The 144,179-nt window shown below is 42.3% G+C and overlaps 3 protein-coding genes, 1 long non-coding RNA gene, 1 other non-coding gene and 3 pseudogenes across 26 annotated transcripts; 4 read left to right on the top strand and 4 right to left on the bottom strand.

The window, feature by feature from the left end:
• Positions 1 to 10,034: 10,034 nt before the first annotated feature.
• Positions 10,035 to 12,869, bottom strand: LOC101012488. Its single transcript, XR_641912.3, has 2 exons — positions 12,618 to 12,869; positions 10,035 to 11,770 (listed from the first exon to the last, which is right to left on the bottom strand). It is a non-coding gene; the product is annotated as an uncharacterized LOC101012488 (long non-coding RNA).
• ZNF674 (zinc finger protein 674) lies at positions 12,793 to 54,146 on the top strand. 7 transcript variants are annotated; one of them, XM_031660951.1, is made up of 7 exons: positions 12,793 to 12,873; positions 13,307 to 13,419; positions 13,631 to 13,742; positions 16,240 to 16,283; positions 26,875 to 27,001; positions 27,335 to 27,445; positions 52,480 to 54,146. In XM_031660951.1, exons 4-7 carry the CDS (start codon positions 16,269 to 16,271, stop codon positions 53,970 to 53,972), a joined length of 1,746 nt encoding a protein of 581 aa, XP_031516811.1. In that variant the 5' UTR covers positions 12,793 to 12,873; positions 13,307 to 13,419; positions 13,631 to 13,742; positions 16,240 to 16,268; the 3' UTR covers positions 53,973 to 54,146. The 7 variants fall into 7 exon arrangements, with proteins under 7 accessions (XP_031516811.1, XP_031516813.1, XP_031516814.1 ...); XM_031660953.1 differs by having other exon boundaries at positions 27,335 to 27,430; XM_031660954.1 differs by having other exon boundaries at positions 27,335 to 27,430; positions 52,483 to 54,146.
• LOC116272179 lies at positions 37,782 to 37,884 on the bottom strand. Its single transcript, XR_004180908.1, has one exon. It is a non-coding gene; the product is annotated as a U6 spliceosomal RNA (small nuclear RNA).
• Positions 54,147 to 80,169: 26,023 nt separating the features above from the next.
• Positions 80,170 to 81,408, bottom strand: LOC116271845 (zinc finger protein 674-like; the record flags this gene model as incomplete). The annotated part of the gene is made up of 1 exon (XM_031660599.1): positions 80,170 to 81,408. A coding segment is annotated over one exon (594 nt), but the record flags the coding sequence as incomplete, so codon positions are not given.
• On the bottom strand, positions 80,170 to 109,049 carry KRBOX4 (KRAB box domain containing 4). Of its 15 annotated transcripts, XR_004180835.1 has the most exons (8): positions 108,570 to 109,049; positions 107,613 to 107,724; positions 105,423 to 105,467; positions 92,165 to 92,291; positions 91,721 to 91,831; positions 83,196 to 83,239; positions 82,144 to 82,358; positions 81,529 to 81,633 (listed from the first exon to the last, which is right to left on the bottom strand). XR_004180835.1 is itself a non-coding variant. In XM_009197463.4 (7 exons), exons 3-6 carry the CDS (start codon positions 105,435 to 105,437, stop codon positions 83,196 to 83,198), a joined length of 282 nt encoding a protein of 93 aa, XP_009195727.1. In that variant the 5' UTR covers positions 105,438 to 105,467; positions 107,613 to 107,724; positions 108,570 to 109,049; the 3' UTR covers positions 80,170 to 81,633. The 15 variants fall into 15 exon arrangements, 8 of the variants coding, with proteins under 8 accessions (XP_009195727.1, XP_009195724.1, XP_009195728.1 ...); XM_009197463.4 differs by lacking the exon at positions 82,144 to 82,358 and having other exon boundaries at positions 80,170 to 81,633; positions 91,736 to 91,831; XM_009197460.4 differs by lacking the exon at positions 82,144 to 82,358 and having other exon boundaries at positions 80,170 to 81,633.
• On the top strand, positions 98,214 to 100,180 carry LOC103880720 (annotated as a pseudogene).
• Positions 109,050 to 112,435: 3,386 nt separating the features above from the next.
• LOC101009430 lies at positions 112,436 to 116,211 on the top strand (annotated as a pseudogene). Its single transcript, XR_002519595.2, has one exon. The product of XR_002519595.2 is annotated as a glyceraldehyde-3-phosphate dehydrogenase pseudogene (transcript).
• Positions 116,212 to 132,178: 15,967 nt separating this feature from the next.
• LOC110742188 lies at positions 132,179 to 137,916 on the top strand (annotated as a pseudogene).
• Positions 137,917 to 144,179: the final 6,263 nt, after the last annotated feature.

The raw sequence follows: 144,179 nt of genomic DNA on the forward strand, positions 1-144,179 counted from the left end.
TCATCTCCAGGCTGGGCATGGTGGCTTATGCCTGTAATCTCAGCATTTTGGGAGGCCGAGGCAGATGGATCACCTGAGGTCACGAGTTCGAGACCAGCCTGGCCAACATGGTGAAACCCTGTTTCTACTAAAAATACAAAAATTAGCCAGGCACGGTGGTGCCCGCCTGTAATCCCAGCTACTTGGGAGGCTGAGGCAAGAGAATCGCTTGAACCCGGGAGGCGGAGGTTGCAATGAGCCAAGATCACGCCATTGTACTCTAGCCTGGGTGATAAGAGCAAAACTCCGTCCCTCCCCCACCCAAACAAAAATCATCTCCTGAATTTATCTCCTAAACTCCAGTTAGTCTCATGTTTCCAATTCTGTCTCAGCACCTCTACCTGATGTCCCCCCAACCCAGGTACCTCACATTCATCTTGACCCCAAGCAAATCCTCTACAACCCTCTACAAATCTGCTATTCCTCATGAATTTCTGTTTTGAATGTTACTATTACACAGCAAGATGCCAGAATTAGAAACCCCGCAGTCATCTTTGTGCATGCCTCTCCCTTTCTCAGGCACCACATCCAATCAGTCATCCTAGCCCCGTAAGTCTACCATGCAAATATCTCTTAAATATGCCTCCATCATTAACTCTCCCCCAAACAAGATGCCACCATTCATCAATCCACATTGTGCTTTTCCTCTCTAGCTTTGTGTGATCCATCATCTCTTAATTAGTCTTTCTGCTGCCATCCTCTACTATCTCCACACCTTCTTAAGAAGGCTATCTGGGGCCTGCAGAATCAAGTCCACACTCCTTAGGACACCTCATAAGGGTTTTTACAGTGCTGTTCTTATTCCTTGGCCTGCCTTCTAAGGATTTTCCCAGTCTGGCTCTCATCTACCTCTGCAGTCTCTTTCCACTGCTTCCTCTCTCTTCCTCCTCCATCCTGTATCCCAATTCTGTTGGCACACTGACTGTTTAATACTGTGTGTTCTAGTCAGACTTTTCTGGGTTTCACAAAAATGCTGAACAGTTTGATGCTTCTATATCTGAGCTCAAGTTGTTCCCTCTGCCTAAAATACCTTTTGTTCACATTTCAGTCTGTCATATCTCACTTAAATTTGAAGCTCACATATAAAGTTCATTCAACAGAATTAATGATTCATTTTGTAGGTTTCCATCTTGTACATACCTGCATTAAAACATCTCTTATGGCCAGGCATGGTGGCTCATGCCTGTAATCCCAGCACTTTGGGAGGCTGAGGTGGGTGGATCACTTGAGGTAAGGAGTTCAAGACCAGCCTGGCCAACATGGTGAAACCCCATCTCTACTAGAAATACAAAAAAATTAGCCAGGCTTGGTAGTGGGTGCCTATAATCCCAGCTACTCAGGTGGCTGAGGCAGGAGAATCACTTGAACCCAGGAGGCGGAGGTTGCGGTGAGCTGAGATCACACCACTGAACTCCAGCCTGGGCGACAGAGTGAGACTCCATCTCAAAAAGAAAGAAAACCTCTTACATTAGTGTTATGAATTTGTTTTTCTTTCTGGATGGACTGTGAGCTCAGCAAGACTACCTGAAAGACAAGAGATATCCAATTGATGTTCCGTTTGAACTAGTGAATGAAATATCCCTGGTATAATTGGCACATTAAGCTGGGAATACTAATTACATATACCTAAGAATGAATTTTAATTATATGCTGTACTCTCAGAAAGTAGGGAAGCAAACATTACTGTGTGAAGCTTAAAGGAAGGAATAAATAATACTAAAGAAGGAATCTGAGAAACAAAGAGGAGTGAAGGCCCTGCATGGAAAAAAGGAGTGAAAAGAAATCAAAGGTGGACATTTTCTTAGAGACAGGGTCTCACTATGCTGTCCAGGCTGGTCTTGAACTCCTGGGCTCAAGCTACCCTCCCACCTCAGCCTCCCAAAGTGCTGGGATTACAGGTGTAAGCCACCACGCCTGGCCTGAGATGGACATTAAAGTCAGATTTGCCCTCTTTAGCATTTTGTCCTTACTGTTTTATTTTTGTAAATAGGTAGGCTGAAGTGACCTGATGAGAAAATATCTAGTATAAACACTGTGCAAACTAAGAATTGAAGACGTTGAAAAATTCTACTTTTTTTTATTTTTTATTTTTTAGACATAGTCTTGCTCTGTCACCCAGGCTGGAGTGCAGTGGTACAATCTTGGCTCACTGCAACCTCTGCCTCCCAGGGTCAAGTGATTCTCCTGCCTCAGTCTCCCAAGTAGCTGGGATTACAGGCACCTGGCACCGTGCCTGGCTAATTTTTGTATTTTTTTTTAGTAGAGATAGGGTTTCACCATGTTGGCCAGGCTGGCCTCAAACTCCTGATCTCAAGTGATCTGCCCACCTCAGCCTCCAAAGTGCTGGGATTACAGGCGTACAGTGCTGGGATTACATGCCCGGCCTGAAAAATTCTACTTTCTGTATTAGTTATTTTTAAAATTGTTCTTAGTCTTCTTTTCATAAATGTTACTTTTTTGAAAACATGCTCTACATGTTCAGAGAAACTTCCCTAGGAAGGAACTATACAAATTGGCGGCCCACGCCTGTAATCGCAGCACTTTGGGAGGCTGAGGAAGGAGGATTGCTTGAGCCCAGGAGCTTGAGACCAGCCTGGGCAAGACAGTGAGACTCTGTCTCTACAGAAAAATTTTAAAATAGCCCAGTGTGATGCTGCGTGCCTGTAGTTCCAGCTACTCAGGAGGCTGAGGTGGGAAGATTGCTTGAACCTGGGATGTCAAGGCTGCAGTGAGCCATGATGGCACTCTTGCACTCCAGCCTGGGTGACAGAGTGAGCCCCTGTCAAAAAAAAAAGAAAAAGAAAAGAAAAAGAAATGACCCCCGAAAGCATAGTCATTAAATGTTACTTCCTGATGAATGCCTTTTTGTAAATGAATTCAAGATGTAGATAAATGAGAAATGAAATAGAGATAATTATATTTCAGTTATATAGCTCACTCATCCATTTGGATAATTTTTCCATATTCTATAAAATGTCACCATCTGCTGGGGGAAGAAAAGATGTACAATTCAATTTTGTTTCGTAAGTGGTATTTCAAATCAACATGATTACTTAGAACTATAGAAATTTTCCTGAGCAAGATGATTACACTAGCTCAGCTGGTGAAAAATTACCAGAACACATAGGCAAATACTATTCACCACTGTGCTTTGTTTGAGGGTATTTTTTCTCCAATGTGCAATTAAGATCAATTATCCTTTAAAATGTTTTAACAGTAGCTCTTTTTTGTTGTTGTTGGTTTTTTGAGACAGAGTCTTACTCTGTCACCCAGGCTGGAGTGCAATGGTGAGATCTCGGCTCACTGCAACCTCTGCCTCAACCTCCTGAGTAGCTGGGATTACAGGCACACACCATCATGCCCGGTTAATTTTTGTATTTTTGTAGAGACGGGGTTTCACCATGTTGGCCAGGCTGATCTTGAACTCCTGACCTCAAGTGATCCTCCTGCCTTGGCCTCCCAAAGTGCTGGGATTACAGGCGTGAGCCACTTGCCCAGACTCCTTTTCCATTTTCTATTCATATGTTCACTTTTACATATGTACACTTTTACATATTTTACAAATAGCAGTTTGTGGGGATTTTTTTTTTTTAGAGACATTGTAATCATCCAGTGGGTCCTTCTGTTAGAATAGGTAGACAAGCAGACATGAACAGGGCAGGAGAAGGCCCCCAAGTTCCCAGGCAACCATCAGGTGATGGTCAGGTGGTTGTTAAACTGTCTCGCTAAAAAAATAATTGGTCACAGCTGGCACCAGAGAAGGGCAATCTCCCAAAGGATAGAAACACCTGACGCTGGTAATGAGCAACTTCCAAATAAGATATCAGGAGTTAGGCGAACGGGCTCAAGTATGTACACTAAGAGACAAAATGGCGGAGTTTAACTGGTATATGACATTCCTCTAGGAATGCTTGACTGGTAAGGGAAAAATACCTCAAATGAGCATGTGCCTAACTTCAGTAAACACACTGCAAGTGCAGCCTCATCCAAGTGCTGGCAGGCCATGGTGCATGCAGACAGCCCACTCCAAGGAAAAATCGAGGAGAAATGGAAATTTCAGAACCATGCCAGCATATAAAACCCCAAGTCAAGGGCTGAACAGTACACTTGGATCTCTCAAGTTGCCCACTTGACCCTCTTCCAAGTGTACTTTACTTCCTTTAGTTCCTGCTCTAAAACTCTTTAATAAACTCTCACTCATGCTCTAAAACTTACCTTGGTCTCTCACTCTGCCTTCTGCCCCTTGGCCAAATTCTTTCCTCCAAGGGGGCAAGGATCGAGTTTGTTGTAGACCTGTTGGATTTGCTGCTGGTAACACTTCCTGCCCACTGCACAGACAAAATCAATTTACTGAGACCATGGCATTGCAATAAGGAGTTTGGCTGGGTGTGGTGGCTTACACCTGCAATCCCAACACTTTGGGAGGCTGAGACAGGTGGATCACTTGAGGCCAGGAGTTCAAGACCAGCCTGGCCAACATGGTGAAACCCAGTCTCTACCAAAAACACAAAAAATTAAGGCTGGGTATGGTGGCTCATGCCTGTAATCCCAACAATTTGGGAAGCCGAGGCAAGTGGATCACCTGAGGTCGGGAGTTCAAGACCAGCCTGGCCAATATGGTGAAATCCCGTCTCTACAAAAATACAAAAATTAGCCGGGCATGATGGCATATGCCTGTAATCCCAGCTACTTGGGAGGCTGAGGCGGGAGAATCGCTTGAACCCAGGAGGCAGAGGTTGCAGTAAGCCAAGATCATGCCATTATACTCTAGCCTGGGTGACAGAGCGAGACTCCGTCTAAAAAAAAAAAAAAAAAAAAAAAAGCCAGGCATGGTGGCACGTGCCCGTAGTCCTAGCTACTCAGGAGGCTGAGGCAGGAAAACCATTTGAACCTGGGAGGTGGAGGTTGCAGTGAGCCGAGATCATGCCACCATGCTCCAGCCAGGGTGACAGAGTGAAACTCCATCTCAAAAAAAAAAAAAAAAAGTTTAATTGACATGAGGCTGGCCACACCACGTGGGAGATGGAATTATTACTCAAATCAATCTCCCTGAAAACTCAGAAGTTAGGGTTTTTCAAGGATAGTTTGTCAGACAGGGGGCTGATTGGCTAGAAGTGCAATCATAGGGGTGTGGAAAACGGCCCTTGTGTGCCAAGTCTGCTTCTGGGTGGGGGCCACAAGACCAATTGAGTCATGAGTCCATCTTGCCAGTCCGAGTGGAGCCATTCGGTCACCATAAATGCAAAAGCCAGAAAAGACATCTCAAAAGGCCAATCTTAGGTTCTACAATAGTGATTTATTTACAGGAGTAACAGGAGAAGTTGCAAATCTTGTGGTCTCCGGAACAATGGCCATTAATCATTTAACTCCACCTACATCTTAGCAAAATTCAGGCCCCTTTCATCTTTCTTTTTTTTCTCTTTTTTTTTTTTTTTTTGAGATGGAGTCTTGCTCTGTTGCCCAGGCTGGAGTACAGTGGTGCTATCTCAGCTCACTGCAAACTCTGCCTCCCTGGTTCAAGTGATTCTCCTGCCTCAGCCTCCTGAGTAGCTGGGACTATATGCGCCCATCACCACGCCTGGCTAATTTTTGTACTTTTAGTAGAGACAGGGGTTTCACCATATTGGTCAGGCTGGTCTCGAATGCCTGACTTCATGTGATCCACCCACCTCGGCCTCCCAAAGTGCTGGGATTACAGGCGTGAGCCACTGTGCCCGGCCTCATTAGTTTTACAAAGGTGCTTTAGTTTTGGGGAAGGGCTATTATAATTTAAACTGCGAACTGCATTTTCCCCAAAGTTAGCTTGGCCCATGCCCAGGGATGACCAAGGCCAGTTTAGAGTTTAAAGGCAAGATGGGGGTTGTTTAGATCAGATCTCTTTCACTGTCATAATTTTCTCACTGTTAAAATTTTTGCAAAGGCAGTTTCAATATCGCCTCTCTTCTTAAGAGTTGCAAATATTCTTGTCTATAACTTGTCTTTTGATTTCCTATGGCATATGAGGACTAAACTCCGATCTTGAAATTCCTATCTAAGGGGCCTGGGGAGTCATGCCCTACAAACCACAAAAATCTAATTAGATTTTTAAAATTAAGCTGACACAATGGGGCTTACTTTCCAACCTGACTCTGGTATAGCATCACATGATAGATAGCAGACACTGAAGGAAACCAAATTATTTTATCCCAAAATATATTTCTTTAACATATTTTAAGATGGCTGCCACAGGGCTAACACATTGAAATGGCTCTGCAAAGCTGCCTTTTGCAGTGGAAATTTGAATCGGTAGAGAATCTCCATTAATGCACCCAGGCCTTCCCTTTCTAGGCCTTTCCCAGATCTAGGAGAGATTACCTGTGAGTCTGACCTCTTTAAGGTCTGAAAGAGACATTTACCACCTATTCTGAGAGCTGCTACCTACGAACCTTCATCTACATAACAAGGTCCTCAGCCCCTATAACCCCCTTATCTTAACTCAAGCATTCCTTTCTACTGACTTCACGTCTTCAGATAACAGCTTAACTCTCTCAGCCAACTGTCATCTAAAGAATACTTAAAACTGGCCGGGTGCGGTGGCTCACGCCTGTAATCCCAGCACTTTGGGAGGCCAAAGCAGGCAGATCACCTGAGGTCTGGAGTTCCAGAACAGCCTGACCAACATGAAGAATCCCCACCTCCACTAAAAATACAAAATTAGCTGGGCATGGTGGTGCATGCCTGTAATCCCAGCTACTCAGGAGGCTGAGGCAGGAGAATCCCTTGAACCTGGGAGGCAGAGGTTGCAGTGAGCTGAGATCACACCACTGCAATCCAGTCTGGGTGACAGAGTGATACTGTCTCCAATATATATATATTTTAAATGAAGTCTAGGATTTATTTTATGGCTTCAGGGTTGTCCTTCTGGTTTATGCTCCACCATGATGTCATGTAATATTCATATATACATGTGTGTGTGTGTGTACATATATATTTATTTATTTATTTGAGACAGAGTCTCACTCTGTCACCAGGCTGGATTGTAGTGGCATCATCTCAGCTCACTGCAACCTCCACCTCCCGGGTTCAAGCGATTCTCCTGCCTCAGCCTCCCGAGTAGCTGAGACTACAGGCACGTGCCACCATGCCCAGCTAATTTTTGTATTTTTAGTAGAGACAGGGGTTCACCATGTTGGCCAGGTTGGTCTCAATCTTGGCCTCTCAAAGTGCTGGGATTATAGGCGTGAGCCACCGCACCCGGCCCATATATTTTATATTTTATTATTTTTCATATTTAATTTTAATCCACTTGGAGTTTGTCATTATATATAATATGTAGGGGTTCAGGATTTTTTCCTTACAGATTTACATCACATCAATCCTATTAATTTTCACAAACTTAAAATACCTTTATATTTCATTTTCCATACATACATGGATATATGTTGGAACTCTGCTTTCTACTGACATTTTTGTCAACCATTATAACTTAGCATTAAGTAGGTTTATAATTTTTTTTTTGCAGCAGGGTCTCACCCTGTTGCCCAGGCTGGAGTGTAGTGGCATGATCATGCCTCACTGCAGCCTCAACCTCTGGGGCTCAAGTGACTCTTCCATCTTAGCTTCCTAAGTAGCTGGGACTACAGGGACATGCCACCATGCCCAGATTTTTTTTTTTTTTTTTTTTTTTTTTGGTAGTGATGAGTCTATGTTGCCCAGGCCGGTCTCAAACTCCTAGGTTCAAGTCATCCTCCCACCTCAGCCTCCCAAAGTGTTGGGATTATAGGCATGAGCCACCATGCTTGGCCCCTCTCAACTTATTTTTTCATACTTCTTAAGCTAAACGTCAGACATTTAGTCTTCCATGTCTTGGGTGCAACTGGGTGGGGATGGTATTGTGGACAGTAAAGGAATTTTGCCAAAACAGTCATAGGTAAAGAAAGGCAGATTTATCAGAGAAAGTATGAAGATACGTTGCAAGGGTTCAATGGGCGGCACAGCAGAGAAAAGGCTGTCTGAGAGGCAGGGGCTGGAGGTTTAAGTTGTATAAGGTTGTGCTGGAAAGGCTATGTGCAAAACAAGGGATTTGGGAACAGGATGTGTGCCAGCAGGTTGTTTGCAATTAGCCATCTATAGAACAACTGTTCTCTCTCACCTGCGGCCCCTTCCTTCTTGTTGCTTACTTATTAGGACTCCACATTCCATATATTCTGATTCTGGATTTTTTTTGTTTCAGTGATCTCTTTAATTCTGCTCTATGCCACATTATTTACTTTAGTTTATAATGCCCTCTAATATCTTGTAAGATGAGTCTTCCCATGTTACCTCTATCCACCAAATACTCTTAGTTGTTCATATATTTTTTTTCTGCCAATTAAAATGAAGTATAATTGTACTATAGGCCCCTGATCCCATTTAGCATATTGGTTAAATTGCCTTAAATCTATCAATTAGGCTTAGGGACAATTTGGGTTTTACAGTATTAAGTCTTCACTAAGGAGTACAGTTTATTTTCCTTTATATAGATGATGTCCAACCTTCTTAGGGGGCTTATTTATACTTGTATTCTTGCTTTCAAAGTGCATCATTTTTCCTATTATATATTTTTTACTAGTCACCATTCACATGTACATTACAGCTAATCCAGATACTACAAAGCCCATAGTTGGTATCTAGCTAGGATACTCATGCGTAGTAGCCACAACACCATTTTCATTTCAGAAAAGAAAGTAACAATGCAAAGGTGGACTTGAGACACAGAGGGAAAAAGGAACCTGGAAGATAGTATGCTAAATGAAATAAACTACACACAGATTGACAAATACTGCATGATCTCACTTAAAGGTGAAATCTTAAAAAGTTGAACTCATAGAAACAGAGAGTACAACAGTGGTTACCAAGGACTGGGGATGCAGGATTGGGAGGCAGGAAATGGGGAGATGTTGGTCAAAAAATAAAAACATTCTTTTTTGGGGCGGGGAGACAGAGTCTTGCTCTGTTGCCCAGGCTGGAGTGCAGTGGCGCGATGTAACCTCTGCCTCCCAGGCTCAATTGATTCTCATGCCTCTGCCTCCCAAGTAGCTGGGACTACAGGAGCGCACCACCACACCCGGGTAATTTTCTGTATTTTTAGTAGAGACAGGGTTTCACTATGTTCCCCAGGCTGGTCTAGAACTCCTGAGCTCTGGAAATCCACCCACCTTGGCCTCCCAAAGTGCTAGGATTATAGACGTTGAGCCACCATGCCCGACCTAAAAGGTAGAAACATTCTAAGATGAACAAGTTCTGCAGATCTAAGGTACAGTATGGGTGGTGATGGATGTATTAGTTGATTGTGGTAATCATTACACAATGCATACATATATCACATTTTAAAAACCCACTGTTTTAGGTATAAAAAAATAAAGACATGTTTTTTTTGTTTTGTTTTTTTTTTTGAGACGGAGTCACGCTCTGTTGCCCAGGCTGGAGTGCAGCGGCCGGATCTCAGCTCACTGCAAGCTCCGCCTCCCGGGTTTACGCCATTCTCCTGCCTCAGCCTCCCGAGTAGCTGGGACTACAGGCGCCCGCCACCTCGCCCGGCTAGGTTTTTTTTATTTTTTTAGTAGAGACAGGGTTTCACCGGGTTAGCCAGGATGGTCTCGATCTCTGGACCTTGTGATCCACCTGTCTCGGCCTCCCAAAGTGCTGGGATTACAGGCTTGAGCCACCGCGCCAGGCCAAAGACATGTATTTTTAAAAAATGAAAGAAAAACAGAGAAAAGACGAGGCAAGCATAAGAAACCTAGTGGTTTTCATTTGAAGGCAGTGGTTTTTAAACCAGACCATTTTCACAAAAGGAATGAGAACATCTCAGTATTATATATTTGATAAAATTCCCAAATAAATTTAGTCACAATAAAACAAAGTTGCTTATGCAGAACCCTTGAAATACAATGTATGTAAAAATATTTTTACTATTGTGCTCAAGAATAGAGATTTTGAGGACAATTCTTACATATTTAAGAAGAAGGAAAAACTTTAGTTAATACTCAGACTTTATTCAACATCAGAAAATACACAATGAGAAGAAAATCTACAATTTAAATCAGCTTGCAGATACATTTACTTCTGGATCACAACTTACTCAGCATTAGAAAATTCACACTGGCTGGGTGTGGGTATTCACCCTGTAATCCTAACACTTTGGAAGGCTGAGGGCAGGAAGAGGCCTTGAGTCCAGGAATTCCAGACCAGCCTGGGCAACATAGCCAGACCCTATCTCTACAAAAAATTTAAAAATTAGTCAGCTGTGGTGGTGCACACTTGTCCCAGCTACTCAGGAGGCTAAGGTTGCAGGGTCCTTTGAGCCGAGGTCATAGTATGCTATGATCATGCCTCTAATTAGCCACTGCATTCCAGACTGGGTAACATAATGGCATCCTGTCTCTAAAATAAATATATAACAAATAAGAAAACAGTTGGCTGGGCACAGTGGCTCACACCTGTAATCCCAGCACTTTGGGAGGCTGAGGCAGGAGGATCACCTGAAGTCAGGAGTTCGAGACCAGCCTGGCCAACATATGGTGAAACCCTGTCTCTACTAAAAATACAAAAAAATTGGCTGGGCATGGTGGCGTGTGCCTATAATCCCAGCCACTTGGGAGGCTGAGGCAGGAGAATTACTTGAACCTGGGAGGCAGAGGTTGCAGTGAGCCAAGATCACGCCGCTGCACTCTAGCCTGGGCAACAAGAGCAGTAACTCCATCTCAAAAAAAAAAAAAAAAAAAAAAAAAATTGGCTACATGCAGTGTTTTTATCACATTAACAGTCACTTTTTGAAAAGTCATCTGGCAAAAACAACTGTTAACATTAGATGACAGTGACTTTGACAAAGCCCTATACTACTAGGGTACAAATGACTGAAGAGATTGGCACAAAATGAGGAAAGGGGCTTCGTTTCTGAGAATACCAGCTCCACTCAACACTAGATGCTCTCCTGCCTATGGAAATCCACAGGGGCAGTTGCAGAGAGTGCTGCATGTTTCATAGTGTTGGGAGAGGACAATGAAAACTAACATTTACCAGGTGCCTGCCATGGACTATTCCTGGGCTTGAGGCTCTAAAGATGTTCCTTTGAACAATAACAGCAGCCATCTAGATTAGGTGGTCCTTAGTTATGGCAGAAAAGAGGGGACTGAGGCCCAAGGAGCTAGTAAGTGGTGGATTCCAGTCTTTTCTTCCAACGGATTAGTAGACACCAATGGCCCATGCAGAGTGTTTCTTGATTTTTGAATACTAACATCATGAATAGCAAATGCTGGCATAGCAATAAGGGTGTGCCATACATCTGGTCACATTCAAATCATCAGTCCCTTCTCTTTCTGCATAAACACTTGATCTTACAGATATGGAGAGATGCTGGCCAGGGCCATAGATGAGGTGCTTCTGCAGTCTGCAGTTTCTCTACTGTCCTCAGGACACTGTCATAGTATTAACCCTTTTCTGCCTAGTGATAGTGATATCTGAAAAGGTTATCAAATTACCTCTCCTCTAGAAATAAATAGGTTAGTATCTAAACCTGGCCATCAGTAACACATGACATGTAATTCTGAATGAGCAGTAATTCACTGCTCACGTGTCCAAGGGAAAACAGGCTCTTTTCCTGGGACTTGTACAGGAGGCTTGGAGAGGGTCACTTCCCAGGGTCTGGCTGTATTGAGTTTGCAGATTTGGGTTGTAACTCATCCAAACTATCTGGGGAATGCAAGTTAACCTGACAGGAGAAAGAGAAAGAGGAAAAAGACTCATGTTCAAATGGAAATTAAATACGTGTCTGATAGATTCCACAAATGTCTTGGACACATCTATGAACAGTGTCTGGCACCAGCTGGCACCAGCTGGCTCCAGCACATAAGGGTTTGCTGTGTACCTTAGGGAGACTCTGTCATACTTGACCCAAGGAGGCCTGCTTGGTGACCAGGCAGGCATAGTAAGCATGGAGAACACACTTCGTCTCTTTCTCCTAGACCCAGACAGGAAACAGAAAACTTTCCTCAAGGCCACTACAGGCCTTTTTAGCGGGCTATGTTACCACTGGCTGGCATTCTCAGAGAAAACACCTCTCCGCTAAAAAGTAAAACCCAGATTCTCCCAGCGTGTGTAAGATCCTAGGAACCGGAGCCCCTCCATTGGGTAGAGAACAATCAGAATGAGGCTTTCTTCCCTCACTTCGGGAGGTTGCTGGCTTTGTAGCCCGGCTCCAAGGCCCCTCTTCCAGGCCACTTCCCCGACTGGGCCAGACCTCTTGCTCTTAGGACGCTCCGAGGGAGGCCTGGGGCCCCGCTCCGTGTGGCCTGCCTGGACCCCAGAGGGCCGCGCTCTGGAGCTGCCACTGATGTCAGAGGCACGACTCTTTTTCGTATTCCCAGGAGCGGAAGACAGAAACAGTGGCCTTGGGGACAGAGGGGTGGGAACACCTCACATCCACTGCAAGATAATGAAGTGGAAGAAGGCATTTCGGCTTCGGAGCTGGCGGGGACCTGGCCACTGGAAAGCCCGCGCGGAGTTCTCTCGCCTGTCTCCGCCCAGGTACGCCTCCCCGAGCCTTTTGTACGACTCACCGTTGTTAATGGTCACACATTCTTTCTCCCCTTAGAGTTAACACTGTCATAACCATTGAAGCGCGGGCCGAGGAGCACCATATCGGCCATAGCCTTTGTTGCCCCGCCTTCAAGTCACTGCGCGTGCGCATTGCTTTGACCTCGCGTTCCCAGGGGGCGGTAGGAAGCGGAAATGCTCGGCTGACCCGGAGGGTGGCGCTTCGTTCACACTGGCTGTGGTCTTCCGCCCCTGAGGTTTCAGGCTCTTGGCAGTGAAGTAAGCGGGAGGGGGGTGGTGATGGTTTCGATAGGGGAATGTGGGGGACGGGAGGAATGACAGGAGTTTACGGGGCCGTGGGGTCATGGGGCCACGGGTGAGCGCCCTTGTAGGGGTTGAGTGACACGGGCGATGGGCGTGAGTGTTGGGAGCGAGGTTCGGGGCCAACGACTAACTAATTGATTGAGTCACTCAGCGCTTGTATCCTCACCCCCTGGTAATTGCCAGGTACTCTTGCAAATGTTTCACATTAATAGGAGCCCTGTGAGGTGTTACGATGATTATTTTCCTGCTATAGAGAGAAAACGGCACAGTGTGGCTTGGCAGCCTGTCCAAAGTCACGTAGGTAGCAAACCCGAGGGAGCCTTTTTCTTTTTCTTTTCCTGTACTTTGTTTATCATGTTTATTATTTCCTGTGTGTCTCTTCTTCCAGACTAGAAATCTGGAACTGGGAATTTGAAATTTTGTTCACTGATGGATTTGCAGCACGGAGAACCGGCTCATGGAAGGCACTCATTTCTTCAGTGAATGAAAGTGGCACAGCAGGTGATCAGTTGGTTCCAAAGCCCCACTCAGAAAGGCAGGGTTTCGCTCACTGAGGATAATTGAGTTGTGCATGAATGTCAACTCTTAAAGCTAGAATGAGGCATTACCCCTCTTCTGTTGGGTAAAAACCTTTGGGTTTTACTCAACTTCACTGCATGGAAGGGAGCATAGGTGTTGCTAATTGAATCTCCTGTGGTCATTGTGTTTCAAGGGTCAGAGTGCAGACCTGAGATCACTGCTACACCGACTTCAGACTCCAGTTTATCTGTGACCCGGCTTCCTCACTTAGTCTCAGAAGACTTAGGCTGAGGCCCCAGGAGGAGGTGAGTTCCCTGGGTCACAGGCAGAGATCTGGTGCTATAGTGATGGCCCCAGCTGGGGTGTGTTTGTCTCTGAATCTCTTGGTCCTACCGCCTTGGACATAAGAGAGGTAGGCTGAGCTGAGGCGAGTTGGAGGAGAAGCCTCAGCCCAGAGTCCAGACCCAGATCCTCAGGGCAGAGAAAGGAGGCTCATAGGACAGCAGATCCTAGAAGAGCTGGATCCTTAGTGACCTTTGTCCCTCACTTCAGCTGAGACAGAGCAAACTGGCTCAACTTCCAGGTGCCATCGAGGACCATATGACAGTGCAGTTTGATTCCTACTGGAGGAGGGACAGGTGAAAGTCACAGGTGAATGGAGACATGGGTGCCCCCGCCATGGGGCAGGTGCCCTGCTGTAATGCCTGCAAAGGCGGGATGAGGCTAGAAAGGATCACAGCCAGCCACAGAGGATTGGCCTCTCCTAGCACACCTATTTGTGCACCCCCGTGCTTCCTTCTCTTGCCATTGGCTTTTTCTGAATTTGAGTCAGCCCCACATCATCAACCAGGCACCTGCTTCCAAGGGAAATGCGAGTGTCCCTTCATCCTGACCAAAGTGCAGAAAATATATTTTTAGTTTATAGAATTTCAGAGTAGTCTCTAGGTACGCTGTCATCCAGCTCTGCTGCCTTATTTAGAAGCTTAATGAAACCAGGTCTGAGGACATGACTTGTTAACCTACACGGAGCTGAACCCTGTTGTCCTGATGGTATCACAGTGATTGCTGAAGTAAGAAATGGTTACTCTGCACAGAAGCTCCTTGCTGGAACTTTCTTTTGAAAAACTGCCAAAGAAGGAGGAGCATGGCAATCAGAATACAAATCGTGGGAAAGGAGGAAGTGGTGGGGTGGGAACAGGGTAGGTGGCCAGTTAAAGAGGCGGGTGCAGGGGAGCAGGCACAGTGGTTTTCAACCCCTCACAGAACTGACAGTGCTGGGCTGTTACCCACCCAGCCCCACACCTCTCCTCCCCTGCAGCCCTCTGAGCCCGTGTTGGGCTCCTTCCTCCAAACCACATCAAGAGATCCTACTCATACACACTTGCAGAGGGTCTTTTCACCTCTAGGGCTCTGTTTGATAAGAATTGATTTTTAATAATTTTTAATTTTTGTTTCATTAGTAATTAATTTTCATTGTCAAAAATGCAAATAAACAAGAAAATTAAAACCACCAATCAATGTAACCAATGTCAGCATTTGAATAAATGCTGTTTGAGATCAGGCGCTGTGACTTACACCTGTAATCCCAGCACTTTGAGAGGCCAAGGCGGGTGGATCACCTGAGGTCAGGAGTTCGAGACCAGACTGACCAACATGGTGAAACCCCGTCTCTACTAAAAATACAAAAATAATTAGCTGGGCATGTTGGTGCATGCCTATAATCCCAGCTACTTGGGATGCTGAGGCAGAAGAATCGCTTGAACCCAGGAGGTGGAGGTTGCAGTGAGCCAAGATCATGCCACTGCGCTCCAGCCTGGGCAAAAAGAGCAAAACTGTGTCTCAAAAAAAAAAAAGAATAAATGCTGTTTGAGACTTCATATTTGTACATATTGCTTAACAAAAATGAGATCACACTGCAGTTGCTTTGCCGGAACCTCCTTTTAAACACCCAGGAACTGAAAACGAAGTTTAGAAACCATCTTTAAAGCCTGTATAGTATGCTTGTTTTGCACGTTTCATATTTTTTTACTGAGTCCCCTTTGCTGCACATTTAGTTGCTTCCAAGTTTTTTTTTATTTTTTATTTTTGAGCCAGGCTCTGACGTTTTCACACAGGCCGGAGTGCAGGAACGTGATCATGGCTCACTAACCTCGCACTCCTCGGCTCAAGAGACCCTCCCACCTCAGCCTTTTGAGTAGCTGGGACTACAGGCATGCACCACCACGCCAGCTAATTTTTTTAATTTTTAGTTTTGTAGAGACAAGGCCTTGCTATGTTGCCCAGGCTGGTCTTGAACTCCTGGCCTCAATCAATCCTCTCCTTCAGCCTCCCCACATGCAGGGATTATAGGCACATTTTTTTAGTGGAAATGACAACAGTAACATTTTGCATCTTTGTGCTAGGAATAGAACTCTTGAGGTAAAGGAGATGTTAAGTTGTTACTGGTTTCTGACATTTAGATGACCTTGGACACAAGTCATACATCTGTCCAGTAAGGGAGACAAAGTTTCATGTGCAAAACCCACATGATCTTAGTAGCAAGACAGTTTCATGTGTAAAACCCACATGATCTTAGTAGCAAGACAGTTTCATGCGCAAAACCCACATGATCTTAGTAGCGAGACAGTTTCATGCGCAAAACCCACATGATCTTAGTAGCATCCCATGGGAATAGGCTGAAGCTACCAGGCCTTATTTTTAGATCATTCTTCCCAGGGTGCAAAGGTAATTATTATTAGGGTGGTGATGATGATCTTATGTCTATACCCACTGAACTCAACCTTTCTAATTCTGTCTTTATAGATCTCCATCCTTTGCCAGAGCACAACAAGATGGCCATGTCCCAGGTGAGTTCTACTGTACCCCTACTTTTTTTCCAGTGAAATTGAGGCAAAGTTTGGAATCTATATAATACACTTGAAAATACCAATTATCCACTCTTCTCTGGCTGTTTTCTGTTCAACTTGTCCTCAGCCTCTGGTTTCTCTAATCCTTCCCCTCACCAGGAGAGAGGAAAAACAGAAAAAGATACTTCTCTCTACTTGTTCTTCCAGAAACTGTACCTCATCTTTTCTTCTCCTTCTCAGAGAAGAATTGTTTAAATACATAGATTCATCTTGCTTTCTCCTCTTTCTTCACTTCTAGATCGCTTGGTCTTTTTTACTGTGTTTAAGAGAATATGTTTGTATATAATGTTTTAATGTACATAGAAGAAACTAGTAGCCAGTAAAGTTTCTATTTCTTCTCCCCCTGGTACCACATTCCTCCTTAGAGATGTCCACTGTTAACAGTTGGTTGAAACTGTGAGGTAGATGCATTTATGTCAGTTTAATGAACTAAAAACATATACATATGTGTTGTTTTTTATGCTTTTACACAAATGGCATCATATTCACATACCTATCTTGCTTTTTGAACCTGATTATATCCTGGGTGGTGTTCCTTGTTAATATATAAAGATTGTTTTAATTCCTATTTCATAGTATGGATATATCATGTAACTATTTTTTCTATTCACAGATATTTAGGTTTTTAATTTCTGTGTGTGTGTGTGTGTGTGTGTGTGTGTGTGTGTGACGGAGTTTCACTCTTGTTGCCTAGGCTAGAGTGCAATGGTGCGATCTCGGCTCACTGCAACCTCTGCCTCCCAGGTTCAAGCGATTCTCCTGCCTCAGCCAACCGAGTAGCTGGGATTACAGGCATGTGCCACCACGCACAACTAATTTTGTATTTTCAGTAGAGACGAGGTTTCTCCATGTTGGTCAGGCCGGTCTCGAACTCCTGACCTCAGGTGATCCATCCACCTCGGCCTCCCAAAGTGTCGGGATTACAGGCATGAGCCACCATGCCTAGCCTAATTTCTTTTTACTATTGTAAACAGTGCCTCATGAACAACTTTCTCTGTATCTGCTTGCTCTGTAGTGCCAGTGTTTATGGAGGTTATACCTGGTAGTCAGGTTTTGACTAAAAGGTACTGAGACTTAAATTTGCCCTCCGAAATCCTTCATAATTACTCCTTTCACTAAATGTAAAGACCAGATAATTTCTGTGTTCCAATTTTCCTGGCTATTAAAGACGAAAAGGTACCCAGTTCATTTTGTGAAGCCACTTAACCTGAAATTTGAGGAAGATGCTACAAAAAAGAAAATTGTAGACCAGTTTCCCTTAAGAACATGGATTTTAAAATGTAAAAATATTCTGAATAGAGCATTAATAAATTGAACATTTAAAAGTAATGCATACACATAGTAAAAATTCAAATGAAAGCTTTGTTCAAGAAAAGGCAAAAAATAATTTTCCCATCCTCAAGATTCCTTCATTTTTTGGTAGTTTTTCAGAGAATATGTATGCTTACCCGTATGGATGTATGAATCTTTTTTTTTTTTTTTTTTTTTTTTTACAGAATCTTGCTCTGTTGCCCAGGCTGGAGCGCAGTGGCGCAATCTCGGCTCACCGCAAGCTCCGCCTCCCGTGTTCACGCCATTCTCCTGCCTCAGCCTCCCGAGTAGCTGGGACTACAGGCGCCTGCAACCACGCCCGGTTAATTTTTTGTATTTTTACTAGAAACGGGGTTTCACCATGTTAACCAGGATGGTCTCAATCTCCAGACCTCGTGATCCACCCGCCTCAGCCTCCCAAAGTGCTGGGATTACAGGCGTGAGCCACCGGGCCCAGCCAGGATGTATGAGTCTCTGTTCACTCCTGTGTGTGCTAGCTCTTGCTCTCACATGCTTTTTCTCTAACACATTAGAGCTCATTCTGGTCCTTTTGGTCTTGTCTTCATGATCATTCCACTTTACTTGTATTTAATTGTCCCTAGGGTTTCTTAGTGCAGCACTATTGTCATTGTGGTTCTGATCATTATTTGTTGTGGCTGCTTTCCTGTGCATTGTATGTATAGCAGAGTCCCTGGCCTCTATCTCTGCTAGGTGCCAGTAGAATCCCTCCTCCAGTTTTGGCAACCAAAGTGTCTCTAGTCATTGCCAAATATCCCCTAGGGGAGAGAAGTATCCAGTGTTTAAAACCAATGGTCTACCTTGTTTGCAAAAGCAGCTGCTTAGTATTTCATTGCATGGGAACACCAATATTTATTCACCTTTCTCCTAGTGATGAACATTTAGGGTATTTCTAGTCTTTTGCTGCTATAAACAGCATAGCAATGTACAGTACATTCCGTTGCCTGCATGTGAGTATGTCAGATGTGAGATTTCTAGGTCAGATTCATGTGCATCATGGATTTTGATTCAGAACTGTCAAATTGCCCTCCAAATAGAATATATTGATGTGTACTCCTAGCGGCAGTATATGCCTTTTCCCATAAGTGGGCAATCACAGTGCATTATCCAATGCTTTGATTTTTGCCATGATGCAGGATAAAAGAGTGGTGCATTTTAATTCACATTTCCTGAAATTAGTGTCTTTTCATATTTTTTGTTTCTTTGTTTTTTGGAGACAGGGTCTCAGTCTGTCACCCAGGCTACAGTATGGTGGCATGATCACAGCTCACTGCAGCTTCGACCTCCTAGGCTCAGGTGATCCTCCTGCCTCAGCCTCCTGAATAGCTAGGACCACAGGCGTGCGCCACCACACCTGGCTAATTTTTGTATTTTTTGTAGAGACAGGATTTTGCCATGTTGCCCAGGCTGGTCTCTAACTCCTGAGCTCAAGCGATCTACCTGCCTTGGCCTCCCAAAGTGCTGGGATTACAGGTGGGACTATTGCACTGGGCTATTTGTTTTTTGAGACAGAGTCTTGTTGTGTTGCCCAGGCTGGAGTGCAGTGGTGTGGTCATGGCTCACTGCAGCCTCAACCTCCCAGGCTCAAGCCATCCTCCCACCTCAGCCTCCCAAGTAGCCGGGAATACAGGTACATGCCACCACACCTGGCTAATTTTTCAATTTTTTGTAGAGTTGGAGTCTTACTGTGTTGGCCAGGCTGTTCTCCAATGCCTGAATTCAAGCAATTCTACCACCCTGGCCTTCCAGTATGGTGAGATTACAGGTGTGAGCCACTGTGCCCAGTCTTCTTTTCATTTTTTTAACCACCATTTGTACTTCTTTATTTCAATTATTTATTCTAGTAATTTGCCTCCTTTTCTCTTGGGTGTGGAATTAATTTGATTGCTGGATGCTAGCTCTTTATGTTAACTCAAGTAAATAAGATCTCTATCATATACGTTGCAAATATTTTTTCATACTTCATTTGCTTTGACTTGTCTTATTAAGTTTGGGGAGTGGACACTTACATTTTGTTAATGTGGTCTAATTTCACAATCTTTTGTGACTTCTGGATTTTCTTTTATTGCTTATATAGGATTCTGTGAGTCAAGATTATAAAAATGGCATTTCAGTTATGTGGAAAAAGTGGTTACTGAATGGTGGTGACACAGCTGAGTGTCTGTATGGAAACAAAGACTCCTATATCATATAAAAGTGAATTCTAGATTGGTTGAAGACCTAAATATATAGTTGAAAAATTGGGTAAAAATTTAGGAGGATATATGGATAACTTTGTGCAGTGCAAGAAACGTTTTTTTTTTGTTTGTTTGTTTGTTTGTTTGTTTGTTTTTGAGATGCAGCCTCCTTCTGTGGCCCAGGCTGGAGTGCAGTGGCGCGATCTTAGCTCACTGCAACCTCCACCTCCCGGGTTCAAGCAATTCTCCCACCTCAGCCTCCCAAGTAGCTCAGACTACAGGTGTGCGCCACCATGCCTGGCTAATTTTCATATTTTTAGTAGAGACGGGGTTTCACCCTGTTGGCCAGGCTGATCTTGAATTCCTGACCTCAACTGAACTGCCCGCCTCAATCTCCCAAAGTGCTGGGATTACAGGCGTAAACCGCCGTGCCTGGCCCTGCAAGAAACATTTTTAATGAAGATGGAAAACCCAGAAATCATAAAGGGAAATATTGTCAGGTTAGACTGCATTAAAATGTTAAAAACCTGTAGAGTGAGAAGACATATTTGAAGCTGAGAGAAAATACCTTTTATGCATATAATACACAGAGGATTTATGTATGTAATATGAACAATGATTTAAAAAACAAAAAAAATGTGGTAGAAAGGAGTCAAAAAGATAAGACAGGCAATTTAGAAGAAAAAAAAAGTGATGCTATTTGAAAGAATATTTACTTTTTCCAGTTTTCAAGCCAGGAAAACAGGGCTGATTTTTATTCCTCCCTTTTTGTTGTATTTCAACAAATGAACCCAGTCTCAGTCCTCTTCTACTAACTGTTTGCCTTTCAGATATTTTTTGTTTTATATAGATACAAAACCACAAAATTTTGCATGGGTTGTTTTTAATGAAAATATGCTCCTACTATGCTTTTCTGAAATTTGCTGTTTTTGTTTGTTTGTTTGTTTTTTCATTTAGACAAAAGTATCCCAGGCATCCTTATGTGTGAGTCAATTTTTTTTTTTTTTTTTTGAGATGAAGTCTTGCTCTGCAGGCTGGAGTACAGTGGTGCGATCTTGGCTCACTGCAACCTCCACCTCCCGGGTTCAAGAGATTCTCCTTTCTCAGTCTCCCGAGTAGCTGGGATTATAGGCTCGCGCCACCACACCCAGCTAATTTTTGTATTTTTAGTAGAGATGGGGTTTTGCCATGTTAGCCAGGCTGGTCTCAAACTCCTGATCTCTGCCTCAGCCTCCCAAAGTGCTAAGATTATAGGCGTGAGCCACCGCACCCATCCTGTGTGAGTCAATTTTTATCATGACAGTTCCAGAGTATAGATGGAACAATTTATTTAACTACTCTCTCGTCCTAGTCCATATGCAGATTATTTGCCAATCAGGGGTTATTTTTCTCATAAGCAATGTCACCTGGTAATACAGCTGTTGTTCTACCATTTGGGGGTTCCCAGGAACACAGTACATTTAGAGCTTTCTTTATTTTTCTTTTCTTTTTTTTTTTTTTTTTTTTTTTGAGACAGGGTCTCACTCTGTTGCCCAGGCTGAAGTACAGTGGCACGATCTCGGTTCACTGCAACCTCAGCCTCCTGGGCTCATGGCTCATGGAGTTCTTCCACTTCAGCCTCCTGAGTAGCTGGGACTACAGGCACAAACCACCATGCCCGGCTAACTTTTTTTTTTTTGAGACAGAGTCTCGCTGTTGCCAGGCTGGAGTGCAGTGGCACGATCTTGGCTCACTGCAACCTCCACCTCGTAGGTTCAAGTGATTCTTCTGCCTTAGCCTCCCGAGTAGCTGGGACTACAGGCGCGTGCCACCACGCCCAGCTGACTTTTGTATTCTTAGTAGAGACAGGGTTTCCCATGTTGGCCAGGATGGTCTCGATCTCTTGACCTCGTGATCCGCCTGCCTCAGCCTACCAAAGTGCTAGGATTATAGGCATGAGCCACTGCGCCCAGCCCTTTTTTATTTTTATAGAGATGGGGTTTCTCCATGTTGCCCAGGCTGGTCTCAAACTCCTGAGCTCAAGCGATCCATCTGCCTTGGTCTCCCGAAGTGCTGAGATTACAGGCGTGAGCCAGTGTGCCAGGCCTTTTAGGGCTTTCTTCTACTTTTTGCTAATATGAATAGGACTGCCTTGGACATCCTTATGTACACATAAATATTTCACTAGGATAGGGTCCTGTAAATGCAACTGCTGGTTAAAGTAAGAAACAAATACCTGTAATAGGTACAGTCAAATTATGTATCAATCATCCTTTATATGAGAGTATTTAATTTCTAATACTCTTCATCAGCAGTGACTCTTATGGATAAAAGACAGTATCTTATTGTTTAATGAGCACATATGTGAATTTTAGTGAGGTTTATAATCTTTTTGTGTTTCTAGGCCTCTAACATTTCTGTTGCTATGAGTATTTTATTCATACTGTTGGGCTGTCTTTTCTTATTGATGTGTTAAAGGTGTAGGGTAAAATCCTAGAAAGGTCATTGCTTTGTTAAACGGTATTTGCAATGTAAAATTTGATATATATTAACCAATTGTTCCTCCCCAAAATGCTGTAAATAGTTTATAACTTCTTTGGTGTTTTTTCCACATACTTGACTGTACTAAGTATTATCAACCTTTTCAGCATTTAAGAATATGAAAGGAATACATGATAAGTTATATATTTATTTTATATTTGTTCAGTTATATGTTAGGTTGTGGTCTTTTTCATAATGATTTGTTAGAATTTTAGTGTATAAAGGAGATTAGCCCATTGTTTTGTATATTTCAAATACTTTTCTCACTTTGATATTGATGTTTCATAATATTATAATTTTTGGCCAAGTGCTGTGGCTCATGCCTGTAATCCCACCACTTGGAAGGCTGAGGCAGGAGGATTGCTTAAGCTTGGGAGTTTGAGACCAGCCTGGGATACATGGCAAAACCTTGTCTCTACAAAAAAATACAAAAATTAGCTGGGTGTGGTGGTGCGTGCCTATAGTTCCAGCTACTAGGGAAGCTAAGGTGGGAGGATTGCTTGAGCCCAGGAGGTTGAGGCTGCAGTGATCTGTGAACTGCATTCCAGCCTGGGCAACAAGAGTGAGACCCTGTTTCCAAAAACAAACAAACAAAAAATTCATTCTGCTATTTAGAAATTTCTAATGTCTAGGCAGTCATGTTGATCAGTCTGTGATTGTATGTCTTCTGAATTTGGGGATTGCTCAGAAAGGCTGTTAGCCAGCTGGGAGCAGTGGCTCATGCCTATAATCCTAGCACTTTGGGATGCCGAGGTGGGTGGATCACTTGAGGTCAGGAGTTTGAGACCAGCCTGGCCAACATGGTGAAACTCCATCTCTACTAAAAATACAAAAATTAGTTGGGTGTGGTGGTGGGTACCTGTAGTCCTAGCTACTTGGGAGGCTGAAGCAGGAGAATCACTCGAACCCGGGAGGCAGAGGTTGCAGTGAGCTGAGATCACACCACTGCACTCCAGCCTGGGCAACAGAGTGAGACTTTTTTGTTTTTTTAAAGGCTTTTAGCCACTACAAAATTATAAAAACTTTGATCTATTTTACGGTTATCTTGTACACATTTAAATCTCTAAGGCTGGGTGCGGTGGCTTACACTAGTAATTCCAGCACTTTGGGAGGCTGACACGGGTGGATCATTTGAGCTCAGAAGTTCGAGACCAGCCTGGCAACATGATGAAACCTCGTTTCTACAGAAAATACAAAAATTAGCTGGGTGAGGTGGCCTGTACCTGGAGTCCCAAATACTTTGCGGGGCTGAGGCAGGAGGATCACTTGAGTCCAGGAGGATCGCTTGAGCCCGGGAGCTTGAGGCTGCAGTGAGCCATAATCGTGCCACTGCACTCCGGCCCGGATGACAGAGGGAGTCCTAGTTTGTTTTTTTTTTTAAATCTCTCATCCCTGTGTAATTTATTTGTGGGTTCAGAGTGAGATGGGTAATTCAGTTTTATTGAGATTTTTTCCTCCATAAATACCTAGCCAGAAGATATGGTTTGGCTGTGTCGCCACCCAAAATCTCATCTTGAATTGTAATCCCCACGTGTCAAGGGCGGGACCAGATGAAGGTAATGAGTCATTGGGGCAGTTACCCCCATGCTGTTCTTGTGATAATAAGTGAGTCTCATGAGATCTGATGGTTTTATAAGCTTCTGGCATTTCCCCTGCTTGCACATCTCCTTCCTGCCGCCTTGTAAAGAAGGTGTCTTGCTTCCCCTTCGCCTTCCGCCATGATTGTAAATTTTCTGAGGCCTCCTCAGCCATGCTGAACTGAGTCAGTTAAACCACTTTCCTTTATAAATTAGCCAGTCTCAGGTATGTCTTTATTAGCAGCATGAGAATGGACTGATCCACCAGATTTTCCTAATGTCATCTTTTCTGCATAGATTATAGATATATATATATATATATATATATATATATATTTTTTTTTTTTTTTTTTGAGACAGAGTCTCGCTCTATCACCCAGACTGGAGGGCTGGAGTACAGTGGCGTGATCTCGGCTTACTGCAACCTCTGCCTCCCAGGTACAAGTGATTCTCTTGCCTCAGCCTCCCGAGTAGCTGGGATTATAGGTGATTCTCCTGCCTCAGCCTCCCGAGTAGCTGGGATTACAGGCGTGTACCACCACACCTGGCTAATTTTTGTATTTTTAGTAAGAGACAGGGTTTCACCATGTTGACCAGGCTGGTCTCAAACTCCTGACCTCAAGCGATACGCCCGCCTCAGACTCCCAAAGTGCTGGGATTACATGTGTGAGCCACTGTGCCTGGCTGATTTAAGATATTTTTACTGTAACCAGCCAATGGGTTATTCCCACCCACTGCACAGTCAAAACCAATTCACTGAGACCACGGAATTGCAATAAAGAGTTTAATTGACAAACAAGGTCTTGCTCTGTCCCCCAGGCTGGAGAACAGTGGTGCAATCTTGGCTCACTGCAGGCCCAACCTCCTGGCCTCAAGTGATCCTCCCTCCTCAGCCACCCATAGTGCTGGGATCACAGGAGCCAGCCACCACACCCAGCCACAGTGGGGTTTTTATGGAGGCTTCATCACAGAGGCATGATCATCATTGGCCCTTGGTAGTCAACTCAGCCTTCATCTTCTCTCCCCTCCCAGGAGTTTTGAGGATGGAGATGAAATTCCCAACCCTCTAATCCTGTCTGGTTTTCTGGTGACCAGCTCCCATCTGGAAGCTACCTAGGGGCAGCCAGCCACCAGTCATCTCATTAGCATATAAAAGACACTTTGATCACTTCAGAGTCTATTCCAAGGGTTGCAGGAGCTTTTGCCAGGAGACAGGACAAAAACCAAATATATATTTCACAATATCAAACCAGGTGACATTACTCCAGATAAAAATGACTCTGGATTGGTAAACAAACTGCATCTGGACTGGAGGACTGAGTAAACTATGACTGGCTGGTAGGAAGCCATGGATTGGGGTTTTCTGAGCACATTGTCACTCAGTGATATGTAACTGGGCACATCTTTTGCTGGGACCCTGGAAGCCATGCCACTGGGACCATCACAAGAGATATTGGTCTATGGAACAGGTTAGAGCTTCCAAGCAACATTTGTTTCATCCTAGCACTCAGCAGTGTGGTTTTGTTCCCTGGCAGCGGAGCTCTCACGAGGGAGGGGCAGTTTGGGCTACCAGCTCCTGGATTACTCTGAGAAGCCCTCCTGCTGGAGAAACCTGCCTGTCACCGCCCTCTGGCAGGCTGGCTTTCCTGTCCCCTCTCCTGCACAGCTGGGTAAACTAGTGCCACTGTGGCTGATTTGGGCCTTACGGGTGCAACGAGTGGCTTGAATTGAAGGCCACCAAGTGGGTGTGACAGGATGGGATCTGGAGCAGAAACAGGTGGGTTATTAGTCTTTGCGAGGAATTGGGGCCCTTGTAGAAGTGAGTTCTTGTTTGGTGGTGACAAGGCCAAGCACAGACCTTTCCCCTTTTGCCTCAGTCAGCTGCCTGGGCCACAGACCTCTGGCTTCCTGTTCTTTGTTTCATGATTGATGAGCGAAGGTTAGAACGGTTTGTCATGGTTGATTAGCTATGTTTAGAACTGTTCGTTGTAGCTCTTTGTCCCCTGCAAAGCCTGCTCTGTCAGCCCCAGGCAGGACTGACTTCCTCCTTTGTGGACCACCCGGACCCTGTCCTACATCTGTCACTGTCCCTGTGAGGCAGGCTTCCTCGCTGCCTCGGTTTCATCTATGAGTGTGTAAGTGTTGCTTCTCTCCCTCCACTAAACTGAAGCTCCTTGAGTTCAAGAGGTGTGGTTTTGTATCAGTCTTTCCTTCACAGGACTTACCAGTCTGGCCTCTATTCAGTAAACATGTGTTGAATGAATGAATTTCCAGGGTGAGATATTTCTCATAGCCTGTCTGTTTCTCTTATAAAGTTCAAAATGATTTTAGTCATATAGATACTCTATGTAATATACTATGCCAAACTGACTAGTGACTGGCATAAGAACAATTATATAAGAAAGGCCAGGCCGGGCACGATGGCTCACGCCTGTAATCCCAGCACTTTGGGAGGCCAAGGTGGGCAGATCACAAGGTCAGGGGTTCGAGATCAGCCTGGCCAACATGGTGAAACCCCGTCTGTACTAAAAATACAAAAATTAGCCGGGCATGGTGGTGGGCTCCTGTAGTCCCAGCAACTCTGGAGGCTGAGGCAGGAGAATTGCTTGAACCCGGGAGGCAGAGGTTGCAATGAGCCCAGATTAAACCACTGTACTCCAGCCTGGGTGACAGAGCAAGACTCAGTCTCAAAAAAAAAAAAAAAAAAGCAAAGGCCAGTGTGGATGCGGGAGCCAGACCGCATGGATTCGACTCCCTCATTCCTGGCTGTGTGACCTGGGCTAGTTACTTAGGCTCTGTGCGCCTCACACTCTTCATCTGTCAAGTTTCTCCTAGAGGGCACAGAGTAAGCCCTCCATGTGCATGAGGTGCCATGTCCCGGTGCCCCAGGCTGCTCCTGGCATGCTAAAGAGGAATGTGCCATTACAGGAATCATTGACCTTCAAGGACGTGTTTGTGGACTTCACCCTGGAGGAGTGGCAGCAACTGGACTCTGCCCAGAAGAACCTCTACAGGGATGTCATGCTTGAGAACTACAGCCACCTGGTGTCTGTGGGTGAGGGACCGTACCACGGGGTGATGCAGAATGCCCCCAGTACTGTGTTTCTTTCTCAGCTGCTCCAAGCTCCGGGGCCTGGGAACAATGAGTGTGGGTTACCACCCTGAGTGTGGGTTACAGCCCACTGTGCAGTATTCGTAGTCCCTGTTGGACTCTGGAGAGCATGTTGGTGCCCTTGCTTGCTATGTGAATGTTCTGTACTGAGGGGCAGATGGCTGTGTGCTTGGGGCCATCCCCGAGGCTGTGCCACCTTCAGCCTGCAGGGGTGGGCCTAGGTTCTGGAATTCCTCAGCGTTAATAACGAAGTCCTATGTCATGTCCCCTGAACAGGGTATCTAGTTGTGAAGCCAGATGTGATCTTCAGGTTGGGACCAGGAGAAGAGTCCTGGATGGCAGATGGAGGGACCCCGGTACGGACCTGTGCAGGTGAGGACAGGCCAGGTGAGTCAGGCCGGGGAAAGGGACCAGGTTGGTTGGTGACAGCTTGGCCTCTGGGATTCGCTCAGGAGCTCTTCTGAGAGCCCCGGACTTGTGGACATGCCTAGGCTCTGATGAGCGGAACTGTTGTCATGTCCAAATGAGGCCTCTCTGCCTGGCCACTGGTTACAGTCTCTGCGTTCTTTGCTTGGCATTCCCATAGATTGTGGCCACTCTTGTTCTGAGATCCCATTTCTACCTTCCACCCTCCTGGCTTGTTAGTGAGAAGTGCCAAGCTTCTTCTCATTCCTCTCCCACCACATTTCTGGAAGCTTTTAAGACTTATTCTCCCTTCTTGTGCTTATATATTTTTACCAGAGTAGATGCAAATGTCAGCATTTCCTCTTTATTGGGCATACTGTGGGCCCTTTCAGGCTGAAAGTTGGAGTCTTTTATTTTTTAGACTCAAGGAAATTATCATACATTATTTTTTGGAGTTGGTATAGGCAACAAAGCTTTGCTAGTGACCTTTACTCTACCCAGCCTGGTACCCACCATGTTCTTGCCTGCTCGTATTTTGTGGTAAACACTGTAAACCTCACACTGTTTTCTATTTTCTCTTCGTATTCCTTCTCAGACTCTTACAAATCTGACTTGATACCACCTGTTTTCAGAGTCCTCCTCTTTTCAGTACCTTCCTCCCACTCAACTCTTGTTTTTTATATTATCTCTTTATTTATTCAAAAATAAACTTGAGAGAACATTATTCCCAGGGCGGAATACTTCATCAAACACTGCTAAACTGTTTTCCAACGTGGCTATAGCACTTTTTTTTTCCACTAGCAATGTACGCGAGCTCCATGTGTTTCTCATCCTTGCAAGCACTTGGTGTTGTTAGTGTTAGTCCTTTTTTTCTAGTAGGTGTGTAGGAGGATCTCATTGTGATTTAATTTTGCATTTCTCTAATGATGAATATTGTTGAGCCCTTATTTGCCATCTTTATATCTTCTTTATGGAAGTATTTGTTGTAATCTTTTGCCATTTTTCTTTGCTATTAAATTGTAAGGTTCTTTATATATTTTTTTGAGATGGAGTCTCGCTCTGTTTCCCAGACTGGAGTACAGTGGTGCAATCTTGGCTCACTGCAACCTCGCCTCCTGGGTTCAAGCAAGTCTCCTGCCTCAGCCTCCCGAGTAGCTGGGGTTACAGGCACACGCCACCATGCCCAGCTAATTTTTGTATTTTTAGTATTTTGGTTTCGCCATGTTGGCCAGGCTGGTCTCAAACTCCTGACCTCAGGTGATCCACCCTCCTCAGCCTCCCGGAGTGCTGGGATTACAGGCGTGAGCCACTGTGTCCGGCTGGTTCTTTATATATTATTGATGCAAGTCCTTTAACTATGTACTCCCAGGTTATGGCTTCTTTTTTTCTCAACTGTGCTGTGTAGAGTAGACGTTTTTAATTTTGATAAAGCCCAGTTTATCGATTTCTTTTATGGTTCGTGCTTTTTGTATCCTGTCTAACAAATCTCTGACTCAGAGCAATGGAGATTTTCTCCTATGTCTTCTTTCAGAAGATTTATAATTTTAGCTTTTAAATTTAGACCTATGACAAAGAATGAGTTAAGTTTGTAAATCTGATATGAGGTGAGGGTCAGGGTTTTTTTTTGCATATGTATATCCAATTTTTCCAGCAGCATTTTTGAAAATACTGTTTGTGTTGTTGTTGTTGTTATTGACTTACTTTGCCATCGTTGCTGATAACCTTTGAAGGGCCAGGCACAATGACTCACATTTGTAATCCCAGCACTTTGGGAGGCTGAGGTGGGAGGATCAGTTGAGCCTAGGAGCTTGAGACTAGCCTAGGCAACATAGTGAGCCCCCGTCTCTACAAAATATTTTAAAAATTTGCCAAGCATGATGGCATGCACTTGTAGTCTCCACTACTTGGGAGGTTGAGGTGGGAGGATTGCTTGAGCACGAGAGGACGAGGCTGCAGTGAGCCGTGATCACGCCACTGCCACTCCAGCCTGGGGTACAGCAAGACCCTGTCTCAAAAAAAACCAAACAGTTGACCAGAGATGCGTCTGTCTATACATCAGTAATACACTGTTTAATTACTGTAGCCTAATGTTAAGTGTTCAAATCAGGAAGTATGAATTTTCCAACTTTGCTCTTCCTCTCCTAATGTTTTGCCCATTCTAGGTCCTTGGTATTTTTATATAAATCTTAGAATCAGCTTGTGAATTTGTACACAAAAGCCCGCAGGGATTTTTGTATGGGATTACACTGAATCTGTGGATCATTGATATACTGACAGTATTGAGTCTTCCAATTAATGAATAGCATGTATCTCTATTTAGATCTTCTTAAATTTTATCTCAATGTTTTGTAGTTTTGAATGCATAAGTCTTTCACATTTTGTTTAATTCATATCTGCATTTTATGTTCTTATAAGATACTGTAAATGGTATTTTGTTTAATTTCAATTTCCCATTGGCCAGTACTATCTTATAGAAATGCCATTGATTTTTGTATATTGATCTTGTATCCTGGGACCTTTCTAAGTGTACATATTAATACTTGTAACTTTTTTGTAGATAGCTTGGCATTTCCTATGTAAACAATCATGTAGTTGTAAAAAAGACAGTTTTATTTCTTCCTTTCCAATCTGGATGTCTTTTACTTCTCTTTTTGCCTTTTTTTTTTTTTTTTTTTTTTGAGGAGTTTCACTCTTGTTGCCCAGGCTGGAGTGCAATGGCATGACCTTGGCTCACCGCAACCTCCATCTCCTGAGGTCAAGTGATTCTTCTGCCTCAGCCTCCCAAGTAGCTGGGATTACAGGTATGCACCATGATGCCCAGCTAATTTTTTTTTTTTTGTATTTTTAGTAGAGACAGGGTTTCTCCATGTTCATCAGGCTGGTCTCGAACTCCCGACCTCAGGTGATCCGCCTGCCTCGGTCTCCCAAAGTGCTGGGATTATAGGCATGAGCCACCATGCCCAGCCTCTTTTTGCCATTTTTTACTGGCTAGAATCTTGAGTATTGTGTTGAATAGGCATAGTGAGAATGACTTCTTTGCTTTATTCCTGATTTTAGGGCAGAAGTACTCACTTTCTCATTATTAAGTATAATTTTTTATTTGTAGAGTTTTCCATTGGTGGCCTGACAATGGTTGAGGATTATTCCTTTTAATCTTAGTTTTTTGAGTTTTTATCATGAATTGATGCTGAATGTCGTGAATGCTTTTTCTGTATCAATCAATATAATCATGCTTCTTCTCCTTTATTTTTAAATTAATTAAATAATTATTATTATATTTAGAGATGGAGTCTCATTCTGTTCCCCAGGTTGGAGTGCAATGGTGTGGTCATAGCTCATTGTGGCCTCAAACTCCTGTGCTCAAGTGATCCTCCTGCCTTAGCCTCCAGAGTAGCTGGGACTACAGGCATGTACCACCATGCCCAGCTATTTTTTAAATTTTTTGTAAAGATGAGGTCTTGTTGTGTTGCCCAGCTGGTCTTGAACTTCTGGCCTCAAGTGATCCTCCAGCTCAGCCTCCCAAAGTTCTGGGATTACAGGTGTGAGCTACCATGCCTAGTTAATTTGCAGATTTTTCTTTTTCTTTCCTTTTTTTTTTTTTTGAGACGGAATCTCGCTCTGTGCCCAGGCTGGATGGAGTGCAGTGGCACGATCTCAGCTCACTGCAAGCTCCGCCTCCCAAGTTCAAGTGTTTCTCCCACCTCAGCATCCTGAGTAGCTGGGATTATAGGCACCTGCCACCATGCCCGGCTAATTTGTGTGTGTGTGTGTGTGTGTGTGTGTGTGCGCGTGTGCACGCACGCATCTTTTTTTAGTAGAGACGGGGTTTCTCCGCGTTGGTCAGGCTGGTCTCGAACTCCCCTGACCTCAGGTGATCCACCTGCCTCAGTCTAACACAGTGCTGGGATTACAGGTGTGAGCCACCATGCCTAGCCAATTTGCAGATATTGAACCAGCCTTTCCATTACCTGTGTAAACCCCACTTGATAATGATCAGTCATTCCTTTGATATGCTCCTATTTATTTTTACTTATATTTTATTATTTTGCATCTGTGTTTTATGTGTCATAATTGTTTGTAGTTTTCTTCACTTACACTGTTTGTGTCTGGTTTTGACGTCAGGGTTATGCTGGCCTCATAAAATGAGTTGGGAAGTGTTTCCTCCTCTTCTGTTTTCTGAAATTTATATAGGACTAGCATTATTTCTTAAATGTTTTGTAGCGTTCATCAGTGAAGACATCTGGGCCTAGCATTTTCTTTGAGGGGAAGTTTTGAACTACAAATTGTTTTTTTGTTTTGTTTTTGTTTTTTTTTGAGACGGAGTTTCGCTCTTGTTGCCCAAGCTGGAGTACAATGGTGCGATCTTGGCTCACCACAACCTCCGCCTCCTGGGTTTAAGCAATTCTCCTGCTTCAGCCTCCTAAGTGGGATTACAGGCAAACACCACTTTGCCCAGCTAATTTTTGTGTTTTTAGTAGAGACAGGGTTTCACCATGTTGGCCAGGGTGGTCTCAGACTCCTGACGTCAGGTGATCTACCAGCCTCGGCCTCTCAAAGTGCTGGGATTAGAGGCGTGAGCTACCACGCCCGGCTACAAATTCGTTTTTTTTTTTTATATAATTATAGGTATATTCAGATAACTGTTTTCTTCTTGAGCAAGCTTTGGTGGTTTGTGGCCTTGAAGGAATTTGTCTCATCTAAACTATCAAGTTTTTGATATAAAGTTTTTTTTGGCCAGGCGGGGTGGCTCACGCCTGTAATCCCAGCACTTTGGGAGGCCGAGGTGGGCGGATCTCGAGGTCAGGAGTTCAAGACCAGCCTGGCCAACATAGTGAAACCCTATCTCTACTAAAAATACAAAAATTAGCCGAGCATGGTGGCATGTGCCTGTAGTCCTGGCTACTCGGGAGGCTGAGGCAGGAGAATCGCTTGAAACCAGGAGGCGGAGGTTGCAGTGAGCCAAGATCGTGCCACTGCACTCTAGCTTGGGCAACAGAGTGAGACTTCGTCTCTAAATAAATAAATAAATAAAATAAAATAAAGTTTTTTTCCATAAGATTTCCTTATTATTTTTTAATATTTGTAGGATCTGTAATGTTGTTCTCCTGATATTGATAATGTATGTTTTTTCTTGATCAGTCTGACTTAAGATTTATCCATTGTATTAATCTTTTCACAGAACCAACTTTTGCTTGTGTTTATTTTTGTGTTTTTCATTTTCTGTTTCTTTGAGATAGAAATCCTTATTGATTACTGCATCTTGCATACAGAAGAGCATTTAGAACACATGCATACTTTTCAGAAGAAACATATAGCTAACACCTGGATAATCACCATTCAGGTTGAGAACTACGACTCTACCCCTTCCAGATTGCATCCTCCTACCTCTCTCCTGGATGTAACCTGTATCCTAAATTCGGGGGTAATTATTTTAAGATTTTTGTTAGAGCTTCTGCTGTCTGTATTTATATCCACAGGCAATATATTGTTTAGTTTGAACTTTTTCTTCTTTGAGCTTTATGAAAACAGAATCATCTGTATGAATTATTTTGTGACTTGTTTCTTTTATTCACTATTATAGTTGTGCGATTCAGCCATGATGTTTATTTTCATTGCAGGATAGTGTTCTTGTTTGGGTAGCACACAATTAAAAGTACCTACTCTTCTGTCTTTTAAATTATTTATTTTTTAGAAATAGGGTCTCACTCTGCTACCTAGGCTGGAGTGCAGTGGTGTGATCATAGCTCATTGCAGGCTTGAACTCCTGGGCTTAAGCAAGCCTGCTGCCTCAGCCTCCTGAGTAGACAGTACTATAGGCATGTGCCACTGTACTCAGCTATTCTTATTTTTCATGTAGAGATGGAGTCTCATTATATCACCCAGGCTGGTTTTGAACTCTTGGCCTCAAGAAATCCTCCTATCTTGGCCTCATAAAGTGTGGGATTACAGGTGTCAGCCACTGCACTCAGCCAGTATTTACTCTCTTGATAGAGTTTGGGTTGTTTCCATTTTAAGGCTAGTATAGCTAATGATAATACTGCCATTATTTTATATGTCTGCTAGGAACATTTGCTGTGAGAGCTTTACTAATGTATATACCTAGGTTGTAGTTTCTGGGTTCTGGAGGTGTGAATAATTTATAGATAAGGCCAAATGTTGTTTGTGATGTTGTTGGTTTGTAAAGCATTTGTAGATGCTCCCTCTGTGCCACTTCTGCTTGTCAGACTATTATTTGTTCCCATTCTGGTAGGTGTGTATTAGTATCTTATTGTGATTGAAACTTTTGTTTCCTTGATTAGTAATGTAATTGATCCTCATTTCATATTTTATAGAGAACTTGAGTGACTTGTGTAAATCTTACACAGCGCCTGCGTAAGTCTTCAACTCTTTTTTTTCTTATGGTATGTGTCTTCCTCCTACTTACTCATAGCACTATTTTCTTTCTTTTTTTTATTTTTTTATTTTTTTTTTGAGACAGAGTCTTGCTCTGTCACCCAGGGTAGAGTGCAGTGGGGAGATCTCAGCTCACTGCAACCTCTGCCTCCTGGGTTGAAGCCGTTCTCCTGCCTCAACCTCCCGAGTAGCTGGGATTGCAGGTATGTGCCACCATACCTGGCTAATTTTTGTATTTTTAGTAGAGATGGGATTTTGCCATGTCAGCCAGGCTGGTCTTGAACTCCTGACCTCAGGTGATCCACCCCCCTCTTGGCCTCCCAAAGTACTGGGATGACAGGCGTGAACCACTGCGCCTGGCCCATAGTACTTCTTTCTTTCTTTTCTTTTCTTTTCTTTTCTCTTCTTTTCTTTCTTTTCTTTTCTTTTTTTTTTTTTTTGACAGTGTCTCAGTTTGTTGCCCAGGAAATCATGACTCACTGCAGCCTCAACCTCCTTGGGCCCAAGTGATCCTACTTCCTCAGCATCCTGAGTAGCTGGTACTACAGGCATGCACCACCACACCCAGCTAATATTTGTATTTTTTTGTAGAGATGGGGTTTAGCCATGTTGCCCAGATTGGTCTCAAACTCCTGGGCTCAAGCGATCCACCTGCCTCAGTCTCCCAAAGTGTTAGGATTATAGGCATGAGCCACATGCCTGGTGGCACTATTTTCAGTAGAGTACATATTACTGCTTTATTGCAAGTATACTGTCCCTTTGTTAGATTGTCTTTTTTTTTTTTTTTTTTTTTTGAGACAGAGTCTCGCTTTGTCACCCAGGCTGGAGTGCAGTGGTGCGATCTTGGCTCACTGCAACCTCCACCTCCCGGGCAACCTCCACCTACTGGGCTCAAGCAATTCTTCCACCTCAACCTCCCAAATAGCTGGGATTACAGGTGTGCACCACCATGCCCAGCTAATTTTTTGTATTTTAGTAGAGATGGGATTTCACCATGTTGCCCAGGCTGGTCTCGAACTCCTGAGCTCAGGCAATCCGCTCACCTCGGCCTCCCAAAGTGCTGGGATTAGAGTCATGAGCCACTGTGCCCAGTCTCGATTGTCTTTTCACTGTCTTTCTTGTGCCTCTTGTTGAACAGAGATTCTTTATATTTAAATTGGGTTTCTTGTAGACATGATATAGTTGAATCTTGTGTTTTTAATCTCAACTGACAATTTGCCTTTTAATTGGCGTGTTTTTGTAATTATTGACATTGTTGGATGTAGGTCTACCATTTTATTATTTCTTTCTTCTTTGTCCCCCTTTTTCTGATTGTTGTTATTCTACTCTCTCATTCCTCTCTTCTTTGGAACATTTGAATATTTTCTTTTTTTTTTTTTTTTAACTTTTTTTTATTATACTTTAAGTTCTAGGGTACATGTGCACAATGTGCAGGTTTGTTATATATGCCATGTTGGTGTGCTGCACCCGTTAACTTGTCATTTACATTAGGTATATCTCCTAATGCTATCCCTCCCCCTCCCCCCAAATACTTTCTTAAACTTTTTGTTTTCAGATTATTATACATTCTCATGCGCTTGTAAGAAATAATACCAAGAGATTGTAATGTACCCTTTATCCAGTTCCCCCCATTGGTAGGTAACATCTTGCAAAACTGTAGTACAGTATCCTAACCAGGATATTGACATCTATACAGATCAAATATGGAGCATTTCTATCACTGCAAGGATCCCTCATGTCACTCTTTTTATTATTTTATTTATTTATTTATTTATTATTTATTTATTTATTTATTTTTGAGATGGAGTCTCACTCTGTGGCCCAGGCTGGAGTGCAATGGCGTGATCTGGTCTCACTGCAACCTTTGCCTCCTGGGTTCAAGCGATTCTCCTGTCTCAGCCTCCCGAGTAGCTGGGATTACAGGCACCTGCCACCATGCCTGGCTAATTTTTGTATTTTAGTAGAGGACGGGATTTCACCATGTTGGCCAGGCTGGTCTCGAACTCCACATCTCAAGTGATCTGCCCGCCTCGGCCTCCCAAAGTGCTGGGATTACAGGCGTGAGACACCACGCCTGGCCGTCACTCTTTTATAGTCATACCAATTTTCTCCCAGTCCATCTCGTCTTATAGCCTGGTAACTAATAATCTGTTATCTGTTTCTATGATTTTGTCATTTGAAAAATGCTATATAATGGAATCATACTGTATCTAACTGTAAGGGATTAGTTCTTTCTCACTCAGCATAATACTCCAGAGATTCATTCAGGTTGTTGTATGTATCAAGCTTGATTCTTTTTATTGCTAAGTAGCATTCCATGGTATGCATGTTTGTTTAACCATTCCCCTATTGAAGGACATCTAGGTTGTATCCAGTGTTGGGCTATTACAAATAAATTTGCTACAAACATTTCTGTGTAGGTTTTTATAATAAGTTTTTATTTTTCTGGGATGAATTTCCAGAAGTGCAATTATAATATAAATATTATATTTTAAATGTTCCTCTTTACTTTTTGTCACTGTCTTGTTTTTAAATTAAATTTTTATTTATTTATTTATTGTTTTTCTTTTGAGAATGAGTCGCTCTGTCACCCAAGCTGGAGTGCAGTGGCACGATCTTGGCTCACTGCAAGCTCCACTATCCTGGTTCAAGCGATTCTCCTGCACCAGCCTCCCGAGTAGCTGGGACTACAGGTGCACACTGCCACACCCAACTAATTTTTGTATTTTTAGTCGAGATGGGGTTTCACCGTGTTAGCCAGGCTGGTCTTGAACTCCTGACCTCAAGTGATCTGCCCACCTCAGCCTCCCAAGGTGCTGGGATTCCAGGCGTGAGCCACCACACCTGGCCTATCTGTCGGTCTGTCTGTCTGTCTGTCTATCTATCTATCTATCTATCTAATCTATCTATGTATTTATTTGAGATGGTGTCCTGCTCTGTTGCCCAGGCTGAAGTGCAATGGTGCGATCTCGGCTCACTGCAACCTCTGCCTCCTGGGTTCAAGCGTTTCTCCTGTCTCAGCCTCCTGAGTAGCTGGGACTACAGGCGCACAGCACTACACCCAGCTAAGTTTTGTATTTTTAGTATAGATGAGGTTTCACCATATTGGTCAGGCTGATCTTGAACTCCTGACCTCAGGTGATCTACCTGCCTTGGCCTGCCAAAGTGCTGGGATTACAGGCGTGAACCACCGTGTCTGGCCCTATTTATTTAATTTTTTAAGATAGGGTTCTCACTATGTTGCCCATGCTGGTCTTGAGCTCCTGGGCACAAGCAATCCTCTTGCCTCACTCTCCCAAGTAGCTTGGACTACAGGTGTGTGATGTCATGCCTGGTTGTTATTTTTAAAAATCAATGGCTGCTGTAGACACTAAGATAGTCACATAGAACCTTTCACATTCTACTTATAGTTTAATAGTTCAAGTAATATGTAGAAGCTTTACAACAGTATAGATGTCTTTAATTTCTTTCTTTTATGTTACAGTTTTTGAACATATTACATCTACATAACATTTTAAATCCCCCAGACAGTGTTATATTTTTTTGCTTTCAACTATCATATATATCTTAAAGAATTCAAAAGGAGAAAAATTATCCATTACATTTACCCAGATATTTTGCCATTTCTGTTGCTCCTCATTTATACCTAAAGTTCCATGTTTCCCTCTGATATCATCTCCCTTCACCTGAAGAAGAACCTACAGCATTTCTCTTAGAAGTCTGCTGCTGACAAAAATCTCTTAATTTTCCTTCACCTGATAATTTTAAAATTTCATCTTTTTTTTAATTTTTATTTTTATGGGTAAATAGTAGGTATGTATGTTTATGGAGTACATCATATATTTTGATACAGGCATATGATGTGTAATAATCATAGAGTGAATGGGGTATCCATCCCCTCAAGCATTTATCCTTTGTGCTATAAAAAAATATGAAACCCTTCACAAATTTGCATGTCATCCTTACACAGGAGCCATGCTAATCTTCTCTGTATTGTTCCAATTTTAGTATATGTTCCAATTTTAGACAGTGAGCACTTGTCTTGAAGGGTGTTTTTGCTGGATGTAGAATTATGGATTGACATTTCTTTTCCTTTAGTATTTTTAAGATGTTCCATTGTTTTCTGACCTCCACTGTTTCTGATGAGAATTTTGCAGTCCTTTGAATCATTGTTTCCTCATAGACAGTGTACCTTTTTTTCCACTGGCTGCATTAGAAATGTTTTAAGTTGGCTTTCCAGGCTTTTGATTATAATGTTTCTGGTGTTTCTTTTGAGTTTATATTGATTCTGGTGTACTGCGCTTCTTGAGTCTGTAAATATATGTCTTTTTCCAAATATGGGAAGTGTTTGGTTATTATTTTTTGCAATCTTTTTTTCTACACTAGTTTCTTTTTCTCCTTCTTTGAGGACTCTAATGACATGTACATTGGACCTTTTGGTATTGCCCTGCAGGTCCCTAGAGGCCCTGTTTTTTTTTTTCAATCATTTTTACAATTTTTTTATTTTTACAGTTTCTTTTTCTCTGTTGAGAACGTCTGTTTATCCATTCATTTCAGGTGTTTGCCATTACCTCATAGAGCTTAAATGTCATAACTACTTAAATGTCTTTGATATTTCCAGCACCTGGGTTATTTCAGGATTGGCATCTGTTAATTGTCTTTTTCCCTGGAGAATTAGTCACAATTTTTTTTTTTTTTTTTTTTTGTGTGTGTGTGTGTGTGTGTGTATGTGATTGGTTGTTATGCTGAATAATTTTGGATTCTATCTTGGATAGTGGTGACTGTGTCGTTATTGCTTTGCTTTTTTCTTTTTTTCTTTCTTTTTTTTTTTTTGAGATGGAGTTTCACTCTGTCGCCCAGGCTGGAGTGCAGTGACACAATCTCAGCTCACTGCAATCTGCAACCTCTGCCTCCCAGGTTCAAGCAATTCTCCTGCCTCAGCCTCCCGAGTAGCTGAGATTACAGGCGCCTGCCACCATCTCCGGCTAATTTTTTGTGTTTTTAGTAGAGATGGGGGTTTTGCCATGTTGGCCAGGTTGGTCCCGAACTCCTGACCTCAAGTGATCCACCCGCCTTGGCCTCCCAAAGTGATGGGATTACAGGTGAGAGCCAACGCGACCAGCCCATTATTGCTTTTCATCTTTATCAGGTAATAAACCACTAGGTCTGTCTCACCTTCTATGGGTATCAGTTCCAACCAGTTCAGTTTTCAAAGCCTTTCAGTCTGTCGTGTGCACGTGCCATTTAGGGGTTAGAGACTCGAGTGGTGGGTTCGGTCTTTGTGCAGTGTTCAAAGCCTTCACTGCCCTGCTTACATTTGTCACTCAGGTGTTAGTCTCAGAGTTGAGCTGTGGCTTAAATCTTAGTTCAGTTCTCAAGGCTTGGTATGTAGCTTTGCTTTCTCTTGAGTGAAGAGTCCCTGGATGAACTCAGGGCTTGTGTATATTCATAAGTCACTGGGACCTGTACTTGGGTCAGAGTCTTGAGAGAGAAGATGAGGGATAAAAGGAGAACCCACTGATATATGAGTTGTTTCTCTACTTTTTGAGTCACCTCCGTAGTCTTCCTGGTTTTGTTGACTTGTCAGAGTCCTCGGGTAGTTACTTTATGTATTTTGTCCAGAGATTTTTGTTGCAATAATCAGTAGGAGAGGCTGTAGTAGACTTACTCCATTGTGGCTAGAAATGGAAACCTCAATTTCATTCATTCTTGCTTTTATCTTTTTTATTTCTGTCTTTCTGCTAGTTTGAATTCAATTTGCTCTTTTTCTAGTTTCATAAGGTCATCATTTGAGACCTTTCTTTTCTAATATAAGCATTGTGAATGCCATAACTATCTAAGTACTGATTTAGCTATTTTAAACCCTTTACTGTGGTTTAATTTGGCATATAAGAAATTATACATACTTAAAGTAAACAGGGATGGGCACAGTGGCTCACACCTGTAATTCCAGCACTTGGGGAGGTGGGGAGATTGTTTGAGACCAGAAGTTCAAGACCAGCCTGAGCAACATAGCAAGATCCCATCTCTACCAAAAATAAAAAACATTAGCTGAGCATGGTGGCACACGCCTGTAGTCCTAGCTACTCAGGAAGCTAAGGTGGGAGGATCACTTGAGCCTAGGAGTTTGAGGTTACAGTGAGCTATGATTGTTCTACTGTACTCCAGCCTGGGCGACAGAGCGAGACTCCGTCTCAAAAAAAAGAAAAATAAATAAATAAATAAATAAAAAATAAAGCAAACAGTTTTGGTAAGTGTTGACATGTATACACCCAGGATCACATCACCACAATCAAGATAATAAGATCACAGAACCAGTTGGGAAGTATTCCCTCCTCTTTCCAATTCTTTGAAAGAGTTTATGTAGAATTGTATTCTTTCTTCCTTAAAAGTTTGATAGATACTGGGTTATTCAGATTATCTATTTCTTCTTGAATGAGCTTTCATAATTTGTGTCTTTCTTCTTTCCTTTCTTTCTTTTTTTTTTTTTTTAAAGACAGAGTCTCGCTCTGTCGCCCAGGCTAGAGTGCAGTGGCTTACTGCAATCTCTGCCTCCCGGGTTCAAGTGATTCTCGTGTCTCAGCCTCCCGAGTAGCTGGGATTATAGGTGTACACCACCATGCCTGGCTAATTTTTGTATTTTTAGTAGAGATGGGGTTTTACCATGTTGGCCAGGCTGGTGTTGAACTCATGACCTCATGTGATCTGTCCGCTTAGGCCTCCCAGAGTGCTGGGATTATATGCATGAGCCATCGCGCCTAGCCAATAATTTGTGTCTTTCAAGGAGTTTGTCAGTTTTGTCCGTCAAATTTATTAGTATAAAGTTGTTCTTAATATTCCCTTATCATCCTTTCAATTTCTGAGGATCAGTGGTGGTCTTATTTTAGTTTCAAAGTAAGTCTAATCACATATAGTATTGAAAACGATGAAGTTCATTTAAAGGAAAAGTTCTCTCCCAGCAAATACCTGCTTCAGGCTGAAAGATTTTAGTGGCAAAAAGAGCATGCTCAGTGTTTTCTTTCTTTACTTTTCCAGCTAGTTCTCCCTTGCCTTTCTCCCCCACTCAACACCTAGGCCATCTCTGGCCCCTTGAATGCAGTGGGTAAGGAAGGAAGGAAGGAAGGAGATACAATGGGCAAAAAAAGGTTTGACCTAACTGACAAAGTTGTAATCTAATATTGATGCCCTCTCTATGTTGCAGATTCCAAAGACTCATTCTTCCTGTTCTTGGAACTTTATGGTTTCCTTGGAGATGTCCTAGCTGGAGCCCCCTGACTGCAATTTCCTTGATGCAAGAAGGGCCACTTATCCAACCAGTTATTTAATATATGTTACTTAATATATCCCTGGGCCCCATGGTGTACCTTCAGTCTCCTTTTGCCGAGGTCACCTTGATGCTAGCAAAAAGCCCTCTTTCCAAAGTAACCCAGCCCCGTTCATGTCCAGAGGGTCCACATCTGGCTTGTGGAGTGTGTGTGATTGTGGGGTTAAGACCCACAGTTCACCCCCATGCAACCTCTTCTCTACTACCACAGACTGCCTCAGCCTGTCATTTGTAAAGTTTTTCTACGTGAAAGTCAGGTGCCAAGTTCTCTGTGTCCCCTAAAGTCTAGTGGATATATATCAAACAGGTCATCTCTTTGAAATCCTTCTCATCAGATTGGGGCGGGGTGAACACACTCCTCACTCACCTACTGGGGAGAGAAAATGTCGCAGCTTTCAAATGGCTATCTCTAAAGAAATTTTCTTCCTTAGCGTCTTCAACCTTAACACTCTTATACTTTGTTTTTCTTCTTTTTAAAAATTTTTTGAGAGAGGGGCTCTCTGTTGCCTAGGCTGGAGAGTAATGGTGCCATCTTGGCTCATTGCAGCCTCAACCTCCTGGGCTCAATTGATCCTTCTGCCTAAGCCTCCAAAGTAGCTGAGGTTACAGGCACATGCCACGACACCTGGCTAAGTTTGTTTGTTTGTTTGTTTGGTAGACGCAGGGTTTCGCCATGTTGCCCAGGCTGCTCTTGAACTCCTGGACTCAAGTGATCTGCCTGCCTCCACGTCCCAAAGTGCTGGGATGACAGGCGTGAGCCCCCACACCCGGCCAACACTCTTACACTTTTAAGGGGTATGTTAGAGCTGAAGTACATTAAGTGGTTTTGACCTATTGCTTTTGAGTCCTGTAAAGGCCTGTGGACTGGGAAAATACTTGCTAGTATTTTATTACCAGTCTTTGAAATAAAAAGAGTGGGTTTTAACATTATGTCAAATTAATCCCCGAAAAGCATGGATTGCAGCCGGGTGGGCAGATACAGCTTCATGAAATGTATGGAATTCAGCTTTTGAATAGAAATCATCAATGTTAAAATGCAAAGCTTTATAACCTTATGTGGCAAAATTAATGTTACAGATAGTGTGTAATTTAGACTCATGCACACACACACACACACACACACACACGCAGAATTATAGATTTTAAATTTTGGTAATATGGCAAGGGTAAATTGGTATGTTATTGTAATTTTCACTTCCCTGATCACTATTGAAAGTATTTATCGGCCGGGCGCGGTGGCTCAAGCCTGTAATCCCAGCACTTTGGGAGGCCGAGACGGGCGGATCATGAGGTCAGGAGATCGAGACCATCCTGGCTAATACGGTGAAACCCCGTCTCTACTAAAAAATACAAAAAAAAAAACTAGCCGGGCGAAGTGGCGGGTGCCTGTAGTCCCAGCTACGGAGGCTGAGGCAGGAGGATAAGTGAACCCGAGGAGGAGGAAGCTTGCAGTGAGCTGAGATCCGGCCTGCACTCCAGCCTAGGTGTAGAGGCAAGACTCGTCTCAAAAAAGAAAGTATTTATCATTTCATATATTTATTGACTAGTTGAATTTCCTCTTCTGTGGCACTGTTCATATTCTTTTTTTGAACTGAGTCTCACTCTGTTGCCAGGCTGGAGTGCAGTGGTGTGATCAATAAACTCACTGCAACTCTACCTCCGGTTCAGCGATTCTCCTGCCTCCAGCCCTGAGCTAACTGAGGCTCCCAGGTGTGCGCCACCACGCCCAGCTAATTTTTGTATTTTTAGTAGAGACAGAGTTTCGCCATGTTGGCCAGAATGGTCTCAATCTCTTGACCCCGTAATCTGCCCACCTTGGCCTCCCAAAGTGCTGGGATTATAGAAATGAGCCACTGCGCCCGGCCGCCTGTTCATATTCTTTATTCATGTTTTTGTTGAGTTGTTTGTCTCTTCTTACTGCTTTATATGAATTCTTTGTATATTCTTTCAATTTTGTGTGTAGTCAGTATCTTTCCTTAGTCTAGGGTGTTTATGGTGTCTTTTTGAGTAGCAGTTTTAATTGTAAAAGAATCAAATGTATCAATTTTTTAGTTTGCTTTTTGTGTAATTTTTGTGTGTGTGTGTGAGATGGGGTCTCACTCTGTCACCCAGGCTAGAGTGCAGTGGCGCCATCTCAACTCACTGCAACCTCTGCCTCCTGGGTTCAAGTGATTCTCCTGCCTCAGCCTCCTGAGTAGCTGGGACTACAGGTGTGCGCCACCATGCTCAACTACATTTTTTTGTATTTTTGGTAGAGACGGGGTTTCACCATGTTGGCCAGGCTGATCTCAAACTCCTGACCTCAGGTGATCCTCCCACCTCAGCCTCCCAAAGTGCTGGGATTACAGGCGTGAGCTACCATGTCCAGCCCTTTTTGTGTAATTTTAAGTAATTTTTTTTTTTTTTTTGGCTGAGCACATAAAAATATTTTTATATAATTTTCTAAAAATTTAAATATTTGCTATTTATTTTCTTAAAATCTTCCTGGAATTTATTTATTTATTTATTTAGAGATGGAGCTTTGCTCTTGTTGCCCAGGCTGGAGTGCAATGGCGTGATCTCAGCTCACCGCAACCTCTGCCTCCCAGGTTCAGGCGATTCTCCTGCCTCAGCCTCCTGCATAGCTGGGATTACAGGCATGTGCCACCACGGCTGGCTAATTTTGTGTATTTTTAGTAGAGATGGGGTTTCACCATGTTGGCCAGGCTGGTCTCGAACACCTGACCTCAGGTGATTCACCTGCGTGAGCCTCCCAAAGTGTTGGGATTACAGGTGTGAGCCACTGTGGCACCTGGCCAAAACCCAGTTGCTCTGCTGTGCCCAGGTGAGCACCTTTTTTTTTTTTTAGATGGAGTTTCACTCTTGTTGCCCAGGCTGGAGTGCAGTGGTGTGATCTTGGCTCACTGCAGCCTCCATCTCTTGGGTTCAACCAATTCTGCTGTCTCAGCCTCCTGAATAGCTGGGATTACAGGCCCATGCCACCATGCCCGGCAAATTTTTGTATTTTTAGTAGAGACAGGGTTTCGCCATCTTGGCCAGGCTGATCTTGAACTCCGACCTCAGGTGATCCACCTGCCGTGGCTTCCCAAAGTGCTGGGATTATAGGCATGAGCCATTGCACCCAGCCTGTTGTACCATTCTTACCAATTGATATTGTTAAGAGCTAACAGGTTTTAGTCCCCTTATCTCCTTTGATCCTTTGGTCTCCCATAGGAATTTTAGGATTTGTTTGTTGAGTGCCAAGGAAAACTCCGGGATTCCAATTGCAATTGCACGTGTTTAGAAATGAGTTGGGAGTGGGTTGGGAATTGGCATCTTTATACTATTGAATTTTCCTTTCAGTGAACTCTTACTCAGTTTTCCTTTTATGTCATTTAATAGTGTTTCAAATTTTTTGTCAGGAAGATCTTATGCATTTTTTGTTGAATTTTTTCCTAGATACCTCTGAGTTATTGTTGCAATTTTGATTGGGATCTTGTTTCCTATCACATCTTCTAATTGGTTAATATTAGTACATGAGAATGCTAGTGATATTCATAAAATCATGTGTACATAAGTCTTTCTGAAGGCTTTTATCAATACTAATCTTTTTTTATTCCCTTGGGTCTTCTATGTGAATTATTATCTTTATAAAGGCAATTGTCTTTTCCGATTATACATTTTATTTCTTCTCTCAATGAATTAGGACCTGTAGTACAATGTTTAATAGATAAAATGATATTGCATTGTTTGTTTCTGATTTTAGTGGAAATAATCATGAAGACAATGATTATAATAAAATGATAGGCAGCATTTGAATGCTTGCCGTGTGCCACAAATGCATTGTTCTGTATGCTTTGCACATATTAAATAGTTGAATCCTCCCAATGACCCTGTAAAGTAGGCTGGTTGTTATCCCTGTTTTATATATGAAAAAAACTGAGGCACAGAAATGATGTAACTTTATAGTTTTCACTATTAAATATGCTGTGGTATTTTGAAAGGTATCTTTCATCAAGAGCCCCTTTTATTAGTTCTATTTTGTTAATAAGACTTTTGTTTTGTTTTTGTTTTGAGACAGAGTCTCGCTCTGTCACCCAGGCTGGAGTGCAATGGCGTGATCTTGGCTCACTGCAACCTCCGCCTCCCGGGTTCAAGCAATTCTCCTGCCTCAGCCTTCCAAGTATCTGGGATTATAGGCATCCACCACCACGCCCGGCTAATTTTTTGTATTTTTAGTAGAGACAGGGTTTCACCGTGCTGGCCAGGCTGGTCTCGAACTCCTGGCCTCAGGTGATCCACCCACCTCGGCCGCCCAAAATGCTGGGATTACAGGTATGAGCCACCACGCCCGGCCTAATAAGACTTTTCAAAAAATCATTAATGAGTGTTGTATTTTCTTAAATGCTTATTTTCTGCATATGTTGAGAAGACAGTTTTTCCTCCTTTAATCTATTAATGTGGTAGATTACATGAATTTCTGACATTGAAGTGTTCTTGTGTTCCTGTGCTAAACTGTACTTAATTGTGAAGCATTTTAAAAAAATAATTTAGAATTCATTTCACTAGTGTTTAACCTATGAATTTTGCATTAACGTTTAGAAGTAAAATAGATCTTAGATTTTCTTTTTTTGTACTGTTCTTCTCTTATTCTGGTATCCAGGGTTATACTAACTGCATAAAATAAACTGAGTACTTTTCCTTCTTGTAATTTTTGAAACTGTGACTGAAATTTAGTTTCCTGAGAGTTTGTTACCAATTATTTTCAAAACCATCTGGACATGGCAAGACTTGATTATGGAGTCAGTTTTTATAATTTAAAAAACAGTTATTGATTTATTCAAGCTTCTTGAATTTTCTGTCAGTTCTGGTCATTTTTCTAGACCATTATGTTTCATCTGAGATGTTTGATTTACCAACCTAAGGCAAGATTCTCTTGATTTTAAAAAAAGTCTCAGTTTTATTAAAGTAGGTCATGCCTGAGGTTTAAAGAGTAAACTAAATGTGGTGAGACTAAAAAGAAAGTGAAGGGCATGATAAACATAAAATTCAGGATACTGATTATCTGAAAAGAAAGAAAAGGAAATGGGCATATGAAGAACTTCAAAGATAACTATAATTTGTTTTAATGGTTGGTAGATACACAGGTATTATTTTTGGTATTACTATTCTTTATAACTTACATATATTTTACAAAACTTATTTGAAGTGTTTCACTGTGGAAGGTTAAGATTGAATTCACCATGCTGCTCCTGTCACCCACCCAAAGGCATGCGTATGTACATAGACTTCATGTTTCCCCATAGTCCCAATGTGATTATACCATAAATTTGTTTTCCATCAGTACTGTTGTTTACAATATGACTATACAGTTAGCCCTCTGTATCTTCAGGGGATTTGTTCCAGAACCTTCATGGATACCAGAATCCATTGATACTCAAGTCCCTGTTATAACATGGCATGGTATAATTGGCCCTCCGTATTTATGGGTTTTGATCTTTGGTTGGCTGAATCCACAGATGTAAAACCCATGGATACAGAGGGCTGACTGTATATATAAATACTATACACAGCCAAGCCACATAGTAATCTATGATTAATTTACCTTCCCTGCATAACTGTGTTCCTTTGGTTAATAATTTTTTTTTTTTTGAGACAGAGTCTTGCTGTGTCGCCCAGGCTGGAGTGCTGTGGTATGGTCTTGGCTCACTGCAGCCTGTAACTACAAACTCCTGGGCTCAAGCGATCCTCCCACCGCAGGCTCCCAAGTAGCTGGGACTACAGCTATGCACCACCACACTCAGCTAATTTTTAAAATTTTTTATAGAGATGGGGTCTCACTGGATTGAGAGTCCAGGCTGGTCTGGAACTCCTGGACTCAAGTCATCCTCTTGCCTCAGCCTCCCAAAGTGCTGGGATTACAGGAGTGAACCACTTCTCCTGGCTTAATTGTTTTGTTTCTTTCATTTGTTTCTCTCTCCATATACTTATCATCAGTTGTCTAGAGTGACTCTGAGCGCTTCTGGAGATACCAAGGATTTCCTCAGTGTCATATCCCTGAGTTTTTCTGGAGCCTTCTGACCTGCTCTCATCTGGGCGGATTACCTTCATTCCTTCTTGTGTAGCTACCATCCTGACATTGCTCTTCAGTGTCGTTCTGGGGATTCTCTTCACCTTCTGCATGGTTGGGTTCCATATTTTCTTTATGCCATGCCCTCTTCCTCATTTGGTTGGAGCACATTCTTCAAGTACTTTCCTAAGAAAGGATGTAGGTAGGCCCATGGGAGATGAAGTTTTGAGATTTTTGGATGTCTACAAATGTTTGACTCCTGACGGAGAGTTTGGCTTGGAGTAGAGTTCTAGGATGGAAATATCTTTCCCTTAGACTTTTGAAGGCATTGCTCCATTGCCATCTCGTTTTCAGTGTAAAGCTATTCTGATTATTGATACTTGATATCATTTTTTTCTCTGTTTCAGCTTATAAGATTTCACCTCCTTTATCTCAAGTGCTCTGGCATATCCCCACACGGGATCACTGCCACCAGTATTTCTGGGTGCCTGGTAGGAAATAAATCCCCACAGGGATAGTTTTTTTTCCCCCCCCCCATGCAAAGCCAAGATGCTACAGGGCCAGACAGCTGCATTGCACATCCAAGTGGCAAGCTAGGCCTTTTATGTTAAGCCCCTTTCACTTTGTCTGTGGGCAAGTCCAGTTTGACCCACTAAAAATAGGCACATCATACAAGAAAATCATCGGCCTCTCGTGTTCAGGCATCCAGACTCCCAGAAGAAAAACAGGTGTTCAGCGCCCTAGGTAGGCAAAGCCATCATATCAACATAGGGAATATTCCACAAGCCAAGTTCCCAGACTCTAGCCAGGAGCCAGCCCTGTGAGCAGGCCCTTCTAAAGATCAGTTCTGCTGTGTTAACACTTTCCTACAGGTTACCTTTACTGGTGCTCTTTATTTCTTTGTGTGGATTTGAGTTACCATAGTGTCCTTTATTTTCTTGGAGCTGAACTTTAAGTTAGATCAAATAGCAAAAGCAGTCTGGGGATAGGGCTTTTGGTAGAGCTCCAAAACAGGTCATCCCCTTGGGTAGCTGTGAGGCTAACAGTTTTCATGGAGCTGGGGAGCCAGTGGGGGAGTAGGAAGAGTAGTAGTAGTGCCAAGTGAACCATGACCTGGCTGTTCTTAGTAAGGTTTACTAGTGTTTTTTTTTCTCTCTCTCTCTCTCTGTGTGTGTGTGTGTGTGTGTGTGTGTGAGACAGAGTTTTGCTCTTCTAGCCCAGGTTAGAGTGCAATGGCACAATCTCGGATCACTGCAACCTCTGCGTCCCAGGTTCAAGCGGTTTTCCTGCCTCAGCCTCTTGAGTAGCTGGGATTACAGGTACCTGCCATCATGCCTGGCTAATTTTTGTATTTTTAGTAGAGACAGGGTTTCACCATGTTGGCCAGGCTGGTCCTGAACTCCTGACCTCAGGTGATACACCTGCCTCGGCCTCCCAAAGTGCTGGGATTACAGGCGTGAGCCACCGCGTCAGGCCTGTTTTTTCTCGAATAAATGATTTTTAATTGATTGCTTGCCTTTGGTTAATTTCTAAAGTCGTGAAATGATTGGTTTTTATAATTTTGATTTTGCCAGTATTATCATTACTTTTGTGGGGGAGAGGATTTACTGAGGTCCTTCCTCTCTGTCATTTCAGAAGTCTACCCTAAAAGCCTTTCTTTTAAAACTGAAAAAAAGTACAGGAAATCGTAATTATAACAGACACCCTTGTACTTCCTTCCCAGAATTAGCAAATGTTTACATTTTGTCATTTTTTTAAAAATAAAAGAAACAGGCCAGGCACGGTGGCTCACGCCTATAATCCCTGCATGCGAGGTCAGGAGTTCGAGATAAGCCTGACCAAAACAGTGAAACCCCGTCTCTACTAAAAATACAAAAATTAGCCAGGCGTGGTGGCACGCGCCTGTAATCCCAGCTACTCAGGAGGCTGAGGTAGGAGACTTGCTTGAACTCGGGAGGCGGAGGTTGCAGTGAGCCAAGATTCCGCCACTGCACTCCAGCCTAGGCGACAGAGGGAGACTCCATCTCAAAATAAATAAATAAATAAAATTTAAAAAATGAAAAGAAAAGAAACAGAGGTTTACAAATAAAGTTGAAGTCCCATTTTTCCCCTCCTGAGGCCTATTCCTTCTATCTCTCCCCAGGTAAACAGTATCATGAATTTTGTGAGTATCCTTCTAATCTATGTTTTTATACTTTTGCTATGTATATTTGTACCTGTAATCAGTATAGAATTCTTTTTGTAACATTACCAGATTGGTACACTCAAATTATAGGGATCTTGGCCAGGCGCGGTGGCTCACGCCTGTAATGCCAGCACTTTGGGATCTGCCAAGTCGGGTGGATCACCTGAGGTCAGGTGTTTGAGACCAGCCTGGCCAACATGGTGAAACCCCGTCTCTACTAAAAATACAAAAATTAGCCAGGCGTGGTAGTGGGTGCCTGTAATCCCAGATACTCAGGAGGTTGAGGCAGGAGAATTGCTTGAACCCAGAAGGCAGAGGTTGCAGTGAGCCAAGATCACGCTACTGTACTCCAGCCTGGGCGACACAGCAAGACTCCGTTTCAAAAAAAAAAAAAAAAAAAATTATAGGGATCTTTCTGCAACTTGCTTTCTGTGTTCAGTATTACCTTTTGAGCTTTATGCTGATACTTTAGATTTAGATCATTTATTTTAACTGCTCTGCTAGCATTCCAACATGAGTGTCATAGTTCATTTTCCATACCTTTATTGGTGAATGTTTGGTGGTTTCTAATATTTCGTTGTCATTCTTGTACATGTTAAAATTTGCCGTAATTTCTCTATGGTATGACTACAAGTGGAATAGGTAGTAAGGCGTATGTGTGTGTGTGTGTGTGTATGTATGTGTATGTGTGCACATGTGTGTATTTTTTTTTTTTTTTTTGAGACAGGGTCTTACTTTGTCACCCAGGCTAGAGTGCAGTGTTGGGTACATGGCTCACTGCGACCTTGACCTCCTGGGCTCAAGCAATCCTCTTGCCTCAGTCCCCTAAGTAGCTGGGACTATAGGTGTGCGCCACCACGCCCAGCTAATTTTTTGTATTTTTTGTGTGTGTGTGTGTGTGGAGATGGGTTTTGCTATGTTGCCCAGGCTGTATATTTTCAATAATACTAAATGTATTACCTCTTATCCATCATAAGTGGAATCAATTTGCCATGTATATTTAAGAGTTTCACATCTATGTAAGTGAAAATTGCTTTATAATATTCTCGTATTTTATCCTTCTTTGCTTTTGGCATCAAGGTCATATAAGCATTGTCTTGCCAATTTTATTTTGGTTACTAAGTGCCAGGTGTAGCTTTTCCCATAATTGTATTTTCAACATTTCTCTCTCATTTTGCCCTAATTGTCTTTTGAAAACATGGAGCTGATTTTTTAAAAATGCAATTTGATATGACTGGCATTTAACTAATAGAGTTAATATATATTTATTGTGAAATTACTATGTTTGTATTTCTTCTTTTAGTATATTTTCTACATAGCCTGCCTTTCATTACTTCTCTTTTCTTGCCTTTGCAGGATTTTCTTTACCCCCTTTTTCCTCTTTAGTCATTATCCTTCTGAATAACTGAAGTATCAGGCATTATTCTTAGCCAGGTTTTGTGTATGGCAAATTCTTTGTCTTTTCTTGTCCAAAAATGTCCTTGTCATCTTTCTTTATGGTAATTTATCTGGGTATAGAGTTCTAAGATGAAAGTTTGTCTCAGGACAGTGAAGATATTATTCTTCAATCTTCTAGCTTCTTTTTTGAAGAAGTCTGATGCTGATATAATTATTTCTTTATAGGGGATATTTTTATTTATTCATGGTAGCTTACAATATTTTCTTTCTGACTTGAAAGCCTTGTGGCTGCACTGAACTTTGTCTAAGTGCAGACTTGTTTATTTACCACACTCAAGGACTTTGGACATTCATTGGTAGATTACGTGCCTTTCTTCCATTTTAGAAAAGAGTCAGTCATTGTCTCTTCAAATACCGCCACTGCCTAGGTCAGGGGTCCCCAAGACTGCTCCCATACTCAGATATTCTCTAGAGAAACTCATGGGACTCACCATATAGTTGTAATCATGGGTAAGATTTATTACAGTGATGTGGTAATGATAAACAACTGGATTATAAAGGAAAAAGGTACAGGCAGAATCTGGAGGCATCCATGTGCAGGCTTCTTTATGCTGTCTGCCTGTCATGAATACAGAGCACACTCTAACTCCAGTATCAAAGATGAATCAACATGTGTGATGTTTATGCCAGGGGAAGCCTATTAGAGACTAAGTGATTTCCCAAGATCTGTCATCTAATTTATTAAATCTGTCTTATCTGTGGCTAGTCTACTGTTCAACCTATTTAGAGTTTTTTTTTTTTAATAATGCCTACCTTAAAAATACTCATCTGTCTTTTTTCAAAATTTCCTGCTATTTCCTTCATAGTCTGCTTCTTACCTTATCTTTGTACATTTGAAATACACTTATTTTAAAGCGCAGATTGTTCTATTATCTACAGTTCTAGGAATGGGAGTATATTTAAATATATCGGTCAATTCTTTCTAATGATGGATCAGTTCCTTCTAAGGTTTTAAATTTTCTGCTGTGAACTCCTCAGTGAGAGTTGGTTTTCCCTAGAAGTTCTGTGATGTCCTCAGCATAAAGACATGAGTGTGTGTGTATATAACTACAAGGGCTCCCATCCTTGTTAAACAGGAACTAGAAACATTCCCCACTAGCCAGAGAAATTGGCAAGAAGAATGTTATATATAAGACATCAAAAGCCTAATTCTGTAACTCAATCCAAATGATTACAAGCATAGTACAGAGCCTATAAACTGAAACATTTCAAAAGTTGGTCTTGTTATATGTAGGTTCATAGCAATGGCAACCTTTCATATATATATACACACACACATATATACATACAATTATATGTATATATATATAAGCTTTAAGCCAAAATTACACTCTGACTTTCCTGAATTCCTGAACATTTGTGCCCTATGGTCCCCTTCAAATTCTCAAGCTGCTCTGTTTACCCTCTAACTTTAAATTCCCACTTCATTTTGATACCTAATACATTTCTTTTCTTGATTTTGAGCCTGGGACATGGGGAGAGTCCTCTATCCACATCAGCTCAAGTCATGTTGATAGGAGTTCACTGCTTGGGCATTTAGGGATTAAAGTTATTTAATAAATTATAGTGGGAAGACAAGTTTGATGATTCATTGCATTTTCTTCTAGAAGTCTGGCAAATTGACGAGCAGGCAGATCACTACAAGGAAAGCCAAGACAAACTTCTGTGGCAAGCTGCATTCACAGTAAAGGAAACACTGAAGGATGAAAGTGGTCAAGAATGTAAAATATGTAGAAAAATCGTTTATCTCAACACAGACTTTGTTTCTGTGAAACAAAGACTCCCTAAGTATTACTCATGGGAAAGGTGTTCAAAACATAATTTAAACTTTCTTAGTCAAAATAGAAGCTATATAAGAAAGAAAGATGATGGATGTAAGGCATATTGGAAAGTATGCCTCCATTCTAATCTTCATAAAGCTCAACCTGCAGATAAATTTTTTGACCCTAATCAACGAGGGAAAGCCCTCCACCAAAATCGAGCCCTTAATAAAAATCAGAGAAGTCAAACTGGGGAGAAACTCTACAAATGTACTGAATGTGGAAAAGTGTTTATCCAGAAAGCAAACTTAGTTGTACATCAAAGAACTCACACCGGAGAGAAACCTTATGAATGCTGTGAATGTGCAAAAGCCTTCAGCCAGAAGTCAACCCTCGTAGCACACCAGAGAATTCACTCAGGGGAGAAGCCCTATGAATGCAGTGAATGTGGAAAAACCTTTATCCAAAAGTCAACTCTGATTAAACATCAACGAACTCATACAGGAGAGAAACCATTTGTATGTGGCAAATGTCCAAAAACCTTTAAGAGTTCATATCATCTTATTAGACATGAAAAAACACACATTAGACAAGCATTTTATAAAGGTATTAGATGTACTAAGTCCAACCTTATATATCAAAGGATTCACACAAGTAAGAAACCTGAGCGCAGTGAACATGGGAAAGCCTCTGTTAAGAAGCCCAGTCCCACTAAACATTGGAGAACTCATACAAAAGAGAACATTTATGAGTGTAGTAAATGTGGGAAAAGCTTCAGAGGAAAGTCACACCTCTCTGTTCATCAGAGAATTCATACAGGAGAGAAACCCTATGAATGTAATATATGTGGGAAGACTTTCAGTGGAAAGTCACACCTCTCTGTCCATCATAGAACTCATACAGGAGAGAAACCTTATGAATGCAGAAGATGTGGGAAAGCCTTTGGGGAGAAGTCAACCCTTATTGTACATCAGAGAATGCATACAGGAGAGAAACCCTATAAATGCAACGAATGTGGGAAAGCCTTTAGTGAGAAGTCACCACTGATTAAACATCAGAGAATTCATACAGGAGAGAGACCCTATGAATGCACTGACTGTAAAAAAGCCTTCAGTAGGAAGTCAACTCTCATTAAACATCAGAGAATTCATACAGGAGAAAAACCTTACAAATGTAGTGAATGTGGGAAGGCCTTCAGTGTGAAATCAACTCTCATTGTGCATCACAGAACTCATACAGGAGAGAAACCTTATGAATGCAGAGACTGTGGGAAAGCATTCAGTGGGAAGTCAACTCTCATTAAACATCAGAGAAGTCACACAGGAGATAAAAACCTATGATTATACTTGAAAGTGGGATAATTATACTAGTAGTTATTTGTCATTTGACTATTACTAGTCTCATTATTTGTCAGATAATCATGGGGAGTAATCTTATAAATGTCTAGAATATTGGAAATTCTTCATATGTTAATGTTCATTTAACTTAATAAAAGGTACAAAAGTATAATTCCAGAGGTGTCAATAAATGTGATCAGTTTTTTCACCCAGAATTCTTCACCCAGGAGTGAAGAACTATACGTCAAATAATTCAAAAGGGGCAAAACTGAGTGTAGTTATGTGGGAAAGCCTTCAGAAAGAATTTAAATGGCACTGTTTATCAGAGTATTTATGCTGAGAAAAACTAAGAATTTAGTGAGCTTATAAAACCATGGTAGCCAGGTGTGGTAGGTAGCTCACACCTGTAATCCTAGCACTTTTGGGAGGCTGAGGTGGGCAGATCACTTGAGCTCACAAGTTTGAGACCAGCCTGGGCAACATGGCAAAACTCTGTCTCTACAAAAAACACAAAAGTTATCTGAGTGTGGTAGTGCATGCCTGTAGTCCCAGCTACTCGGGAGGTTGAAGTAGCAGGATGGCTTGAGCCCGGGAGGCAGAGGTTGCAGTGAACTGAGATTGTGCCACTGCACTCCCGCCTTGGCGTTATAGCCAGACCTTGTCAAATAAATAAATACACAAATAAACTCATAGTAGAAATGAGAGGAATCATGCTCTATATTCTTTTATTAATAGAGACAGGGTCTTGCTATGCTGCCCAGGCTGGTGAACTCCTAGCCTCAACTGATCCTCCCACCTTTGCCTCCCAAAGCGCTCAGATTATAGATATGAGCCACCACACTTAGCATATCCTTTACCAAACATTTTGTGGAAAAGGTATAGAGGTGGCAAACAAACAATTATAAATTTAAGATATGTTCACTGTGGAGTAGAGTATGACTATTTAGGGACAGTGGCATGATCTTGGCTCACTGCAGCCTCTGCCCCCTGGGTTTAAGTGATTCTCCTGCCTCAGCCTCCCAAGTAGCTGGGATTACAGGCATCCACCAACACATCCAGCTAATTTTTTTTTTTTTTTTTTTTTTTTTTTTGTATTTTTAGTAGAGACCTGGTTTTGCCATGTTGGGCAGGCTGGTCTCGAACTCCTGACTTCAGGTCATCCACCCTCCTCAGCCTTCCAAAGTGCTGCGATTACAGGCGAGAGCCACCTTGCCTGGTGAGTATGACATTTTTTAAAGAACAGTATAAAGCATAAACTACCCTATGTGGGGCAAACTCCCAGATTATTTTCCTAAACAAATAGAAAAAAAAAATGCTTCCTTAAATAGGGTAAGAGAGGATGAGTCATCAGGATCCCTGAAACAAAGATCTCAAACAGGAGACCTCATATATATTATTCATCAATATCTTCAGTGCGAAAATGCAAAGCCATTACAGAAAGGGCACATAAGTAAGCTTTTACATACTTTCCTTAGGAACAGTGCTTAGAACTTAAAATTCTCCATGTTTTAAGAAAGAGTAATAATTTTATGGTGAAGCAATATAAGATTTAACATTTTCAGAGTATCTTCCATAACAGCAGTATTATTTAAAGTAGTGAAAAAATAAGACAATTTAATATCCAATGACAGCTGATTAAAAATTGATATGTCAATTAGGTGAAATAATGGGCACCAATTAAGACTACTGGCAAATTTGGGAAAATGTTCATGGTAAATCATAAGTTAAAAATATTATAAAACAATAACCATATGATTAATATTGTAAAAATAGGAAGTATATGAACCATTATATCAGCCATTTTGGGTGGTTGACATAAAAATTTTGTGATGAGTAAAGTCATATGCACATATGAGTATAAATTCATATTTCATCTATATAAGTATAAATTTGTATTCACCTATTTCATAGGTGAGTATATGTGTGTGTATAGATAAACACATGGAACAAAAAGCTAGTACATCTGTGTAATGTGGAGGGAAAAAGCTAGGAAAGAAATACACCAAATTATTAAGTAGATTGGCATTTGAGTGTGGGGATTATTGATGTGTAAAAATTTTTTTGGATGTAGTCTCCAGAAATCACCAATAAAGTATATCGTTTAAAGTGTATCTTATGCATGCTTATTTTCGTTTCCCATCCATTTTGCCACTCAGCTTTGTCTTTAATATGTAACATCATTCTCTTCTTAGATGACCCCATTTTCACATATGTATACATATTGCCTATTTGTTTTCCATATGATTGAGTTTACAGTTTTGAGTGTGTACATAGTTGACCCTTGAACAACATGGGTTTGAACTGTGTATGTCCACTTCTATGTGGATTTTCTTCCACATGTGCCACCACTGAGACAGCAAGATAAACCCTTCTTTCTCCTCCTCATCCTATTCAACATGAAGATGATGAGGATGAAAACTTCTTATGATCCACTTCACTGAATGAATAGTAAATAGAATACATATATAATACACAAAATGTGTTAATGGACTATATACATCATCAGTAAGGCTTCTGGTCAACAGTAAGCTATTAGTAGTCAAATTTGGGGGGAGTCATAAATTATATGCAGATATTTTACTGCTGGAGGGTCAGTGCTCATAATCCCATGTTCCAGGGTCAACAATAGTTTGCATCTTGAGACTGGGAGTCCTATGATATTTGGAGGCAGGGGCTCTCAGCATGTTGTTCAGGCTGGTCTTGAATTCCTGGGCCCAAGCAGTCCTGCTCAGCCTCCCAAGTAGCTGGAAATACAGTATCCTATGATTTTAATAATACCTGTATGTGATTTTCTGATAAAAGCATCTCAATCGCTTTTTATTCTATAACCACCAAATCCTGTGACATAAGTTACTAGTTAACAAATTTTACAAGTGAGAGATGTAAGGAATCAACTTCTGAAGAAAGCTCTTTTCACTGTGATATTTGTGAGTGCTCCTGAATGCCTGTACTCCCTCTTGTCCCTGTCCTTTTGTTAGCAGTTAAGGCAGAAACCCTAGATGACCCCCAATGATTAATGCCCTGTATAATCCCTCCCCTGAAGGTGGGCAGAACTGAGACTGCTGCTAGCCAATAGAATATGGGCAAAGGTGATGGGATGTCACTCCCATGACTACATAATGTTATATAAGACTGTCTTAGCAGACTGGAGAGATTTTCCTTGCTGCTTTAATGAAGTAAGCAGCCATATTGAAGAAACCCATGTAGCAAGAGACTGCAGCTGGCTGATAATACCTGAGGGAGCCCTGAGCTAAGACAATGAGACTTGAATGGAAAGATCCTGGTGACAAGAGGAGTGAAGAGAAACACATCCAATAGACCAAGCTACTTTTCCCCACAAGGAATATACTAACTGGTAAATGGCTTGGGATAGATTTGGAAATTCACAGCAGCCAGGTGCAGAGCTTTTAGTAGAAAATTATGTGCCAAGGAAATCAAACTTGAAGTTCAGATTCCACCGGTGATGATGGGCCTTGTTAAGTACCACAGGCTTTCAGCTGGAACCTCTGAAGGACTTTACCTAGGAATTAGGAAGGAGTAAACATAGACCAGATCTTAGGATTGCTATCCCACCTTGAATGAGCTCACTAACTGAATTCAGGTAATTTGCTCTTACTATAATTACTTTCAGAAACTAAAGCTTGGCTGTGTGTGGTGGCTCATGTCTGTAATCCCAGCACTTTGGGAGGCCAAGGTGGGAGAATTACTTGAGGCCAGGAGTTTGAAACCAGCCTCACAACATAGTGAGACCTTGTCTCTACAATAAATAAAAAACTAACCAGGTGTGGTGGCTCACACGTGTACTCCCAGCTACTCGCGAGGCTGAGGTGAGAGGATTGTTTGAGCCCAGGAGTTCAAGGCTGCAGTGAACCATGATTGTGCCACTGCACTCCAGCCTGGCTAACAGAGCAAGACACTGTCACTAAACAAACAAGAAACTAAAGCTCATCTAGAGCTTCTACAATTTCTTATGCACAATGGCATTCAATCAAAAATTGCCAGGTATACCCAGAGTCAGAAGAAAAAAGTGGACAAGGCCACAGGCCCACAAAGCCCACAAGCCTTTCAGATATAAAAGTTATGAATCATGGATTCTAAAATAACTGAATAATATGCTCAAGGAAATATATAACATTCATAAGAAAAAGTGAATTATTTTCAATAATCATTTATGCTTATTTTAAAATTTTCCTGGAGTTTATTTTCTTGCTTGTCTGGGGTCTCAAATATACCATCTAATTTATGGAACTTCCCTTTTCTTTGGCGTTACAATTCTGGATAGTTACTAACTTTGAGGGGCAGGACTGGATTAGAGAAAAGGTACTGGCTCCATAGCAAGCTAGAAACTTCTTCTCTAAAGAAAAGTTATCTGCAGAGGATGATACTGCTTTGCTTCTGATATGCTGTGGCTGTGTCCCCACCCAAATCTCATCTTGAATTGTATCTTCCACAATTCCCACGTGTTTTGGGAAGGACCCAGTGGGAGGTAATTGAATTATGGGGCCAGTCTTTCTCGTGCTACTCATGATAGTGAATACGTCTCACAAGATCCGATGGTTTTAAAAATGGGAGTTGCCCTGCACAAGCTCTATTTGCCTCCTGCCATCCATGTAAGACGTGACTTGGTCCTTCTTGCCTTCCACTATGATTGTGAGGCCTCCCCAGCCACATGGAACTGTAAGTCCATTAAACCTCTTTCTTTTGTAAATTGCTCAGTTTCTGGTATATATTTATCAGCAGCATGAAAACAGACTAATACAGCTTCCAAATCCTAATGGATTGTACTGTGACTCACACAGGGACTTTCCAAGGGTGTCATACAACATTTCTATCTGGCACAGACACGTCAGCTCCATATGATATGCTAGGTCATATGGCCCAAGAGACAGTGTGCATGACAGATCAGGTCTGTTTAAAAGTTATTCTTGCTCTGGGCCACAGCAAAAATTGGTGATTTTGTGGGTTAGTAAATGGACTGGAGCAGAATGACAAAATGAGGTTTATGGTGCCTAACACAAGGAGTGGTTTCTCAAAGGTAGTATAATTCTCTGTTGCAGATTTAATGGCCTTGCTCCAAAATCCCAGGGATGCTCTCACACTTCATTTTTTCCACCCCTGACACTTCCACCCCAAAGTCAGCCAAATCATATGATCTAAGCAACAAGGCTGTGTGTGCCAAGACTGTGTGCTGTAGAGCCTTTCCTGCTCTAGGCCCCACTCAAAGCTGGCAGCCTTCTGTGTCACTTGGTATATGGGCCAGAGAAGCACTTCTAGATGTGTAATACATTACCTTTAGATCCCAAAGAGGCTTAACACGTGCTGTACTTCTCTTTTGCAAAATTAAACGTGGTGTCTTTGAGCTTGTGGTAGTTTACAGTCATTCTGTAGGATCCATCTGGTTTTTGAAAGGCCGGAATGATTAATTAAACAGAAATATAATAGTAACCACCACTCCTTCATCATTTAGGTCTTTAATGGTGACACTGTCATCCCCCAGAGTGCAATGTTGTTTTAAATTTACCATCTTGGCCAGGATGCCATTATTGCCTGGACCCATTAAGTCCCCACACTGATAGGAGGGCCATGATGATGCTTTCAGTGTCTGTGTATTGATGTCAACTTTGAAAGCTGTTCCTGATAGTCCTAAAAATTTCTTGGTATTTCCTTTCCCAAGTGTATAGTCACCCAAATAAATGGCCATAGGTTACTTTGGGGAGAGACCAGGGTAAGCATTATAATATATGCCTGCCATAAAACTGTAGGGTTCTTCCTCTGAGGCACATGGGTGACTCTGAAGACAAATGGTTCTAGATCTGAAGATTGGCTCAGGTCTGGGAACTGAGCAAGGAACACTCATTTTAATGAGGTAGTTGTCCTCAGACACCTGCTCTTTGAATCTTTCTTTTTTCTGATTATAATATTAAATAGCTGCCCTATTGGGTACCCATCAATTTAAGTCTTAGGAATGCCAGGCTTATCAGCAGAATTGATACAATTGAGAAAAAAATTAATGAGCTTGAGGCTGGGCATGGTAGCTCATGCCTGTAAACCCAGCACTTTGGGAGGCCAAGGCAAGAGGATCACTTGAGGCAAGGAGTTTGAGACTCAGCCTGGGCAACAAAGTGAGAACCCATCTCTACACACAGATACATACACACACACACACACACACACACACAGTCCCAGCTCAGCCTGGGCAACAAAGTGAGAACCCATCTCCACACACACACACACACAGTCCCAGCTACTTTGGAGGCTGAGGTGGGAGGATCGCTTGGGCCCAGGAGTTGGAGGCTACAGTGATCATGCCACTACACCCCAGCCTGGTCAACAAAGCAGGACCCTGTCTCTAAAAAAAAATTTTGTTTAAATAATAGAATTAATGAGCTTGAGAGCAAGCATTTAGGCTTTCACTATTTAATATGATGTTGGCTGTGGCTTTTTATAGATGCTGTTTAACAGACTGAGGAATTTCCCTTCTATTCTTAGTTTACTGAGAGGTGTTTATTTTCTTTCATGAATATATATTAATTTTCCAAGGGATTTTCCTGCAACCATTGAGATGATCATGGTTTATTTCTTTTTCTTAAGACGGCATCTCACTTTGTTGCCCAGGCTGGAGTGCAGTGGTGCAACCATGGCTTACTGCAGCCTTGACCTCCTGGGCTCAAGCAATCCTCCCACATCAGCCTCCCAAATAGCTGGGACTACAAACATGCACCACCACGCCTGGCTAATATTTTAATTTTTTGTAGAAACAGAGTCTCCCTATGTTGCCCAGGCTGGTTTTGAACTCCTGGGCTCAAGCAATCCTCCCACCTCAGCCTCCTGAATAGCTGGGACTACAGGGATGCACCACCACACCCAGCTGCTTTAAAAATTTTTTGTAGATATGGGTTCTCACTGTGTTGCCCAGGCTAGTCTTGAATTCCTTCACTCAAGCAATCCTTCTCTAAATCCTCCCAAAGTGCTGTGATTACAGGTGTGAGCCACTGTGTCTGGCCTGCCTTCATTTTTGAATATTTTTTCTGGGTTTTGAATTCTATATCAACAATTTTGTTTTTCCTTTCTGCATTTTAAAACTTTCGTTCCTCTGTATTTTGGCTTGCATCATTTCTGACATGAAGTTATCTTCCATTCCTTACGTCATCACCTTTCCTTTCAATCTTCAAGAATATTTCTAACATTTTAATATTTTTAAAATCTACCATATTTGTCATTTCTTGGTCTATTTTCATTATCCGATTTTTTTTTCTTAACTAGGCATCACATTTCCTATATCTTCACATCGTAATATCTGATTGGATATTAAATAAATTTACACAATAAATTTACATTGTTGAATGCTAGATTTTTTTGTGTTCCTTTAAAGAATGTTGGACTTCATTCTAGCAAGTGGTTAAGATGCTTCATTCTTTCAAAACTAATTTGTAGCTTTGTTAGGGTAAGTTTAATGGTACCCTTCCCTCTAGGGATATTTTTATTTATTAATTTATTTATTAATTACTTTAAGTTCTGGGATACATGTGCAGAACATGCAGGTTTATTACATAGGTATGCATGTGCCATGGTGGTTTGCTGCACCCGTCCTCTAAGTTCCCTCCCACCAGGCCCTGGTGTGTGTTGTTCCCCTCCCTGTGTCCATGTGTTCTCATTGTTCAACTCCCACTTATGAGTGAGAACATGCAGTGTTTGGTTTTCTGTTCCTGTGTTAGTCTGCTGAAGATGATGGCTTCCAGTTTCATCTATGTCCTTGTCCCTGCAAAGGACATGATCTCATTCCTTTTTATGGCTGCTTAGTATTCCATGGTATATATGTACCCACATTTCTATCATTGATGGGCATTTGAGTTGGTTCCATGACTTTCCTATTGTAAATAGTGCTGCAGTAAACATATGTGTGCATGTGTCTTTATAGTAGAATGCTTTATATTCTTGTGGGTATATACCCAGTAATGAGATTGCTGGGTCAAATGGTATTTCTGGTTCTAGATCCTTGAGGAATTGCCATACTGTCTTCCACAATGGTTGAACTAATTTACATTCCCACCAACAGTGTAAAAGTGTTCCTATTTCTCCACAGCCTCACCAGCATCTATTGTTTCTTGACTTTTTAATAATAACCATTCTGACTGGCATGAGATGGTATCTCATTGTGGTTTTCATTTGCATTTCTCTAATGGTCAGTGATGTTGAGCTTTTTTTCCTATGTTTGTTGGCCACGTAAATGTCTTCTTTTGAGAACTGTCTGTTCATATCCTTTGCCCACTTTTTAATTTTTTTTCTTGTAAATTTGTTTAAGTTCCTGGTAAATTCTGGATATTAGACCTTTGTCAGATGGGTAGATTGCAAAAATTTTCTCCCATTCCCTTCGAGGGCTATTTTATCCCCACTACTAAGACATGACTCCCATGGGTCTCCACTGATCACCTGGGGGTGATTGACAAGAACTCTCCACTCTGACTTGCTAGAACTCACACATTCCATCCCTGTGAGACCTCTGGAAACTCTTCAGCTTACAGCTCCCCAACTACTCTTTCCCTTGCCTTGTGGAGTTCCACTATACACAGCTTAATATTCAGTTACAAACCCAAGGGGACCTCATGCAGATTTCTCTTGTTCTCTCTTGTCAACAACTCCCTCCTTTGCTGAAACTTCCAGTAGCTTTGGACTCACTGAGCACTGACCTCTTAACTCTGTGAACCATCATGTTCTTCAAGCCCTTGTCCCTGTATCACATTTTGCAAAGTACATCCAGGCAGGAAGCCAGGGCAATCATAGAGCTCACCTCATTTGTCTTCCTTTTCTTAGCTTTATAATCCTCCTGTGCTGCCTTTGTTCAACATACAAAAACTGTTACCTCGTATAGTGTATATATATTATTTCTAGTTGTTTATAGCAGGTGGATAAGTTTGGACCTGATTACTCCATCATGGCCGGAAATGAATTTTGGTATATTATTTGAATTGGCATTCTCAAAGCTTCTTGACCCCATAGTTTGATCTCTTTCACTGTTTTTTTTTTTTTTTAATCAATTTTAACCATTGTCTCAAATATTATTCCTGTTCCAATGTTTCTCTCTTCTTCTGGGACCCCAGTTATATGTGCTTTACCTTTTGGCTGTGTCCCAAATGCCTAACACTGTCTGTGTTATTTGTATTTTTTCCCTCCCAGCGAGACAAATCTATTGACTTGTCTTCACATTCATGAATCCTGTCTTCTGTTGTGTCCAATCTGCTGTTAAAACCCATACAGTAAGTTCTTGGCTACTGTATTTTGTTTCAGTTTGTAGCATACATATTTCATTCATTTTTAGAGATTACAAATATTTTGAAATCCTTCATATTTTCATCCATTTCCTTTATGTCTGTTAAATTAATGGTAATTTAAAGTGCTTTTGGCTAATTCCAGTATCAAAATCATCTAAGTTTTCTGCATTAGTTTTCTATTGCTGCCAAAACAAACCTCCACAAACTTAGTGGTTTAAAACAACACCTATTTATTTATTTATTTAGAGACGGAGTCTCACTCTCTTGCCCAGGCTGGAGTACAGTGGTGCGATCTCAGCTTACTGCAACCTCCGCCTCTCGGGTTCAAGTGATTCTCCTGCCTCAGCCTCCCAAGTAGCTGGGACTATAGGCACGTGCCACCATCCCCAGGTATTTTTTTTTGTATTTTTAGTAGAGATGGGATTTCACACCATGTTGGTCAGGCCGGTCTGAAACTCCTGACCTCAAATTATCCGCCTGCCTCAACCTCCCAAAGTGCTGGGATTACAGGTGTGAGCCATCGCACCCAGCCAACAACACCCATTTATTAATTCATAGTTTTGTAGGTCAGAATTCCAGATGGGCTTAGCCGAGTTCTGTCTCACAAGGTGGAAATCATGATGTAAGCTAGGCTAGGATCTTATCTGGAGGCTGAATCTACTTCTATGCTCATTCAGGTTGTTGACTGAATTCTGTTTCTTTTGACTGTAGAACTGAGGTCCTCATTCTAGCTGGCTGTCAGCGAGGGGCCATTTTCAGATCCTGGAGGTTGTTCAAAGTTCCCTACTATGAGCCTTCTCCATATCATAACAGAGAGTCTTCCTTGTGTTCTAATCCCTCCTGTATTTCAAATCTGTGACTCCCTTTTTTGCCACCCAACTGGAGAAAGCTCTCTGCTTTTAAAGAACTCATGTGAAAACATTAGGCCCAATCAATCTCCCTTTGGTCATTTAAAGTAGCATAATCACAGAAGTGATATTTTATTTTTTTCACAGGTTCTTCAGACACTCAAACTGTGGAGGGAATGACACAATGAAGAGGGTCTTTGGAAGTCATTCTTAGAATTCCACCTACCACAACTGTTGTTCTTTTTTTTTTTTTTTTGAGACAGGGTCTTGTTTTTTTTGCCCCAGCTGGAGTACAGTGGCACAGTTATGGCTCACTGCAGTCTTGACCTCCTGGGCTCAAATGATCCTCCCAGCTCAGCCTCCCTAGTAGTGGGGACCACAGGCACACACCACTATGCTCAGCTCATTTTTTTTTTAATTTTTTTTTTTTTTTGTAGAGACAGGGTCCCCCTGTGTTGCCCAGTGTATCAATCTGTTCTCATGCTGGTATAAAGAAATACCTGAGACTGGGTACTTTATAAAGGAAAGAGGTTTAATTGACTCACAGTTCAGCATGGCTTAGAAGGCCTCAGGGAACTTACAATCATGGTGGAAGGGGAAGCAAACATGTCCTTCTTCACAAGGCAGCGAGAGAGAGAAGTGCTGAGCAAAGGGGGAAAGGCCGCTTATGAAACCATCATATCTTACGAGAATAGCATAAGGGTGACTGCCCCCATGATTCAGTTACCTCCCACTGGGCCCCTCCAACAACACGTGGGGATTATGGGGACTACAATTCAAGATGAGATGTGGGTGGGGACACAGCCAAACCATATCATTCCACCCCTGGCCCCTCCCACATCTCATACCCTCACATTTCAAAACACAATCATACCCTTCCAACAGTCCCCCAAAGTCTTATTCCAGCATTAACTCAAAAGTCCAAGTCCCAAATATCATCTGAGAAAAGGCAACTGCCTTCTGCCTAGGGGCCTGCAAAATCAAAAGCAAGCTAGTTACTTCCTAGATACATTGGGTGGGGTGGGGCGGGTACAGACATTGGGTAGATGCACCTGTTCCAAATGGGAGAAAAACAAAGGGGCTGCAGGACCCATGCCAGTCCAAAATCCAATAGAGCAGTCATTGAACCTTAAAGTTCCAAAATGATCTCCTTTGACTCCATGTCTCACATCCAGATCATGCTGACACAAGAGATGGGCTCCCAAGGCCTTGGGCAGCTCCACCCCTGTGGCTTTGCAGGGTGTACCCCTCTCCTGGCTGTTTTCACTGGCTGGTGTTGAATGTCTGTGGCTTTTCAAGGAGCACAGTGCAAGCTGTTGGTGGATCTACAATTATGGGGTCTGGAGGATGGTGGCCCTCTTTTCACAGCTCCAATAGGCAGTGCCCCAGTGGGGACTTGGTGTGGGGGCTCCAACCCCACATTTCCCTTCTGCACTGCCCTAGCAGAGGTTCTCCATGAGGGCTCTGCCCCTGCAGCAAACTTCTGCCTGGGCATCCAGGCATTTCTAGACATTCTCTGAAGTCTAGGTGGAAATTCCCAAACCTCATTTCTTGACTTATGTGTACCCACAGGCTCACCACCACGTGGAAGCTGCCAAGGTTTGGGACTTGCCCGCTCTGAAGCAATGGCCTAAGCTGTACCTTAGCCCCTTTTAGCCACAGCTGGAGCTGAAGCAGCTGGGACACAGGGCACCATGTCCCAAGGCTGCGCAGAGCAGGAGGGCTCTGGGCCCAGCCCAGGAAACCATATTTCCCTCCTAGGCCTCTGAGCCTGTGATGGGAGGGGCTGCCATGAACACCTCTGACATTCCCTGGAGACATGTTCCCCATCATCTTGGTGATTAACATTCAGTTCCTCGTTATTTATGCAAATATCTGCAGCAGGTTTGAATTTCTCCCTAGAAAATGGGTTTTTCTTTTCTATCGCATCATCAGGCCACAAATTTTCCAAACTCTTCTGCTCTCCTTTCCTCTTGAACACTTTGCTGCTTAGAAATTTCTTCCACCGGCCAGGCATGGTGGTTCACGCCTGTAATCCCAGTACTTTGGGAGGCCGAAGTGGGTGGATCACGAGGTCAAGAGATCAAGAACATCCTGGCCAACATGGTGAAACCCTGTCTCTACTAAAAATACAAAAATTGCAAAATTAGCTGGGCGTGGTGGTGTGTGCCTGTAGTCCCAGCTATTCGGGAGGCTGAGGCAGAAGAATCACTTGAACCTGGGAGGCGGAGGTTGCAGTGAGCCAAGATCGCACTACTGCACTCCACGCTGGTGACAGAGTGAAACTCTGTCTAAAAAACAAAAGTGGGGGGGTTGCTTCCAAGATGGCCAAATAGGAACAGCTCCAGTCTATAGCTCCCAGTGAGATTGACGCAAAAGACGGCTGATTTCTGCATTTTCAACTGAGGTACCTGGTTCATCTCATTGGGACAGTGGGTACAGCCCATGGAGGGTGAGCCGAAGCAGGGTGGGGTGTCACCTCACCTGGGAAGTGCAAGGGGTCAGGGGATTTCCCTTTCCTAGCCAAGGGAAGCCGGAAGTGACTGTACCTGGAGGAGTGGTACACTCCTGCCCAAATACTGTGCTTTTCCCAGAGTCTTCGCAACTGGCAGACCAGGAGATCCCCTCCCATGCCTGGCCCAGCAGGTCCCACGCCCATGGAGCCTTGCTCACAGCTAGCGCAGCAATCTGAGATCGACCTGGGATGCATGAGCTTGGCGAGGGGAGTGGGGGTCGGCCATTGCTGAGGCTTGAGTAGGTGGTTTTGTGCTCACAATGTAAACAAAGAGGCCAGGAAGCTTGAACTGGGCGGAGCCTACCACAGCTCAGCAAGGCCTACCGCCTCTCTAGATTCCACCTCTGGGGGCAGGGCATATCTGAACAAAAGGCAGCAGCTTCTCCAGACTTAAACGTCCCTGTCTGACAGCTTTGAAGAGAGCAGTGGTTCTCCCAGCACGGCATTCAAACTCTGATAACGGACAGACTGCCTCCTCAAGTGGGTCCCTGACCCCCGTGTGGCCTGACTGGGAGACATCTCCCAGTAGGGGCTGACAGACACCTCATACAGGCAGGTGCCCCTCTGGGATGAAGCTTCCAGAGGAAGGATCAGCCAGCAATATTTGCTGTTCTGCAACCTCTGCTGGTGATACCCAGGCAAACAGGGTCTGGAGTGAACCTCCAGCAAACTCCAATAGACCTGCAGCTGAGGGGCCTGTCCTGTTAAAAGGAAAACTAACAAAAGGAATAGCATCAACATCAACAAAAAGGACATCCACACCAAAACCCCATCTGTAGGTCACCGACATCAAAGACCAAAGGTAGATAAAACCAAAAGATGGGGAGAAACCAGAGCAGAAAGGCTGAAAATTCCAAAAACTAGAATGCCTCTAAACTTCCAAAGGAACACAACTCCTCGCCAGCAAGGGAACAAAGCTGGATGGAGAATGAGTTTGATGGGTTGACAGAAGTAGGCTTCAGAAGGTCAGTAATAACAAACTTCTCCGAGCTAGAGGAGCATGTTCTAACCCGTCACAAGGAAGCTAAAAACCTTGAAAAAAGGTTAGACAAAAGGGTAACTAGAATAACCAGTGTAGAGAACAGCTTAAATGACCTGATGGAGCTGAAAACCACAGTACAAGGACTTCGTGAAGCATACACAAGCTTCAACAGCTGATTCAATCAAGCAGAATAAAGGATATCAGTGATTGAAGATCAAATTAATAAAATAAAGTGAGAAGACAGGATTAGAGAAAAACGAGTGAAAAGAAATGAAGAAAGCCTCCAAGAAATATGGGACTATGTGAAAAGACCAAATATACATTTAGTTGGTGTACCTGAAAGTGACGGGGAGAACAGAACCAAGTTGGAAAACACTCTTCAGGATATTATCCAGGAGAACTTCCCCAAGCTAGCAAGGCAGGCCAACATTCAAATTCTGGAAATACAGAGAACAACACAAAGATACTCTACAAGAAGAGCAACCCCAAGACACATAATTGTCAGATTCACCAAGGTTAAAATGAAGGAAAAACTGTTAAGGGCAGCCAGAGAGAAAGGTGGGGTTACCAACAAAGGGAAGCCCATCAGACTAACAGCAGAGCTCTCTGCAGAAATCCTAGAAGCCAGAAGAGAGTGGGGGCAAATATTCAACATTCTTTCTTTTTTCTTTTTCTTTTTTTTTTTTTTTTTTTTTTTTGAGACGGAGTCTTGCTCTGTCACCCAGGCTGGAGTGCAGTGGTGCGATCTTGGCTCACTGCAAGCTCCGCCTCCTGGGTTCATGCCATTCTCCTGCCTCAGCCTCCCGAGTAGCTGGGACTACAGGTGCATGCCACCATGCCCAGCTAATTTTTTTGTATTTTTGGTAGAGACGGAGTTTCACCATGTTAGCCAGGATGCCCTCAATCTCCTGGGCTTGTGATCTGCCTGCCTCGACCTCCCAAAGTGCTGGGATTACAGGCGTGAGCCACCACGCCTGGCCTCAACATTCTTAAAGAAAATAATTTTCAACCCAAGATTTCATATCCAGCCAAACTAAGCTTCATAAGTGAAGGAGAAATAAACTCCTTTACAGACAAGCAAATGTGGAGAGATTTTGTCACAACCAGGCCTGCCTTACAGAGCTCCTGAAGGAAGCACTAAACATAGAAAGGAACAACCAGTACCAGCCACTGCAAAAACATGCCAAATTGTAAAGACCATCGATGCTATGAAGAAACTGCATCAATTAACAGGCGAACTAACCAGCTAGCATCATAATGACAGGATCAAATTAATACATAACAATATTAACCTTAAATGTAAATGGGCTAAATGCCCCAATTAAAAGACACAGACTGGCAAATTGGATAGAGTCAGGACCCATCAGTGTGCTGTGTTCAGGAGACATATCTCATGTGCAAAGACACAGATAGGCTCAAAATAAAGGGATGGAGGAAGATCTACCAAGCAAATGGAAAGGAAAAAAAAGCAGGGGTTGCAATCCTAGTCTCTGATAAAACAGACTTTAAACCAATAAAGATGAAAAGAGACAAAGAAGGCCATTAAATAATGGTAAAGGGATCAATTCAACAAAAAGAGCTAACTATCCTAAATATATATGCACCCAATACAAGAGGACCCAGATTCATAAAGCAAGTCCTTAAAGACCTACAAAGAGACTTAGACTCCCACACAATAATAATGGGAGACTTTACAGGATACAAAATTAATGTGCAAAAATCACAAGCATTCTTATACACCAGTAACAGACAAACAGAGAGCCAAATCAGGAATGAACTTCCATTCACAATTGCTTCAAAGAGAATCAAATACCTAGGAATCCAACTTACAAGGGATGTAAAGGACCTCTTCAAGGAGAACTACAAACCACTGCTCAGTGAAATAAAAGAGGACACAAACAAATGGAAGAACATACCATGCTCATGGATAGGAAGAATCAATATTGTGAAAATGGCCATACTGCCCAAAGGTAATTTATAGATTCAATGCCATCCCATCAAGAAAGCTACCAATGAGTTCTTCAGAATTGGGAAAAAACTGCTTTAAAGTTCATATGGAACCAAAAGCCTGCATCTCCAAGACAATCCTAAGTCAAAAGAACAAAGCTGGAGGCATCCAGCTGCCACCGACTTCAAACTATACTACAAGGCTCACGGTAGCAAAACAGCATGTTGTTTGAAACAGAGATATAGACCAATGGAACAGAACAGAGTCCTCAGAAATAATACCACATCACATACCATCTGATCTTTGACAAACCTGAGAAACAAGAAATGGGAAAGGATTCCCTATTTAATAAATGGTACTGGGAAAATTCCAATACAGCCATAAGTAAAGCTGAAACTGGATCCTTTCCTTACTCTTATACGAAAATTAATTCAAGATGGATTAGAGACTTAAATGTTAAGACCCTAATACCATAAAAATCCTAGAGGAAAACCTAGAGTACATTCAGGACATAGAGGCATAGGCAAAGACTTCATGTCCTAAAACACCAAAAGCAACGGCAGCTTAAAAGCCAAAAATTGACAAATGGGGATCTCATTAAACTAAAGAGCTTCTGCAACAAAAGAAACTACCATCAGAGTGAACAGGCAGCTTCTGGAATGGGAGAAAATTTTTGCAATCTACTCATCTGACAAAGGGCTAATATCAGAACCTACAAAGAACTCAAACAAATTTACAAGAAAAACAAAACAACCCCATCAAAAAGTGGGCAAAGTTATGAAAAGACATTTCTCAAAGAGACATTCATACAGCCAACAAACACATGAAAAATGCTCATCACTGGCCATCCAAAATGCAAATCAAAACCACAATGAGATACCATCTCACACCAGTTAGAATTAAAGCGATCATTAAAGAGTCAAGGAAACGCAACAGGTGCTGGAGAGGATGTGGAATGGGAACACTTTACACTGTTGGTGGGAGTGTAAACTCTAGTTCAACCATTATAGGAAAACAGTATGGCGATTCCTCAAGGATCTAGAACTAGATGTACCATATGACCCAACCATCCATTACTGGGTATATACCCAAAAGTTATAAATTATGCTGTTATAAAGACACATGCATTATGTTTTATTGCAGCACTATTCTATGTAAAGACTCCCGGAATCAACCCAAATGTCCATCAGTGACAGATTGGATTAAGAAAATGTGGCACATATACACCACATGGAATACTACAGCCATAAAAAAGGATGAGTTTGTGTCCCTTTGTAGGGACATGGATGTAGCTGGAATCATCATTCTTAGCAAACTATCCACAAGAACAGAAAGGCAAACACAGCATGTTCTCTCACTCATAGGTGGGAACCCCGAACAATGAGATCACTTGGACTCAGGAAGGGGCATCACACACGGGGCCTATCATGTGGGGGAGGGAGGGGGAGAGGATTGCATTGGGAGTTATACCTGATATAAATGGCTTGAGTTGATGGGTGCAGCACCAACAAGGCACAAGTATACATATGTAACAAACCTGCACGTTATGCACATGTACCCTACAACTTACAGTATAATAATAATAAATAAATTAAAAAAAAAATAATGGGAGACTTTAACACCCCACTGTCAATATTAGATCAACGAGACAGAAGGTTAACAAGGATATTCAGGACTTGAACTCAGCTCTGGATGAAGCACACCTAATAGACATCTACAGAACTCTCCACTCCAATCAACAGAATATACATTCTTCTCAGCACCACATCCCACTTATTCTAAAATTGAACATATAATTGGAAGTAAAACACTCCTCAGCAAATGTAAAAGAACAGAAATTACAACAAACTCTCTCTCAGACCACAGTAGAGAAAACAGGAGAGATCTAAAATTGACACCCTAACATCACAATTAAAACAACTAGAGAAGCAAGAGCAAACAAATTCAAAAGCTAGCAGTAGACAAGAAATAACTAAGATCAGAGCAGAACTGAAGGAGATGGAGACACACACACACAAAAACCTTCAAAAAATCAATTAATCCAGGAGCTGGTTTTTTGAAAAGGTCAACAAAATTGATAGACCACTAGCAAGACTAATAAGAAAAGAGAGAAGAATCAAATAGACACAATAAAAAATGATAAAGGGGATATCACCACTGATCCCACAGAAATACAAACTACCATCAGAGAATACTATAAACACCTCTACGCAAATAATAAACTAGAAAAGCTAGAAGAAATGGATAAATTCCTGGACATATACACCCTCCCAAGACTAAACCAGGAAGAAGTTGAATCCCTGAATAGACCAATAACAGGTTCTGAAATTGAGGCAATAGCCTACCAACCAAAAAAAGTCCAGGACCAGACGGATCCACAGCCGAATTCTACAAGAGGTACAAAGAGGAGCTGGTACCATTCCTTCTGAAACTATTCTGATCAATAGAAAAAGAGGAAATCTTCCCTAACTCATTTTATGAGGCCAGCATCATCCTGATACCAAAGCCTGGAAGAGACACAACCAAAAAAGAGAATTTTAGGCCAATATCCCTGATGAACATTGATGCGAAAATCCTCAATAAAATATTGGCAAGCCAGATCCAGCAGCACATCAAAAAACTTATCCACCACAATCAAGTTGGCTTCATCCCTGGGATGCAAGGCTGGTTCAACATACGCAAATCAATAAACGTAATCCATCACATAAACAGAACCAACAACAAAAACCACATGATTATCACAATAGATGTAGAAAAGGCCTTTGACAAAATTCAACAGCCCTTCATGCTAAAAACTCGCAATAAACTAGGTATCAATGGAATGTATCTCAAAATGATAAGAGCTATTTATGACAAACCCACAGCCAAGATTACACTGAATGGGCAAAAACTGGAAGCATTCCCTTTGAAAACCGGCACAAGACAAGAATGCCCTCTCTCACCGCTCCTATTCAATATAGTGTTGGAAGTTCTGGCCAGGACAATCAGGCAAGGGAAAGCAATAAAGGGTATTCAATTAGGAAAAGAGGAAGTAAAATTGTCCCTGTTTGCAGATGACATGATTGTATATTTAGAAAACACCATCGTCTCAGCCTTAAATCTCCTTAAGCTGATAAGCAACTTCAGCAAAGTCTCAGGATACAAAATCAATATGCAAAAATCACAACCATTCTTATACACCAGTAACAGACAAACAGAGCCAAATCATGAGTGAAGTCCCATTCACAATTACTACAAAGAGAATAAAATACCTAAGAATCCAACTTACAAGGGATGTGAAGGACCTCTTCAAGGAGAACTACAAACCACTGCTCAACAAAATAAGAGGACACAAACAAATGGAAGAACATTCCATGCTCATGGATAGGAAGAATCAATATTGTGAAAATGGCCATACTACCCAAGGTAATTTATAGATGCAATGCCATCCCCATCAAGCTACCAATGACTTTCTTCACAGAATTGGAAAAAAGACTTTAAAGTTCATATGGAACCAAAAAAGAGCTTGCATAGCCAAGACAATCCTAAGCAAAAAGAACAAAGCTGGAGGCATCACACTACCTGGCTTCAAACTATATTACAAGGCTACAGTAACCAAAACAGCATGGTACTGGTACCAAAACAGATACATAGACCAATGAAACAGAACAGAGGCCTCAGAAATAACGCCACACATCTACAACCATCTGATCTTTGACACACCTGACAAAAACAAGAAATGGGGAAAGGATTCCCTGTTTAACAAATGGTGCTGGGAAAACTGGCTAGCCATATGTAGAAAGCTGAAACTGGATCCCTTCCTTATACCTTATACAAAAATTAAGATGGATTAAAGACTTAAATGTAACACCTAAAACCATAAAAACCCTAGAAGAAAACCTCGGCAATACCATTCAGGACATAGGGCAAAGACTTCATGACTAAAACACCAAAAGCAACGGCAACAAAAGCCAAAATAGACAAATGGGATCTAAATAAACTAAAGAGCTTCTGCACAGCAAAAGAAACTATCATCAGAGTGAAGAGGCAACTCAAAAGGCTAATATCCAGAAACTACAAAGAACTTATACAAATTTACAAGAAAAAAAACAAGCAACCCCATCAAAAAGTGGGCAAAGGATATGAACAGACACTTCTCAAAAGAAGACATTTATGCAGCCAACAGACATATGAAAAAACGTTCATCATCACTGGTCATCAGAGAAATGCGAATCCAAACCACAATGATATACCATCTCATGCCAGTTAGAATGGCGATCATTAAAAAGTCAGGAAACAACAGATGCTGGAGAGGATGTGGAGAAATAGGAGTGCTTTTGTACTGTTGATGGGAGTGTAAATTAGTTCAACCATTGTGGAAGACAGTGTGGTGATTCCTCAAGGATCTAGAACTAGAAATACCATTTGACCCAGCAATCCCATTACTGGGTATATACCCAAAGAATTATAAATCATGGTACTGTAACAACACATGCACACATATGTTTTATTGCAGCACTATTCACAATAGCAAAAACTTGGAACCAACCCAAATGTCCATTAATGATAGACTGGATTAAGAAAATGTGGCACATATATACCATGGATTACTATGGCTTCATAAAAAGGATTAGTTCATGTGTCCTTTGCAGGGACATGGATGAAGATAGAAACGTAATTACTCAGCAAACTATCATAAGAACAAGAAAACCAAACACTGCATGTTCTCCTCATGGGTGGGGAATTGAACAATCAGAACACCTAGACACAGGGCAGGGAACAGCTATCACACACTGGGAGCTTTTGGAGATGGGGGGCTGGGAGGGGATAGCGATAGGAGAAATACCTAATGTAAATGACAAGTTGATGGGTGAAACAAACCAACATGGCACATGTATCCCTTTGTGAACAAACCTGCACATTCTCTTTATATAACCCTATTACTTAAAAGTGAGTTTAAAAAAAAAAAAAAGGAGACCAAAAAAAAAAAAAAAAAAAAGAAATTTCCTCCACCGATACCCTAAGTTATCTCTCAAGTCCAAAGTTACTGGGCTCCTAGGAGCCCAGGGGCAAAGGTTGCTGCTCCAGTCCTTTTTGACAGGGTCACTCTGTCAGCAGGCTCTGGAGTACAGTGGTTTGATCTCGGCTCACTGCAACCTCCACCTCCCAGGTTCAAGCAATTCTCCTGCCTCAGCCTCCCAAGTACCTGGGATTACAGGCATTCGCCACCACACCCAGCTGATTCTGTGTATTTTTGGTAGAGACAGGGTTTTACTATATTGCCAAGGCTGGTCTTGAACTCCTGGACTCAAGTGATCTGCCCACCTCAGACTCCCAAAGTGCTGGGATTACAGGCATGAGCCACCGTGCCTAGCCTAGTCTTTTTGCTAAAGCATAGCAAGAGTCACCTTTGCTCCAATTCCCAACAAGTTCTGCATCTCCATCTGAGACCATTTCAGCCTGGACTTCATTGTCCATATCACTACCAGCATTTTGGTCAAAGCCATTCAACAAGTCTCTAGGAAGTTCCAAACTTTCCCACATCTTCCTGTCTTCTGAGCCCTCCAAGTCTCTAGGAAGTCCCAAACTTTCCCACGTTTTCCTGTCTTCTGAACCCTCCAAACTGTTCCAGTCTCTGTCTGTTACCCAGTTCCAAAGTTGCTTCCACATTTTCAGGTGTCCTTATAGCAGCACCTCACTCCTGGTACCAATTTACTGTGTTAGTCCATTCTCACGCTGCTATGAAGAAATACCCTAGACTGGGTAATTTATAAAGGTAATTTATAAAGGAATTAACTCACAGTTCCACGTGGCTGGGAAAGTCTCAGGAAACTTACAATCATGATGGGAGGGGAAGCAAACATGTCCTTCTTCACATGGTGGCAGCAGAGAAGTGCTGAGCAAGGTTGGGAACAGCCCCTTATAAAGCCATCAGATCTTGTGAGAACTCAGTCACTATCATAACAGCATGAGGATAACCACCCCCATGATTCAATTACCCCCCAGCAGGTCCCTCCCACAACATGTGGGGATTATGGGAGCTACAATTCAAGATGAGATTTGGGTGGGGATACAGCCAAACCGTATCAGTCAGGCTGGTCTGAAACTCCTGGGCTCAATCAGTCCTCCCACCTCGGCATTCCAAAGTGCTGGGATTATAGGTGTGAGCCACTGTGCCTGGCCCATTTTGTCCTAACAGCTGAATTTCTCTGCCTTTTCTCGCATCTAATAATCTTTAATTTTGGGGTCATTGTATATTTTAAAAACTTTAGATGGCCGGGCGCGGTGGCTCACGCCTGTAATCCCAGCACTTTGGGAGGCTGAGGCGGGTGGATCACAAGGTCAGGAGATCGAGACCACGGTGAAACCCCGTCTCTACTAAAAATACAAAAAATTAGCCGGGCGCGGTGGCGGGCATCTGTAGTCCCAGCTACTCCGGAGGCTGAGGCAGGAGAATGGCGTGAACCCGGGAGGCGGAGCTTGCAGTGAGCCGAGATCGTGCCACCGCACTCCAGCACTCCAGCCTGGGGGACGCAGTGAGACTCCGTCTCAAAAAAAAAATAAAAAATAAAAACTGTAGATGACTGGGTGTGGTGCCTCACACCTGTAATCCCAGCACTTTGGGAGGCTGAGGCAGGAGGATCACTTGAAGTCAGGAGTTAGAGACCAGGCTGGGCAACATAGCAAGACTCCATCTCCACAAAACTACAAAATTAGCCAGGCATGGTAGTGTATACCTGTAGCCCCAGCTACTCAAGAGGCTGAGTAGGAGGCTGAGTGGGAGGATTTCTTGAGCTCAGGAGGTTGAGGCCTCAGTGAGCCATGGTCACAGCACTACACTCCAGCCTGGGTGACAGTGAAACCCCAAGTCAAAAAAACAAAACAAACTGTAGAGACTGTAGTTTATTGGGTTTATCTTTTCCTCTAAAGATAAGAGAGGTAAGGTAAGGCACTGATCACCTTAAACAATCAGGGCTTTAGTGTTACTAACACAACCCAGCTCTTGTTCATCACTGTTCCTCAGGTGTTTCCCTCCTGCACTTTTGCTGGAGAGCCTGTTTGGTCTAGAAAAACTGCTTGAGATTTAGTTCTCCCCTTCATGAGTTTTCAGCTGAGCTCTTTAGCCTTCTTTCTCATGACTGTGGCAAGCCCCTTCTCTTATTTGGACTGCTTCCAAAGTAGAGAGACTGCTTTTCTGGCCCAGTTCCCTAACCTCCCATACCATCACAAACTTAGCAAATGTCCTGTGACAAAACTAGTCATGTGCTTGAAGCTCTTCTAGTTTCTAAGTCAGCCCTATATAACTTCCAAAAGCCCTTCTGGATCTCTTCCTCTTGTAAAGTCTATCAGCCTAGACCAAGCCCCATCCTCAGCTCACAGTGAAAATCAGCAAGTGCCCCCAGATAATGGTCAGCAATGGTCAACTCCGCTAGAAAAAGCACTTCACTTTCTGGAATTTTAATTAATCTAGAACTCATTGTTTCCACAGCTTGGCAATATCTTTAAACTTTTTTCAATTTATCTCCCCATCCTCCACTCCCTGCCCCACCAACAACTTATTGCAGCATGATTGCTGGCCTGGCAATACCAACTACAATATACATGAAAATGAGGGTCTGGTCATTACTTTCTTATTCAACATTTAAATCCAAGACAAAAATGAGAAGATACTAAATTACCACATAAGATGTTCCCTCCTCTCTTCCATTGGGTGAGGTGTAGAGGGATGAAAGACATCGCAGAGGAACACAGATTGTCTGCATGGCGCCACACGGAATGTGTATCAGTGGCTAATGCTTGCTATATTTCTTGTTTCCCAAGAGTTTTAAGTAAACAAACTCCTTATGATTTTGCTTTTTCTTCTGTAAAATATCAGAGGGTATGTCTGATTGGTGGAGGTGGGACTGTCATCTTCCCTACTTAATAGTATTGCCATGAGAATCAGTGGAATTCATCAATGTAATGCTTTTATAAAATGAAAAGCCTTTACTTTCATAACAAATCAATATTAAGAGATACTCACCACAGTGCATTTTGTGAGCTGGTGACAGGGAATACGGAAAAAAGAGGAAAAGAGAAAATAGTTATCCAATAGCAATCACCGGTATCAGAATTTATATGTGGTTTCTGAAGGTTTGGGTTTTTGTCAGTTTGTTCTTCTTACCCATGGGACCTTGAGTTACTCACTACAGTGTTTTCTCATATGTAAAATCTGGTATCTTCCAATTTAGGTCACAGGATTTGTGAGGATGAAGTGTAAAAGCAAGATGATGCTTTAGCTCTCATTAGAAAATCACTCTCCCAGTTAAAATCCTAAGATACACTTTCTCAACGTTGTAGAATATATTCTTCTAACAATGAGATCAAACAGACAACCATATGGAAAATAGAGAGTATGTGTAGACGTGTCAAAGTGGGATGATGTGTGCAGAATAGAAAGTAGCAGAATAGTGTCATATATTGAAAATAAAACTGAATAGAAAAATAAGGAGGGATAAAGAAAACTACATAAAAGACATTTTAAATAATCCTTCTTGGTAGTTTCTTGAAATTTGAGAGTATAATCAGAAGCATTAAAAAATGAGTAATTTTAGTTCCAAATAAAGTGTTAATAGTAGGGTGTAGTTTCTTCCTTCTCTTTTCTTCCTTTTTTGTGTATTTCTCTCCACATGTGAGAACACAGACAAGATAGAAATGTAATATAAATATATACACATGTATCTAACTTTTTACTAATAAAAAATTTGCCTATATTCCTACAACCCAGAGACAACTGAACTCATAATGGCGCATATCGCATATCTTTTTTTTTTTTTTTTTTTTTGAGATGGAATGTCACTCTGTTGCCCAGGCTAGAGTGCAGTGGCGCGATCTCAGCTCACTGCAACCTCCTCCTCTTGGGTTGAAGGGATTGTCCTGCCTCAGCCTCCCGAGTAGCTGGGATTACAGGCACGCGCTGCCACACCTGGCTAATTTTTGTATTTTTAGTAGAGATGGGGTTTCGCCATGTTGGCCAGGCTGGTCTCCAACTCCTGACCTCAGGTGATTCGCCCGCTTTGGCCTCCCAAAGTGCTAGGATTGCAGGCATGAGCCACCACGCCTGGCCATATCCTTCTTATATATATGCCGTTTTACAACACAAATCATAGTTTTATAGTCTTAGTTTACTATGAACGTTTTCCAAACTCCTTAAAATATGAATACATTAAGGGAAGCATGATTCCAATTTATGAATATATCAAGTTACTCTATCACCTATTACTGGATATTCAAGTTGCTTATTTTTATTTCAATTAATACTGCTCTTATAGGATCTTTCCTAGAAATTCTGAACCTCCTATTGCCCCACTATAATTACTTTTTTGAGAATAAATTTTGGCTTTTCAAGAAAAGTATCCCAGAAGAGTACCTTTCTCCATAAGATGCTTCCACTTTTGTACTGATGACAGATAAAATACATGTGCAAGGTCTATTTGAGAATCCTGCTGGCTCATGTGCTCCGAAACTAATCTATTTAGGGATTATCTATTTACAGATAAGCTTGGAGATTGGCCTAGTAAGGATTAATATGTTTTTCCTCTGTCCTCCTGATTATAAAATGTATTTATACTTTCAGAAGCTTCTAAACCTGTTCTACAGAGAATATGTGTATAATTTATAATTGAGTGCTTGACTGTAACCCCTGCGATCTTTTCTATAAAATGGATGATGACATATCTGAGACATGATTTTCCTTATATTATACAGGAAAACTGGGTTATCAAATTTATTAAATTGATGTTTGCTGAACATAAGTGCTCTGATATAAGATGACACCTCGCTTCTTTCCAAAGGCATTCCAGTCTTTGCTATCTTCATGGTTTTGACCCTTCTTAAATTATTTGATGTACAATGTATTAAAACTCATGAGTAAGGAATTTGTCATTTATTGGCTGGTCACAGTGGCTCACACCTGTAATTCTAGCACTCTGGGAGGCTGAGGTGGGCAGATCACTTGAGCCCAGGAGTTCGAGGCTAGCTTGGGCAACATGGCGAAACCCCATCTACAAAAAATACAAAAATTAGCTGGGTGTAGTAGCGGGTGCCTATGGTCCCCACTACTCGGGAGGCTGAGGTGGGAGGATAACCTGAGCCTGGGAAGTCGAAGCTCTGGTGAGCTGTGATCATGCCACTGCATCCCAGCCTAAGTGACAGAGTGAGACCTGTCTCAAAATAAATAAATAAATAAATAATCATTTATTGAATGATTTGAGTAACTTTTGAGTTTTCTTACATCTACCAAAGGCTAAATGATATCTGAGGGCTTTTAAAAAAAAATGTATATTAGATTTACATGATTACACTCAATGAATTCTTTGATGCACAATATGACAATGTACAGTAGTCCTCCCTTATCCATGGGGGATATGTTCCAAGATCCCTAGCGGATGCCTGAAACTGTGAATAGTACCGAACCTGATTGCTGTCAGAACCCATTTCTATTCATGCCTTCCACCCACAAATTTAATGTCTTTTTCATCTTAGCATTTATCATGCACTGTGGCCATAACTTTTGCAGTTCGAGATGTGACAACAAAACTAGCACAAGTTTCTTTTTCCTTCTTCACAATTTCCTGGATAGAAGATTCATTCTTACTATAAATCTTAACAACCTCAGCATACATTTTGTTTCTTTATTAAGTCAAGAACTTTAACCATTTCACTTTAAGGAAGCACTTTATAACTTATTTTTGGCATATGCAAATTGCCAACATCACTACTCTTGCACTTTGGGGTCATTATACAATAAGGGTAGCTTTAATGCAAGCACTGCAATCCCATGACAGTCAATCTGACAACTGAGACAGCTAAGGGACTAATGGGCAGGTAGCATATACAGCATGGATATAATACTGGACAAAAGGATGATTCAGGCCGGGTGCAGTGGCTCACGCCTGTAATTCCAGCATTTTGGGAGGCTGAGGCAGGCAGATCACTTGAGGTCAGGAGTTCAAGACCAGGCTGGCCAACATGGTGAAACCCTGTCTCTACTAAAAATACAAAATTAGCTGGGTATGGTGGCATGCACCTGTAATCCCAGCTATTCGGGAGGCTGAGGCAGGAGAATCGGTTGAACTCGGGAGGTGGAGGTTGCAGTGAGCCAAGATTGTGCCACTGCACTCTAGTCTGGATGACAGAGCAAGACTGTCTCAAAAAAAAAAGAGAAAAAAAGAAAAGGGTTCACTGATTTGCATCCTGAGCAGGAAACAGCAGGACAATGTAAAATTTCATCACACTACTCACAATAGCATGCAACTTACGCATTTATGTTCTGTGACATACAATGAGAGTTGATTTAACACTAAAAGATTTCCCACATTTATTACATTTGTAAGGTTTCTCCCATATGAATGATCTGATGTTTAATGAGAGTTGACTTCCCACTAAAGGCTTTCTCACAGACACTGCATTTATAGGGTCTCTCTCCATATGAATTTTCTTATGTTTAATAAGTGGTGCCTTCTGGATAAAGGTTTTTCCACATTCACTGCATTCATAGGGCTTCTCCCCTGTGTGAGTTCTCTGGTGTGCTACGAGGGTTGACTTCTGGCTGAAGGCTTTTGCACATTCACAGCATTCATAAGGTTTCTCTCCGGTGTGAGTTCTTTGATGTACAACTAAGTTTGCTTTCTGGATAAACACTTTTCCACATTCAGTACATTTGTAGAGTTTCTCCCCAGTTTGACTTCTCTGACTTTTTCTAAGGGCTCGCTTTTGGTGGAGGGCTTTCCCTCGTTGATTAGGGTCAAAAAATCTCTCTGCAGGTCGAGCTTTATGAAGATTAGAATGGAGGCATACTTTCCAATATGCCTTACATCCATCATCTTTCCTTCTTACATAGCTTCTATTTTGACTAAGAAAGTTAAAATTATGTTTTGAATGCCTTTTCCCATGAATAACATTTAGGGAGTCTTTGTCTTACAGAATCAAATTCTGTGCTCAGATAAATGCTTTTTCTACATGTTCTGGATTCTTGACCACTTTCATCCTTCAGTGTTTCCTTGCCTATGAATGCAGCTTGCCACAGAAGTTTGTCTTGGCTTTCCTTGTAGCAATCTATCTGCTCATCAACTTGCCAGACTTCTAGAAGAAAATGAATGAATCATCAAACTTGTTAAGTCTTTCCACTGGAATATTATGGAATAACATTAATCCCTAAATGCCCAAGCAGTGAACTCCTATCAACATGACTTGAGCTGATGTGGATGGACCCTCCCCATGTCCCACCACCACCACCTCCCCTGAGTGCAAGTACAAAGAAATGCTGGCTCAAATTTAACAAAAATAATTTAATATGCAGCCAAGCTCAAACCAGAAAATAAATTTATTATGTGACAAAAATGAAGAAGAAATTTAAAGTGAGGGGGTGAACAGAAATTGAAGCTGTGTGGCTTTGCAGTTGGGGGACTAAGGCTCTAATCATGAGTGTGAAGTGAATTCTAGGCCACAGGGCACAACTGTGCAGAGAATTAGAATTGAGCTACCTGGTTAAAGCTGGGAGTCACAAAGGACATCTCTGTGTGTAAAATAGGAACTAGAAAGATGTCACCCACTGGCTAATGAAAATGTTAAGAAGAATCAGGGGTTACTTACAAGAAGTCAGAACCACAGTCCTGTACCACATGTAGGAGTGCATTCCAAATGGACATTTGAAGTATAATACAAAACCCCCGAAGTTGATAAATTCACCTATAAATTGTTCCTGCATTAGTGAAACCAGTGGGCCCCAGCAGTGGCAATCCAAATAGTTCTGCAGTGATGCTTTCATAGCTTAGGGTACACAGAATTTCCATGGAAAATAACTCTCACTGAAAAGGAGTTCACAGTAAAAAAAATTACAAACTTCAAAAGGAAATGAACCACAATGAGTTGAAAACTTATGTGTACAGAAAAGCCTGCACATGATGTTTATAGCAGCTTCATTCATAATGGCCCCAAACTGGAAGCAACCAAGATGTCCTTCAATAGGTGAATGGATAAACAAAGTGATCCACAATGGAATATTATTCAGCAATAAAAAGAAATGGGCTATCAAGCCATGGACATGGAGGAAACTTAAATGCATATTGCTATTTGAAAGAAGCCAGTCTGAAAAGGCTACATACTATATGATTCCAACTATATGACATTCTAGAAAAGGCAAAACTATAGAGATAGTAAAAAGATCAGTACTTGCCAGGAGAGAGTGAAAAAGGGATGAAAAAGCAAAGCACAGGGAATTTTTAGGGCGGTAAAACTGTTCTGTATGAAACAGTAATGGTGGATTTTTATGCATTTGACAAAACCCATAGAACTGAACAACACAAAGAGTGAACCTTAATGTAAGATGTGACTTTAGTTAATAATAATGTATTCATTCACCAGTTGTAACACATGTACCATACTAATGCAAGATGTTACTATTAGGGGAAATTGGCGGGGTGGGGGCGGGTAGAGAGAGGTATAAGGAAACTCTCTGTCGAGAGATGTGTAAAGGGATGGAGATATACCATGAAAACCTAACCAAAAGAAAGCTGGAGAAATTACATTAATTTCAGACAATGACTTCAGAACAAGAAGGATTTTCTGGCACAAAGAAGGACATTACAAAATGATAAAACAGTCAATTCTTTGAGAAGAAATAACAATCCTAAAAGTGTATGTACCTAATAACAGCACTTCAAAATACATGAGGCAAAAATGGATACATCTGAAAGAGAAACAGACAAATCCACAATTATTGTTGGAGACTTCAACACTTTCTCTCAATAATTGATAGAACAAGTAGACAGAAAACCAGCAAGGATATAGATAATCTGAACAGCACCATCAACCAACTTCACCTAATTGACATTCAGAGAACACTGCATCCAACAACAGCAGAATATACATTCTTTTCAAGTGCATATGAAACATTCACCAAGATAGAACATATTCTGGGTCTTAAAACAAACCTGTACAAATTTATAAGAAATCATATTATGTGCAATAATAGTATTACAACAAAAATCAATGAGAAAGATACTTGGAAAACCCCAAATATTTGGAAATTTAAAGATATACTTACTTCTAAATAAGTTGTAAGGGGAATTTGAAACTATTTTGAATTAAATGAAAATGCAACATATCATAATTTGTGGGACACAGCAATGAGAGGGATATTTATAGCACTGAATGCATATATTAGAAATAAAGATCAAGCAGAAGAAAAGAAATAATCAGAGCAGAAATCAATGAAGTTGAAAACAGGAATGTTCTTCAAATGGTGAATGGCTAAACAAACTGTGGTACATCCATTTGGTGGAATATTACTCAGTGACAAAAAAGAAGAAACTCTGGGTACTCACAACAGGATGAATCCAACTGAGAAGTACGCTGAGTGAAAAGAACTAATCCCATAAAGCATCATACTGTATGACCTCATTTATGTAATATTCTTGAAATGACAAAATTATAGAAATGGAGAACAAATTAGTAGTTGCCAGGGCTTAAGAAGGGGTGGGGTGGGAAGGAATGGGTATAGCTATACAAAGGCAATATGAGGGACCCTTGTAGTAATGGAAATGTTCCGTATCTTGACTTTCTCAATGTCAATATCCTTGTTGTGATTTGTAGTATAGTTTTTCAAGATGTCACCATTAGTAGAAACTGGGTAGAATACATGAGATTTATCTTTATTTTTTCCTAAAGGGCATGGGAATCTACGATTATCTTAACATAGAATGTTTAATGTAAAAAATAGTCAAATATTCCAAAGAGAAGGATGGTGAAGTAAAATAACAAAAAACCAAAAAGAAGTTTGGTTGGTGGGATGAACAGAAAAGAAATAATAAAATGGGCCGGGCGCGGTGGCTCAAGCCTGTAATCGCAGCACTTTGGGAGGCCGAGACGGGCGGATCACGAGGTCAGGAGATCGAGACCATCCTGGCTAACATGGTGAAACCCCGTCTCTACTAAAAATACAAGAAAATTAGCCGGGCGAGGTGGTGGGCGCCTGTAGTCCCAGCTACTTGGGAGGCTGAGGCAGGAGAATGGCGTAAACCCGGGGGGGCGGAGCTTGCAGTGAGCCGAGATCGCGCCACTGCACTCCAGCCTGGGGCACAGAGCAAGACTCCGTCTCAAAAAAAAAAAAAAAAAAAAAGAAATAATAAAATGGTACCTGTAAATCCAATAATATCAATAATTACATGGGAAGTAATGGTCTAAAGGAGAAAAAACACAGTCATAGGAATTGATCCATAAAAATAATTTATAACATCCATTCATAATAAAAAAAACTTTCAGAAAATCAGGATTAGAAGGAAATATCCTCAACCTTTATCAGGCCATTATGAAAAAACCTACAAGTAAAATTAGGCCTAATGGTAAGAGAGTAAATGCTTTTGTCCTAAGATCAGGATCAAGGCAAATATGTTGCCCTCCCTACCTGAGTCAACATTATACTGAAGATCCTAGCCAGTAAGTACAATAAAGTAAGAAAAAGAAGTAAAGGCATCCAGACTGGGAAAGGAAATAAGCTGTCCTTATTCATAACTACATGATTGTTTATGTAGAAAATACCAAACCATCTATAAAAGAGCTACTAGCACTAATATGTGAGCTTATTAAAAGGTTCCAGGATACAAAGCCAATATGGAAAGATCAATTACACTTCTATAAATTAGCAATGAGCAATAGGAAAATGAAATACAAAACAACTATGTACATACACACACCCCATTTACATTACCTTGAAAGAACATAAAACACGGGGGTAAATTAAACAAAATATGTGCAAGACCTATCCATTCAAAACTATCAAATATTACTGAAATAAAATTTAAAAGACTGAAATAGACAGATATACCATATTTTGCTTTAGAAGACTCAATATTGCACATCAATTATCCACAGATTCCATGCAATGTCAAAACCCCCTGCAGGCTTTTTTGCAAAAATTGACAAGCTGATTCTAAAATTTCTAGGAAAATACCAAAGACCTAGACTAGCTACAACATTACAAAAAGGAAGAACAAAGTAAGAGGACTCATACTACCTGATTTAAACACATAATATAAGGCTACAGCAATTAAGACATGTGGTACAGGTTGTGTATCATTTATCCAAAATGCTTGGAACCAGCAGTGTTTTTGGATTTCAGATATTTTTGGTTTCTAGAATGTTTACATTATATATTTACTGGTTCAGCAGCCTAACCTGAAAACATGAAATCTGAAATGCTTCAATAAGCATTTCCTTTGGATGCCACGTCGGTGCTCAAGAAATTTTGGATTTTGGAGCATTTAGGATTTTGGATTTCTGGATTAGGGATACTCAACCTGTATTGGTGTACAGAGTGACACATATGTTCAAATACTTTTCAAAAAGGATGCCAAAGTAAGTTAATTAAGAAAGAACAGTCTGGAATAGACTGAATATTTGATAGTAACTTATCTTTCTTACTTAACCTCTCTTCTGCTCTGGTTAATCTGCTATTAAGTCTATATATGAAATTCTTCTTTTGTTGTTGCTCTTTAAATTTTGTGTTTCTTTTATATATATATTAAATTCTTTTTTTTTTTTTTTTTTTTGAGGCGAGGTCTCAAAGCTCTGTCCCCAGGCTGGAGTGCAGTGGCGGTTCTCAGCTCACTGCAAGCTCCGCCTCCCGGGTTCATGCCATTCTCCTGCCTCAGCCTCCGTGCTTCTGGGACTACAGAAGCCCGCCACCTCGCCCGGCTAGTTTTTGTATTTTTTAGTAGAGGCGGGGTTTCCACGGGTTAGCCAGGATGGTCTCGATCTCCTGACCTTGTGATCCGTAGTCTCGGCCTCCCCAGAAGTGCTGGGATTACAGGCTTGAGCCACCGCGCCCGGCCTATATTAAATTCTTAATTTTCAGTTTTCATTAGATTATTTTATATATCCCAGTTCCCCAGTGAAATTCTTACTATTAACATTTTTTTTTTTGAGACAGAGTCTTGCTCTGTTGCCCAGGCTGGAGTGCTGGAGTGCTGGAGTGCAGCAGTGCGGTCTTAGCTTACTGCAACCTCTGCCTCCTGGGTTCAAGCAATTCTTGTGCCTCAGCCTCCCGAGTAGCTAGGACTACAGGTGCGCACCACCATGCCCAGCTAATTTTTTAGTAAAGACGAGGTCTCACTATGTTGCCCTGGCTGGTCTCAATCTCCTGGGCTCAAGGGATCCTCCTGCCTCAGCCTCCCAAAGTGCTGGGATTATAGGTGTGAGGCACCACACCTGGCATCATTTTAAAGTAGATGTCAAATAATAAATGGATCACTTGTTGATCTGAGAAAAAGAAAGAATATTCTTTTCAAAAATATTACTGGAACAATTGGAAATGCATATGTAAAAATAATATAAAAATATGTTGACCCTTACCTCACACCAGATACAAAAATTAAGTCATTAACAGTCATAGACTTAAATATAAGAACTAAAATTATGAATCTCCTGGAAGAAAACATACAGAAAAAATCTCTGTTACCCTGGGTTAGTGAGAGATTTTCTAAAGAGGACACAAAAAGCATGAACCGTAAAAGAAAAATTTAATAAATTGGACTTTATAAAAACAGAAACATTTGTTTTTCAAAAGATACTGTTATGAACAATCAAGCCACAGCCTAGGAGTAAATACTTGCAAAACACATAGCTGGTCAGGACTTATATCCACAATATATAAAGAACTCTCACAATTTAATAACAAACAATGGCAAAAGATTACAATAGACACTTCACCACAGAACATATACAGATGGCAAATAAGCACATGAAAACATGCTCAACATCACTGATCATTACAGAAATGCAAATTTAAATTACAATGAGATCCCCCTATATACCTACTAGAAAGGTGTGTTGTTGGTGGGAAAACAAAATAGTACAGCCACACTAGAAAACAGTTTGGCAATATCTTATTATTATTTTTTGAGAGACAGAGTCTCACTGTGTCACCCAGGCTGGAGTAGAGTGGCATGATCTCAGCTCACCGCAACCTCCACCTCCTGGGTTCAAGCAATTCTCCTGCCTCAGCTTCCCAAGTAGCTGGGATTACAGGCATGTGCCACCACACCCAGCTAATTTTTGCATTTTTAGTAGAGACGGGGTTTCACTATATGTTGGCCAGGCTGATCTCAAATTCCTGACCTTAAGTGATCCACTCGCCTTGGCCTCCCAAAGTGCTGGGATTACAGGCGTGAGGCACCACACCCGGCCCAATGTCTTATAAAGTTAAACATATGCTTACCATATGGCCAAGCAATCTCACTCCAGATATTTACCCAAGAGATATGAAAACACAGATCCACAGAAATGCCTGTACAAGAATGTCTGCCAGCTTCATTCATAATAACCAAAAAAACCCCGGGACAATTCAAATGTGCATTAACTGGTCCATCGACAGACAAACTGGAACACTACTCAGCTATCAAAAGGAACAAACTGATACATGCCACAACATGGATGAACCTAAAATGCATTAAGGTAAGTGAAAGAAGCCAGCCACATGACATTCTAGAAAGAACCAAACTAGAGGGAAACGAGGTCAAGCCTGGGATGAGGAGAGAGACTGAATTATAAAAGGAAACATGGAGTTTTTTGTGGGGGATGAAAATGTCCAACACTTTTATTATAGTAGTAGTAATTACACAGCTACATATTTGTCAAAACTATACAACTGTACACCTAAGAAAGATAAATTTCATGGTATGTACATTATACCTTAATCAATTTCATTTGAAAAAATAAAAGGAATGCAGTCACATCAACATAAATATATAATGATCACATATAAAAACACATATAGAAAATTACGTTCAAACATTAACATGTATGGCCAAAGATCATATGGTGCCATAAGGGCATTTTGTTTTATTAAAATACTTCATGAGTACTAATGATAAAGTACTAACAAATATTGAACTCTAATTAATGATATGCCTGTGGAGGTACTTAGGGGTTAAGGGTACTGATCTCTGTAACTTCCTTTGAAATGCACTATAAAAAAATAAATCGAATTTATGGAAATTGGAGGAACTGGCAGATGGACAGGGGATAAATATAGCCAAATGTTTATAGTTATTATAAATCTAGGTGGAGGTATTATATGGGTGTTCAATCTACAATTCTTTTACTTGTTTTATATAAAAATTTTCATAATAAAATGTTGGGGGAAGCTAGATAAAAAACAGCAAAGTAAACTGAAAGTAAGTAGGAAAAAGAAAATAAAAGTAAAAGAAATCAATAAAACAGAAAAATGGTAGAGAAAATTAACAAAGCTAAAACTTCTATGAAAAGATCAACAAACTTGAAATAAATTTCAGTTTGTACTACTACATGAGACTGGACAGTTTTCATTACTGTAATGAGGCTACTCTTGAAAGGAACAGTTTCCAGAAGATTTGTATTATCTCAGAATGACCAGTGAACTTATGGGACCAGCCAGAGGTTTCATCCAGGAGACAGAGGGAAAAATATAGTTCCTGAAATAGATTCAAATATGCAGAAACAGGGAAGAAATTCAAGTTGCTTTCTGCTGCATTCTGCTTCCAACCCTGGGAGTTTGGAGAGCTGTCTAGGAGTGAGTCCATGTGCTCCTGCCTTTCCATCCCATCCTGCTCGCATGCCCATTGCTGTCTCCTATTGCCTTGCAATTCCTCTCAGCAGATATTTCAAGTAGTGGATCTTAACCAAAGATGGGCATCAGAACCCTCTGGAGTGTCACTCAAATTGCACACAACCAGGCCTACCCTAGGCTTTCTGAAACAATTTCTACAGTGGGGCCTACTCATGAATATTCTGATAGATCCACAGGTAACTATGTAATACATCTCTGGTTAACAACCACTACATTAAATTAAAGAAAACGTTTTTTATGGATAATAACAACAATAAAAACAGTGATAACATTTGTTGAGTGTTCCCTTTATGCCAGGCACCCTTTTAGGTGCTTTACATGGATCAACTCATTAATTTCTGAAAATCATTCAGTTCTATCATTAGCCCCACAACAGGTAGAGAGGCCAACCAATGTGTACACAGTGATAGCTAGTGAGGAAAGTGGCCAGAAGTCCAGTCCAGGCTATGTGGCTCCACAGTCACTCTTAGCCACTTGTATGTGGATGAATAACAAAGCTCCTTCCTCTGCCCAGGTCCAAATCAATCAGTGCAATATTTATTGAATGTCTTCCACCAGTCCCACACTGGAACAAGTCAGAACAAGATGTAGGCTCTTATGTCTAGGGGTTGTGTTTGAGCTAAAGAAATGAGCCACTGGCACTTAGCTATATTTTTTTAAAAGTTACCATATGAAATGCATAGCTATATTATTTAAAGTTACAAATGTAACCAATAAAGGAACTAAAAATAAGCATATAACAAACTTGTGAAGAGCTGGGGAGTGGAAGGCCAAAGTGTGAGGGAAATCCTTACTTTTCATAGAGGGAAGATAAAACTGAAAACCCATAAAATGCAGATATAAAGGTATTCCCTAAACCTATGGAGGTGCTCACCAGAACCAAAAAGAGAAATCTGTAGAAGAAGCTGCCCTTGGGGGGTGTGATTGGGAATGCACCTAAGATTACTTTTTAGCCTATACTGTTCTGCACTCTTAGACTGAATATATAAATGTCTGTATTTTAATATAATAGTTTTTCTTATGAGGGAATTGGGACTCAGGAGGGTAGACTGTGCCTGAATTTGCTTTTCCTCCCTTCTAGGACAGCACTGAAATGAGAACAAGACATACAGTCATTACAATTCCAGGCATCACTGGAAGAAAGCAAGCATACCATCAGCACACCAGAAATCCTGATGAATCTCGAAGCAGCAGATATGGGATTACACTGAGCAACAAAGAGGTTATCATCACCCAAAACATTCCCGGAGGAAGCTACAGAATGGTGGGAGCCACAAATGCCAGCACAGGGAGGATCTCAGAGAACAGGTGTGTGTGCTGAGGAGTGGGTTCTGGAGGAAGCCATCTGAGGAGTCCTTGGGGCCAGCACCTGACTACAGCTGATGCTCTGAAATTAATCTCTAATGAGCAGTGATTCTCAAGCTTTACTGTGTCTATGGGGTCCCTGGGGAGCTTGTTGAAATGCACATTCTCCTTCAGAAAATCTAGAGTGAGGCCTCAGATTCTGATTTTCTACTTAGTGCCCCAACAATGCCCAGGCTGCTGGTTCATCGATCACCCTCTGAAGAGTAACACCATTCTAAACAGGCTTCTTTGCCATGGGCCAGTGAAGGGGGTACTATGAAGGGGAGAGAAAGAGCAGACCAGTGTATCAGAAGAGTTTCTGGATCCTTGTAGGCAGCCCACAGGAAAAATAGACAAGGAAAAAGCAGCTCTATGCAGGACTAAAATATGCTTCACTGAAGTATTCCACCTTGGGAGTAATGTCCTCTCGAGTGTGTTTATTTTTTGAATAAGTAAAGAGATAATAACAAAAACAAGAGTTGAATGGGAAGGATGTATTAAAAAATGGAGGAATCTGATAACAAGTAGTATGAAGTCAGATTTGTAACAGTCTGAGAAGAAATAAGTAGAGAAAACAGAAAATGGTGTGAGGTTTACAGCGTTAACCACAAAGTGAGAGCAGGCAAGAACGTGGTGGGTACCTGGTTGGGTAAAGGTCACTGGCAAAGCTTTGGTGTCTATACTGACTCAAAAAAAAAAAAACCAAAAAAACAAACAGGCATGATAATCTACCTTAGGCTAAAAAACAAAAACAAAAACAAAAAACAAAAAACAAACAAACAAAAAAACAGTCCAAATTTCAGCCTGAAAGGGCCCACAGTATGCCCAATAAAGAGGAAATGCTGACATCTATTAATACATCTACCATGGTGAAAATACAAAAGGCCAAGAAGGTGGGAGAATAAGTCTTAAAAGCTTCCAGAAAGGTGGTGGGAGAGGAATGAGAAGAGGCTTGGCACTTCTCACTAACAAGCCAGGAGGGTGGAAGGTAGAAATGGGATCTCAGAACAAGAGTGGCCACAATCTATGGGAACGCCAAGCAAAGAACGCAGAGACTGTAACCAGTGGCCAGGCAGAGGCCTCATTTGGACATGACAACAGTTCCGCTCATCAGAGCCTAGGCATGTCCACAAGTCCGGGGCTCTCAGAAGAGCTCCTGAGCGCATCCCAGAGGCCAAGCTGTCACCAACCAACCTGGTCCCTTTCCCCGGCCTGACTCACCTGGCCTGTCCTCACCTGCACAGGTCCGTACCGGGGTCCCTCCATCTGCCATCCAGGACTCTTCTCCTGGTCCCAACCTGAAGATCACATCTGGCTTCGCAACTAGATACCCTGTTCAGGGGACATGACATAGGACTTCGTTATTAACGCTGAGGAATTCCAGAACCTAGGCCCACCCCTGCAGGCTGAAGGTGGCACAGCCTCGGGGATGGCCCCAAGCACACAGCCATCTGCCCCTCAGTACAGAACATTCACATAGCAAGCAAGGGCACCAACATGCTCTCCAGAGTCCAACGGGGACTACGAATACTGCACAGTGGGCTGTAACCCACACTGAGGGTGGTAACCCACACTCATTGTTCCCAGGCCCCGGAGCTTGGAGCAGCTGAGAAAGAAACACAGTACTGGGGGCATTCTGCATCACCCCGTGGTACGGTCCCTCACCCACAGACACCAGGTGGCTGTAGTTCTCAAGCATGACATCCCTGTAGAGGTTCTTCTGGGCAGAGTCCAGTTGCTGCCACTCCTCCAGGGTGAAGTCCACAAACACGTCCTTGAAGGTCAATGATTCCTGTAATGGCACATTCCTCTTTAGCATGCCAGGAGCAGCCTGGGGCACCGGGACATGGCACCTCACACACATGGAGGGCTTACTCTGTGCCCTCTAGGAGAAACTTGACAGATGAAGAGTGTGAGGCGCACAGAGCCTAAGTAACTAGCCCAGGTCACACAGCCAGGAATGAGGGAGTCGAATCCATGCGGTCTGGCTCCCGCATCCACACTGGCCTTTGCTTTTTTTTTTTTTTTTTTTGAGACTGAGTCTTGCTCTGTCACCCAGGCTGGAGTGCAGTGGCGTAATCTCGGCTCACTGCAACCTCTGCCTCCCAGGTTCAAGCAATTCTCCTGCTTCAGCCTCTAGAGTTGCTGGGACTACAGGAGCCCACCACCACACCTGGCTAATTTTTGTATTTTTAGTACAGACGGGGTTTCACCATGTTGGCCAGGCTGATCTCGAACCCCTGACCTTGTGATCTGCCCACCTTGGCCTCCCAAAGTGCTGGGATTACAGGCGTGAGCCATCGTGCCCGGCCTGGCCTTTCTTATATAATTGTTCTTATGCCAGTCACTAGTCAGTTTGGCATAGTATATTACATAGAGTATCTATATGACTAAAATCATTTTGAACTTTATAAGAGAAACAGACAGGCTATGAGAAATATCTCACCCTGGAAATTCATTCATTCAACACATGTTTACTGAATAGAGGCCAGACTGGTAAGTCCTGTGAAGGAAAGACTGATACAAAACCACACCTCTTGAACTCAAGGAGCTTCAGTTTAGTGGAGGGAGAAAAGCGACACTTAGACACTCATAGATGAAACCGAGGCAGCGAGGAAGCCTGCCTCACAGGGACAGTGACAGATGTAGGACAGGGTCCGGGTGGTCCACAAAGGAGGAAGTCAGTCCTGCCTGGGGCTGACAGAGCAGGCTTTGCAGGGGACACAGAGCTACAACGAACAGTTCTAAACATAGCTAATCAACCATGACAAACCGTTCTAACCTTCGCTCATCAATCATGAAACAAAGAACAGGAAGCCAGAGGTCTGTGGCCCGAGCAGCTGACTGAGGCAAAAGGGGAAAGGTCTGTGCTTGGCCTTGTCACCACCAAACAAGAACTCACTTCTACAAGGGCCCCAATTCCTCGCAAAGACTAATAACCCACCTGTTTCTGCTCCAGATCCCATCCTGTCACACCCACTTGGTGGCCTTCAATTCAAGCCACTCGTTGCACTCGTAAGGCCCAAATCAGCCACAGTGGCACTAGTTTACCCAGCTGTGCAGGAGAGGGGACAGGAAAGCCAGCCTGCCAGAGGGCGGTGACAGGCAGGTTTCTCCAGCAGGAGGGCTTCTCAGAGTAATCCAGGAGCTGGTAGCCCAAACTGCCCCTCCCTCGTGAGAGCTCCGCTGCCAGGGAACAAAACCACACTGCTGAGTGCTAGGATGAAACAAATGTTGCTTGGAAGCTCTAACCTGTTCCATAGACCAATATCTCTTGTAATGGTCCCAGTGGCATGGCTTCCAGGGTCCCAGCAAAAGATGTGCCCAGTTACATATCACTGAGTGACAATGTGCTCAGAAAACCCCAATCCATGGCTTCCTACCAGCCAGTCATAGTTTACTCAGTCCTCCAGTCCAGATGCAGTTTGTTTACCAATCCAGAGTCATTTTTATCTGGAGTAATGTCACCTGGTTTGATACTGTGAAATATATATTTGGTTTTTGTCCTGTCTCCTGGCAAAAGCTCCTGCAACCCTTGGAATAGACTCTGAAGTGATCAAAGTGTCTTTTATATGCTAATGAGATGACTGGTGGCTGGCTGCCCCTAGGTAGCTTCCAGATGGGAGCTGGTCACCAGAAAACCAGACAGGATTAGAGGGTTGGGAATTTCATCTCCATCCTCAAAACTCCTGGGAGGGGAGAAGATGAAAGGCTGAGTTGACTACAAGGGCCAGTAGTGATCATGCCCTCTGTGATGAAGCCTCCATAAAAACCCTGTGGCTGGGTGTGGTGGCTGGCTCCTGTGATCCCAGCATGGGTGGCTGAGGAGGGAGGACACTTGAGGCCAGGAGGTTGGGCCTGCAGTGAGCCAAGATTGCACCCACTGTTCACAGCCTGGGGGACAGAGCAAGACCTTGTTTCTCAAAAACAACAATAACAACAACCAAAGGACTGGGTGGGTTCAAGGGCAAAGCTTCCACACAGCTGAACACTTGAGTGAGATTGCCCGAGGATGGTAGTGAGTACAGAGAGGGCATGAAAGGTCCTTGGACCTTCCCACATCCCTTGCCCTATGCATCTCTCTTCCATTTGGCCGGTTCATCTGTGTCCTCCTGTAATATCCCCAGCTTTTTTTTTTTTTTCAGGGGCGGAGTTTGGCTCTTGTTGCCCAGGCTGGAGTGCAATGGCGATCTTGGCTCACTGCAACCTCTGCCTCCTGGGTTCAAGTGATTCTCCTGCCTCAGCCTCCTGAGTAGCTGGGATTACAGGCATGTGCCACCACACCTGTTTGTATTTATGTAGTAGAGACGGGGTTTCTCCATGTTGGTCAGGCTGGTCTCAAACTCCCGACCTCAGGTGATCCGCCCGCCTTGGCCTCCCAAAGTGCTGGGATTACAGGCATGAGCCACCGTGCTTGGCCTGTAATATCCTTTATAACAAATAGGGGAAACTCAGGGAAACTGAAACTCACTCTAGCAAATTAATCAATCTTCAGGAGGGGTTCATGGGAACCCCCAATTTGTGGCCCATCAGTCAGATGTATAGGTGACACCCTACTTGTGACTGACATCTCAAGTTGGGGCAGTCTTGTGGGACTAAGCCCTCAACCTGTGGGAGCTGACGCTAACTCCAGGTAGACGGTGTCAGAATGGAATTGACTTAAGAGCACACCCAGCTGGTGTCCAGGGAGAACGGCTTGGTATGTAGGGGAACAGCCTGGGGCCTGGGATTACATCTGGTGTCGGAAGTGTTGTGTCAAGTGAGAGTAGACAGTAGGAAAAACTTGGGTTTCCTTCCTTCCTTATCTCTCAGACCCAGTAAAACAGCCGTCATTCCATTGTCAGGCTTCCAGTAACACAGTTAAACATGACAATGATAATGACAGTTAATAACCATTAACAGATCCTAGAAGTACAGTGTCAGAGGTTACTTCATAATAAAAGTATCTTAAATCTCTGCAGAAAAGATGTCATTAGAAAAATCTGGCTAGGCATTTATGGAGGGAAGAAACTCCATAAAAGTAAATTACTCATCTCACTCTGAGCCCCCGAGTAAATTACAGATGGATTAGAGATTTAAATGTATACAAGATAACCATAGAAGTGATAGAGAAGTTAAAAGTTTTGATAGTTTTGTGGTGGCTGATAGCCTTTCTAAGCAATCCCCAAATTCAGAAAATACATAGCTACAGAGTGATAAACTTGACTACCTAGACATTAGAAATTTCTTTCTTTTCTTTTCTTTTTCTTTTTCTTTTTTTTTTTCTTTTGACAGAGTCTCGCTCTGTTGTCTGTTGCCAAGGCTGGAGTGCTGTGGCACTATCTTGGCTCACTGTAACCTCTGCCCCCCAGGTTCAAGCAATTCTCCTGCTTCAGCCTCCCGAGTACCTGGGATTACAGGCATGCACCACCATGCCCAGCTACTTTTTTGTATGTTTAGTAGAGACAGGGTTTCACCATGTTGGCCAGGCTGGTCTCAAACTCCTGACCTCAGGTGATCCACCCGCCTTGGCCTCCCAAAATGCTGGGATTACAGATATGAGTCACCTTGCCCGGCTGCTCCTACTATGCTTTTCTGGACTTTGATTTTTTTCACTTAGACAAAAGTATCCCAGACATTCTTACATATCAGTCAATTTTTATCATGACAGTTCCAGAGTATGGATATGGCAATTTAACTACTCTCTAGTCCTCCTCGTCCACGTGAAGTTTGTTTACCAATCAGGGGTCATTTTTATCATAAGCAATGCCACCTGGTAGTATAGCTGTCATTCTACCATTATTGGATTCTCAGGAACATGGGACGCTTAGGGCTTTCTCCTTCTACTTTTTGCTGGTATGAATAGAACTGCCTTGGAAATCTTTGTGGACATATAAATATTTCACTAGGATGGAGTCCTATCAATGCAACTGCTGATTAAAATAAGAAAAAGATCTTTAATAAGTACAGCCAAATTACCTGTCAACCGGCCAGTACTCTCACCCACAGTGGCTCTTACCTATCTGTTCAAAGTTTACCACTCTTACAGACAAATGACAGCATATATGTGAGTTTTAGTGAGGATTATAATCTTTTTGTATGTTTCTAGGCCACTAATATTTCTGTTGCTATGAGTCTTCATTCTGTTGGGTTGTCTTGTCTTATTGACATATTAAAGCTCTAGGGTAAAATTCTAGAAAGGGCATTACTGTGTTAAGGGTATTTGCAATGTAAATGTTGATATATATAAATCAACTGTTCCACCACAAAATGCCATATACAGTTTATAATTTCTTTAGTGTTTTTTCTACATACTTGACTGTACCAACTGTTATCAACCTTTTTAATGTTTAAGAATATGAAGTATGATACATGGTATACTATTCTACATACATTTCATATTCTTTCAGCTATATATTAGGTGTGATCTTCAATGATTTGTTAGAATTTTAGTGTATAAAAGAAGGTAGCTCATTGTTACGTATACTTCAAATATTTTTCTCACTTTGATATGGATGTTTGATAATTTTTAAGATTTTCACTGTGCTTAGACATTTCTAATGTCGGGGCCAGGTGCGGTGGCTCATGCCTGTAATCCCAGCATTTCGAAAGGCCAAGGCAGGTGGATCACTTGAGGTCAGGAGTTCGACACCAGACTGGCCAACATGGTGAAACGTCGTCTCTACTAAAAATACAAAAATTAGCTGGGCATGGTGGCATATGCCTGTAATCCCAGCTACTCGGGAGGCTGAGCAGGAGAATCGCTTGCACCTGGGAGGTGGAGGTTGCGGTGAGCCGATTGTGCCACTGCACTCCAGCCTGGGCGACAGAGCGAGACTCCATCTCAAACAAACAAACAAAAAACAAAAACCCCAAAACAGAAAAGCATAGTGGGAGCATGTTTTCATTAAAAACAACCTATACAAAATGTTGTGGTTTTGTATATATATAAAACAAAAAAAATTCTGAAAGGCAAACAGTAGAAGGGCTGAAACTGGGTTCATTTGTTGGAATGCAACAGAAAGGGAGGAATGAAAATCAGCCCTGTTTTCCTGGCTTAAAAACTGGGGACAGTAAACATCTTTGCAAATGGCATCACACTTTTTTCTCAGAAATTGCTTACCTTATCTTTTTGTCTATATGTCCACCACATTTTGTGTCTTCTTTCATCCTTTTTCATTTTCTATATATGAATCCTTTGCATATCATATGCATTGCATATATTTTCTCTCAGCTTCAAATATGTCTTTTGACTCTATGGGTTTTAACATTTTAATACAGTTTAATCTGACAATCTTTCTCGTTATGGTTTCTAGGTTTCCCATTTTCATTACAAATATTTCTTCTGATTTCCCATCGTGCTGAAGTGGGTGGCATGGCAGAGAAGGATAACACCGGAGTTTGACAAGGAGGTAGCATTTGGAATTCTCTGCTTTATCAGTACTTACAGGATCCGGGACACACAGACTTTGAAATATGTTGTCACCAAAAATGGAAAAATGCACCACAGAGGGACAACAAAAGCTTCCTACAAGAGTCCTACCAAAATACCTGGGATACAGTAATCACTCAATGAACATAAACTCCACTTACTGGCATGCTCAGGGAATGGGTTATTAAGCAACGCATTCTGCTAAAAGTGGCTAAAACCACCAAAAGTTGGTTTTCTCAGCGCAGTAAGAAAGATTACTTACTTCACAAGTTGGATACTGGATTCCGACTCAACTCATTACATACCATCCTGTAACAGGAAGTCCTGTTTCAAGAGGATGTGGAGCTCACTGAGCTACTTGATTCCAGTATCCTGTCTGTAGGGCAACCTCAACAACAGGAAAGTGGATACCTTGCAACACTTTGCTCCCTGGCAACCCCTAATATTTGGGATGTCTCAATGCTATTTGCCTTCATTAGTTTGCTCGTTATGCTTCCCATTTGGCGGATTTTATCTTCCTGGCTGGTATGGGGAGTGATTCTATTTGTGTATTTGGTCATAAGAGCTTTGAGAGTATGGAGGACAGCTGAACTACAAGTGACCTGAAAAAAATACAATGTTCATTTGGAAGATATGGCAGCAAATAGCTGAGCTATTACTAACCTTGTAAGAAAAGCTTTATGTCTCATTCAAAAAACTGAAGTGATTTCCAGAGGATTTATATTTTTGCTTGACAGGGTCAGTGCTTTATCCCATTTAATAAATGGAATAATTTATTAAATGATTAATAATTATTAAATTTATAATAATTAATAAATCATATAATTCATAAATATTTATAAATTATATAATTTAATAATACATTGAATTATTATTATTGAATGATTAATAATAAATGATTACTTATCCCATTTAATAAAGCTGAACAGCATCCCACTCAGTACCTCATCGGTCTCTGGAAAGCTGTCTTCAGAACTTCCAAGCGGCAAGGCTATCTATCCTATGGATGCTAAAAAACTACCCTCTGAACTCTGAAAGTGACAATGTAACCAGCTATATCTGTGTCGTGCCTTTTAAGGAGCTAGGCCTTGGACTTAGTGAAGAGTAGATTTCAGAAGAGGAAGCACTTAACTTTACAGATGACTTCAGCCTGCCTACATTGAAGGTTTTGTTCCAACTCTGGGTGGCAGAGTTCAGAATTCTTCAGACGGTTAGCCTTATTACTTTCTATAGCCAGTTCATCTCTTGGGCCTTTACTTAACTTCAGCACTTTTGCCTCATCATATCTTATCTGATTTGACTCAAGGTCTACCTCATGCTTACTATGCCTGTTTAAAAGAGCTTAAGTGCAACTCTGAATTCTATCAGTACTTTGAAACTCAGCACCAGTCAGTACCAGTGTTTATCCAAAACTCAACAGAAGTCAAAAGAACTGAATAACGTTCACACAGCAGTGTGCAACTTGCAGCTCCATGTGAAAGCATTACTGAATAAGGTAATAATTCTCAAAGATACATTTGAAAAGCTTATTTGTATGAAAGAAACACAAGAACAGTGTCAGAGGCTGATCAAATCCTAGAACAGAAATTAAAGTTGATTCAGTCCCATGGTTAAACAAGCAACAATTGTTGGGAAGAGGCCATTTCTCAGGTGGACAAACTGCTATGAAGAAATACAGATTAAAAAAAAGGCAAGCCTCAGGTAGTGTGTGAAAACCCACACTGTACAGTGGTACCTTTGATGCAGCCTACTCTACACACTGCAGACAAAGATCCACTCCCTGAGAAGGATGGACTTAAAGCTTATGTAGGTGATACAGATATTGACAGTGACTGCAGAAAGGATGATTTTTATTACTTGTCTCAAGAAGACAAAGAAAGACAGAAGCATGAGCATGAAGAATCCAAGAGGGTGCTCCAAGAATTAAAATCTGTGCTGGGATTTAAAGCTTCAGAGGCAGAAAGGCAGAAGTGGTTGTAACCTCTACTTAGTGATCATGCTGTGTTGAAATCCTTGTCTCCTGTAAGCCCAGTGGAACCCACAAGTAATTCAGAACCATCAGCGAATTCAGATACAGGAAAAGTCAGTAAAAATGATACTGAAAAGGAAAACAGTAAACACTCCACAAGTGACAATGAAATAAGTAGGACTGAGTATTTATGTGAACTCTCTAGAGCAGGGGTGTCCAATCTTTTGGCTTCCCTGGGCCATACTGGAAGAACTGTCTTGGGCCACACATAAAATACACTAACACTAATGACAGCTGATAAGCTTAAAGAAAAAAAAACTGCAACAAAATCTCATAGTTTTTTTGTTGTTGTTTGTTTGTTTTTTGTTTTTGTTTTTCTGAGACAGAGTCTCGCTCTATTGCCCAGGCTGGAGTACAGTGGCATGATCTCGGCTCATTGCAACCTCTGCCTCCCAGATTCAAGCAATTCTCCTGCCTCAGCCTCCTGAGTAGCTGGTATTACAGGCATGCACCACCACGCCTCGCTAATTTTTGTATTTTTAGTAGAGACAGGGTTTCGCCATGTTGGTCAGGCTGGTCTCAAACTCCTAAACTTGTGATCCGCCCGCCTCGGCCTCCCAAAGTGCCGGGATTACAGGCACGAGCCACCGCACCCAGCCAAAAATCTTATAACGTTTTAAGAAAGTTTACGAATTGTGTTGGGCTGCATTCAAAGCTGTCGTGGGCTGCATGTGGCCTGGGGCCATGGGTTGGACAAGCTTGCTCTAGAGGGCAAAAATAAAGGCAATTCTGCAAATGAAGTCTTCCTCCAAGGAGCAGAAGAGAGAATGCGTTACCAATGTGAAGGCGAAGATGAATCTCAAGCAGATGGAGGCATTCTGGCCACTACCCCTCCATCTCCCAGGGAGTCCTTACAGACTTCCATTAAGCAGAGGCTGGCATGGCTACAGCTGTCACTGGATTTTACCTTCACTGATGGCCTTGCTGTAGAAGTGGCTGCTAGATCTCTCTCCTTTACCATCATGCAGGAAGAGAATTTTGGTGATGAAGAGGAAGAACAAATGAGGTAGAAGAAAAGTAAGAACCAAGATTCACATGAAGTGATTTTAGGTTGTTTCTTTTGTGAAAGTGTTTAGCTTAAAGACTGGAGAGGGAATATGAGTGTACATCTACTATATATAAAGTTAAGATGTAAATTTACAGGAATAACCCTGGTTTGAGTAACTGATCTGAAATTAGTAGTTCCCTGTAAATGGCAGATCTTTCAGAAAAAAAAAAGAGAAAGGTAAGGGCTCTATTAAATAAACTGTGGTTTTATTTGTGGTATAACTGATCAATCTTGGAAATAAGTATTTTTAATAAGAAATGAATGATCATTCCTTGCCAGAATTTGCTACCATAAGGTGATATGGATAATTGTGTTACAAGAACATTAACATTTAGTATGACTCTTTTTTACTGTATTCTTGCAGTTAATAACTACAGCTATTATGTTAATAACAAGTTGTTTATATTTTATTTTTGTTTATACTAGTCTTAAAACAAAGATCCAGGTTCTGAATAAAAAAAAATTAATTCATACAATTGATACATGCTGGGGCTTGGAACTAAGAAGCAGTTTCAAAAGTACTTGGGTTATGACATTTCTTATGTTTCCTTATTTATGTGTGTACTTAGTAGTGAATTTTAAGATGTCCCAATGATCATTAAAAGAAAAACATTGTACCATTAAAAAAAAAGTTTCTTGCACTAAGCAAGGTTATGCCAATATCCTCTTACATTTTCACCTAATTTTTCAAATATATATTTAGGTATTTGATCAATCTGGAATTTACTTTTATATGATGTAGAAGAGTTTAACTTTCTGGGCAAAGGATATGAACAGACACTTCTCAAAAGAAGACATTCATACAGCCAACAGACACATGAAAAAATGCTCATCATCACTCGCCATCAGAGAAATGCAAATCAAAACCACAATGAGATACCGTCTCACACCAGTTAGAATGGTAATCATTAAAAAATCAGGAAACAACAGGTGCTGGAGAGGATGTGGAGAAATAGGAACACTTTTACACTGTTGGTGGGAGTGTAAACTAGTTCAACCATTATGGAAAACAGTGTGGCGATTCCTCAAGGATCTAGAACTAGAAATACCATTTGACCCAGCCATCCCATTACTGGGGATATACCCAAAGGATTATAAGTCATGCTGCTATAAAGACACATGCACACGTATGTTTATTGTGGCACTATTCACAATAGCAAAGACTTGGAATCAACCCAAATGTCCATCAGTGACAGACAGGATTAAGAAAATGTGGCACATATACACCATGGAATACTATGCAGCCGTAAAAAAGGATGAGTTCATGTCCTTTGTAGGGACATGGATGCAGCTGGAAACCATCATTCTCAGCAAACTATCACAAGAACAGAAAACCAAACACCGCATGTTCTCACTCATAGTAGGAATTGAACAATGAGATCACTTGGACACAGGAAGGGGATCATCACACACCGGGTCCTATTGTGGGGAGGGGGCGGGGAGGGATAGCATTAGGAGATATACCTAATGTAAATGACGAGTTAATGGGTGCAGCACACCAACATGGCACATGTATACATATGTAACAAACCTGCACGTTATGCACATGTACCCTAGAACTTAAAGTATAATTTAAAAAAAAAAAAAAGAGTTTAACTTTCTTTCCATCCAGACGGAGACTCAACGGTGCCACCATCATTCAGTCACCATTTTTTCCACATAACTGAAATGCCATTTTTATAATTTCAACTCACAGAATCCTATATAAGCAATACAAGAACTCTAGAAGCCACAAAAGATTGTAAAATGAGACATTAAAAACATGTTGTGTCCACTCCCCAAGAGGTATAAGACAAATCAAAGCAAATAATAAACTATGAAAAATATTGACAACATATATGACAGAGATCTCATTTGCTTAAGTTAACCCAAGGAGCTAACATCCAGCAATCAAAGTAATTCCACACCCAAGAGAAAAGGGGGCAAATGACTAGAATACATATTTGAAAGAAAAAAGTACAAATGGTGGTTAAAAATGAAAAAAGACACTCAAATCAAGAAAAGCGAATTAAAATGCACTACTCTTTTGTCCCTCACAATGGCAAAAATCATAGCAGATAATACACTGTGATTTCCCATTTATAGGAAAAGGCATTATAATGTTGCCAGCAATGCAAATCAGTACATTCTATTTGGAAGGCAATTGACAGTTCTGAATCAAAATTCAAGATGCATAAACTTTGACCTAGAAACTGCGTATCTAGAAAGTTATCCTATAAATGTTCTCACATGCACACAATGGGAATCTACTATACATTGCTATGTTGTTTATGGTAGCAAAAGACTAGGAATATCCTAAATATCTATTATTAGGAGAAAGGTAATAGTGGTATTACCATCAAATGAAGTATCAAGCAGCCATTTTTGTAAATGGGGTAGGCCACTGGTTTTAAACACTGGATAATTTTATTCCTCAGGGAATACTTGACAATGACAAGAGATATTTTGGTTGCCAACACTGGAAGAGGGAGCGCTACTGGCATCTAGTAGAGAGTCCAGGGATGCTGCTACATATACAACGCACCGGAAGGCAACCCATGACAAATAATGACCTCAACCAAAATGTCAATAGTGCCACACTGAGAAACCCTGGTGTAGAGTTAACACAAATGAAAAGATCATTAAAAAAAACAAAAAGGACCAGAAAGACCAGGATGTACTATAACTTGTTAAAGAGAGAAAGAGAAAGAGAGAGAGAGCACATGCAGGAGAGAACAAGTGATTGTGCGTAAGCAGAGAAAGAGATTCATGAGTTCAAGACCAGCTTGGGCAACATGGCAAAACTCCATCTCTACAAAAAATACAAAAATTGGCTGGGCATGGTGGCATGTGTCTGTAGTCCCAGCTACTTGGGAGGCTGAGGTGGGAGGATTGTTGAGTCTGGGAGGTGGAGGTTGCAGTGAGCTGAAATTGCACCACTGCACTTCAGCCTGGGGGATAGAGCCAGACCCTGCTCAAAAAACAAAAACCACAAAAAACGTTTTGTTGTTGAACAAAGCTTTTGTTTGAACTTTTTTACCACGTGCATCCATTGCTTTTGAAATGCCCAATGCAATTTGTTAATGTTCTATTCAGAATATTTTTCATATTTTGACGTTTATATTCTTAAGGGAAACTGGTCTATGATTTTCTTTTTTGTAGTACCTTCCTCAAATTTCAGGTTAAGTGGCTTCACAAAATGAACCGGGTGACTTTTCATCTTTAATAGCCTAGAAAATTGGAACACAGAAATTATCTGGTCTTTACATTTAGTGAAAGGAGTAATTATGAAGGATTTCGGAGGGCAAATTTAAGTCTCAGTACCTTTTAGTCAAAACCCGACTACCAGGTATAACCTCCATAAACACTGGCACTACAGAGCAAGCAGATACAGAGAAAGTTGTTCATGAGGCACTGTTTACAATAGTAAAAAGAAATTAAAAACTTAAACATCCATAAAGTTACACGATATTAATACATCCATACTATGAAATAGAAATTGAAACAATCTTTATATATCGACAAGGAACACCACCCAGAAAGTAATCAGGTGCAAAAGATAGGTATGGGAGTATGATGCCATTTGTGTAAAAGCATAAAAACAATACATATGCATATGTTTTTAGTTCCTTAAATTGATATAAATGCATCTACCCCATCATTTAACCCAACCGTTAACAATGGGCTTCTCTGACGAGGAACATGGTACTGGGTGGAGAAAGATAGAATCCTTTGAGCTACTAGTTTTTTCTACGCACATCAAAACATTATGCACAAAGTTATTATCATAAATATGAATGATGAAAAGACCAAGTGATCTAGAAATGAAGAAAGGAAAAAGCAAGATGAACCTATGTATTTAAACAATCTTCTGTGAGAAGGAAATGAAGAGAAGATGAGGTACAGTTCTCAGAAGAACAAGTAGACAGCATGGTTGCTCACGCCTGTAATCCCAGCACTTTGGAGGCCGAGGTGGGGGAATCACTTGAGGTCAGGAGTTCAAAACCAGCCTGGCCAACATGGTGAAACCCCGTCTCTACTAAAAATACAAAAATTAGCCAGGCGTGGTGGTGGGCACCTGTAATCCCAGCTACTCGGAAGGCTGAGGCAGGAGAATCACCTGAACCCAGAAGGTGGAGGTTGCAGCAAGCTGAGATTGTGCCACTGCACTCCAGCCTGGGTGATAGAGTGAGCCTCTGTCTCAAAAAAAAAAAAAAAAAAAGAGAAAGAAAAAAAGAAAAAGAAAAAAAAAAGAACAAGAAGTACAGAGAGGAATCTTTTTGTCTTTCCTCTCTCCTGGTGAGGGGAAGGATTAGAGAAACCAGAGGCTGAGAACAAGTTGAATAGAAAACAGCCAGAGAAGAGGGGATAATTGGTATTTTCAAGTCTACTATATAGATTCCAAACCTTGCCTCAATTTCACTGGAAACAAAGTATGGGTAAATTAGGAACTCACCTGGGACATGGCCATCCTGTTCTGCTCTGGACAAAGGATGGAGATCTATAAAGGCAAAATTAGGAGAGTACACTCGGTAGGTACAGCCATTAGACCACCATTACCATCCTGATAATAATTACCCTTGTACCCTGGGGAGAATGATCTAAAAACATGACGTGGTAGCTCCAGCTGTTTCCATGAAACTCTACTAAAATCATGTAGGTTTGGCAAATGAAATTTTGTTTCCCTTACTGGACAGATGTATGACTTGTGTCTAAAGATACCTACTTTAGAAACCAGTTACAATTAACATCTCCTTTATCTTAAGAGTTCTATTCCTAGACATTTGTCATAATGAGTTCTATTCCTAGACATTTGTCATAATGAAACAATTCTAAATGTGGAAAAGCTGAAAGAATGTTAACTGTAGTAATTTCTACCATTAAAATATTAATATGTGGAAGCAGCCAGGTGCAGAGGCTCATGCTTATAATCCCAGCACTCTGGGAGGCCGATGTGAGCGGATCACTGGAGCCCAGGACTTCGAGACCAGCCTGGGCAACATGGCGAAACCACATCTCTACAAAAATTAGCCAGACATGGTAGCACATACCTGTAGTCCCTGCTACTCTGAAGGCTGGGTGGGAGGATCACTTGAGCCCAGGAAGTGGAGGTTGCAGTGAACCAAGATGGCACCACTGCACTCCAGCCTGGGCGACAGAGGGAATCTCTGTCTAAACAAAAAACAAATAAACAAAAAAATTGGAAGCAACTAAATGTCCAGCAAAGAGGACACAGTTAAAAAATATGACACATGCAAAAGCAGGTATACTGAACAGGCTTTCAAAATGCTATGGAATTTGTTTTTAGTTCCTAATGTGTTTAAAAGCAGCTTCCAAGAAAGCAAGCGCATGTGATCTCATTTTTGATAATCAATATGCACATATATGACATCTCAGAGGATTTATTAAAATGCTGATGTTGATTACTATTGAGTGGTGATTTCAATTTTCTTCTTTTATTTGCATTTTCTCAATTTTTGATAAAGAATATCACTAGTAAAACAAAAATTAAAAATTATTAAAAATTACCTCTTATCAAACAGAGTCCTAGAGGTGAAAAGACCCTCTGCAAGTGTGTATGAGTAGGATCTCTTGATGTGGTTTGGAGCAAGGAGGCCAACAAGGGCTCAGAGGGCTGCAGGGGAGGAGAGGTGTGGGGCTGGGTGGGTAACAGCCCAGCACTGTCAGTTCTGTGAGGGGTTGAAAACCACTGTGCCTGCTCCCCTGCATCTGCCTCTTTAACTGGCCACCTACCCTGTTCCCACCCCACCACTTCCTCCTTTCTCACAATTTGCATTTTGATTACCAGGCTCCTCCTTCTTTGGCAGTTTTTCAAAAGAAAGTTCCAGCAAGGAGCTTCTGTGCAGAGTAACCACTGCATACTGCAGCAATCACTGCGACAGTATCAAGGTAACAGGGTTCAGCTTGGTGTAGCTTAGCAGGTCATGTCCCCCAGCCCACTTTCATTAAACATTGAAATAAGGCAGCAGAGCTAGATGACAGCGTACCTAGAGACTACTCTGAAATTCTATAAACTAAAAACATATTTTCTGCACTTCGGTCAGGATGAAGGGACACTCGCATTTCCCCTGGAAGCAGGTGCCTGGTTGATGATGTGGGGCTGACTCAAATTCAGAAAAAGCCAATGGCAAGAGAAGGAAGTGCATGGGTGCACAAATAGGTGTGCTAGGAGAGGCCAATCCTCTGTGGCTGGCTGTGATCCTTCCCAGCCTCATCCCGCCTTTGCAGCCACTACAGGAGGGCACCTGCCCCATGGAAGGCACCCATGCCTCCATTCACCTGTGACTTTCACCTGTCCCTCCTCCAGTAGGAATCAAACTGCACTGTCACATGGTCCTCGATGGCACCTGGAAGTTGAGCCAGTTTGCTCTGTCTCAGCAGAAGTGAGGGACAAAGGTCACTACGGGTCCAGCTCTTCTAGGACCTGCTGTCCTGTGAACCTCCTTTCTCTGCCCTGAGGATCTGGGTCTGGACTCTGGGCTGAGGCTTCTCCTCCAACTCGCCTCAGCTCAGCCTACCTCTCTTATGTCCAAGGCGGCAGGACCAAGGGATTCAGAGACAAACACACCCCAGCTGGGGCCATCACTATAGTACCAGATCTCTGCCTGTGACCCAGGGAACTCACCTCCTCCTGGGGCCTCAGCCTAAGTCTTCTGAGACTAAGTGAGGAAGCCGGGGCACAGATAAACTGGAGTCTGAAGTCGGTGTAGCAGTGGTCTCAGGTCTGCACTCTGACCCTTGAAACACAATGACCACAGGAGATTCAATTAGCAACACCTATGCTCCCTTCCATGCAGTGAAGTTGAGTAAAATCCAAAGGTTTTTACCCAACAGAAGAGGGACAACGCCTCATTCTAGCTTTAAGAGTGAATTAACATTCATGCACAGCTCAATTATCCCCAGTGACGAAAACCCTGCTTTCCTGAGTTCGGGCTTTGGAACCAACTGATGACTGCTGTGCCACTTTCATTCACTGAAGAAATGAGTGCCTTCCATGAGCCCGTTCTCCGTGCTGGAAATACATCAGTGAACAAAATCTCAAAGTCCCAGCTACTGCAGAGTTTCTAGTCTAGCGGGGGAGACACACAGGAAACAATAAACATGACAAACAAAGCACAGGAAATGAAAAAGGATTCCTCGGGTTTGCTACCTACGTGACTTTGGACAGGTTGCCAAGCCACACTGAGCCATTTTCTCTCTATAACATGAAAATAATCATCGTAACACCTCACAGGGCTCCTGTGAAGATTAATGTGAAACATTTGCAAGGTTGCCTGGCATTTTTAGGAGCTCAGGAAACAGGGGCCGAGTGACTCAATCAATCAGTCACTTGCTGGCCCCGAACCTCGCCCCCAGCACTCACGCCCACAGGCCTGCGGGTCTCAGGGAACCCGACTCTGGTCCTGGCTCAGAGGGTCCTGAGAGCAAGGGGTCTGTCTCAGGCGGGGAAGTGGCCTGGAGGGTGGGCTTTTGAGCTAGGCTGTAGAGCCACCCTGTCACCCACAAAGGCGTCCCATGACCCCACGGTCCCGTCAACCCCCGTCCCCCATTAAAACTATCACCACCTCCGCGTCCCTCTTACTTCACCGCCAAGAGCCTGAAACCTCAGAGACCGACGACAACAGCTACTGCGAACTAGGAACCGCCCGCCCGGGTCAGCCGAGCACTTCCGTTTCCCACCGCCCCCTGGGAACGCGGGATGGGGTCGGAGTGTGTCGCAGCGCTGCGCACGCGCAGTAGCACGGGGGTGGGTGCGCCACCGCCAATGGCCAACGTGGCGGCTTCCAGGGGCCCTGTGTTTCCAATAGTGTTCGGTTTGGGGAGAAAAGCCTGTGACCATTTTCCGTGGCGAGTGGTACAAAAGGCCCAGGGGATCATCCCTTGGGGCGAGAGGCGAGCGGACTTTCCAGCGGCCTAGCTCCCGCCCGCAGGGAGGCCGAAGTGCCCCTTCTCCCACTTCGTCCTCCTGCATCGCGACCCTGCCAGTCGCTGCGGCATTGGGTGTTCGCGTCCCTCTGTCCCGAAAGCCATTGTTCCCGCTTTTTTCCCCTCCTGGGAATAGGAAAAAGAGTCGCGCCTCCGGCGTCAATAGCGCTCGAAGGCGCGGCCGTCTAAGGTCCAGGCGGGTCTCAGGGAACCCGACCATGGGGCTGGCTCTCAGAGAGTCATGAGAGCAAGGGGTCTGGCTCAGGCGGGGAAGTGGCCTGGAGGATGGGGTTTTGAGCTGGGCTGCAGAGCCAGCAATCTCTTGAAATGAGGAAAGAAACCCTCATTCTGATTTTTCTCTACTCAGTAGAGGGGCTCCAATTCCTGAGATCCTAGACCCCTGGGACAATCTAGATTTTACTTTTTTGAAAACGCACTGTAAAAAGCAGAGAGGTGTTTTCTCTGAGATTGCCAGCCAGTGGCAACATGGTCCCCTAAAAAGGCCTGTAGTAGCCTTGAGGAAAGTTTTCTGTTTCCTGTCTGGGCCTGGGGGAAACAGACCAAGTGTGTTCTTCATCCTTCTGTGGTTGCCTGGTCACCAAGCAGGCTTCCTTGGGTCAGGTGTGGCAGGGTCTCCACCAGGTACAAAGCAGTCCCTTCTGTGCTGGAGCCAACTGGTTCCAGACACTGTTTACAGATGAAAGTGTCAAAGCTGATCATGGAATCCATCAGATATGTATTTAATTTCCATTTAAACATGGGTCTTTCTCCTTTTTCTCTTTCTCCTCTGCAGGTTAACTTGCATTCCCCAGGTAGTTTGAATGAGTCTCAGCCCAAATTTGCAAACTCAGTACAGCCATCCCCTGGGAAGTCACCCTGTCTAAGCCTCCTGTACAAGTCCTAGGAAAAGAACCTGTTTTCCCTTGGGCATGTGAGCAGTGAATTATTGCTCATTCAGAATTTCATGTGTATGTGTTGCTGATGGCCAGGTTTAGAGATACCAACCTATTTGTTTTTAGAGGAGAGGTGAACTGATAACATTCTTTTGAGACATCACTATCACTAGGCAGGAAAGGGCTAATAGTATGACAGTGTCCTGGGGACAATAAACTGCAAACTACGAAAGCACCTGGTCTGTGGCCCTGACCAGCATCTCTCCATATCCTGATTCTGCAGGAACAGGTATTTCTTCAGAAAGAGAAGGGACTGATGTTTTAGATGTGACCAGATGCAGGGCACACCCTTATTGCCATGCCAGCATTTGCTATTCATGATGTTAGTATTCAAAAATTAAGAAACACCCTGCTTGGGACATTGGTGTTTAATAATCCGTTGGAAGAGAAGACTGGAATCCACCACTTACTAGCTTCTTGGGCCTCATTTCCCCCTTTTCTCCCACAGCTGAGGACCACCTATCCTAGATGGCTGCTGTTATTGTTCAAAGGAACCTCTTTAGAGCCCCAAGCCCAGGAATAGCCCATGGCAGGCACCTGGTAAATGTCAGTTTTCACTGTCCTCTCCCGACACTATGAAACATGCTGTGCTCTCTGCAACTGCTCTTGTGGATTTCCATAGGCAGGAGAGTATCCAGTATTAAGTGGAGCTGGTATTTTCAGAAATGAAGCCCCTTTCCTTATTTGTGCCAGCCCGTTTTGTCTTGGGCATATGTGCATTGCATTATTGCCCACTCTGTATTTTATTTGCATCTTTTAACGATGGCCAGGTTCAGAGATACCACCCTATTTATTTTTAGAGGAGAGGTGAACTGATAACTTTCTTTTCTCGTATCATTATCTCTAGGTAGGAAAGGATTAATAGAGTTAGTGTGACAGTGTCCTGTGGACAGCATAGAAACCGCCCCAACCTCCGCCCTCCCGCAAGCTGCAGAAGTACCTGGTTTGTGGCCTTTGCCAGCCTCTCTTCATATCCCGATTCTGCAGGAACAGGTGCTTGAACATTAGGAGAAGGGGCTGAATCTTTGGGTGGGGTTTCATGAAGGGCACACCGTTATTGGGATGCTAGCATTTGCCATTCATGACACTGGCATTTGGGTATCATGAAACACAGGAAAGTTTTTCCAACCCCCACCGTATTGACTGTTGGGATCTACTAATCCATTAGAAGAGAAGACTCAAATCCATCACTTACTGACCCGTTGGACTTAAGTTCCCTCCTTGTTGTCATAGCCAAGCACCACCTGTCCTAGATGGCTCCTGTTTTGTTCAGAGGAACATCTCTAGAGCTACAGGCCCAGGAATAGCCCTTGGCAGGCACCTGGTAAGTGGTGTTTTCATTTTCCTCTCTCCCACACTATGAAACATGCTGGTGCCCCTTTTGGACTTTTCCATACTGTGGACTTCCCTTTTTCCATTTCCTTGCACAGGTGTGCCTGTGCCTGGCACCAACTTTGCCCAGGATCACCACTTGCATCCACCTGCAGAGGCTTCTTATTGAGTTGAAATTTATTTTATTCCTGATGCTACAATATTATTTGCATTGATACCCAGTCCACAGTTTGTTTCAGTCATCCTGGTGCAGTGGGCCTTCTGAAATCCAGTTTGAGCCTCCCCTTATCAAAGGACTTGCAAGGTTGTCGGGAAGTTCCAGACCTCAGCAGCAGTTACTGCAAGGCACTGCTGGGCTTTTTCCACATCTGAAGGGCAGAGGTCCTGAGTAATTGCAGTGGGCAGGAGCTGAGTCATGCTTGATTTCTTGCTGTGGTTTGGCATGTTGCTGATGGTCCCTGGAACCTCCCTCATCCTAGATCCTTTCCCTCCAGTAAGTGTGGCGACAGGCCTACCAGGCAATGCCTTGATGACATTCCATTTTTTGAACTGTGTGAGTTCCTGTAGGGAAAGGAAAGCCAGTTACAAGTGATCATCTCTTACCTGGATGGCACTGCTCTGTATATGGCTGCTCTGTAGATTTTCACAGGGAAGGGAGTATCTAGAGTTGAGTGTAACTGGAATAGACAACAAAGGAATAGGGAATACATGCAGGGGAACTGATTGATTGCCTAAGATAATATCATGAAATCAATCTCATGCCTGTCTGGTGGTTCAGAGGTTAGAGCTCCAGTCTTTGAGTGACTGTGCCCATTGTTGAGAATTATGTATACTATGATAAACACCAAAGGTAGGAGTCTTCAGCTAGCCTCCAGGTGGCTCTATTTTAGAGGTCTCTTTCTGTTCTTGAAAGATAGTACAGGAAGTCAGAGTATAATAAGATGTACAGTGAATTTAGATGATGCCAGGCCTTGTGCTATGTGATTTACATTAATTACTTCATTTTAAAATCTTTTTTTTTTTAATACAGAGTTTCACTCTGTCACCCAGGCTGAAGTGCAGTGGCGTGATCTCGGCTCACTGCAACCTCCACCTCCTGGATTCAAGCGATTCTCCTGCCTCAGCCTCCCGAGTAGCTGGGATTACAGGCGCATGCCACCGTGGCCAGCTAATTTTTGTATTTTTAGTAGAGACGGGGTTTCGCCATGTTGGCCAGGCTGGTCTTGAACTCCTGACCTCAGGTGATCAGCCCGCCTCAGTTTCCCAAAGTGCTGGGATTACAGGCATGAACCACCGCACCCAGCCCATTTAAAAATTCTCAACGTCTGTCATTATTATGATACCCTGTCTACAGATAAAGAGACTGAAGCCCACAGATATCAGGCAACTCGCCAAAAGCTTCATAGCTGATAAATGAACTCAGGATTTAAGGTTAGACAGTTTGGCTCCAGAACATACACCATTGATCTTGACACCATTCTGTAGTTATTAGAGCACCCTATTTACAAAAAAAGGATCAGGGTGATTACATGACTTGCCCAATTTGGACAGCCAGTGAGTGGCACAATTAAAACTAACACCTAGGTCTCCTGACTTCAAATCTCATCCTTTTTTCAGGCTGACATTTGTCTTATCCCAGGTCCTCTGGAGCAGTGCATCTCAGACTTGAATGCACATTGGGATCCCCTTAAGGATCTTGTTAAATTGGAGATTCTGATTCAATACTTCTGTAAAGGGCCTGACATTCTGCATTTCTAACAAGCTCCCAGACAATGCTATTACTGCCGGTCCTCAGACTATGCTTTCAGTCAAAAGAAGATTTGAGCAACCCTCTGGTTTAGCAGCTGTGGCTTCCAAGCAGGAGAATTTCCTTAAACGCATATCTACCGACACACACACACACACACACACACACACACACACACACAAAGACACAGCAGGTGTGTTCTCTGAGTCTCACTTCTGAGACCCCTTAACAATTCCCTTCTGGGGTGAAGAGTCTGAGGCCCAAGGAGGGAAAAAAACTCTTCAGGGAGTCATTAACAGACTGGAACTAGGACCCATTCCACTTGACTTCTCAGCCAATGTTCCTCCCTCCCCTGTTCCTTCCTCCATTGCATGAGGGTTTCTGGGGAGAACAGTAGTAAAGGAATGGGCATTGTTCAATGTCACATTATTCATGACTTTGCAGGAAAAAAACAAGGTGATCCTCATTCCAGGTCTTCTTGCCCGCCATGCTGTACTGAACACATGATTTAGCTGCCCGGGAGGATCCAACTGTACTGAGCCTAGGAGAAAGGTCAAAATGGTTCCCTTCAGAAATCTGCCTGCCCATGCAGCTACCATCCTGGGGAAAATGTAACTACAACAACCTCTCAGATGCTCAGACACCATTTGTAAGCTCAGTTGCCTGCCCACAAACTCTAGGAATTACCAGTAGCTAGATGCATACTACAACTTTTGTACTACTATGGTTAGGTCAAATTACTGATTAGACCCAAAATTTAATGGCTCAGATACAGTTTCTTTCTTGCTCACACAAGAATCAACCGTGGGTATTCCATATTGACAGGCAGTGCCCCTTCATGTAGACCCAGCCTGTTGTCATCTCTGCCCTCTTCAAAATGGCTTCCAAGGCGCTCTGGGCATCATCATTCCTGGAAGTGAGAAAGAATATGGATGACTATAGCTCAGGGTTTACAACTAGCTTTCAGGATCACCGTGGTCAGGAAATTGTTTCTGCCACCCAGAGGACAGAAAACTGCAGAAAGCCATTGCTGATAGCATGAGTATCCCATTGGCCCCAGCATGATTAGCTTAGAAAGGAGTTTAACAGGGTGCTATGAAAACTCACATCTGCTCTTCCTGCTAGAGGAAAAGTATGGCTTCTAGCTCCCTTCTCTCTTCCAAATTTTCTTCAGAGATTGCATTCGCAAGGGAGTCTGAGAAATATTGTCTCAAGGCCTCCAGCCTCTGAAATCCAGGGAAGAGAATAAGAGTGGGAATGTTGTGGAGGGTCAATAGACAATACCTGGTGCATCTTTGAAATTCACATTAAAGTTGAAAGATTTGTCTCCCTTTTCTTCCTTCCAAACTGAAGTAGAAGACTGCAGAACCCTCTAGTGTCACTGCAAACTGAGGCATCAGCTGCCGAGGCAAGCAACAATAGTTTGTGTCATGAAATTTTCTTTTCCAGGTCCTAGACTCCCTGGGTATAAAGTTAGCCCTAGTTTATGCTCCCCAGTATTCTTGTGGCACTGGTTTAAATGTGTCCCCTAAAATTCATGTGTTGGAAAGTTAATGCCCAGTGGAACATTGTTTAGGTGGGGCCTTCAGTTTAAGAGGCGATTAGATCATGAGGGCTTTGCCCTCATGAATGGATTAATGTGGGAGTGGGTTCGTTATTGTGGGAGTGGAGTTCTTATAAAGGATGAGTTTGTCCTCCTCTCTTGCTCTGTCTCTCCTCTGTGATGTCTTCTGCTATGCTATGATAAAGTGAAAAGGCCTTCATCAGATGTGATGTGGCTCTTCAGTCTTGGACTTCCCAGACTCCAGAACCATGACCCAAATAAATTCTGTTAACTAAAAATTACCCAGTCTGTGGTATTCTGTTATAGCAGCATAGAATGAACTAAGACAGAAAATTGGTACTGAGAAGTGGGGCAATTGTTATAACAAATACTTGAAAATGTGGAAGCACCTTGAAATTGGGTAATGGTTAGAGGCTGGAAGAATTTAGAAGAGCAGACTAGAAAAAGCCTAGGTTGCCGTAAATGGAGCATAAAGGTCATTTCTGGTGAGGGCTCAGAAGTAGACAAGAGCTGTAGCAAAAACCTAAATCTTCTTAGAGATTAGTTAAGTAGCCATTGTATTGTGTCATTCTTGCATTGCTGTAAAGAAATACCTGGCTTTCTGCTCCTCCTGTTCAACAGACAGCTGCATCTTCTCTTGCATTTCCGGCCGCATCTCTGAGACACCATGGGGAAGGTGAAGGTCGGAGTCAACGGATTTGGTCATATTGGGTGCCTGGTCAGCAGGGCTGCGTTTAACTCTGGTAAAGTGGATATTGTTGCCATCAATGACCCCTTCATTGGCCTCAACTACATGGTCTACATGTTCCAGTATGATTCCACCCATGGCAAATTCCATGGCACCATCAAGGCTGAGAACGGGAAGCTTGTCATTAAATGGAAATCCCATCACCATCTTCTAGGAGCGAGATCCCTCCAAAATCAAGTGTGGTGATGCTGGCACTGAGTATGTCGTGGAGTCCACTGGCATCTTCACCACCATGGAGAAGGCTGGGGTTCACTTGCAGGGGGAAGCCAAAAGGGTCATCATCTCTGCCCCCTCTGCTGATGCCCCCATGTTCGTGATGGGCATGAACCATGAGAAGTATGACAACAGCCTCAAGATCGTCAGCAATGCCTTCTGCACCACCAACTGCTTAGCACCCCTTGTCAAGGTCATCCAGGACAACTTTGGTATCGTGGAAGGACTCATGACCACAGTTCACGTCATCACTGCCACCCAGAAGACTGTGGATGGCCCCTCTGGGAAACTGTGGCGTGACAGCCGCAGGGTTCTCCAGAACATCGTTCCTGCCTCTACTGATGCTGCCAAGGCTGTGGGAAAGGTCATCCCTGAGCTGAACGGGAAGCTCACTGGCATGGCCTTCCATGTCCCCACTGCCAACGTGTCAGTGGTGGACCTGACTTGCTGTCTGGAAAAACCTGCCAAATATGATGACATCAAGAAGGTGGTGAAGCAGGTGTCGGAGGGCCCCCTCAAGGGCATCCTGGGTTAAACTGAGCACCAGGTGGTCTCCTCCAACTTCAACAGCGACACCCACTCTTCCACCTTTGATGCTGGGGCCGGCATTGCCCTCAATGAACACTTTGCCAAGCTCATTTCCTGGTATAACAATGAATTTGGCTACAGCAACAGGGTGGTGGACTTCATGGCCCACATGGCCTGCAAGGAGTAAGACCCCTGGACCACCAGCCCCAGCGAGAGCGCATCAGGAAGAGAGAGACCCTCACTGCTGGGGAGTCCCTCACTGCTGGGGGACACTCAGTCCCCCACCATACTGAATCTCCCCTCCTCACAGTTTCCATGCAGACCACTTGAAGAGGGAGGGGCCTAGGGAGCCCCCACCTTGTCGTGTACCATCAGTAAAGTCCCCTGTGCTCAGCCAAAAAAGAAAAGAAAAGAAAAGAAAAGAAAAGAAATACTTGAGATTGGGTAATTTATAAAGAAAAGAAGTTTAATTGCCTCACAGTTCTGGAGGCTGCACAAGCATGGTGCCAGCATCTGCTTGGCTTCTGGGGAGGTCTCAGGGAGCTTTTACTCATGGTGACAAAATGGTACTTACATGTGGGTATTATGGTAAGAACAGAGACAGAAATAGCAAGAGTGAAGATGCCACACACTTTTAAACAACCAGATCTTGTGAGAACTCACTTGCATCACAAGGACAGCACCAAGGGGATGATGCTAAACCATTCCTGAGAAATCCAGCCCCATGATTCAATGACCTCCCACCAGGCCCCACCTCCAACATTAGGGATTACAATTGAACATGTGATTTATAGGGGACAACATCCAAACTATATCAGTTGTGATCAGAAGGTTGGTAGAAATACAGACAGTAAAAGCCATTCTGATGAGGTCTGACAGAACTGAGGGACAAAGTATTGGAAACTGGAGTAAAGGCCATCCTTGCTATACAGTTGTGAAGACTTTGGTGGAATTGTGTTCATGTCCTGAGACTTTGTGGAAGGCAGAACATAAGAGTGATGAAGTAGGATATCTGGCAGAAGAAATATCTATGTAGTAAAGCATTCAACATGCTGCATGGCTTCTTTCGGCTGCTCACAGTAAAATGAGAGAAAACAAATGATTTAAAGGCAGAATTTATAATTAAAAGGGAAGCAGAATGGAAAAATTTGTAAAACTTCCAGTCTGGCATGGTAAAGAATAAAAAAGGATGTTTGAGAGAGAATACTAAGGGTGTGGCCAAGTCACTGTTTGCTAAAGAGATTAATATGGATAAAAAGTTCTATTCATCAATATAGTGGGAGAATGACTCCAAAGGGATTTCGGAGATCTTAAAGGCAAGCTAGGATTTTGAAAGTAGGGTTTCCAGAGAGTTCCCTCTAGGACCTCAGCATTCACTGCCCTGTGCCAACTTGGGACTCTGCCCCCTGAGTTCTGCACAGTGCTGCTCAGTCACCTGGCCATGGCTCAAGAAGGCCCAGGTAGGGCTCATCCTACCACTTCAGAAGGTACAAGCTGTAAATCTTGCTGGCGTCCACATGATGCTAATTCTGCAGGCATTCAGAATGTAAGAGCTATAGGGCCATGTCAGATTTCAAGGATGTAATGGACAGCCTGGCAGCCCAGGCAGACTTGTCACAGCAGTAGAGCCACCACAGAGTCCCCCTAGGGTATTACTTAGTGGAGTCATTGGAGTGGGGCAGCTCCCGAGACTACAGAACTGTAAGGCTAGCAGCATGCAACTCCAGCCTGGGAAAGCTGCAGGCATGAGACTTCAACCAGTGAGAGCTCCTGGTGGTCTGAGCCCAGCAAAGCCATAGGGGCAGCACTGCCTGAGGCCTTGGGGGTCAAACCGCTACCCTAATGTGCCCAGAATGTAAGGCATGAAGTCAAATGAGATTATTCTGGCTTCTTAAGTTTCAATATTATTTTCCTTCTTGGGTTTTGGACTTATTGGGGATCAGTTACCCCTTTATTATTGCCTCTTTCTTGCTTTTGGAATGAGAACGTCTGTCTTATGCCTGTCCTACTGTTGTATTCTGGAAGTAGATAACGTGTTTAATTTCACAAGCTCACAGCTGGAGGAAAATTTGCCTCAGGATGAATCATACCTTGAGTGTTACCCATATCTGATTTAGATGAGACTCTGGACTTTTGACTTTTGAGTTGAGGCTGAAACAAGTTAAAACTTTTTGGGTTATTGAGATGGAATGAATGTATTTTGCCTGTGAGAAGGACATGAATTTTGGGGGCCAGGTGTGGAATGCTACGGTTTGAATGTGTCTCCCAAAGTTCATGTGTTGGAAACTTAATCCCTAATGCAGCAGTGTTGAGAGGTAGGATCTTTAAGAGACAATAAGGTCCTGAGAGCTTTGCCCTCGTGAATGGAATACTGCTATTGTCTTGGGAATAGTTTCCTGATAAAAAGATGAGTTTGATTCCCTTTCCTCTCCTTCTCACCCATATGATGCCTTCTCTCATGTTATGCAGCAAGCAGGCCCTCACCAGATGTGGCCCCTTCATCTTGGACTTCCCAAACTCGAGAACTGTATGCAAAATAAATTTCCATTTGTTATAAATTACCAGTTTGTGATATTCTGTTATAGAAACATGAAATGAACTAAGACACTTGTATACACTTGTACACGTGTGTACTTGTGCATGTGCATATACATGCACTTGCAGACCCATATCTCAGACAGAAAATCTCCCAGTGTCACAGTGGAGAAGCTTAAAACATTCCTAAATCATGGGACAAAGGATGCTTTAGATGAGTTGGGAGAACTTCCTAGATTCTGCCCAAATGCCACTGGCCTCAGAGGCCAAGTCTGCAGTCATGGAGGCCTTTAGGCATGGAGCATCCTCCTGCGCACTGAGCTTGAAGGAAAATTCCAGGATTTCTTTTGTGTGGCACCTTTGAGAGCAGTCCCATCAATAGAAACAACCTATTCACCCTCCTGAGAGCCCCATCTACTCAGTGAACACTCAATGAGCATGAGCAAACTATAATGAAGGAAGAGTTGTGTTTCCCAAGTTGGGTTCCTGATGAAGGAATTCTTGAGTCAATGATTCTGGCGTACAGGAATCTTTTGCTGGAGAAAATGAAGCTAAATGAGCTGGAGCAAGACTGATAAACCCATTGCCCTCCTGCTGCTGTTATATTCTTCCACATCCATGGCCGCTGTTGTTTGTCAATAATTGTACTCTTTCTAGCTGAGGTCAGACAAGGTCTTAAAATCATTCTCAACGGTATGTTCTAGACTATCTCTACCAATCAGAATTGGCAAATATGTTGAACTGTATTTACCATGCCTGCCCAAGGGTAGCATTTCACAAAATGTGTTCCACAAAACATTGGTTCTCTGGCGTATTAGCAAGTATGATGTAAGAGTTCTGTAATTGCGAAAACTTGGGAAACATTGTATACAAATGGTTTTTCATGTTAGGACTTCTAGAACCTGTAAAATGCTAATTTACTCTATAGGTCTGCCATAATACACTTTCCAAGTGTGTCCCACTATAGAAGTTATTCCAAAGATCATATAGAGAGACTAAAAAGATTATTTGCTGAATAATAATGTGTCCTCTAGTTGTCTCAGAATGGGTTAAGTAGGATAAATGGCTGCTGATCCTCCAAATTGAATGAGGGACTGCTCATGATCTCAACTTCTCACAAGGTTGCTGGGCAGCTGTCGTTTTTAGCACTCCCCTGAACAACCGGCATCCAAGCTCAGATAATTGTCTTCTACTTACAATGGCACTTTCATGCTCTACCTATGAAAAGGAAGAGAAGTAGGGGATAGGGGTCCTTTGCTGGTTCATCCAGTTGCACCCAGCCCAAGCATGTGTCTCTGCAAGATAACGAGGGAATGCGAGATCTGTGCTTTTTGCTGACCCATGCATGTATGACCCTGCCTTCCTCAGTGATACTTTCTGGTGATTGACTGAGACCTTTACTTGATAGCAGTGCCTAATGTGGAGTGATTATGGCAGAAAAGTTTCACTGTTTCATTCAAGGGTTGGGAAGCATCCTCTCTGAATTTGAGGACAAATCACCCATAATGCTCATGATCAAATGGCCTCATTTTCTGTGGCCCATAAATGTCCCTAAACTGACAGGCAATTTGAATTGATAGCCTTTTGATTGTATGGCCAGAATGTCTCTAGGTCACAGAAACACTCCTGAATGGGCAGTTCATTTGGCCCTAGGTAGTTAGTCACTGGGTAGTTACAATGTCTGGAGGCCACAGATGTACACCTGAATGAGCAGATAATTTGGCTACATCACTATGGTAAAAAAAAAAAAAAAAAAAAAGAGGCTGAGATACAAGGCTGCCTATTATTATATTTCTCAGCTTTTCTATGTTTGAGCTTTAAAGATGTAGAGAAAGTGACAAAAGAGAGCCCACCCCCCACCAAATCTGGTCACTATTGTGGCAGCTGATGCAGCCCAACTCCTCAGATTCAATCATTATACAATGTACCAGACAGAGGACTTATGGATAAAATCAGGTACAGCTAAAAATGTTACAATTCATGGAAATAATATTAAGACTTCTCCCAAGACTGGTAGTACCATGCAGGGCTGAAGAAATCTCTGGGAGACTGGATTATCTGTCAACATGATAAAGGGGTGACATTCATGCAGTTGAATGAAGCAAGTGGTGAGTAAAATGGTGGTCAGTACAGAACTCTGCAGCAGAATGACTCTGGTGAGCATTGACCCAACAGACAACAGGAGGGATCAGATATGTCCACTGACATATCTGGAATATGTCATATATGTCTATTCCTGAAATGGGGGTTCAGGGGAATTAGGTTCACACACACACATGGGGCAGGGGCATCCCTGAGCTCCTGATTGTAAAGGTAATATCCCTCCGAGGTTGGAACTGCTTTGAAACAGCTTGCCATTTTAGTATGGTTACGTGGGAATCTTGGGAGTCAAAGTTCCTGGGAGTCCAATGATAAGCCTTGACTCAAAATGGTGAATGGGAATATGGTGCGACCTTTTAAGTGGAAGATGCCCCTAACTTTGCTCCTTCAACCAGACAATATCATAATGGATGAGATAATCATCATGCTGGATCCACATACTCTGTCTTATGGGATAAGAGACACGGGGTCCTACAAAGTAGCCCAAGTCTGGCTGGACTGGACTCATTCATTTAGACTTGTGATAATGGCCTCCAAAGCAGTTAGTCTTGTGACTTACTGTAAGAAGGAATGCTGATGAAAAGTCAACCAAAACAACAATCGTGACTTCTGGTCTCTCTGTCCTGGGGAAGGCTCATGAGCTCCAGGAGTCAGAAGGTGGGGAGGGGGGAACACAACCTCCCTCTCCGTGTGATGTCCTCCATAATGCCTATCCCCCACATCTTACATGGAGTCCCAGCGTCATCTTCTCTGTACCTACTGGGATGGGGTGAAGACAAACCTCACCTTCCTCTGCCTACATGATACTACATTATGGGGCACATGTGCAGAGGCCAATGACAGAAGGTGGTGTGAAATCTGAGGGGCTCAGACTCCCAAGGAGGTATCCCTGTGTCCTCAAGTTGGAAGAGTAGGTGGAGGTATGGCTTCTCCTTTGGAGTACATCATGGTCAGCCTTGCCCCACTCTTCATTGAAGGCTGCCATTACGTGTACACACTGAACCTGGCAGCTGCTCAATGGGTGCTCATCTGGGTGTGGGGACAAATGGCTCACATTGCTCAGATTAAGGAATCTGGCTTCACATCCATTGGTTCAACAGACACAGTCTTCTTCTGAGGTCATTTGTGTTGATAAAATGGTAATTCCTAGGTCTCTGTAAAATGTACTGCTCTGAGAAGAGGATAGACTGTCTGGCTCTTCCCGAGTGGAATGACAAACAGTGGTTGGTTGGGCATGGATATGTCTAACCCCAGAAAACATTCTTCTTTTCTTCATCAAATAGCAAGAACATTACAATAAAAAAGCTTACTTTAGAAGAGACTGTTTTGTAGTTACAGACAGAAACAGACATGTGTCAATTCAATGCAATTTTGTTGTACAGAATGTATTTTTTTCTTGTAGAGTGTATTATTGCTGCCCTCGCAATATTGGCTCTGAAGTTACAAGCGCTGGTGCCCCAAATGACTGTTACCAGGGGATGGAAGATATTCAATGTGTTATATTATCTGTTTTCAGTATGGCCTTTTCCTATTCAAAAAGATACATTTAAATATTTAAACTGGCAATATTTTCCTAGTTAATTGGCCTTTTTAAAAATCCTATCAAAATATCACTATTTAGGTTGGGCACGGTGGTTTACGCCTGTAATCCCAGCACTTTGGGAGGCCGAGGCAGGCGGATCACTTGACGTCAGGAGTTTGAGACCAGCCTAGTCAACATGGCGAAATCCCGTCTCTACCAAAAATACAAAAAAAATTAGCTGGGCATGGTGGTGCATGCCTGTAGTCCCAGCTACTCAGGAGGCTGAGGCAAGAAAATCACTTGAACCTGGGAAGTGGAGGTTGCAGTGAGCCGAGATTGCACCACTGCACTCCAGCCTGGGTGACAGAGCGAGATTCTGTCTCAAAAACAAACAAACAAGCAAAAACTATATATATCTATATACAAAAACAAATAAAAACTATATATATATATGATTGTTTATCTCCAATCATCCAATCATTCTTCTTGCCATAAAATCTACTTCGTCTAATATTAATTGTATCAGTTGGAGTTTAGTAGGAGACATACAAGAAATTGGCTTACATCGGCGGTCCCCAACATTTTTGGCACCAGGGACTGTTTTTGTGGAAGACAGTTTTTCCATTGAAAGGGTGAGGGGAATGGTTTCGGGGTGAAACTGTTCCACCTCAGAGTGCCAGGCATTAGATTCTCATAAGGAGGACTCAACCTAGATCCCTTGCATGCACAATAGGGTTCGTTCCCGTGAGAATCTAATGTCGCTACTGATTGGACAGGAGGCACGCTCAGGCAGTAATGCTCTCGGATGCTTACCTCCTGCTGTGCAGCCCAGTTCCTGGCAGGCCACGGATCAGTACTGGTCCATGACCTGAGGGTTGGGGGCCCCTGGCTTACATGATTGTGGGGATTGGCTATGCAAATCTGAAATCTATGGGGCTGGGCAGCAGGCTGGAAACCCTCAGGAAAGACCTGATGCTGCAGTCCACAGGTGGAAGTTTCTTCCTCACGGAAAGCTCAGTTTTACTCTTAAGATCTTTCAGCTCATTGGATGAGGCCCACCCAGATTACTGAGAATCATCTTCTTTACCCAAAGTCAACTGATTATAGATGTTAATCACTTCTCCAAAATATCTTTGTAACAGCACCTAGATTAGTATTTGATTGAATAACTGGACACTATAGCCTAGCTAACACTCAAAACTAATCATCACCGTCTACCCCTTGTAATCTTGGTACCATACACATCTCCTTAAACTATGCTTAATCTTCAGATAAAGATAATAACAAAGTCATATTTCTACCTAACATGATGCAATTATCCAGCATGCAACCAAAACTGCACCAACTCTTTCCCTAGAAGAGGATGCAAATACCTTTGAAAAATGTTCACTCTTCTCCTTGACATCCTGTAACTTAAATAAATACAGTGATGTGAAATTAACAATTATTAACACATCTTACATTAGATTATAAAGAGATAAGAGAGGGAAGAAAGCAGAAATATTACATACACACACATGCACATAAATATCACATATTCATACAAAACAAAGAGGAAATAACAATTACAGTCCTCATTTTTGCAACCAGTAATGTGGTCATAGCTAGGTACTTATAACTGCCATCTTTCATTACTATTTCATATTCCCTTTGCCCTCAGCGAGCACCTCAGCTGATTGTGGTATTCTGCCTGGTGGGGTTACACAACCTTCATTTCTGAGGCGCATGGATTATTACGAGTCCTGCCTGGATTGAGTTGTAGTTTTTCATTGACTTTAATCACAGCACATGGTAGTACCAAGGGATGCCCTAAGGAAACTCCAGTATTCTAGGCAAAATCCTTCTTACCTTCAGTTGTATTGGCAGCCCAGTTTCTCCTTGGTCATCAGGCCCAATCACCCCAGCCAGTACAGTAACTTCTTTCTTTGCCTGTTGATTTAGAGGCATGAGGAACCCAAAGCAGCTGGATGGCAGTCTTAACCTCCAGTTCAATGGAATAATTGTTGTGTCTCCTAGTGGAAAGCATTCCTTCCTTTGAAACTAAGATCTCTAGACCAGTAAAACATAAGGTCGCAGAGACTGGAAGCAAAAATTTTGCTAGTGGATCTCTAGGGGTGGGTAGTGCCATTCTCATTTCCATCCCTTGATTCTTGGCTTCTGCTGAGATGGTTGATTGGGTCCATGAGTAACACACCTAATCTCTTCGGCAAAAAGGTATTTAGCAACACCCTTAACCTTCTCTCTGGAACATTTATTCCCAACAGTGAATTTTCTTTTTTTTTTTTTTCCAACAGTAAATTTTCTCTTTTTTTCCCCCCCAACAGTGAATTTTCTAATTTTAGCATCTTTTGCAAACTGGGTAGGCCAAGAACCTCCCAAATCATCAAATACTCATTCCATTTTGTTTAACAATCTCTTTCTCAATTTGTCTCTTTCCTCCTGCATTTTACTTTAAGCAGCAAGAAGAAACTAGGCCACACTTTCAGCACTGCTTGGAAATCTCCTCAGCTACATCCCTATATTCATCACTTGCAAGTTCTGCTTTCTACACAACTGTAGAATACAACTCAGCCAAGTTTTCTGCCACTATATAACAAGGATCACCTTTTCTCCATTCCCAATGACATGTCCCTCATTTCCTTCTGCATTCTTACTAAACGTGCCTTTATTGTTCATATTTTTATCAACATTCTGCATAACAATATATGTATTCTCTAAGATGATAGAAGCCTTCTCTACCATTTCCTCCTGAGCCCTGAAGTAAATTGCCTTGATGTTCATATTTCTACTAAAAATCATTTCAAGGCAATCTGGAATTTTTCCATCATGCTTCTTAAACTTTTTCCAGCCTCTGTCCAGTATTCAATTCCACAGCCATTTCCACATTTTTAGCTATTTGTTACTCCAGCATCCTGCTTCCTAGTACCAAAATATTTATTAGTTTCCTAGGGCTGCTATAACAAATTACCGCAAATTTAGTGGCTTGAAAACAGAAATTTACTTTCACACAGTTTTGGAGGGCAGAAGTCTAAAATCAAAGTTTGACAGGAATGCAATTATTCCAAAGGTGCTGGGGAAGGATGCTTCCTATTCCTCCACCTGCTGGTGGCTCTGAGGAGTCCTTGGCTCATGGCTACATAACTCTAGTCTCTGCTTCTGTCTTTACTGGTATTCTCCTCTTCTCTCTTTTCTCCTCTTAAGTCTCTAATAAGGACATTTGTCATTGGATTTAGAGCCCATCTGGATAGTCCTGAATAATCTCACCTCAAGATCCTTAATTTAATGACTTTTGCAAAGATCCCTTTTCCAAATAAGGCTACATTCACAGGTTCTGGGGGTTAGGACATATCTTTCTGGGGACTACCATTCAACCCACAAAGTTAATATAGCTACACCAACCTTCTTTTGATTCGTATTTGCATTGTATATTATATTACATCATTTTTCTTTTCATCTCTGTGTTTTCATATTAATGATATATTTCCTGTAAACCACATATAGTTATCCTTCTTTTGAAAATCCTTTCTGACAATTTGAGCTTCATCATAATTACTGATATATGTATGTTTCAGTATACCATGTTACTACTTGACACCTGTTTTGTCTCCCATTATTTGTTCCTTTTTTTCTCCTTTCCTGACTTTTGGATTAATCAATTAACTTTTATTATTCTATTTCCCTTCCTTCATCTTCTTAGTTTTGCATTCTTTAATCATTATTTTGATGATTCTAAGGATTATGATGTACACCCTTGATTTATTAGTCCACTACAGATTAGTATATTTACTACTTCCTCAACAATGCAATGATGTAAAATATTTCAACTCAATTAATTTCCTCTTATATTTTATACTATTGTTGCTCTGAATGTCAGTTCTATGTATATTTTAAACCTTTCAATACATTATGATCATTGTTTAATACAATCAGTATTCATATAGATTGACCTACATATTTATCCTTTCCTGTACTCTTTATTCCTTTTTGCATTTTCATATTTTGGGGATCATTATTTTCTAACCTGAATAAATACTCTGGTGACAATTAATTGTATCAGTTTTGGTTTTTCTGAGACTAGTTTTATTTTATGTTCATTTTAAAGAATAGTTTCACTGGGAATATAATTCTGGGCTAGCAGCTAAAAATATAACTCAATTTTCTAAACTACTTTATTATACATCAAGAGTTGGACTTGTGACAGTTCTGTCTAATAATGAGCAAGTGGAATTATCTGGAGAGGGCATTTGTTTTTTGAGACAGGGTCTCACTCTGTCACCCAGGCTGGAGTGCAGTGGCATGATCACAGCTCACTGCAGCCACCACCTTCTGGGTTTAATCAATCCTTCCAACTCAGCCTCCCGAGTAGCTGGAACTGCAGGCCACCACACCAGGCTAATTTTTGCATTTTTTGTAGAGCTGGGGTCTTGTCATGTTGCCCAGGCTGGTCTGAAACTCCTGGGCTCAAGCAATCCTTCTGCCTCGTCCTCCCAGAGTACTGGGATTACAGGCGTGAGACAACACACCTGGCCAGAGAGGGCATCTTTCCCCAATAAAAAAGCAAAACCTGGAAAGGAGAATATATTTTTGTCATTAACTTCTTTATCCTTCCTTACACTTGCCTGGAATGTAGACAATACCTGGTGTAGGCCAGTCATCTTGTAACAATGAGGCAATAAGCAAGAGGGCAAACTAAGAGCTAAATAGTAACAATATGGGTCCCCCTGACAGGATCATTGAGCCATTGCATTAGTCCCAGACTGACTGCAACCAGACTCCTTATCAGGTGAGCTAACTAAACATCTTGTTTTTGTAGGCCATTGTGAGTGAGCTTCCTGTTACTTGCAGCTGAAAATATTTCTAATATGCATTGAGATTTAGGAGAACTTAATTTTAATTCTAATGCAACCCCAGTGAATGTCTGTGCAGAAATATATGCAATTCTTTATATCAACAAAAAGACATTTTGATAATGAAATTAAACAAAATAGTTAACCCCTAGTGCCCATTATCTTGATCTCTAACCACCATTCTCACTAAAAGGGCACCAGAGATTTTTAGGGTAATGTCTTTTTAATTCCGGATCTGGGGGTAGAAGAATACGTGTCGCTCATGGGCTATCTTATTGTGCTAAAAAGCAGGGGAATGCTTAAAGACTCATGGGGCCCTATGACATAGGCGGCATCATGAAGGGCCTTCACTGGCCACATTTGAGATCATTTCAACATCAAAAAGAATAACAGCCATAATTTATTCTAACACATTCGATAAATTAAATTCCCTAAATTCATAGTGATACTTCAAAAACATAAAAGGAAAGTTAAAAGGTTAAAAGGAAAAAACTCAAAAGCTCTTTGTTTTGTCTTATACTGGATTTCAGGTTAACAGACTCTCAGATGGAAAGCTGTATACAGAAAGTTTACTGGGGAGAGATCTGTGGAGAAACAGCTGTAAGAGGGTGAAGAAGACAAGATTGGACTGAGAGAGAAGTTGACCTACAATGCAGTTACAACTGAGGCCTAAGACAATTCTACAGAGAGCTCTGGAGCTGGGATGGCCCCTCAGAGTTGTCTCAAATTAAGGAGAGTGGGCTGAACCTTTGTATAGTCGTGCACTACCTAAGAATGTTTTAGTCAATGTCAGACCGCATATACGACTGTGATCCCACAAGATTATAATGAAGCTGAAAAATTCCTATCATCTAGTGACATTGTAGCTGTCATAACATCTTAGCATGATGCACTACCTTCTCTATGTTTAGATATGTTTATGTACACAAATACTTACCATTGTGTGACAATTGCCTATAGTATCCAGTACAGTCATATGCTGTACTGGTTTGTAGCCTAGAAGCAATAGGCTATACCAGGTAGCCTAGGTGTATAGTAGATGACACCATCTAGGTTTGTGTACATACGCTCTATGATGTTCACACATGGATGAAATTGTCTAACAGAGCGAGCATTTCTCAGAATGTATCCCCATCAGTAAGCCACGCATGACTTGTATTTCGACATCAGATACTCATTGACTACTGCCTGTTCTTTGAGGGATGAGAGGGGTGGATAGCCTTGAGTAAAGCAGTTCCCTGTAGCCGAGGGCAGTTTGAAATGAGGGACATAGCTGTGAAGTCAGTAGCTGATTTTCCCAGAAGTGGGAGGACAGTGTGTTGGCCCTGAAGAGGAGATCTGAGCAGACCACCACAGTATTTACTACAGCCATTATTTATAAAAGAACGCCACCTAATAAATATACAAATAATTGTGTAATTAGTAAATCACTATTTTGCAAGCCTCAGTGTAATAATTGATTCAGGCAAAGATCCTTGAGGGCTGTTAAAAACATTCAATAAAAGTTGTTTTTGAACAGGATGCTAACATCCCGTTCTCTAAAATGTCAGTCCACAGATTGCTTGCTAGTTAGAAAACTTAGCATCATTAAAGTGGTTGCACAATATTACCCATGAAGTATTCTTGGTCGTTATTAAGTATTCTTGTTAAAAATGCTTAACCTGAAACGGATCAAACCTCTAGACCTAACTTCAAGTCTACAGAAAATACAGAAGATAAAGGAAGAGTTAGATGACATCATGAGGAAACAATCAGATGATACAGAATGTGGGACATTCTACAAGTTAACTGGCCTGGTTTCTTTAACAAGTCAGTATGGGACTAACAGGCCAATGCAAGGTAATAATGGTAGTGCAGTTTTGGGGTTTTTGGTTTTTTTGAGACAAGAGCTTGCTCTGTCACCCAGACTGGAGTGCAGTGGTACGATCATGACTTATTGCCGCCTGGACCTCCCTGGCTGAAGCGATCCTCCCACCTCAGCCTGCCGAGTAGCTGGGACTACAGGCATGCACAACCACATTCAGCTAATTTAAATATTTTTTCTTTTTTTTTGTACAGACGGGGTCTCCCTGTGTTGCCCAGGCTGGTCTCAAACTCCTGGTATCAAGCAATCTTCCTGCCTTGGCCTCCCAAAGTGCTGGAATTACAGGCATGAGCCACAGCACTTGGCCTGTAGTGTAGTTTTTGATCTCCCTAAATGCTATCTTAAAACCATTATGATAGCAAAGAATCATTATGATGGCAAAAGAAAAAATTTCCCAGATTACATTATGAACAAAACGAGGTGACAAGCATCCCCAAGAGCACCAGAATGCAAATGGTTGCAATCAAACCATTGACAATGGCCAGACCTTTGTAGGTCCTATATAGGTTTAGCAGCAATACAGAGAAGTAGTGGAAAGGATATAGGAATGTTCTGCTGCGGGGTGTAATCCCAGCACTTCTCTTCTAAAAATACAAAAATTAGCCAACTGTGGTGGTGCACGCCTGCAGTCCCAGTTACTTTGGAGGCTGAAGCAGGAGAATTGCTTGAACCTGGAAGGTGGAGCTTGAAGTCAGCCGAGATGGCCCCATTGTACTCCAGTCTGGACAACAAGGTGAAACTCTGTCTCAAAAAAAAAAAAGAATATAGGGATGTTCTGATGGCCCTAAAAGCCGAATTTGCAAATACTCCTGAGCTCAATTACTTACTGTCTCAGTTTCTACCACAGGAGTTACTCCTACCACCAGTTTGCTCACCTGACGGCCTGTCCACTTGGGTCACCACCCTTCAAGATTCTTCCAACTGGCTGCCTTCTTGGCCCCTGGGAAAAACCCACACACACTCAGCCCACCAAACTCTGGACATACACGCTGTCTGGACTCGCTTTCCTTACTCTGCCATGTCAGGCTGCTACACGAGCCTCCTCTCTACAGGTTTATCCAGTTAGGAGCAGTCATCAGTCTCTGTCCTCATCTACATTCTAAAACTCTTAGGACATGTCAAGCTTTCCCAAAAACTCCCCTCAAGCTGTACCCCAGAGACAGGATTGGGTAGGTCTATATGTTTCTGCAGCTCGGCACCTGGGACAGAAGCAGATGTCAGTCTCTCCATGTGGAAGGAACCTCCGTTATTCTGAGTTATCTTGCGGACCCTCTCGTAGCTTGAGGTGGTAGTGGTAATGTCCATGTCAAAGTGACAAAGCGTTCTCCACCGCAAGATTTTCCTGACATTCTTTTCAAAAACAATCTGCAACCTACTCTCACATAGGTTGGAGGGGGATCATCCAAAGACTTGTTGGTCACCTCACAGATGCATTTTCCAAAATATGTAGAAACAGAAACACCATGTCAAAATATGAATGTGCGAGGTATTCTATTGTATTCTATTTGTATCCTTCCCATTTTAGCCTTGTATCTGCCTCTGGGTTGGTTATCCAGTATTTTGTAAACCCAAAGTAACCTTATTTCTCATAGACATAGGTGTTTTTCTAGAAATAATAAAGTCCTTCACACTAACAGGAAATGACACTAGTTGGTCTGATTCACTCAAAGAAATACGCTCCAGAAAAGGTAAATCTGTAGGTAAATATACAATACTAAATAAATATATTTTTTTCCTAATGTATTTAAATTACATAAGATTGCATAAAACAACTCATTTTTTGTTTTGTTTTGTTTTTTGTTTTTTGGTTTTTTTTGTTTCAGACAGTCTTGGTTTTTTGAGACAGAGTCTTGCTTTGTCGCCAGGCTGGAGTTCTGTGGTGCGATCTCGGTTCACTGCAATCTCTGTCTCCCAGGTTCAAGCAATTCTCCTGCCTCAGCCTCCTGAGTAGCACGGATTACAGGTGTGCACCACCACACTCAGTCAATTTGTGTATTTTTAGTAGAGATGGAGTTTCATCATGTTGGCCAAACTAGTCTCAGACTCATGACCTCAAGTGATCCACCTGCCTCAGCCTCCCAAAGTGCTGGGATTATAGGCATGAGCCACCACACCCGGCCTTACATAAAACAATTCTTATAAAATGATTTTTATGCTATAACATATACAAATATAATCTATATATATATGAAAATAATAGCAGAGTGTGTGTGGGGGGGGAGAAGTGGACTTATATGATATTAGTACAAATTTTTTATATTTTACCAAAGGTAATTAGTAATTACTATGAAGTAGAGAGTGACAGGTTAAGATTCATATAGTAATCCCTAAAGCAACAACTAAGAAAATAACTTTTTTTTTTTTTTTTGAGACGGAGTCTCGCTCTGTCGCCCAGGCTGGAGTGCAGTGACCGGATCTCGGCTCACTGCAAGCTCCGCCTCCCGGGTTTATGCCATTCTCCTGCCTCAGCCTCCCGAGTAGCTGGGACTACAGGCGCCCGCCACCTCGCCCGGCTAGTTTTTTTGTACTTTTTAGTAGAGACGGGGTTTCACCGTGTGAGCCAGGATGGTCTTGATCCTGACCTCGTGATCCGCCCGTCTCGGCCTCCCAAAGTGCTGGGATTACAGGCTTGAGCCACCGCGCCCGGCTGAAAATAACTTTTAAATATATAGTAAAACAATTCAACAAAGGAATTTAAAGACAATGTAGGTGATGTGGACAAATTGCTAGAAATAAACAAGTTACCAAAAATGAGTCAAGTAGAGACAGAGAATCTAAATAGAACTATACATAAGTGGGCCGAGCGAGGTGGCTCATGCCTGTAATCCCAGTACTTTGGGAGGCCGGGGTGGGCAGATCACTTGAGGTCAGGAGTTTGAGACCAGCCTGGCCAACATGGCGAAACCCTATCTCTACTAAAAATACAAAAATTAGCTGAGGGTGGTGGCAGGCGCCTGTAATCCCAGCTACTCAGGAGGCTGAGGCACGAGAATTGTTTGAACCAGGGAGGCGGAGGTTGCAGTGAGTTGAGATCACGCCACTGCACTCCAGCCTGGGCGACAGAGTGAGACTCTGTCTCAGAAAATAATAATAATAAAAAGTAAATAGAATTATACATAAGTAAAAACATCTGAATTATTTCAGAAATTTACAAGCTGATCTTAATAGGACTCAGAATAACAAAGAGATTTTTGAAAAAAAAACCAGAAGTTGAAATACTTTCGCTTTCTGATTTCAGAAATTACTATAAAGCCGCAGTAATGAAGACTGTGTTGGTCAAAGGATACAAAATTTTACAGCCAGAAGGAATAAGCTAAAGAGCTCTATTATACAATATAGTGACTATAGCTAATAACAGTGTATTGTATACTTGAAAATTGCTGAGAGAGTAGATTTCAAATATTCTCATCACAAATAAATGATAAGTATGTGTGGTAATGTACATGTTAATGAGCTTGATTTAGCCATTCCACAGTGTGTACATATTTCAAAACATCATGTTGTACAATATAAATACACACAATTTTTATTTGTCAATTCAAAAAATTTTTAAAAATACTCTAAAAATAGGTTTAAAAAGACAGCGTGATATTGTCATGAAGATAGATGATGGTACAGAATCAAGAGTCCAGAAATAAACCCTTCCATTTATGGTGAATGAATTTTTGACAAAGGTGCCAAGACAATTCAATGGAGAAAGGATAGTCTTTTCAATGATAGTTGCTGGGACAATTGGATGTCCACATGCAAAAGGATGAATTTGCATTCTTACCTCACACTATACATAAAAATTCACTTGAAATGCGTCAAAGGCCTAAATTTTAGTGCTAAAACTTTTAGAGAAAAATGTAAGAGAAAACTTCGGTGTGATGGTTAATTTTAGGTGTCAACTTGACTAGATGAAGGAATACCTAGAAAACTGGTAAAATATTATTTCTGAGTGTATCCGTGAGGGTGTTTCCAGAGGAGGTTGGTGTGTAGTCAGTGGACTGAGTGGGGGAAGATCACCCTCAATGTGGATGGGCACCATCCAGTTGGCTGGGGGCCCAGATAGAACAAAAAGGCAGAGGAAAGGTGAATTTGTGTTCTCTCTCTCTCTCTCTCTCTGTCCTGGAGCTGGGACACCTTTCTTCTTCTGCCCTTGGACATCAGAACTCCAGGTTCTCCAGCCTTCAGATTTTGGGACTTGCACCAGCAACCTCCTAGGTTCTCAGGACTTTGACATTGGACCGAGAGTTACACCATTCGATTATCTGGTTCTGTGGCCTTCAGACTTGTACTGAGCCATGTTACCAGCCTCTCTGGTTCTTTAGCTTGCAGGTAGCCTATCATGGGATTTCTAAGGCTCTATAACCACATGAGCAAATTCTCCTAATAAATCCCCTCTTATCTATCTGTTTATCTGTCATTTATCTACCTATCTATCATGTATCTATCCTATTGGCTCTGTCTCTCTGGAGAACCCCAACGAATACAGATTTTGGTATTCAGAAATAGGGCTGTTGCTATAACATATACCTGAAAATCTGGAAGCTACTTTGAAACTGGGTGATGGGTAGAGGTTGGAAGAACTTGGAGGAGTATCCTAGCAAAAGCCTATATTGCCATGAATAAAGTGTTTAGAGCGATTCTGGTGAGGGCTCAGAAGAAGACAGCAGTCGGGAAAGTCCAAAACTTCTGAAAGATCACTAAGTAGTCATGATCAGAATGTTGGTAGAAATATGAATGGTAAAGGTAATTCTGGTGAGATCTCAGATGGAAATGGGAAACAAGATATGATAAACTGCAATAAAGTCCTTCTTTGTCATAAAATGGCAAATAACTTGGCTGAATTTTACCCATGTCTGAAGGTTTTGTGGAAAGCAGAACTTAAAAACAATGAACTAGGATATGACAGAAGAACATCTAAGTAGCAAAGCATTCAGGGTGTTGTCTGACTTCTTCTAATTGTATATAGTTAAATGCAAGAAGAGACAAATGATTTAAACATGGAATTTTTAATGAAAAGGGAAGAGGAACATAAGGATTTGGAAAACCCTGGCTAAGTAAAGAATCAAAGGCATGTTTAGGAGAGAAAACCAGAAGTGTGGCCAAAGGACCGTTTGATAAGGAGATTAATACAGATAAACAGAAGCCAGATGCTATTCATTAAGACAATGGAGAATTAACCTAAAGTCATTATGGTGATCTTTGAGGCTGCCCCTTCCATCACAGTCTCAGAGCACAGGGACCTTGAGGGCAAGGTTTCTAGAAAAAGGACTGTGGGATCTCACCATTTGCTGCCCTTTGCTACCTCAAGTATCTGCTTCCTGCATTCCAGTGCAGCACTCTTTGGCTGTCCCAGCTATGGCTTAAGCAAGCCCAGGTGCAATTCAACCTGCTATTCTGAAAGATTAAAACATTAAGCCTTGGTTACATCCAGGTGGTGCTAATTGTGCAGCCCCAGAGAATGCAAGAAATGTGGGGCCATGGCTTCCTTTACCTAGATTTCAAAGGATGTCATGGACAGCTTGGGGGCCCAGGTAGTTTAAATTCCATGTTTAAACTCTGTCATAGGGGCAGAGCTACCACAGAGAGCGTCCACTAGTGTTACGGCCTTTCTGCTCCTTAGCTCAGCTAAGTCTGAGTTCTTGTCTCACAAGCAGGAAGAATTAGGCACGCGAATGCCCGAGAGTGAGTGGAGTAGAATTTATTAAGCAAAAGGAAAACTCTCAGCAGAGAGGGGATGTCGGAGGGTGGAGGTTTCCCTATCTGAAGGCGGGAAAAGTCCCCCATGTGGCTGGATCCAGGACCTTTTATGGACTCAGAATGGGGAGGGCATGTTGATTGGTTTGTGAGTATGCAAAAAAGGTTAAAGTGAAGACACCATTCAAAGGTGGGCATGACTGTAGAAAACCAGTTAGGAAAGGGTAGGTATAGGTAAAATAGGTAAAGGGAGGGGATCGATCAGAGGAAAGTGTGCCAAACAGGAAGACAAGTTATCAGTCCAGTCTGAGGATTTAACTTGTAGCTTGGCTTTCAGGCTTTAAACTGTCTTTGGCTTGGAGTTGGGGTTTCACTGGCTACCCACCCCATCTGCCTAGGCATTTGGCTGCCTCCTCTTGCTATCACTAGGACAATGCCAGTGGAACTGTGGGCTCAGGGCCGCTGCAGAGACCCCAGAAATGTAGACTCACCAATATGCAGTCCTAGCCTGGGAAAGCTGCATGCACAAGTCTTCAACCCATGAAAACTGCTGCATGGGCTGAGTCCAGCAAAGTCATGGGGGAGTGGCTGCCTGAGGTCTTGGAAGCACATAGCCCACTCTAGTATGCCCAAAAGGTGGGACATAGAGTCAAGGAAGATTGTTCTGGAGCCTTACGATTTGATGTTGTTCACTCTGTTGGGTTCTGAACATACTGGGGATCAGTTACCCCTTCCTTCTTGTCTGTTACTTCCTTTTAGACTGGGAATGTCTATCCTATGCCTGTCCCGCCACTGTATTTTGGAAGTAGATAACCTGATTTCACAAGCTTATGGCTGGAGGGAATTTGTCTCAGAATAAATCGTGCCTTGAGTCTCACCCATATATGATTTAAATGAGATTCTAGATTTTGGACTTATGTGTTGGTGCTAAAATAGTTAAGATTTCGGGGTCTATTGGGATGGAATGAAGGTGTTTTGCATATGAGAAGAATGTGGGTTTTGGGGGGTAATGGGTGGAACGCTATGGTTTGAATGTTTGTCCCCTCCAAAGCTCATGTTGAAATTTAATTGCCATTGTAATGGAACTGGGAAATGGGACCTTTCAAAGGGGATTAGGTTGTGGGGGCTCTGCCCTCATGGGTGGGTTTAATGTCTTTAAAATGAGACTTTCTGGAGTGGGTTCTCTCTTTTTTTCCTGCTCTTGTGCCACATGAATAACAGTGTTCCTCCCCTCTGGAGGATACAACATTTAAGGTGTTATCTTGGAAGCAGAGGCTGGGCCCTGGCCAGACGCCAAACTTTCTGGTGCCTTGATCTTGGACTTTCCAGCCTCCAAAACTGTAAGACATAAATTTCTGTTCTTCATAAATTACACAGGTTGGCTGTGCCTGGGACCACAGACACGGGCAAACTTCCGAGCTACCAGCCCAACAGGGGCATAAAATGTCCCCGAGATGACAAAGAAGAGGAGCAGAAGATGCATTGGAAGCAAATTAGTACTCAAGATTGGGAAGAGGAAATGATTATGGTGGAAGAAGCAGAGGATGACAAAAAATGGCTGCTTCAGATTATTGACACAGAGGGTGAGGAGGAAGAAAAAGAGGAGGAGCTGTTGGATGAAAGCTCAGTGAAGAAAATGATGCTCACATTTGAATAGTGAGCATATAAAAACTAAGAATTGCAGATTAAGTTTCCAGACAATCCAGAGAAGTTCATGGAATCCCAACTGGACCTACATGACATCATTCAGAAGATGCACGTGGTGGCCACCATGCCAGACCTGTATCACCTTCTGCTGGAGCTGAATGCTGTGCAGTCACTTCTTGGGTTGCTTGGACACAATAATACAGACGTGTCCATAGCTGGGGTTGATTTGAGTCAGGAATTAACAGATATATAGACATCTTCTATGAGAGTGAAGAGGGAGCAGAAGTACTCATTGATGCTCTGGTGGATGGGTAGGTGACAGCACTGCTGGTGCAGAACGTGGAGCGCCTGGATGAGTCTGTGAAGGAGGAGGCCAATAGTGTCCATAACACTCTTGTTATTGTGGGAAACATGGCTGAGTTCTAGCTGGAGATGTGTACGAGAGGTGCCCAGCAGGGTCTTCCTCAGTGGCTGTTGAAGAGACTGAAGGCAAAGAAGCCTTTTGATGCCAACAAACTGTATTGCAGTGAAATGCAGGCCATATTGCTCCAGGACAACGATGAAAACAGGTAATTGCTTGGGGAGCTGGATGGAATTGATGCACTTCTTCAGCAGTTATCTGTGTTTAAAAGACACAATCCCAGCACAGCAAAAGAGCAGGAGATGATGGAGAATCCGTTTGATTCACTCTGCTTCTAACTAATGCTCAGTTCCAATCGTGAGCACTTCCTGAAGGGCGAGGGTCTTCAGCTGATGAATCTCATGCCCAGGGAAAAGAAGATCTCACGGAGCAGGGTCCTGAAAGTGCTGATTGCATCCAAGGGCGTCTACAACTGCGGTAAATTTGTTGACATTCTTGGCTTATGAACCATCTTTCCCCTCTTTATGGAATTTCCCAGAAAGATCAAGAAAGTGGGTACCACTGACAGGGAACACAAAGAGCATGTCTGTTCCATTCTGGCTTTCCTTTTGTGGAACCTGAGAGGGCATCAGCGAACCTGGCTTCTGAATAAATTCACTGAAAATGACAGTGAGTAGGCTGACAGACTAATGGAGTTGCATTTTCAATATCTGGGTGCAATGCAGGTGGCAGACAAGAGGAAGGAAGGGGAAAAACATGACATGGTCCAGTGTGGAGAGATCATAGACAGTGACATGGGGGATGAGTTCTACCTCCAGTGCTTGGATGCAGGGCTCTTTGTTCTCCAGTGCATCTGCTGCATTATGGCCAAGATCTGCAATGCCAATGTTCCCCAGATTTGCCCGAGGGTTCACCAGATCCTAAACATGTGAAGACGTTCCATCAAAATTGTCAGGCGTATCATCAAGGGGTATGCAGAGTTCTGGGAGAAGGAGCAAAAGCACATCCTGGGCTTGCTTGAAAACTTCTAGAGGCCTCTTGACCCTGTGCATAATGGACTCTCTCTTGGCTTCCCTTCCAGAGACAGTTTCTAGACAGCTGTGTGTGGCTTTTGGACAAATTAAAGCTAGTTTTGGTTAAAAAATAAATAGAATAAAATAAAGTACATGGTATTCTGTTATAGCATCACAAAATGAACTAAGACGCTTGGTTACCTTGGGTTAGACAAAAATCTCTTAGATATACACAAAACGTGAAAGAACAAATTGATAAATTGGATTTCATCAAAATAATAAAACTTTTGTGCTTTAAATGACACTATTAAGAAAATGAAAAGGGCAGGGCGCAGTAGCTCACGCTTGTAATCCCACCACTTTGGGAGGCTGAGGCAGGTGGATCAACTGAGGTCAGGAGTTCCAGAGCAGCCTGACCAACATAGTGAAACCCTGTCTCTACTAAAAATATAAAAATTAACCGGGCATGGTAGCATGCACCTATAATCCCGGCTACTCAGGAGGCTAAGGCACAAGAATCACTTGAACCTGGGAGGTGGAGGTTGCGGTGAGCCGAGATAGTGCCATTGCACTCCAGCCTGGGCAACAAGAGCAAAACTCCATCTCAAAAAAATAAAGAAAGAAAAAAGAAAAAAAGAAAATGAAAAAATATTTCAAATCATATTTCTGGTAAAGGACTTGTGTCCAGCCAGAATGTACAAAGAGCTCCTACAACTAAATAATAATAAGACAAGCAACTCAATTAAAAAATGGGCAATGGGCCAAAGTTTTGAATGCACATTTGACTAAAGAAGATCTACAAATCTTCTTTGTAGATCTAGAAGATTATCTAGAAGATAATGTAGAACACATGAAAAGGTATTCTACATTATTAATCTTTAGGGAAATGCAAATTAAAACCATAATGAACCACCATTTCATACTCATAGAATGATGGTGAGGATGTGGAAAAACTAGAGCGTTCATGCATTACTGGTGGGAATGTAAAACGGGACAGCCAATTTGGAAAAACAGTTTGGCAGTTTCTTAAAGTTACCATAAAATCCAGCAATTTTCTAAATATCTAGAGAGAAATGAAAACATATTATAACATGCAAAAATGTGTACACCAATGTCCATGGGAACATAATTTGTAATAGCCAAAAAATGGAAATAATACAAATGTCCATCAACTGATAAATGGATTAAAAAATGTGTGGGCCAGGCACAGTGGTTCACACCTGTAATCCTAGCATTTTGGGAGACCGAGGCAGGTGGATAGCTTGAGCCCAGGAGTTCAAAGCTAGCCTGGGCAACATGGCAAAATCCCATCTCTACAAAAAATACAAAAATTAGCTGGGTGGGGTGGTGCGCATCTGTAGTCCCGGCCACGTGCGAGGTTGAGGTGGGAGGATCACTTGAGCCCAGGGTGTCCAGGCTGCAGTGAGCCCTGGTTGCACCACTGCACTCCTGCCTGGGCAATGGAGTAAGACTCAGTTTCAATAAATAAATAAATAAATAAATAAATAAATAAAGGACGGAGTACTGATACATGCTGTAACATGGATGAACCTCAAAAACATTACACTAAGGGAAATAAGCCAGATGCAAAAGACCACATGTTATATGATTCCATGTATATGACATAATCAGAATAGAGAAATCTATATGATCAGAAAGCAATTTAACGGATGCCTGGTGTTGAGGGTAGAGGGTGGGGATTGCAAACAGCATGCACAGTCTTTTTGGAGTGATGGAAATATTCTTTTTTTTTTTTTTTTTTTTTTTTTTGAGATGGAGTTTCGTTCTTGTTGCCCGGGCTGGAGTGCAATGGCACGATCTCAGCTCACTGCAACCTCTGCCTCCCAGGTTCAAGCGATTCTCCTGTCTCAACCTCCCAAGTAGCTGGGATTACAGGCATGTGCCAGCACGCTGAGCTAATTTTGTATTTTTAATGGAGACGAGGTTTCTCCATGTTGGTCAGGGTGGTCTCAAACTCCTGACCTTGGGTGATCCACCTGCTTCGGCCTCCCAAAGTGCTGGGATTACAGGCGTGAGCCACTGTGCCTGGCCAGAAATATTCTTAAACTGGATTGAGTTGGTAATTTCTCAACTCTATAAATTCACTAAAAATCATTAAATTGTATACTTGAGCCGGGCGCGGTGGCTCAAGCCTGTAATCCCAGCACTTTGGGAGGCCGAGAAGGGCGGATCACGAGGTCAGGAGATCTAGACCATCCTGGCGAACACAGTGAAAGCCCGTCTCTACTAAAAATACAAAAACTAGTTGGTAGAAATTGGCGAGAGCCTGTAGTCCCAGCTACAGGGAGGCTGAGGGCAGGAGAATGGTGTAAACCCGGAGGCCGGAGCTTGCAGTGAGCTGAGATCGGCCACTGCACTCCAGCCTGAAGAGCCAAGAGCAAGACTCCGTCTCAAAAAAAAAAAAAAAAAAAAAATTGTATACTTGAAATAGGTGAATTTTGTGGCATATGAATAGGTCTGTTTTTTTTAAAAAAGTCAAAGCAGGCATGATGCTTACTCACAAGCTGCAAAGTGCCTGGCATTTAACAGAGGAGACAGACACATCTGCAAATAAATGTCATGTTTTGAGTTAATTTTATTTAAAGACATATATTCAATATGCTATGGGTTTTTTTGCTCATTATGTTTCATTCCTAATCTCAAAATGCATAATTCTTGGAAAAGACTGTGTTCTGAACTCTCCTGTCATTATTAAGTATATATATATATAATGTAAGAGAAGGCAAAATTAGAAAGACTAGATGCAATTCTTGCTTTTGAATAGTTTATATGCAGATATGTAAATAATAAAGCCTTCCTGGTCCTTCTCTCTCTTTCTCTCTTTCTACTTCTGTCCCCCACTTTTTTTCTCCTCCAAGTGGAAGATGCTGAAATCATTGGCTTGACAACGTTTTCTGAGTGGAGTCTGGGAAGGTTTTGCAGAAAACATTAATTTCTGGGTAGAAATTTCTTAGAGTAGAAGAAATTGGTGCTGTGAAGAGAATAAAGCAAATGTTCCAGAAAAGGCAAATAAATATGGGGAAAGAATTTGAGTAGTTGTTAGCCTATGTGTAGAGAAGAACTAATGTATTTGCTTGGCTAAGATTATTACATGACAGATTTTTAAGGAGTATGTGTAGGGTGGAGAGGATAGTTGAAGAAGACCTGAAAATTACCAATTTGAAATTTGGTAGAAATTCTTCACAACTCTCACAGCGCATGGATAAGACTTTAGTTGAAATAGCTTCCAGAATTGGTTTACCGAATTCCTGGAAATGAACTGTTTTAAAAGTTTGTACATTTCAGAAACTCATGGAGTTCAGAATGCCAAGACAAAGGCGTTCAATTGAACAAGGATAAACCAGAGTTTACCACTGGGATTTCCTAGGCTGTTCTGGAGATGTTTCAATTTTTATCATAGAATTTCCCTAGAGACATGGAAAAGGAGAAAACCCTTACACAAGACTGTAGTCTTTTCCACTCAAAACAATTTTACACTTGCACTTGGTGAATGAAATGCACTTTCTTGCGACTGCCGAAAGCAAAAGACGACTGTGGCCACATGGGGGCAGCAGACACCGGGGTTTCCAAGCTTGATCGCCAGAAATTTGTGCTAAAAGGAGAAAGATCTTCCACGTTTATTCTCTGGTCTAAATGTCTCTTCCATACTGCCGAACTGTGGGAAATTAATATATTTAAAACACTAACAAAGAAATCTCACGTGCTAATCAGAAGTTGGCAAGGGCTTGCTTTTTTTGTGTTTCTAATGGCTAGTTTCTCACAGGTCATTTCTTGGCTATCAGGATATCCTCTGACAATCATAGTGCCTGGCATCTAATGATAGCTTAGTAAACGTTGGTTATCCTTAGTGTTTTTTGGAAGGTAACTGCTCCAACTCACCAAAACACATTCTCTAAGATCTCAGACCACGGTATCCAGAGAAGGCTGCATCTCTTTAGCTAAGAGTGTTCACATTGTCTAGCAGTCCTACACATTTTCTGCAGTCATGAATTTAGAGAGAAGCACCTTGTCAAATCAGTGATTCTGAGAAAAGCATATCCGACACAGTCACTTTCTCTTTACCTGTGTGGTGCTGGAGCAGAAACTGCAATTGGAATTTTGAGGATGGAAGGTGAGCACAGGCGGGGCAAGATGGGATCCCGGGTGTACCACTCCATCCCTCCTGCCTCTTCCCCTAACAGCCAAAGAATCAGGGCCTCATGGATGAGGCGAGGCACTTAGGCTGGCACCACCAGCTGCCTGGCTCTTTAAGCCTCTTGCTGACGCCCCCTGCCTATTCATTTCAACATTTGTTGAATGCCCACTCTTTCTTTTTCTTTCTTTTTTTTTTTTTTTTGTTGAGATGGAGTCTCGCTCTGTCTCCCAGGCTGGAGAACTGTGGCTGGATCTCAGCTCACTGCAAGCTCCGCCTCCCAGGTTCACGCCATTCTCCTGCCTCAGCCTCCCGAGTAGCTCGGACTACAGGCGCCCGCCACCTCGCCTGGCTAGTTTTTTGTATTTTTTTAGTAGAGACGGGGTTTCACTGTGTTCGCCAGGATGGTCTCGATCTCCTGACCTCGTGATCCGCCCTTCTCGGCCTCCCAAAGTGCTGGGATTACAGGCTTGAGCCACCGCGCCCGGCCGCCGAATGCCCACTCTTTCTTAAGCGATCCTTATACATCGTCTCATTTACCATTTCTCTACGTAGAAAAGCTATTTCATGCCTATGTTTGCAGATGCTGGTCCTTCTGCCTGGAATACCCTTTCCTTCTTCTCAGTCTAATTCCTATGTGTCTTTCCAATCCAGCGCATGGCATGCCCTGTTCTGGAAACCCCACAACAGTTTAGATATAGCCAAAATGGGCTCTTGTAAGCACATGGTCTTACCCTCAGCACAGTGTTAGGATCACAGGCTTGGTCATCTTCCTCTCCCATGAGACCACAAGCTCCCTGTGCTCAGAGCCCTGCCTCCTTTGGCCTTGAATCCCCAGAGGCCAGCACAGTTTCTGGCACATTGGAGCCGCTCCAGAAAAGTTTATGGAGTGAGCAAATGAGTCAATCCATTTATCCCTGAATGAGATGTTTCCTTTCCCTTCCTTTCCCCAGTTAAAATGCTTTTTTTTTTTTTTTTTAATCTCTCTTAGGAAATTATTTTAAAAATAAGCAGTCAGCTTCTACCTCCTACACAAGGAACATCAGAGAATACCAATGAACCATCATTTACAAGTGGGACTTGCTGAAGAAGGAAGTGTGTAGTATGAACCTCTGTCGATATCCCAGGCGCTGTGGAGTCCTATGGGGATATGGACCAAGCTCCATGCGTGCGGCTCTGAGAGATGCCTTCACATCAGCAGCAGCTGTTAGTGGCATTAAGATGTGAATGGCTTCCAGAAGCCTCTCAGTGTTCTAAGGATACTATTCGTCAATTCTCACAGAATCCTTCAATGATAAGCAAGAGAAATGGAGAATTTTTTTCCTGCCTTCTTCTTTCTCCTGTCTTTCTTTCTTCTTACAGTTGGAGAGTTAGAATTCAGAGAAAGATTAAGCAGATCGCCTAGCGTCACTTAAAAGAGAACAGTCAAGCCAGAACTCAGTCTGGTGCTCATTCCACAAAGCTGTGCTTCCTGTAACTTAAACAGGTCTGTGTTTTAATGAATTCATGGCATATGGGCCATAATAATCAAAGCGCCTGGCATTTCCTGGAATTTATGATCTGGTGGGGAATAGGTCATTTTCTACTTTGGAATGAATTTTCACATGCCTAGCTTTGGCGTTGTGAAAGCTGACAGAAGTGAACATAGTTTCTGGAATAAGTAATGCTTTTATTGGTTTGTTTGTTTGTTTGGCCTGCTATCTGTATCCATATCTTCTTTTCGTCCTCTCAAACCTCATCCCTACCCATGAACTATTGTCCCAACTTCTCTAGCATTTTAAGAGTCAGTGACAAGATAGTGTTTTGTTTTGTTTTGTTTTGTTTTTTTACGAGTCTCGCTCTGTCGCCAGGCTGGAGTGCAGTGGTGCGATCTTGGCTCACTGCAACCTCCGCCTCCCTGGTTCAAACGATTCTCCTGCCTCAGCCTCCTGAGTAGCTGGGACTACAGGCGCATGCCACCATGCCCAGCTAATTTTTGTATTTTTTAAGTAGAGACATGGTTTCACCATGTTGGCCAAGATGGTCTCAATCTCCTGACCTTGTGATCCCCCCACCCCGGCCTTCTAAAGTGCTGAGAATACAGGTGTGAGTCACCGCCCAGCCAAGAGGCAGTGGCAAGATAGTGTTCTCAAAGTCTGCGTTGTGGGAGGAGAAAAGTATTTTGATTGCTGTCTTCTCTGTGAAATTCCAGTGACGTTCATAGCCCTTCATTGTCCATCATCCCTGGTGACCTACAGTTGTTGCAAAAAACAGTTGTCTTTATAGGCAAAGAACTCTCCTCCTGATCTGGATTTGTGTTTCTGATTTCTAAAAAACCTTGTTGATCCAGGTAGCAGTGAAAGTCTGTGAATTCAGAAATGGCCTGACCAATGTACTTTTTTTTTTTTTTTTTTTTTTTTTTTTTTGACAGGCTGGAGTTCAGTGGTGCGTTCTCCGCTAACTGCAACCTCTACC

The sequence above is a fragment of the Papio anubis genome, chromosome X, assembly GCF_008728515.1.
Source record: "Papio anubis isolate 15944 chromosome X, Panubis1.0, whole genome shotgun sequence".
In the NCBI taxonomy this organism is placed as follows: domain Eukaryota; kingdom Metazoa; phylum Chordata; class Mammalia; order Primates; family Cercopithecidae; genus Papio; species Papio anubis.

What these genes read in the sequence shown, in the direction of transcription:
- ZNF674 (XM_003917618.5), top strand. Translation starts at nt 26,803, where the DNA reads ATGTGCATGAGGTGCCATGTCCCGGTGCCCCAGGCTGCTCCTGGCATG. An exon ending in CAGCCACCTGGTGTCTGTGG is followed by an intron (nt 27,002 to 27,334) that starts GTGAGGGACCGT and finishes TCCCCTGAACAG; the next exon opens with GGTATCTAGTTGTGAAGCCA. An exon ending in TGCAGGTGAGGACAGGCCAG is followed by an intron (nt 27,446 to 52,479) that starts GTGAGTCAGGCC and finishes ATTTTCTTCTAG; the next exon opens with AAGTCTGGCAAATTGACGAG.
- KRBOX4 (XM_031660955.1), bottom strand. An exon ending in CAGCCACCTGGTGTCTGTGG is followed by an intron (nt 91,832 to 92,164) that starts GTGAGGGACCGT and finishes TCCCCTGAACAG; the next exon opens with GGTATCTAGTTGCGAAGCCA. An exon ending in TGCAGGTGAGGACAGGCCAG is followed by an intron (nt 81,631 to 91,720) that starts GTGAGTCAGGCC and finishes TTCTTCTAGAAG; the next exon opens with TCTGGCAAGTTGATGAGCAG.